The sequence below is a fragment of the Pyrgilauda ruficollis genome, unplaced genomic scaffold (genome assembly GCF_017590135.1).
Source record: "Pyrgilauda ruficollis isolate IOZ18807 unplaced genomic scaffold, ASM1759013v1 scaffold5, whole genome shotgun sequence".
NCBI lineage: Eukaryota > Metazoa > Chordata > Aves > Passeriformes > Passeridae > Pyrgilauda > Pyrgilauda ruficollis.
Genome location: NW_024526599.1, coordinates 1608783 through 1752961, shown reverse-complemented (window position 1 = coordinate 1752961; position 144179 = coordinate 1608783). Strand labels below are relative to the sequence as shown.

General features: G+C 42.2%; 2 protein-coding genes across 4 annotated transcripts; one reads left to right on the top strand and one right to left on the bottom strand.

The window, feature by feature from the left end:
- Window positions 1-53645: 53645 nt before the first annotated feature.
- Window positions 53646-67664, top strand: PITX2 (paired like homeodomain 2). Of its 3 annotated transcripts, XM_041479906.1 has the most exons (7): window positions 55983-56028; window positions 56229-56313; window positions 60034-60073; window positions 61045-61056; window positions 62123-62134; window positions 64312-64515; window positions 66354-67648. In XM_041479906.1, the coding sequence occupies exons 1-7, from the start codon at window positions 55983-55985 to the stop codon at window positions 66915-66917; spliced, it is 963 nt and encodes a 320-aa protein (XP_041335840.1). In that variant the 3' UTR covers window positions 66918-67648. The 3 variants fall into 3 exon arrangements, with proteins under 3 accessions (XP_041335837.1, XP_041335838.1, XP_041335840.1); XM_041479903.1 differs by lacking the exons at window positions 56229-56313; window positions 60034-60073; window positions 61045-61056; window positions 62123-62134 and adding exons at window positions 53646-53660; window positions 63349-63612 and having other exon boundaries at window positions 55973-56028; window positions 64310-64515; window positions 66354-67664; XM_041479904.1 differs by lacking the exons at window positions 56229-56313; window positions 60034-60073; window positions 61045-61056; window positions 62123-62134 and adding an exon at window positions 53646-53660 and having other exon boundaries at window positions 55973-56028; window positions 64310-64515; window positions 66354-67664.
- A 3173-nt stretch (window positions 67665-70837) lies between these two features.
- Window positions 70838-134742, bottom strand: LOC121360351 (glutamyl aminopeptidase). The gene is made up of 23 exons (XM_041480129.1): window positions 133844-134742; window positions 128806-128947; window positions 125816-125947; window positions 122404-122524; window positions 120092-120246; window positions 119334-119447; window positions 117570-117704; window positions 113428-113493; window positions 111982-112047; window positions 110742-110893; window positions 109460-109539; window positions 107602-107729; window positions 107428-107483; window positions 106439-106589; window positions 105545-105618; window positions 105338-105439; window positions 105056-105226; window positions 103107-103247; window positions 102230-102308; window positions 101849-101986; window positions 73063-73180; window positions 71407-72054; window positions 70838-70917 (listed from the first exon to the last, which is right to left on the bottom strand). The coding sequence occupies exons 1-23, from the start codon at window positions 134470-134472 to the stop codon at window positions 70838-70840; spliced, it is 3678 nt and encodes a 1225-aa protein (XP_041336063.1). The 5' UTR covers window positions 134473-134742.
- Between the last annotated feature and the right edge of the window lie 9437 nt (window positions 134743-144179).

Below are 144179 nucleotides of genomic sequence, written 5' to 3'. Positions count from 1 at the left end.
GCTAACTGCATGTGTCTTGACATCATATATGGTGTGGGAGGATACTACCACAAAGAGGTGCATTCCAGACAACTCATGCCCATGTTTTGAATAAGATATGATTTATTTTTACTTTTGTTTTGTATTCTTACTAGGGGATAAATAACAAAATAAAACATGTCACATTTTATTTATTCTTTCTTGGCCTTTCCAGCCAAGCTGTTCTTAGTCTGCAAACATTTAACATTTTCAGCATCACTGCTTTACCACAGAAGACATCTGAGGGTTATCCTCTTCCCTTAGCTCTAATAAATTATATAACTCAAAGGTTGATCAAAGCACTCTCTCAACTCGAGCAAAGTAATGAAAGAAAAGTTTAAATTAAAATCACTTAAATATCCTCAGTATTGAAAATGTGGCTAGGCATGGCAGAGAGAGGAGAGAGTTGGGGTTTATTGCTGATTTTTTTTTTTAATTTTTAAACAGACATAATCAAATCTCTTTTAAAGTTGCAATTAATTCCTAGCTGGGAGAGGGCATAACACATATGGAATTCAAGTCCTCTTTGAAAATCATATGTTTGCATTCCTCCTATATGATGATTTTTACCACACCAGAAACTTCCTAATTAATTGCAACCTACTTCACTATACTGAAACAGATGTAAATAAGATTTTTTTCTAATCACTATAACCGGCCTCACTACACATGTACATAAAGGAGAGCACTACTGGCTTTGTGCACCTATAGATTAAATTGTATTTCACCACAGGCTGGAGGATGAATGGATCAAGAGCAGTCCTGCCAGCTTGGAGGTTCTGATGGAGGAGAAGCTGGACGGGGTCCAGCAATGTAAACTTGCAGCTCAGAAAGCCAAACCTGTCCAACAGGCCAAGGCAGGTAATTCTGCCCCTCTGCTCCACTCTGGTGAGACCCCACCTGCAGGGCTGCATCCAGCTCTGGAGGTCCCAGCACAGGAAGGACCTGTTGGAGCAAGTCCAGAGGAGGCAAGCTGATCAAAGGAAGCACCTCTTCTATGAAGGAAGACCGAGGGCATTGGGTTTGTTGAGCCTGGAAAAAAAAAAAAGTCTTTGTGGTGACCTAACTGCGGCCTTCCAGTACCTGTAGGGAGTCTACCAGAAAGATTTTACAAGGGGGTGTAGTGACAGAACAAGGGGGAATGGATTCAAACTGAGAGTTAGTTTCGATTAGAAGAAGAAATTCGTAACCATGAGGGTGGTGAGGCACTGGAACGGGTTTCCCAGGTAAGTTGTGAATGTCATCCCTGTAAGTGTTCAATAGCATGTTGGATGGAGCTCTGAGCAACATGGTCTAGCAGAAAATGTCCCTTGTCCACAACAGAGGGGCTGAAATTAGAAGATTTCGAGGTACCTTCCAACCCAAACCATTCTGTGATTCTATGGCCTCCTGCAAAACAACAACAGCTGGTTTTTACCATTGAATAAAGGAGTAAAGTAAATTTCCATAACATTTCATTCATTCCTACTCTCACTGTACTTTAAGGAAAGTCAGTGCTTAGGCAAAGCTCTTTAAACAGCCAACCTGAAGCAATTCTGACTTGTAACAGAAAGTGACTCTAAGGGATGAAACATAAAACGTGACTTGAAAAAGTCCCCCTCTTGACTTATTTTGCTTCAGAGTCAGGGGGATATTTCCAGAACCTGAGCATTTGGGAAAATCTGCCAAGTGACTGAGCTTGGTTTTAAGTACAAAAAGGCTGGCAGAATCACAGGAGAGCTTAAATTATTGGAGAACTTAAAAGTGAGAAAAAGCTAAAGCAGTAAAACCCAATGAAAACAAAATATTGGAGACTGAAACATGCCCAGGAGAGGCAAACATGGCCTAATGCCAATCAACATCAGCTTGAATGATGGTACTTATTAAGAAGAGAGCTTCATACTCAAGAGACTGTTTTGGAGTAAGCCATGGAATCAGGAAGAGGGTAGCTCAGATGATGGGTATTACCAGTGGAATACTCACAATAGGCTTGCTAACAAAGAATCCTGAAAATATTAAAATACTAAAGAGAAATATGCTCTATTCTCTCAGTCCAGCTCTATTGAGGCATCTGATTTTTTTTATTTAGACATCAACAGCTGTAAACTAATCCATTGTCCCAACAGGACTTTCTTTGGGGTTGAAGGCTGAAGGTCTCCACAGCAAAGAAGAGCTGGTGTTTTAAATCTAAGAACTACTTCACTGGGGTAGTACCTCTAGCTTATACAATATCATAAAAAGTAAACTATGGCTTGCAATATCATGGACATTTTTGCAAATCAACCCCAAAAAGAAAGAAACCTGCTACACAGCCTACAGCACCTCTGAAAAGATCATTATTATGTTAGGAAAATTCAGTCAATGTGATTTGTAGGAATATCCAATTTTTTTATTAGTTCAGCACTGCATAAGGATTTGGGAAACCTACATTTAACTTTTGTTTATAGCAGAGACTTCCTGGGACCTTGCAAATACGACATTTTTCAGGCATCTTTGATTGCTCATAGGAAAATATGAGAAATAATTCTTCCTCACTCTGTTAAATATATACTAGTTGTAAATTCACACTGCAGCTGCACAGCATTTCATACTGGGTTGTTTCAGGCTCCACGGTAAATGTTAAAACTTGTTTTAACATCCATTGTTTAAAAAGATTCTAGCCTTTTGAACCTTCATTATATGTCTGTCCTACAGTGACTCAATAGCTTGCAGTGGAACATGTCTCCATGGGTTTTGCATGGACAGGACTACAGACCAAGGGAAGAGATCTTCTCTCACCAAAAATAACACCAAAAATAACACTTCACCACACAAGTTTTTCCTACTTCTCTCCTCAAAACTATTTTTGTTTCATCGTATGCAAGGGATGCGTGAGAACAGGAAGACAAACTAAAACTCCTTTTGATAATAAAACCATTAAATGGTGGGAAATAATTTTTTCAGTTTAATATCTTTCCTTGGCTTTTCCCAGTCCTTGTCTCACTGATTATCTTCAGGACTCTTTAGGGCTACTGCAGTAACTTAGAATTCTTACTCAAGATGTCTCCTTCTCACAATGCAATTGGCTCTCACTTTCAACTGCCAGCACATCTCATTCTTCATCCTCTGTGTCAGGGGCTGTATGAACCTCACAGCAGTGTCTTCAAAAAAACAACACCACCAAAAAAAAAAAAAAAAAAAAGACCAAAAAACCACACACCATGTTTAAGAATATCCAACTGTTTCACATCTGCACTGTACTCAGCCAGATTGAAAATGTGTTCTGAGTAAGTGATGGAAACAGGTCAGTGTAAATACTTGGCAACAACAACAGACATGGCAGTGTCCCACGTTTTATTTCAAAAGCTAGCACACAGCCTCTGTAATAGAGAAAAATACATTAAATAATCACCAGGGGAAGGTGATTTCCTCCAGATAGACATTGAGCAAGCCTGTTTTCATGTTCAGCCCTAGAAACCTTTCATTATATAAACAACCTCCTCAGAGGTAGGATGCATCATTTATTTGATGATCAAAAGGTCAAATATACTTTAATTTCTTCAAGTGACATTAAAACTAATGTCCTTTCATTAGCATTTTGAGCTGCTGTTGCTGAAGTCAAGCATTTTAACAGCAGTTGTGCTCCTCTCTTCCCCACCCCTTTTCTGCTAGGATGCCCCCAAAAAATTACAACAAGCAAAGTTATCTCTGTGATTAACTTGCACTTGGAAGGAACCTAACTTATTTTTCACACATAAATAAGAAGACACTTAAATTAGTTTTCACACAGAAACCCCACTTAGCTTGTTTAAGCATTCGGGACAGAGAGAAAAGCCAGATAGAGACATTTTGCTTTTGGAAGTAGCCTTAACAATGTATAACTTCATGGGAGTAGGGGGATATGGTTTCAATTCTAACCTGGATCAGACTCTAAATATTCTGACATGTATCAAGCAGAATTGCCAAAACATATTCTTCCCTTTCAAAACATTCCATTGGCTCTGGCCTCATTAGGCAGTTTAAGTGCTATTTCATTTTTAAAAATTAAAAATACAATGTTAAAAGGTTATACTGAAATAAAAATTTTATGTGGACCCATGGTACTTTATTTACTCTACTTTTGCATTCTTTGGAGTACCATAGTGTTAGCTATCAGATTAAATTTAGGCATTGCTCAAATGAATAGCCTTTACATTAACTAGGGCCATTTCTACCCATTATTCTGGAACGACTAAAATTAAAACCATTGTTTCTCTCTTATGTGACACATTAAGCATCTTGCTATAAGCACAACTATGAGAAACACTTCAAGAACCACAGCTGGCTCTGCTTCAGAGTAGGACGGACCAGGTGACTTTCAGAGATCCTTTTCAACCTAGATTGCTCTACAACATCCTTAAATGTCTTTTCCCACTTATTTTTCAAATAAATGTCTCAAGCATTTTCTTGGTTGCACTAACAAGTAGATTAGATTGTATCACACAGAGTTTCTGCTGGCCGCATAAGTTGCTCATTCAATGTTTAGCATCACCATGGTATCTTGCTGTCCCATTTTACCTTTCCATTTGGTTACTGAAGAAAGAAATTCAAAATTTATTTTTTAAAAAATTTATATGATGGTTATAATTCCTTTAAACAGAGGTGTTAGAGTGTTCTGGGGTAATAATGCAACATAAGTGTCATCATAACCATACCTTCATCCACTCTCCTATAATAATTTTTTAGATTTACAGATTTCACATCTGCCTTTTTTGCAGACCTAAAAAGGAAAAATGTCCTTAAGGCCAATACCACCATGAACCCATCACATTGCTAAACTCCTACACTTGTCTCACACATGAAGGCACAATCAGCAGAGTCCTGTCCTCAAGATCTTGTTATTCCACAATCTCACTATTAAATCCTGGATTCACCCATGTTTGCAATTTACCTCAAATAGAGCCGCTGTACCACACTGAAGAGATTTAGACTGAAGGATGTAGCTAAAAGAGCACAGGTTAATTGAAACAAAAAAAAAAAATCAAAAACAAAACCAAAAAAACTTATCAATGGCAGATTAACCTACTCACACATCTGCAGGTTAATTGTTCATATAACTATATGCCACTCATACTCCAATTATAACACCATCTTACATGATGCTCTGAAGAAGCCACCACACCTCACAGTTTGGATATTTTTTCCTTTTAAGAAAATCAGGGTAAGTAGTTTACTAATCAGCTTTTACTGTGGAATCCTAGAAGATTTTGTATAAAATGTTATGCACATGATATCAGTAAATACCCCAAAAAACACTAAGCAGCAAAGTGACAAAATAACATATCTACTTCAAAACAAGCTTTGCATTCATTATAATGATAATTTTAACTATATTCAGAAAGATCTGGGGGCAGTTGTAGAAAAAGCTACCCAAACATCAGCTGAACAGTGAGAGCATGAGCTGAACTTAACAAATTATTAGAAAATTACTAAGAAAAAAACAGAAGACTCCGGTATGTACTCAAGGTACTGTTGCTGAGAAAGCAGGCAGGTTATATTTAATATTTATACTGTTACTTATGATTCTGCCTATCTGCAGCTCAATAGGCTCAGAGGCATCACAAAGTCCCAAATGAGGCTTTCATCTAGGCTACAATGCCCATCCTTAATTCCCTGAAGAGTTTAACTACTAGCAGAATAAGATACTTCTCTGACTTATTTTAGCCAAGCCATATTGCAAATTATAATTATGACCTTGATAAGCTGCAGAAGTTATCTATGAAGAAGTTCCTTCTTTTCCTTATAGCCCAACGCATCAAACTAATCCCACAGTTACCTAATATTCAGTCACAACAGAAGTCACAAAGAGGTATGTTGAGAGATAAATGCAAAGGTAGTAAATGAACAGATTAAAAGTTGTGACAAAAAAAAAAGCCATCAAATTTCACTCTTTTCATAACAGGTTAAAAAAAAGAAAATAAGATACAAAGAAAAATTCTTAGCTTTATTATACTTTAAATGGCTACTACATGAGCTTTAAAAAAAAACCCAGTAGAGTAGTATAGGCTGGCAGAACCAATTCATCTAGTTAAATGACACCAAGATATGCCATTCATACAACTAATGAGGATTAGCATGCTGATGATATTCTAAAGATAGCATTGTTAAATAAGCCAAATATATCCCAGGAATCAAGCCTAATATATAATGCCAATCTATGTCCATCAATTAGGATGACACAGAGTGCTAAAAATATACAAATCTGTAATAACCATTGGTCCTCTGAACACAGTCCAGCTCTCTAAACCTACAGGCTATGGACACAGGCTGATAGAGGGGCCTGTAAAGTCCAATAGGGTTTGTAGAGAGCAGGGCTCCATTAGTACAATCTGCCTGGAGCACAATATCCTTTCATTATCTGTATCTCTGTAAGGCACCTTGATCTACTAAACAGCTGTACATAACTGTGTTACTAATTTTTCAAAGGCAATGATTTTACTTAACTTAGAATTCATAATGGCAAAAAATATAAATATATCAACCCTCTAAATCAGCTTTCACAAGAAAAAAAATTCTGGGAAACTAGATTAACAAGCCTCTCATGAGAGGCCATTTGCAACAGGACATTTCCTACAAGGAAACACATCCTGAGCTGCACAAGCAGTGCAAGTTCAACAACCTTGAACTGCATGCGACCAAAATTGTCTACAAGGGATGCAACCTGATGAGAGCTCCCTATCAAAGACATAGGACACAGAGTCAAAGGAAATTAGGGGAGAGAAAAATTAGGCAAAACATCTTTGTAAAAAGCACCCCACATACTAGCTCAATGCTTTCTATAACACTTTGTTTTCAGTCATTATATATGCAGTAGTGGACAGGGGAAGGAGAGGAAATTAATGCAACACACAATTCGTGTTTATGGAAGTCTGACTTTGTTAGTAATGAGAGTACCACAGAGAGCCAATAGTACAGATGGAAGCACACTGTTAAACTCCCTCGTAGCTATTACCAGTATTGTTCTTCCTTCCCAAATCCAGCAAAGTGACCAGTTCTAGAGAGAACAACATAAAAGAGACATAAGCCATGAGCCATAGCTGATTAGGAATACCTGGTGTGTTCCTGCTGCTGGCATGGGAGGAATTTCCTTCTGGTTTCCATGAACCACAATGCTGCAGCAACCTTGACAACAGCTCATAAGGGACTGCAAATCAGTGTTCTCCAGATCCTTTTTCACCCTTGCAAGGTTTGAGTAGAGATGCCAAGTGTATCTCTAGCATATCCATTCTTTCACTGGTAAAAACTTTGTTCTGGCATTCTTGCTTACAGAATAGAAGCCTCTAACAACTGTGCTCTCAAGAAATAAGCAAAAGGCTAAACATCCAGACATGCATGTTTTATTCTTCTTTTCTAGACTTGTAAGCTCCAAAGAAATTGCTCCTCAAAAAATAATGTGTTTCAAAGAAAATTTATCTAGAGTTTCAGCTAAACAATTTATCACCACCTCTAACTTGTCAGGCACTTATTTTTATCACTTTGGGATCAGATAATACAGCACCCATTATTGAAAAAACAGCATTGTGATCCTACTTCATAAGAAAATCAAGAACATATCTGTGCATAAAGCCATCAAGACTTAGGGTGAGTTACAGTTCTAAATACATATTTTGGACACGTATTGAGTATTTTACTCCTCTTCTGCTTTTTGTCAGCTTTTTTCCTATTTCAGAGCGTTTCTCCAACATATCATTGGTTAAGATTCAAGTTTACCTGGGACCCACAAATATACCATATTTTACAATCTCTCTTTATAAAAAGAACAAAAGATAAGAAAAACCTGAACTTTGTGGCTTCAGCCATTTGTGGAGCCAGCATTAGTCTTTTATCCAAGCCAATTATAAGCATACTGATACAAACATGAGAAACTAAGAGCAGCTAGACCAAATCAAATAAAGGCCTAGCAAGGGCAATAGGGAGGTGCATGACCAAGTAAAAAAGATATAATTTAAAAAAAAAGTTGAAGAGAGCAACCTTTACCCCACTTATCCCAGTGCCTTCAATGTTTTCAGAAGTACACAACACTTTTCATTCTAGCCACTGCATCTAATAGTTACCCAAGTTTCTAACTTCTATTGATGCATTAAATCTCTCTAAACGCATCCCTTGCATAGTCCCATAACACAGAACTCCACAACTAAGTCATTAGTCAGTCCTGCTGCCTTGCAGGACTGATCCTTCCTGTTACCTTTTCACCATGTTACCCCATAATTCTGCATTTACCACTGTGAAAACTGCATGGCCAAAACCCAAGATTCTAATGTCAAAGCACATTTGCAGAAAAAAGTGAGGTATAGACTTGCCTTAACACAGCTGTATTCCAAAATCACTGAGACACTTTTTAAAAGTTATTTTTACCTGTACAGAGCATAACTAAAAACCGTTCTGGAAATCCAAATGCCCCATGAAGTGATAGAGAGTAGATGCCATAACTGAAACAGTCCTGTACACCAATTAGTGAAACTATTTACTATGACAAGTACATATTCAACACATTCAGATTATGCATATTTCCTTGCATACAAATCAAAAAGGAAACCTTGACCACCTGATTTTACTGTAATTCAAAAGCAGAATTTCTAAAAGAGAGCATTACCCCAACACCCTCTCAAAAAAAAAGAAAAAAACCTGCTGAATGTATAGTCTGTAAAAGTCTGAAGAACAAGGTACATTACTCCCTGTGTGTTCTGTAAATACTCTGATATCCAAAAAGCAAGAAGCAAGCAGACACCTCACAATGAAGGGGATGTCACCTGCAGTTTGGCATTTCTTTGGAAAGAAGTCTCTGCATCTGCTTTGTTCTACAGGAAGTTGTTTGGGTTTTTTATTTGTTGTACACAAGTATTTAAATACACATCAGTGCAACTCTGTAGAAGGGATCATGTTTGATATTTAAAAATGGAAGTCTAAAAATAAACCAAGATGATATAACTTCAGGTTCTGGAGACAAGTACATGATTAAATAACTTCTCATCTGAGAGTTTTCTGCCTGATAGGAAATAATGAGACTGCATACATTCTCATTTCAGTTAATTCCTTAGATCCTGCCCACATTTTCTTATATAAGATATAAATGGTATAGCTACCTCACTTGCTGATTTCAGGTTTGCTCACTAATGCTCAGTGGAAAGATCTTCTGTGGGGAACACTTAATGCTTCTATACCTGCATGTGGCGAGTGGTGGGACCTGAACCCCCATAGGAATTGAGATTCTATTTGGAAAGCCACAATATCCATTGCCTCGAGCCAGCTGGAAAATGCTTGAGGAAAGATGGAGAATACTTTCAGCTGTAGAATTTTTAATTCTAAGAAAGGTTATTTTGAAATTAACAATGAGTTACAAGGTTTAATTTTTAGTGCTTGAAAATTAAGTAGGCTGCATTAAGAGAAGACTTCAGGCTGGTAGAATTCAGTAATTTTCTTCAATGTGCAAGCCTGAAAAGTCACACATGATGTTTAAGAGGTGCTAGAGATGTTGTGAGAAAATGCCAAAACAAAAAAAACTTTCACTTCTTTTGGAAACAACTTAATGTCTAGTAAACAAGCACAGAGAAATCTCTAATACTGGTTGCAAAGGTAAGGATGACATCTTGCAGCTACTAAGAGATAGAGTAGGCATACAGTTCTGTAAGACCATTTAATTATGTAGAGACGTACTACTTTAACACTTTATATGAATAAAAGTGAAGATTTGAGGCTATACCATAAGGCTCATGAAACGGCACATTAGAGAAGATATGGTCAAAACACAGAAATAAAGTGCTTTCTGAACATTTGCTGCAAATGTGTATCAGATTTAAAACCAGCAATCCATTCCCGTTCCTTCGTGGTGTATAGCTTTGCTGTGGACTGCTGAGTAGCTGTCATGCTATGCAGCCTGGCTGCTTTCCAGTCCTGGGTGAAGCAATCCCCACAGTATTTGCATGAAAGAAATGATGGGTTCCTTTGATGTGAATGATCTTGAGTGAATAAAAGGTGGGTTTGGGTTTTTCTGGGCTTTATAAGCATTCTTTGTCGATGCCTCTCGCTCACGAGTAAAAACCTGTGCCAGGTGTCCCAGAAAGTCTTCTCTCTGAAGCCCCATGTAGAAAATATCCATTCCTCACATCTTATGTTATTATTAGCCTTCACAGAAGGGACTGCCCTCAGCTTTTTCAATAGCTGGGGTTTTTTTTATATTCAGGAATTGTCATCTGCAGGTATGCTGTGAAAAAGACAATTCCTTTGATAGAACACAAGTGTTTTTTATCTAAATGCATTTGTTGGTTTAACTTTACAGCTTTATACAGTTTCTGCAAATAATTTCAGATAATTACTTAAATGTTATTTCATATGAAAGTCATTACTACTAAAATCTACAGTATCCCACCAGCAAGAAAGAAAAAAAAAATAAATGGGCAAAGTTGCAAGCACAGCTCTTCTATTGTTTCTGACTCAAGCAGGGTTGCAAATGCTGGAGACTGTTGGCATTTTGAACTGTCTGGAGACTGCTGCAGATTTCTAGAATTACATGCTATGGCTCTTGGTGTTCCACAGATACCGCAGCTGATTTACTAAAGAAAAATTAAAAATGCATTTCTCAATAATATGTGTATGCTCCATGCCTTACTGAAAACAGGAAATCCATACACCCATGGCTGCATAGTCAAGCATGCAGAGGCACACAGTCACAGTGAGTTTAGATTAGAGAGTGTGTGATGCATGATAAACTCCAAATGTTCTCTGGTCTACTCAAGTCCATCTCTACTCTGAAGTTTACCCGTCTGTAACAAAAGTCCAATAGCGCCAGCAGCTTTTAGAAGGAGAGGTATAGTATGTCTACCAGGAAAAGCAAGTCTACATTAAAACAGAATTCAAACCAATAATCTAGGAAATCATTAACTTGACTGGGAAGAATTCCCACCCCGTCAGTATATGTCCCCCCCTAATTTACTCCTGGCTGTAAGTGATGCTGGCAAATCCATACAGAGGTTTTTGAAAACAGAGGACCTTGAATGAATTCCATGTAGAAATGGTTTAGTAGTACATCAGAAAATCAGTAAAGATTATTAGTATCTGCACAAGGCCCTTGGCCTTCACCATTCAGGTGGGACATAACGACAGCCTCATCCCTCTTTCACGCTACCCAATGATTATATCAGCCTGATTGTATCCTGACACCATTAGAATCACTTTGGAACTTCAAGTCTTCCTCAATAACAAGCCTAGTGTGCTTTTGACCTCCTCACCCTTGGTCTTCTTTTCCGTAGCTTGTTTTTTGCCCTCCCACTTTTTTGTCCCACCTCCATCTGCATCCAAGCTGTGTCAAGATGTGCACTATACCACCTGCCCAACTGGAAGGGATACCAACAGTTGAAGCTTGTTGAAAGTTTGCTCTGCTTCTGTGCAGAGACCAAGCAGTCGCAAAGTAACGCGACCTTTAGGGAAGGCCTGGATTGCCGTCATTACATCTAAGGTACTTTTCAAATTTTTTTTTGCAGTGAGGCTGAAAAATAACTAGTGTAAGTATGATATTATTCTGGCAACAACTAGAAAGCAAGCACGAACCCAAAGTATTAGAAAAATCAAAATAAGATGTTTCTCCCAGTTTTGGAGCACGTGATTATTTTATAAGATGAGAAAAATACATTAGTTCCTAAGGCTTTCCCAGAAGTTTAGATCTAAACCCAGCAAAATATTTTGTCTAAGAACAAAGCATTATTTCAGTAAAATTAGTCTTCTGGTAGATACAGTAGTTTCTTAAGACACAAAAATAAAACATTTGAACACAGATCTAATATTTGATATCTTACAGTGGCTGGAAAAATACAGGATGGAAAGCAGATTGAATACTTTTTTTGTAGTCTATAATTTTAAAAGTTACAAATAAAGCTTTGTATGAGCATGAAAATTCCCATCAAAGATAATAAACCTTTCTTTAGGGCGACCACCAAAACCTAGGAAACTTTAGTCTCCCAGCTCTGTGACCAACACAAAAATCCATCCTTCTACAGGATCTACAGAGAAAACAGCACTGGTTACTCAGGCACTGTAACAATTTTGGACTCTTCTGGCTTTAACAAGCTCATTTTAGTACAGGTTAAATCAACTGAGTTACTTTTAACTGCTAGAAAATTATGAATGGGATGTCCAAGCAGAACTTGCCTCGACTAATCATCTTCTCAAACAACTTCAAATTTAACCAGGATACACTTTTGTTTAAACAAGACATACTCACATTTCTGGGATAGCTTAACCATTCCCTATTATTTAACCTTTATGTTTTTAAATGCTGTAGTGTAAAAAGTCTTCTTAAAATACATTGGGGCTGTTAAGTTCCTGTAAAGTGTTCACAGTATCTTTGCTCTTCCTTACTCCAAATAGAAAAGGCAGAAAGTCATTAGAAAGTTTTTGGTTTTTGGGGTTTTTTTTGTGGGGGGGCTGTCTTTTTAATTTTTTTCCATTAAAATATATATTTACATAGCATTACACTAGTGCTCCGAGTCAGTTTTATACAATGTTGCTGAAAATGAATTTCCAGTGTAGAAAAAATTACTACAGACAAGTTCATATTTGAAGCAAGCAAATAGGGGGGAAAAAATGGTTTTCCACACTTATTCCTTCTCATCGTTTACCTACATTACTCTTCTGAAATGCTGCTGGGGACACAGAAGTGTTCTGTTGTATGAAATTTAAGTTCAAGCCCTCTCAAAGCTCCAAAATTTTCCCCTCCAAATCCCTTCCTAATGCTCTCCTGTACCAAAATCTTAGCCAAAAAAAAAAAAAAATAAAAATCACCCCAACTTCAAAGCCACTGGAAGTAAAAATTTTACATTTGTGTCCACTGTGGTCATTCACTGTATTTTCCTCACAATCACTGAGACCTTTTCTTAAAACCATATCCATGAAGCAGCTTTTGTATATAATCTGAGGCTTCATAAAGTGCCATGACCGTGATGAAAAATATATTTAACCAATGACACTGTAACCAGTAGAAAAGAATCAAAAAATGGGAAAATAAGGGGAACTAAGGATAGAAATCAGCCAGATACTTCCACAAGAGGGTTGAAGGATTTCATGCACCAGGACTGCACTATAAGTACCATTTCAGTGCCTAAGTCATCAAAAAGGTTTATCCTAACAAGCTCGGTTTTTAATGGTACCAAGCTATACCCTGGTCTTTCAATTAATAAATTTAGTCCATTTTAATACTTTATAAAATGTATTCCATTTAATTTCTGGATAAAGAATGTGGTCTTTAATTATGTACAGGGACAGCCTGGATTTAACAAAACATAAAGTGTAATTTAGAAACTGGGAATGGTAGGTGACCAGTAGCATTTACATTTTCAATAATCATGGTCAAGTTTTCTTCATGTAGAGCTCTAGGATAAACTCAAGAGATTATTACTGTAATTAAGGAATTTACAGATCTCTTTCTTCAGAGACAATCTATTTGGCAGAGATTTGCAGTCTCTTGAATGAACTCCCTCCAATCCTCTGATGTCACTATCTTGCACTCACTAAGTTCCCAACTAGCATGCACATGCAGCTGATACTGGTGTCAGTCAAAGCCCTATCTCAGTCAGACAGTTCTTGCAAATAGAGATCTTTTCTGGCATCTGACTTCAAGGTACAGGAGGACATTTACAGTCCCAGGGGAGGAGGCAGACTCCAGCAAGAAACAACCCACCAGATGCTCTAACATTACACAGCCAACTGCTCCAGTTACAGTTCCAACTACATCCAGAATCATGCTAAGTAACACCTTTGAGAACAGAGGAGAAGAATCCAGACTTACACAGATGTAACTGAGATCAGACTATTGCTTGTCACCAAAGAGGTTCCATCACTCCAGTTAGAGTCTGTGATTTATATGACACAACCAGATATATCAGACATGCAAAAGCAGGTAATCCACTCCTAGGAAAGATGGGTTAGAGATAGCACACAAACTTGCTTTATAAAATACCTTCCTTACTGACAACTAAATCTAAGATTTCACCTGGGAATAAGAGCATCTAATCACATGCCATAGACTTTGAAGCAATCTAAAAATATAGCTCACTTATCAATCCATGACTGTTCCAAACAAGTATTAAAAATAAGTGTTTTAGCTGTAATACAGTATCCAAGACTAAAATAAAATTATATCTGGATTAAACCAATGCTCCCTAGAGAAGTCACAGAATCAATGGAAATTTGAAAATCAATGGTTTGGGGTGCCCAATTTGAAATACTCAAGAAACAGGGTTTTGAGAAGATGGGTTTGGGGGAAGTGCTGAGCCTCTCAGACTGTATGTACAGACAGTAGTTAGGATATCACCATAGTTTCACTACTCAGTGAGAAAACACATAGTAGTTGCCTTCCACATTGCTATTTACTTTGGAAACCACAACATGATGTGAAATACACTTGAGAAGACTGGTTCAAGAGGAAAGGGGACATTCAATTACATTAGAAGAATTTATCTGATTTTATCACCATTCATGCAGTTTATTGCCACCAGCTAAAAAAAAAAAAAAAAAAAAAAAAAGAATTGTGCTATAATGCCTATGTAAGCATTGCTGTCTCAAAAGATGAGGAAACGTCAGTCTCTCGTGGTGTCTTAGTGACTGTGGACGAGACAGACAAATATTCCCACTAGCAATTTAAATTAAATTCCAAAGATGCACGATTACCTGCCTAGACCACAGCCAATCCTACCAAACTGTTTGAATGTTCTTTTGAAAAGTGTCTATGTAAAATATTTCTTTAGATTGTGGAGAGAAGGGTACAATCACCGGGCTATATAGTTGGGTTGGGAAAAGCCAGAGTTCACTGTTTTATTTTTTTAGATCAGTGGGGACATCTCAGTAGAATTTTGCTTCTCAGTGAGAAGGGGCAAAAGAACAGATTGTCTTCTAAATAGCTTTTTTGCACCCTTTGGGGCAAGTGGTACAGCAACCACCTCTCAGAATTGAAAAAGAGAACAAAGAATATTTATATCTTTAAGTTACTGGGAATATGTTACAGTTAAACTCTCCATTAACCAAATATAGAAAAAAAAAGAGGGCAAGAAACTGTTATTTCTCACTGCTTTATCCAAAATCATTTTTAGTGATATGCTAATAAAGCAAAAAATACTATTTGCATGACCTCTTCAATTTCTTTTCAGGCCTGCACAACTGTGTAGGGATTACATCTTTTATTTCCTCTTCTATAATTTTTATAGAATTTAGCAAAAATACGAGAGGTCAAATACATTGTTCTTAGAATTTAAGCTTAAATTCATGCTCAGACCCTGAGAAATACAGCCCAGCATCCTGTATCAAATTCTCAGCAAATTCTCTTAAATGCAGATACTGAAGTCTGCCAATTGCAGCAGACACAAGATGCCACTGATAGATCTTCTCTATTACTTCGTCAGATAAAAAGAATATCACAAATTAATCAATATTAACACACGATAGTACATTATTGAAATAGTAATAACAATAAACTAATTTCACAAAAGAAAATGAAAGAGAAACCCTCTACGCATACCGATTGTATATAATTCCTGACTGTACTTAGAGAATGAAGTGAAATCACACTGAAGAAAGAAAGAAGGGGTAAAACCCTATCAGTTGCCTTGGACAAGAAAACATGAGAGCCTTTTCTAGCTCCTTTTCCCCTAAGAACATGCTAAACGATGAAAAATGTAATGGCAGGAGGAACAATGTGAAGACACTATTTGTCAAGCAGATGAGCTAACATTAATTGCTTAAACAGTACAAGCCAGTACCTATAAATATGAAGTCTCTCTGGCTTTTGATACATGTGAAACAGGAAACATCATGCAAGAAAACACATTTGTAAAGATTCTTTAATATTTCAAATCAGTAAGAAGCAAAAAGAAAAAGAACAAAGGCGAAATACAGTCTTTCACAGCATCTTCTCTAACCAGAGCTTAGAGAATGGGACTGTACAATGAGAGCATTAAAGTAATCACTTCAGTTTTATGCCTTTACTCCCCAGTCTAGCCATGAAAATTATACTTGCCCATCCTTAGGAAATTATTTGAAATCTATAGTTAAGAGGTGACTTTGAAGTGTTGTTCTACAAGAACTGCCTTATTAGGTACAACACCTACAGAATTAATAAAAGGTGTTATTTTCCTCTCACTTGGTTAATGGCTCTTTTTCCCTGATTTGTTTCTACCTATTCAGTGATCAATAATATTTCCCCATCATTTTGCTTGTGTGTCTTATCTTCTGTTACTTGATAAGAAAAAAAGTCTTGTTCTCCTGGCTGTTGCTTCCAATCCTTTCCAGATATCCAGAGTTCAGTGTTCAGTAGAAAGAGACCTCAGCAGTACGATGAACTCACCATCCTACTAAAGCTGAATTAAAAGCAGAAACTTCCCCAACCAGGACCACACTCAAAAAACACATTTGGTGCTGTTAATATCCTGCATTTTAGAAGGTGATAACTCTGGTGGCAATGAAGGTACTTTAGAAACAGTTTCAATCACATTAACAGTTTTACTCTAAACAAAATAAGTAGGAAAGCTTGAAGACAGGGCTATGAAAAACTGAGGAAGGCCTGAAGCATATTTAGAATAATATAAAGCTAAAAGCACACTGGATATTTGCTTAGTCTTCCCTACAACAGATTCGTTTCTACATCTGCCTGAAGAACTCTTGGAGGAAAAACAAAACAAAATGAAAAAAGTGTCTGGACAAGTTAGAAAGACATTCCTACACTCCAGAAAACATTCAGCTCTGAGAAGAAGAGCTGTGAGAAACTAAAAATTGATAACCTTTAGGAAAATAGAGTGGAGCTGGAAGGAACATGATTAGTTCCATTTCTTGAAGAAAGGATTCAGCTTTCTAACACGGGGAGAAATGGCTTGTGTCAGGGGAGGAAAAAGAGCAGAAATCAGAGCTTCAGTCAATAGTCTGGTTCTTGATCTAAGGCTACCTTTTATGTGCATATTCTGTGGTAATCACCTAAAATTTTAATGTAACATAGACTTTACAAACCTAAAATGTAATTTATGTTTTTTTATCTAGGATGATCCACAGGAATGAAATTGATGGCTAACACCATTATTTTTGATATCCATGAAATACTTAAACTGAAAGAAGTGAGAAGGGAGATTTTGTTCCCACTTAACTGATGGAGCTCTCACTGAGAAATGTGAAATTATGTAAATGTGGACTTTAAGAGCAGCAGAGGAACTTTTTTCTGTGCACACACCATTATGAACAAGAGATCACTCAGTGGTTAGCTAAGCTTCACAGCAAACAGCTTATTTAAGAACCATGCATGGGTATAATAAAAATTTGACATAAGTTATCAACAGCTACAGTAGTGATATAAATTTGTGATTTGTAGAACTATGGGTAATTTTAGCTGATTTAAACAGAAATAAGCTAATATGTTTCGTGGATTCAGATGAGACAGGAAATAGCAGCACAACCTGGACAAATCATGTTAACTCTAAAAAGAGTTTGTTTTTCAGGTCAAACGCAGGCATAAACATAGCACACATTTAATTAAGGTATCTTTTTCCATATTTAGTCAGTTATAACCAGAGCTTTAATTAATGTCTATATTTTTTCTTTTCTAATCACATTTTTCTGATGAGCAACACATGCACCTTCAGGCCCATGCATATTGAAATTGGTTTTTATTAACCATTTGCTCACAAAATGAGTTAGAGGACAGTGAAATTCCACTAATTCTAGTTAGAAAATCTGGTATTCTAGAACACAGAAAAAGTAAAAAAAAAAAAAAAAAAGTAGTTCAAAGTTCATGAAAAAATTTACATTCTTCACATACTTATAGATTTCTGAAGCATAGCTTTGTATTTTATTAATATTTATTATGAAAGTAAACCAAATAACCATTCACTGCCAATGTGAATCATGATGCAGTATAAAAAGACCAGTGGGTATTAATTTCCAGGGGAATTCCTGAAGAAATTTAAAATTAATATTAACATGACATGCCAATTTCACCCACATGCATTTGAGATCATTGAGGCTAGTTCCCATTTTGCAAAGAAACTTCTTTTGCACTGCACTATATCACACTTTTGGCTTAGATCCTTTAGCCCCAACAGGGTAGATGTTTAGATCACCAATTTTTTTTTTTTTTTAAGGATTCATAGATTGTATTCTTATAACTGTAGATTTTGTATGCATCTAAAGATGAAAACATAGTATCTTATTAACTGTTGTGAAATCACTAGTTCCCATTACTTTTAAACAGTCCAGTGTTGGTAGCATATTGACCTTTACAAGTGCCTTGAAATCACAGAATTTCACTGCATTTAAATTGCTACTAAAGATGCATTACATTTGCAAGAAATCCTAGACATCATGCTGAAGAGTAAAGATAACGGTTTCAAATAGAGAGATGCTGCCCTTAAGAGTGCACTGTACATCACAATACTGGAGCATAGTGTGGGATTTATTCATCCAGATAATTAAGCATGAGTGTGAGTGTTTGAGCCAAATGTACAATATATAAAAAAACTGACAGGTCTAGTGGTTAGATTTTTCAAAAGCTCCAAGCTGTAGCTTCACTAAAAAAGGTAAATTCATCTCTGCTAAACAGATGATTCTGGTAATAACCACCCAAAGAGGGAAAAAAAGTATTCTGCTTATGTTCTTACTCTAACCGTCACATTTTAAAATATTTTTAGTAACCATATAATGGATAAATTTTCCAAATCACATCAAACATTGTCTTTCTAGATTTTCACAAAATATAGTTGGGGTTTTTTTTCTTCAAGTCGTGATCCTCTTTTTGCCACGGCAATAGCAAATCAGACATGCAGTATTAAGACATTAGGAAGATGGGAATACAAAAGATAAGTTCACTTGCACCACTGGTCATCATGTCTTACAAGTCCGTCTGCAGCATGATAGGTGTACTAGTAACACCTTTCCCTAATTATTAAATCTGATGAAGTTTTGTGATTAATGTCCTAATTCATATAGTAGATTAAGTATTTGGGATACCTAAATGTAAAAATTGTTTCATTGATATACGCAACAAACTACCCCAATAAAACAAATTAACCAGAGTATTTCTCAGCCCTGTAACTACACTCATTTGAAGAATTCCATTGCCAGTTAAACATTTCAAAAAAGCTTCCCAACTAAAGAAAGTTTGAACACTAGAATAACAGATTTATTGCTCTTATCAAAGCCCCAGCAGGTAGACAGGACGCAGAAACAGGAATTAGATCAGAATTCTTTAAGCCTTATTGCTACTATTGTAGCCTGTCAGAGTAGCTTGTCTTTCTTGCCTGCTTTTCTCTGAGCAGTCTCGTACCTTTCACCAGCATTTTGCAGCATCACACATAGCCTATGAGCCCCCTAGCCTGAAGTAATCTGCACTTAGCTGACAGACCACAGTCAGCCCCCATCCTTTTAGAATAGCTGGATTTTTACCAATACTGTACCTTCCAGTATGTAAAATGAGTCAAGCTAGTTTCCTGCTAGGCAATACATTATCTCCAAACATATAAAGTGATTTAACACAGGAAATACCAGCATGCAGAGGCAGCTCCCCCGTGCTATCCACATGCACAACCGTCAGTTTGCTACAGAAATGACACTTCAGTGCATTGAGCAGGTTACGTTTGCTTTGATTTTGCCAAACTGCAATCACATCTTCAGTTCAGTGAAACTTTATCCACTGCATACTAATCTGGATTTCCCCTTCGGATTGCATCGACACCTAAGCTTTAATGAACATTTTTACTAAGCCTAAACTAATTTTTGGTTGGGTGACATGCTTAAAAATTACAAGACCAAATCCCTGTCAATTCACCCCAGCAGCCTATCTCTAATTCTAGTGGCTGAAGAACTGACCCTCAGTGATCATACAAACAATCCAGAGATTCAAAGGGCTCTGCAAATTGGTTTCATCAGTGCCAATATACCAATATCCGAGTTCCAACTATACTTCTGGTAATACACATATACAATGTTTTATCATAGAGAATTGACCACAGGTTTTTGAATATTGTCATAAGGGACATTAAGAGGTAATTTCTGTACCTTGCTTCAGGCATAGTATAAAACATGCTTTGATCATTTTTGATAATACTTATTTTCAGTGTTCTCCAAGAACAGACCAGAGTCTCCCAAAAAGATATTTAAACATTTCAATTCTTTGTTTCAAGAGAATATCACCAAAAACTACTTCTAATCCATCTTCCTGAAGTTCAAGTCCATTATTGCTTCTCCTACTCACCATAGAGATGGCAATGTTATACTGGTTCTAGAGCAGGTTTGCAGACCATTATGTCACCTCCTCTGGTACTGCCTTCATCAGGTTAAAGATCAAAGTCCATTCAGCCTGTCTCATCCTCCTAGCATCAAATATGCTTAGTGCTTTTCCTTCATTTCTCTGTAACCAGTTCAGACCCAATTACCTTTATGATGGGACAGGTAGCTGGATAGAGGAGGAGAGAACAGTGAATGTTGTCTACGTGAAGTTTCACAAAGGCTTTTCATACTATTTCCCATGATATTCTCATAGGCAAACCCAAAATTGGCAGGCTGGAAAAGTAGACAGTGAGGCAGATTGAGAACTGGCTGTACAGCAGGGCTCAGGGTTTTTATCAGCATCACAGCCTAGTCGAAGGCCTGTAACCAGTGGTGTCCCCCAAGGGTTGAGAGGGGATCCAGTATTGCTTAGCTTTTCCACCAGCTTGGATTAAGGGATAAGAGTGCCTCCCCTGAAAATCTGCTGAGGATACAAAGCTGAGAGGAGTGGCCAATACCCCAGAGAGCTGCACAGACTTTCAGAAGGATCTCATGTGCTGGAGGAATGGGCAGAGCAGAACCCTTTGAAACTCAGCAAAGGCAAGTTCAGGGACCTACACGTGGGAAGGAAGAACCTGGTGCACCACTACAGGGTGGCGGCCAATCTGCTGGAAAGCAGCTCTGCTGAAAGGGACCTGGAGGACAACAAGCTGTCCATGAGCTAGCATGTCCTTCTGGCCAGAAAGGCTGATGGTATCCTGATGTGCATTAGGAAGAGCATTGCCAGCAGATTAAGAGATGTGATCCCGTGCCTCTGTTCAACCTTGGTGAAGCCACATCTGGAGTGCTTGTGTCCAGGTCTGGGCTCCTCAGTACAGAAATACCCGGAGATCCTGGGGCAAGACCCACAGAGAGCTACAAAGAGGGAAAAGGGACCGGAGCACCTCACTTACGGGGAAAGACTGAGGGAGCTAGGCCTGTTCAGCCTCACAAAAAGACAATTGAGAGGGAGCCTCATTAATTTCTATAAGTATCTGGAAAGAGGGTGCCAAGGGCAGGAAGCCAGGTGTTTCTTTTCAAGAGGCATTGTGCAGAAACCAATGCACAAAGAGTTAACTTGAGTGTGAGGAAGAACTCTGCTGTGAGGGTGGCTGAACACATAACAAATTGTCCAGGAAGGCTGTGGAGGCTCCTTCCCTGGAGATATTGAAAAGCCATCTAGATGCAATCCTAAGCAACATACTCTAGGAAACCCTGCTTGAATAAGGAGGTTGGACTAAACCATCTCCAGTGGTTCTTTCCAACCTCCCTGTTCTGTGAAGTCTTTCTCAAAGTAAGCTCAAAATGGGACATAGAATTCCAGCTGAAAGCTCACAATAGCAAGAAATAAATGTCCTTCCTGTTACAGTTCTGTTTAAGTCTTTATCAATAAAACAACACAACTAAGTCATGTTTCTCTTGTGACTTGGCATTGGATCTTTCTCCACAAACCTCTGCTTACTCCATTGCTTCTCATCCATACTTATGCAAGAAACTACTACCCTCCAAAAATCACCAACCTGCCTAAATTTCATCCTATACTTTTCAGATCACTTAACTTCTAATTTGCCAAAATTATTTTGAATTCATTTTGAATTCTGATCCCACCCTCAAACAATTGCAGTTCATGCCAGTTTGCTTCATTGCAGCCTTCAATAAAACAACCAAATTAGCAATGAAATCCTCAGACACAATCAGGCTCCAAATAGCCCTGCTTGTTACACCCTTTTATTTTTGGTACAAATAGCTCCTCTGTGGTACAATTGCCCAACTGGCTGGGAGCCTACCTTACAACAATTTCACCTAGACAACAAGTCTTAAATTAATTACAAAAGAATTGCATAAAACTGTTTTAAAAGCTTTTCTGAATTCAAGACACACAGGAATTTATTGCTTTGCCTCTATCCACGTATATTTTGCCCTGTCATAGAAGGGGTTTATATCAGTTAGATATAATTTGATCTTGATATGATCCTAGATATTTCCAAACTGTACATTAATTTGTTACAGAATTTTGCCAAAGATTAAAACCTCTCTGGCTAGTCTAGAAGGTGCCCTGCTTCTTTCTTCTCATCAACCCCTTACTACTTTAAAAGATAAGCAAGCACTGTCCTTTTCCTCAGGGTTTTTTAGTACCCTGTCCACTCTCCACAAATTCTAGAGGTACTTCTTGAACAACTGAATAAATCACTATGGTCAAGGACAGACTCAAATGACATGGGGAAAATCCAAGGCTGGCTTTCCTATCCATATGGAAACATCAGACCTTTTCCAGGGGTATTAACTGCCCTAGCTAGCAGCCTGCAACTGTCCCATTGAGTACAATGGATATGAAAGAGTTAAAAATTCAGCCTTCTCAGAATCCATCCTTAGAGGCACAAGAGCAACTTTGTGTACTACATCCCAGAATTTTGCTCTCTTGAACTGAAGGCAGAGCAATTCCTTTCAACCAGCAAAATGGAGGAAGAAATCCTTCAAGCTTTCAGGCCGAATTGATCACTCAAGAGACACAACTGACTTGGGTAAATGTCCAAACTCGAGTTGCTTTCTGAATTGATGCTTTTGAGGTTTGCTCATACCAATCGTTAGTCACTACCATTTATTAGCTTGCAGATAAACTGAAATACATCCTGGGAAAGAGAGAAAAATATTCTCCCAGGACCTTGGTTATTGATTTTATTTATTAACTAAACTTAAGCTAAGGCAAAATTAATAACATTCTACATGTGCAGCAGAAACTTGGAGGAGAGACTGTGTGAAAGCAGGCCTCTCCCATTTGTATACCTCTGAAGAGGTCAGCTTCTATCCTAGGCCTCACAAATTCAGGACCATAAAGATGAGTGAGCATTAAACACCAGCAGACAGAAGTGAGGCACGAACCAGGTTGTTTGGAGGCATACCAAAGGACTCCACCAGCACAGCCCTCAGAAATGACCCCTGCCACACTGATTCTTAGACCCTAAGCAAACAGGCATGCACAAAAAGACATTGAATTTCTCATGTCTGACAGATGGGAAATTTGGAGCTGACTAAACACATGCCCAACCCCATACCCTTAGCCCAGATAGCACTTCATTGACCCCTGGCTGATGGAAATGCCAGAAGAGTATCATCTGAATGTGACCCCTTAATGTAGTCCATGTGTGAAAACCTTAAGAAACAGTTCTCTTTCCAGAGGAGGCCAGGAAACAAATGAAAAACGTTCACTGAAGTCAAGGGATTTACATTGGCATAAATCTGACACACAGAAAAATTAGGGATCCAAACTCCATCCTCCAAACCGAAGCCAAAAGGATCCCAGAGAAAGATCATCTACAGCAGTTTCCATATCCATAGCCACACGAGTCTGCTCAGAAACATAAAATAGCTAGTGCCATATTCTGTAACACTAAAGACTACAAAATATTGTCCTGAAATAAGAAAGATTCCTTTGAAGAATTTCTTTTTTATGTAGACCCAAAGGCCTTTCCAAGTTAATTAAGTTTACTGAAAGGGCCTAGGGGCATAAAGTACTGAAATTGTATTGAAATTCAATAAGATTTAGTGGCCAGTTTCCTATTTTAAAAATCCTAGTGTCAACTAATTATTTGGAAAAGAGTGGCTCTTCAGAAACATTTATTTCTCTAAATAGATATTCCAAATACATATGATCCTTGCCTAAACAAATTTGTATTTCCTTCAGCACAAGCATATTTTTACACCAATATTTATAGATTGCACCACTGTGATTCATTAACAAATAAATCCCATTTTCTGTGCACACAAATGACTTAACATTAAAATACATTCTACCTTCCTTCTTGGTTATGGAAGGGCATATTCTTATTGACATCTTTATTTTGCAAAATATTATGCTCCAAGAGATGTATTTGGCAAATAATATTGCTCTTGCAGATCTCACTGCCTCAGAAACATGACTTCTCTGAGGAAACACTAGATCTTGTAACAGAAATATCTTTAAATCTTTTAGATAGCCAGTCCACAGGGAAAGGTTTAAGAAAGGATCAAAGCTTGTCCTTTCAGCTTGAATTATTCCATTACAGCTGAATGTGACATAATTACAAAAGATGTTGGATGTGGAATCTCATCAGGATTATCTGACACTCATCTTTGTTGAAAAAGTCTCCCCAGCTGTTGCTCTGATAGCACAAATGTGACAGGAGTGCAGAACACAAAAGTACTTGCAAGTGACTGCTGCTTTGGGGTTGGTTTAGGCGCCATACAGCACACTGTGACTTTTCAGCCACCTCAAACATTGAGACTGTTTAGGACTGCCTTGCAGGTGAGAGGGAATACCAAGCATGCTATTGAATTTCTAAATAAGAAAATTTGTTTGAAGCAACCCATAGACCAATATGGGATCTATGCTCTGTAGCTGACAGACACAAGGAATTAATCATCTTTCTTATGCAAGGGCAACATAATTCACTGAGTAGCTGCTCATTCCTTTTTTCCCCCCTTTTTTAAAAAGCTTTCTGTATTGTCTGAGCTTGTTTTCACTGAGATGAAAACACAGTGCTGGTTACAACATATAAGATAAAGCACATCCTTTTTACAATCTACACTTCTCTCTGCATTTATTGCACTCTAAACCAGTACATACAGTCTCAAATAGGAAGCAGCACATTTCCTATAGTGCTACTATATTTGTATGTATGTATATTTTCTTTTATTCTGTGGAAGGAGCTCAGTTGTAAACTATAACATCAAATCTTGAATAATTATCCATTCCAGAGGATTTGGTAGCTGTAAAAATACTTTTCTTTCCTTCCTTGTCATGGATTACATTTCCTTCATACATTATTAATGAAGTTAAACTACTAGTAACATGCCAAATGTGCTGCATAGGAGATTTGTGCCTAATCCAGCACAAAACAGGCCCAGTCACATAATGATAGAAAAAAAAGAACAAATGTCAACAGTTTCACACTGGGACTAGATTAAGCAGACCATACTTACTGATTCCTTACACAGGGATTATCTCACTTTTAGTGCTATGTGAAGACAAGCCACACTTCTCCTATATTATTAACACAGAACTGCACCTCAAAAAGAAACACCAGAGTCCCCAAACTGGCTTACAGACACACACACAAATTGTTGCTTATTAAACATCAATCCAAACTCTTGGATAACAGATGTAAAACCAAGATATTAATAGTAATATATATAAAAAATGTCCTCCTGCTGCTTTAGATCTCAGTCCAACTTTCAATGGAATTTGTGCATAACCCTTAAGAGAATATTACTTACAATTAGACTCCAACTGAATCCCAATTAAATTAAAATATCTGGAGTCTGTGGTCTTTACCTTCTTACCATGGAAGACTTTCTTTGCTTAGGATCCAGATACCAAGAGCTAATATGTTAGTCTGATAAGTAAAGTGCTCACTGAAGGCAACAAACAACTACTAAACTCTTAAGCATTTACAGGAACAGGCATTTGGCAAAAAACTGTCTGACAACTAAGGAATAATAAAGTCCAAACAGAACTAGAATTTGTATACTTTAATCTCTTATCTAAAAGATATATTCAAATTCCTAAGGGCACAGGCAGATGTTTACTGAGATAAAGTAAGTATGATTTTGCAAGATGAAGAATATTGCTTTAAGATGCTTACTGCTGTATCAGGACCCCTGAAGCCATGACACAGACTGCAGAGCCAGTGAAAAATTGCTTGGTCATTTCAGATTTGTCAAAAACATTCAAGGAGTAGCTGTCCCAGCAGACTGGGCGAGATCAGGTGTCATCTGTCTACACCACTCTTCACTTTATGCTGGATCAGGTATCGTCTGTGCTACTGCAGCTGGCATTGGGCTGGTAGCAACAGCACAGCTTGTGCTGCGCCTGGCTCAACACAGCACAACTGAGCGCACACACTGATCCAGCCCTAATTAGTGTTAGCAGAGATCTGGCAGGAAGGATTGTTAAATCACAAATCTGCAGCTCCAAGTTACTCTTTTACAGGTAAACAGGCATTAAAGACTTCTGTCTTCCAACTTTAGCCCAGACCAGTCAGAGCTACCCAGTCTCTGAAAATTACCTTTGTCAAAAGTCAAAATATTACCTACATGTTGTGTGTGTTTTACAATTCCAGGCACTTTAGAAACCTAGACAGGAGCCTACAAATGGCTCAGTGACAGCACAAGGGCAAGTTATTCCCAACAAAGCCACGCTTTAAGCCAGTTTCAACAGCACTTGTGGATAGACATCCTGTAATTGACCTGCCATCCAGTCTGTTCAGGGTCCCACAAAATGCACTGGAATATACAGAGCAAATAATTAAAATCAAATGAGAATGTATTACACACATTGTACATTCATTCTGAGCACTCTTTCCCACAGGCAGGGGGAAATCAAGTGAACAAAAAGAAACTAGAAGTTTACCTTGTGTAAGCTCCAAAATATTAGTAACTCCAAATAATTATATAGTCACTAGCACATAAAAACTAATTTGCTTATTAAAAGCCTGTGTTTATACTCCCTTACTGAGACTGTGAATCATTGCAGTCATGAAAACCCATGCCCTTAGTTTCTTAGGCATTTCCACTGAAACCCATGAAGAAAACAGAATATCATGTCCACCATGCAACCTTTCTGCGTTTCTTCTGTACACACACACACACAACTCCCATGGCAGGAACAGTGGGAAATACTAAAGGCAGAAGAGGAAGAAAATAACCAAAGTGTATGTTCTGGAGAGATGACTGGGATGTATCAATCTCTATTTTATAAAGAAATAATCCACTGACTGCTAGAAAGAGAAGTAGACGCTATCTCCATGGAGCCCCTCCACTCCATACCAGGCTTAACATTTGTTCCTCTCATAGCTCTCCAGACTGTGTAACTCTGTGGACCTGTTCTGATGGAGCTTTCTGCAAATACCCCATGAAATGCAGTTTCTCACTGCAGAAGGGGGCCCATGAGGAAAATGCTAGTCAGCATCAAATTCTTTCCACAGTCTATGGACATTTATTAATGCAGCCCTTTTCCTCCTGAGTCCAAGGCCTTGGACTTCCCTAAGCTCTGTTTGGACCCCACAGACAGCAAGAAATTATGTTTCTGAAGAGACTGAATACGAAGGTTAGGGAATATCTGAGCATAAAGGTTTCTCGTCGCACTACATGTATTGTCTAAATAGGACATTAAGAAATAAAAATTCAAGTTCATGTGAGTTTCCTAGCCCACTTTCAGTTACTAAAATATTCATTTTTAACCCCATGAAAAGTGTCAAGTGTGACCTGTTCGAGTTCAAAGCAATATAACACCACAAATTGCATGCTCAGCTTCAGTAAATACTAATTCATAATTGCAGCCCACAGTTATCCAGTTTCAAAGTAGTTACAAAGTCAGAAGACAGTCATGACATCTCATTCTGTGAAAAGAGCACATCCCAAATGAGGTGTCTTTAAAGACAAGAAACAGGACAACTTGCACTGACAACATTTATCCTTTGTACTATGCAAAGCTCTCCTGATTCATCACCTATTCATCTGCCACAGCCATGTTACTGCCCTACATCTGTTTGCGTCTTAAATCACAGCCCTACTGCAACCTCTCACGAGTTGTGTGCCCTTGGTAAAGTACAAGTACCATTCCAAAATGGTCTACTAGAAAGAGATCTAGGAACTACTGAAGGATTAGAGTATAAAATAGTTCTTTTTTTTTCTGTCTTAATTGCTATTTCCCTAACTCTGGTTATTTCTTTTAATCTCTTACATTTTATATTTTGTTTATTTGTTTAAGGCACTTCAGATCAGAAAGGCATGAGAGCAGTACATTTTTTTAATGCAGAGAGGCAGTTTCTAGCATTACTCCATTCTGGAGGGGAACAGCTGAAGTTCAGAACACTAGCCTTATTCATACCTTTTTTTTTTTGAACCCTAGGTTTCTCCCCCATACAGTTAGGCCTGCCCCAGGCATCATGCAAAAATCTTGTAAGCACACACCTGTCAGTCATCAGGAGCATGTCAATCACAAGCTGCAGCAAAGGTAGAAATGTATGAGTAAAGCAATTTGTTTCTGCTAATAAGGAAAAATACCTAGATGGCTTGGAACAGGCCAAAGGTTGCCAACAGATGTACTGAACAACATCATCTAAGCTTTGGAGGCTGGCAGAATTTCCCTACCATTCAGTTTTCAGGCCTTTAATCATTAATTTTGGCACATGTAACAAGGTTTTTGACAATTCAAATGCTAAAAACTACATATACGTATGTACCCAGTGATGTGCAAATATATCTCCCCAACAATAGGGAACACACTATCCTAAACCAGAGTACTTAATATTATCAGCCCATAAGGGGTTTCTGAAGATACAGCCTGTACTTTTATGTCATAGAGTTACAATGCCTTGACCAATAACTTTCCTGAAGAATTATCTCACTGTGCCATGTACTTGAACCATTCTCTTAAGTTAGTTCCCTTCTGTCTGGAGTGTCTCATTTTACCCAGTTCAGCCCACACCCCTGAGATACAAAGAACAGAAACAATCTCCACATTGTCCCCAAACACAAGCAAGCCCACATATGCAACTACACCAGAACTGGGAATTTTTTTTTTCCTTGAAGGACTGCTAACAGCTCTATGATAGACAGGAAGAGCCCCATGAGTCTCACAGAATAGTTTTCATTTGTGCTCCAGGTAATATTTCCATATCAGAAAAGCCAGAAGGCTTGCTAAATTTGAGACCTGTAACAAAACATCTACTTGTTGATGTATGGTTTATGCTATACACAACAAAATAAGTGAAGCCAATGAATGTTTTACAAGTGTCATGTTAGTATTCTGTAAAGGATATTTCTCCATTAGAAAATCCTGATACTTAAAATGGATTCAGTGGGACTAATAAATTGGTCCAGTAGGTGTTAATCAATAATATAAATGAATAACCAATGAAAAACTGCCACTAGTATGCCAAAGGGGAAATCATCCAAGAATGAAATCGGTGCAATAATACAAGTGTATTGTATCCTTCAACAAATACATGTAAAGCATACTGGATAGAGACCAATTCCTAGTACAAAACTACGTGCTCCTTTAGACAGCCTCAAAATACTTTATTTTATAAGGAATTTTGTATAGGATAAGATTTTTTTTCTAATTGTAAGCATTGATATGTTGGAGTCAAAGATATACATATGCTGTGCTTGTGCACCGGATATTTTGTTTAAATTTTGTAGGGTTCTGCGCCCCCCTCCCACCCTCCACATGTTTAATTATTCTTGCAGACAGCTTTTTGCCAGAGCTCTGAACCCTAGAGAAAAATCCCTGGAGATTTACATGAAAAAAGCTGGCGTTCCCTCTTATTTGCCTATTGAACACACGCACAGTGACAGATTGTTTGGATGGGCAAAGCCTATCCTGTTTTAACATCTGAAACATCTGTCCAAGATCCTCAGACAGTCTGCATGCATTTACAAAACTCTGACTTTGCTCATGTTTATAATACTCATTTTACAGTGCTTACAGCACTGCCCACAGCTCCTGCAAAAGCTGAACTTGATGATTTTTGCCACTCAAAATTCCCTCTCAGGCACAAATCACTAATCTCCCAAGTTAATTTGGCTTTCATTTGTTTAAGACTTTTGGCAAAACCCCACAGAGTACCTGGCACAAATTTTCATATTTAAAATTAAACCAGATAAAACATCTATATATGAAATTCTTGAAATTATTGGAATTACTTCCTTTAATGACAGAGGAAGCTGAACTACATCTTTCATTTTCCAACAGAGACCAATGGACTAACACCTCATAGGATTATTTTTGTCCTTTGTATAAAACCTTTCCCCTCCATCACAAAACAACCACTGGCTCTTCTGGCCAATCCCATTCCACTACCTCTCATCCAGAAAGACTAAAAGAATTGCTGCCATAAAGCTGGCAGCAGGAATTTTGACTCAAGATTGTCAATACTGATGCTGAATATTTAGATTATTAAAAGACAGGTCAAAAATGCCAAAGATATCCAGAAAAAATTTACATCTTGTGAGGGATGTGTATATCAATATTTGAAAGTTTTATCTTCCATGAAGCCTCAATGGCTACTTTTTGCTAACACTAAAGCAATAAAATCCACATTCAATTAACTTGATCTTCCACAGCACCACAAAACCATATCACTGCTCAACTCAGCCAGTGTTCAAACCTCTGCTGATTTTTTTTTTTCAGAGTTGTGCCTTTACTGTTCATTCAGCAACTGGCATCACCTCTCTGCACTGGTGATCTGAAAGCTTCTCTGCCTTGTATTAACACATTTCCTTTTAAATCTTATATTCCTTTGGATCAGATAGGTGGAATAGATTATCTAAAAGTCAGGAAGCAAATAATAAAAGACAAAACAATAGAAACCAATTAACACCTTACATATCAGAACCAGGTATACCAAGGGGTTGATATAAAGGCCCCCTCCCCCCCCAGTTCTAACCCTCTTTTATATTATTTCCCACTCATCCCCAACACATGAAATTATGTGACAAAATCCCCACTCTAAGCTGTCTTTTTATTGTGCCTCCTTAGAGCAGAAAAGTTAAAGCAGCAGCAGTTTTATATCACCTTCACATTTTCTCCCCTTTATCCCTGGGCTAGCCCCATGCACAATAGTTCACACCTAGCTTCATATGGACTCAGAGTCCACTTCTGGCAGCCAGGAGTTCCCAGCACATGGAAATATTACAGCCTACTCACTTTTGCTCAGGAAAGGGTGCTTACACTGAACAGGAAAGCAGAAGCCTTTTCAGGCAGCAGAAGTGCCATCCTGGTGACCTTCTGTCAACAGAGGAGTCTTTCAGCCATGAGTTAAGCCAACATTACAGCTACTTCACACTACCTGGTAGCTGAGCTGAAGACCTGTCTGCCCATCTTGTCTGCAGTCTAGGGGGAAAAAGAAAAAAAAAAAAAAAAAAGGAAAACAAAGGAACAATAACAATAAATGGGAGGCATTTGACAGGCAGCACAAACAGTATGTTTTGTCAGTAACGCCATGTAAATCTTGCAATAGATAGGATATGCTGACAGATGCAATAATGTGCAGCAGGAGCACTAGTGTGTCTAGCCCTCCCACAGGTATCCAGCAAGCTTTTCCTACTCAGATCTGCAGTGACTGGACACATGTGGCAGGTGCAGGAGGTTTTAAGACTGCTCCCACATCCCTGCTGCTCACAGTGGTTTGCTGGCTTTATTTCAGGCATTTAGCAGACTCTGTGAGCCCTTCTAGGCTTGGAATTGATAGCTGCCAGACTGCCCACAAGAAGATGCTCATTAGAGTTGATACCAAGAGAACATCAGCACTCCATGTTTTTTTTTTTAATTCTGTTCTTTCCCCATATCTGGATTTAGGAATTAAAGTGCTTTTTTTTTGGAAACATTGGTTATTATGGCTTCAAAACAAAACATACTATAACACACACACAGGACACGTGAAATGTTGGATACAATTTTCCAAGTCAATAAGAGACATTTAAATATTACACAGTGAAAAAAGGTATTATATTTAATACTCCTCTCCAACCCAAGGTTTGGGATTTTTTTTTTTCCATCAGCACTACAGAAGTATTATATTTAATACTCCCCTCCAATTCAACCCAAGGTTTGGGATTTTTTTTTCCATCAGCACTACAGAAACTGCCCCCATTCTCATCAAAGATGATTGTTAGAGTTCCCATGTCAAGAGTTTTTTGATAAAAATTGACTCATGACAAAGTAGGCAGTAAATAATCTCAGTACATTAAACAACAAAAAAGTTAGAGTATTCTAATCTGTATACACCTGCCAGACTAATACCTATCAATCTGCCACTAAACTTGCAGATGATAGCCAAATATGCAAAATATTTCTAGAGAGCTTTTGTAATTTTTAATAAAATCCCTCTACATTCAAGAAATTCCAACCTGTTCTTAAACAATGTTTAAACAAACAGGTATTATTTTATGCAGATATTAGATTCAGATTTTATGTAAATTTTGAAGGTAAAAATCAATAGTTCAGTTGAACTGACATTCTTAGCTACTCATATGGCATCGTAAAACAAAACCCAGTAGTGGTGACTTTTTAAATATCCATTATACCAGTGCTCACTGCAGAATTCCTGTTCCTTCCAGGGAAAACATGCACAGTCTTGCTTCAGCTTCTTTTTAGCAAATCTTTGACTACAATTCAAGTTATTTTGCTCAAGCACATACTGTATCTCAAAAAACTGCAGTAGCAAATTTGATTAGTGTCAATTCCAGCCTTCCATAAAACTTCAAAGATTTCAGTGGCTTAAGCCTATTCAGAAATGTTTTCAGATGTTGTTAAAAAATATATCATAATGTTATGGTTTGCAGAATGATTTCCTGCACTTATTTAGAAATGCCTAAATAAGTGGTAAGAAATCATCAGTTTGCATGCTTCAGGAAATTAAACAATTCACTGTTAGAATCAGCCTGCCCAGCACCTCCAGAACAACTGGTCTATAGTGTCCCCATTATTCATCATCTGAGCCTACAACAGGTAAATAACAGACCATGAACTGAAACATCTGAACAATCCGACATGTACCTTGCTTGGGATCCCCTTATAAATACAATTCACATTCTGGGTTTTTAGCAGAGTAAGTTAGACATAACATTACCACCACCACCACTCTGCTTGCATTTTTACTAATTAACATGACTTCATAAAGTTGATAAATGAATCCCCTCCATTATTTGAGATAGATTCAAGTATCTAAAGCATGGAACATATCTGCCTCTCTGGATATATACTTTTCTGAAGCAAGCAACCACACATAAATTCTTCAAAAAGCACTCATATCCAACTGCAATCTTGATTGTGTTTCTGCCCTTCTGCAAGCCTTTCCCATCAGTTTTATTTGACACTTGCTGTTCAGGTTTCAGCTTCACCTGATCTGCAGTTTTCCCCAGATAATTCCACCCACAAAAACAAACAAAAAAAAATGCAGGGAAAAGCAGGTGTGAAACAATGCATCAACCAAATAGGCAACACAGATTATTTACATCTGAAACCTATTAAACTGGTAAAGTTACAAAGGGTAAGGAACTCCAAGATTTGAGCAGACACACACTCCTAAATTGTGCATGTAGGGAATAACTAAATATACAAATTTTAGCCTTTAAATAAATGGATTTTTTTATTGAACTTGATAAAGTATTACAAGGTCAATAACATTTTTATTGTTAAAAACAGATAAATAATGACCTAGGGAGTTTTCAGATGCAGGGGTTTTTATATTCAGTGTATACACTAAATATACACCACCTATTAAGAGTTACCAATTTCCTTCCTCTTTTCTATTCACATACCTCCCACAGACAGCTAGGTAACTCCTTCAGCCACTGCTAATTTGCTTTGCTGGGAGAAGTAGCAATATAACCAACTCTCCTTACAATTTCTCCCTAATTTGGTAAGTGATTAATCACCAACAAGAATGATGGCAATGTTCGTCTCTTCAGTGGATTATGTTATCACTACAATAATTTACACTGCTAAATTTATGTGTGGTTCAACTCACACTTCACTTAAATATTCAGCTAATGAGAGTTTTCCCCTCGATATTCCTTGCTGTAACAGCAGCCTTTCCAGATCACAGGAAATCTCTGCAACCACTATTTAACTCCACAGTAGCCTCAATGATTGAGGTTTTTAAACCACCTATATCATCCCAACTTCCCAACTAAAGAGAAGTGAAAATAAAGCGACATTTGGACATGCATTGATTCCCATATCTGTCCCTCTGCCAAGTCCCCCATAACACAGACAGATCGAACTGTGCACAGAAAAGTAAAGTTCATGCAATAACACTTGTTATTTAAGTCTGTACTAAGAGCATGTCTGAAAATACATACAGAACATCCCACCACAACCAGAAACATTTGGGCCACCATTTAGTGCACAGTCTATGTCACACTCTGCAGTAGTACAACCATAGCCACGCTGTGAGTCTCTGAGCTACTTAAGACACTGATTCCTGACACTCCTTGAGGATGCAGTCCAATGAGATCATTTAGCTGATTCAGCCATATTACTGAATCCATGCTCAGAGATCTGTGGCAGGTAACATGCTCTCCATTCTATATCATTTACAGCAACCAAAGGGAACCATTTCAACATCTTTTCTGCAAAAGACGTTGTCCACATTATAGAGGAAACAGATTATCCCTCAGAAATAGGGCATCTAGCACTGCTTGAAGTCAACTTTCAAAAGAAAAAAACATTTTACTGCTCTACATGACAGAACTTCGGTCACTACAAGACATCCAAGCAACACAGAATTGACCCCTAAAAGCCAGCGTGACATTCTGACAGTGATGCATTGCTGTTCCTTATGTCAAGGGAGTGCACATCAGCAGCTGGCTGATGCAGGAATTGGACACACATCCTTTTGCTGGAATACAACCTCCCTACAAGCCTTGCCTTCATTCCAGCCTGTCAGGAGAATTTCTTCCACTGCACCCGAACATATTGCAAGTGTTTTGCCTGTTTGATGAAACAGCAACTCTTCATTTGTTTCCTCCCACAGTGCAAGATGCAGCCCCAGGGAATCCTCCTCACACATCAAGCATTCATATATGAAAATGTAATTTAAGGCAACTATTTAAATAATAAGCAAAGCTACAAGACTCTCTGTTAATAGATGTGGTTTGTAAAAAGCTGACCTAACCCTATGGGACACTTTCCACTTCAAATATGAGAATCAAGATTCCATGTAGAATTTCATCATAAATTTATTTTGATACATTTAAAATACATAGTTTATGACAGCTCTATTATGAGAATGAAAAAAGCACTTAAAATTGTTGTTGAATATTAGAATGTAAATCTCAGAGCTCCTTATCTTATGAAGTAAGTCTTTTTGTGTGCATAAAACACTGTTCAAGTATTTCCTAGAAAATGGATGACAAATCCAGGTGTAATCTTCAGACAAAGTTATTTCAGATGCCTAATACCTGTAAAATTATAGCTGTGCCTGGTCCTAAATTTGATGGCCTTTCAATATATCCATTATAAAAACAGTTTTCAGGTTCTTATAATTCAATAATAAAAATTTGATTCAGGATGCATCTTGGCATAAGAGTGTTTGGACCAGAATATACAAACAAGTGTCTACAGGTAGAGTGCACTTTCCTCTGGGCATAGGGTCCAGGATCTCTCCCTAAAAAGATTATATTTGCATTTACAATGTTCATAGTCATATCATTCATATACATGGGATCAGTTTCAAGATAATAGCAAGCAATATGCATTTTACCTACCTGCCCTGTAAGTCTGCACTGGGCAACTGAAGAACAAAAGCCCATGCTTCCTACAGTAAAGTGAAAGGCATGTAGAAACCCAAACAGTATTTTAACATGTTTAAAAGAGTAAAAATAAAAATGAGCTCTTAAAAAAAAATAAATCTAAAAAAAAAAAAAAGCCTAAGAGACATTTTCCTGATATGGCATGTTTAAAAGAGTAAAAATAAAAACGAGCTCTTAAAAAAAATAAATCTAAAAAAAAAAAAGCCTAAGAGACATTTTCCTGATATGCAATACTACTTTAAAGTTAAAATAAGAACCACTTAGCTACTGTACAAAATTCCCCAAATTACTATTTTTTAAACTTGATCTAGAAAAGAATAAGAGGACAGGCCACCCTGATGAGGCCTTCCTGCTGGGCTTGGGCAAAGGAATAACGTAAATTGAGAAGCCGGATCTGATCCTAAAAACTCTTTTCAACAACATGAGACTCTGGCAAGAGCAAAGGGAGAGGCTGGTTGGTTATTTTAGCCAATGCACATGTGCTACTGCCTGCAGCTCACAGCTGCTGAATTAGGCTGTGGGAGCAAAAAGACACATGGGCAGGCATCTTTAAGCAGAAAAAGATACAAGCAGCAACGTTTGGACTCATATTTCAAATGCACCAATGTCCAGCAGCTCTCCAATCACAGCAACAGGCACCACTTTGCTTTCATTGTGCCCAGCCACAAATTAAACAACTGAGAAGTGTTTGCCCACCCCACAGTATGGCACCCTAAGAGACTGCCAGCTAGATTAGGATTAGAGTTTCACTGGCTCTGAAAGTCTGGGAGGAAGAGAAGCAGCTGTGGTTGAGAAGAACATGTGTACACAAAAAACCATCATCCTCATTCCTGCTCTATTGTAGGTTTTAAGCACAGTGAAAAGCCACCTTCCAGAGATTGGACCCATGGCACAGAAGAGAGAATTCTAATCTTTCCCACACCCCATCATTCAGGGTTTACAACATAACTGAAGAGACAAAATGCACAAAAGTGTGACCAAAAAAATCCACGAAGAGAAGAAATAGCAGGGATAATTATAAATACCCACATGTAATCTGACTATAGGAACAACTCAAGTAACAACCAAATCATATTAAAATCAGCAGGCGACCAGGAGGACAAGGGAGGGCTCAGCTCAACTGTTTGGTGTTGTTTAACTTCTGCCAGTTTCAAGTGCCCCTTACAGACATCCATCTTTCCTTTTCAACAGCCCATTTCTATTATTTTTGTGGTTCTGAAGAGGAGCACGGAGTCTGCCAAGAAGATTCCTGCTCATTGTTACGTGCCAAACACAAATCATAAACCAAATTATCTTTCTCCACTGTTTCTGGAGCTGTGCTCTAAACAGCAACACTCCCCCCAGCTATAATGCACACATACCTCAACCCTCACCTCAACAACAATCACATATGACAGGAGTTCTCTGTCCTTCTGTCTCTGCCAGGAGACTACCGTGACCTGAGATGTACTTGGGACATTGCCAGATGGCTCATCTCCTACCCTTTTATTTGTAGCTAGCAAAGGTATTCTAATAGAATGTACAGACTCTTTACTATTCTCTGCTGGCATTTAGATCTCTGCCTTGATGAACTGTGCATCAACAACCAGGCACTGACTCACCAAAGAGTCCTAGCCTTTTTCAGAAATCAGCATGTTGTCTAAAAAGGAAAAAAATATAAGAATCTCTGTTTGAAATGGCAACTCTAAATTTTGCTATTCAGAAGTACATGCAAATCCAAGTCAAAACAGTGACTGAACTGCTTACAGACAAGTCAAGTGATGACACAGCCCCAGGTTTTGCTATGGTAGATGGTTTGATTGTTCTTTTGGGAGGTGGGGTGTGTGTTAATTTTTAGTAATATAATTGAAATGCCTGTCTTACAATTGAGAACTACTTAAAACCTAGTGGGCAGTCAAGATTCCTTTCATTTCTGTAGATAGCTGTCCAAGTTCTGCTTTCCCTCTTCTTCTCCCAGGTCCTTTTCATTACCACACTATTATGCTATATCAGTTAACATAAATAATGCCACAGCTAAGTCTCCAGTAATTTATCATATATCTCACTAATGAGAAAATTAAGATAAGCTGACATATTTTGCTAAGAACAAATTTAAGATACCATCTCAGTTGTTTTATATACTTAAATGCGTGTTTTACATGAAAAAACCTATCCCAGTGCTGTACAAGTGACTGCACCAGACCCATGCGCTTACAGGACCTGTAGTAATTGTGTACTGCATCTAATCAAGCATGAAGAAGGGCTTATGTGCCTGAAAAGTTTGTCTTTTTTATCCTCCCCATCCCAAATCAGACACCTGACTGGCAGGAAGGGCACATTTATTTGGGAGAAACAACATACCACCACTGCGCATAATCAAGTCTAAAGAGCAGCTCCTTGCTTCTTTATACTTTTCTTTAACAGCTGCGTTTTTTAATGTGTGAGGTCCCTTCTTTAATTGAAAAATGTCTCTCTGTTGCAAAAGCAACAGTCTGTAGATCTCTACATTTCTTCAAGTATCTTCTACACTTTCCCCATTAACTGACCACAATTAATCAATAATTAATTTATTTTTTTTTTTCCCAGACAAGCATGGATACTTCACTTCTACACTATAGCAGCTGAATAAAACACAGGAACATACTAAATCTAAAGAGTCTTATATTCCATGACTCTTCAGAAGTGCAAGTCATGATAGGCCACACTCAAAGACCACTCAACCTGAATATAGATTTATCCTTTGTATGATTAAAAACAGCAATACTTATAAAAGCAGCATCCTGAAAATACAAGTGAGATCAAAGAAAACATGGAAGTACAGAAAAGTATTAGAAAGTCACAAAGAGCATGGGGTTCAAATAGAATAAGCACTAGCAACAAACTAACCACAGAAATATGGTACCCTTAGAGGAATCATTGCATGACCTTCACATTAAAAACCAAGCCTGAACACAAACATGAACACCACCACCAAAGACAGCCTAGGAAAGGCTATGTAATGACAAACTATTTAAGTTCACCCCACTTTGAGCAGCAAAATAACTGCTGTTACTCTGAAACTGTTCATGCTTTATTTAAAAATAAGAAATACATACTTTTGTGATAGAGGACTATGAACCACTTGTCTTCAAGTTTCAAATTATCAAAGTCTGAAGAAACAAATAGCCTTAAAAATCACTATGGACAAAGATGCTCAGGACAGAACAAGCGACAGGCTCACTGATCAAGAAGAGCCTCAAGATGTTCTGTAACAGGAAGCACAGAAGTCCAAATACCAAGACTATCCAAATCTCTCAATTCCATCCTTTGCAAACTACAAACAATAAGTGTTTTATTACAAGTACTTAGACATACTTTCCATATATTTTCACTTGAGAATCTGCTGCACTCACAACCAATTCCACCATTACAGTTTGTGTGGTGTTTTTGTCAAAAGATGCCAGAAATTTTCTGGTTAAATCTGTTCTAGCCAAAGCATTTCAAACATTCACCAATCATCTGCTTTTGAGTGTACACATAGTGTGCATATACATATTTCCATGTTTTTATATTTTACCTGGTGTCTGATAGAAATACTGGACTTGGAAAAATGTATTTACATCACAGTGCCTACAAAACTAAACTTGATAACTTGCTTTTACATAGTATGTAGATAGCTTATAATAAAGCCAAGCACTCAGTTTTACATGCAAGTTCACAGAAAAATTTTAAGGACTCAAATTTAAGGTATCTGTTTAAGTTCTAAAGAAACTTGAGGGGTTAAGTAAACCATTACAGTCAGCAAAATTGGAGTATTCCTGGAAGATGTCATCTTTATCCAAAAGCACCAATTTAGCAGAAGATGGTTTTAATATAGTCAGTACACACTCTCCTAACACTTTAAGATACATATACACAGATATAGAACTCCAAAGATTAAAGTATTAAGGACTGAATGCAGAGGTAACAAGAGCTTAAACTCTACAGTTAGGCCAAATTCAATTTTTGTTTGTAGTATTTTCTATGAGAAAAAAAAACAAAATCAAAATTCAAACCCAAAAACATTTTTCAAGTAAAGCCACAATAATTTTTTTTTAAATACTCCCAGTATTCTTGGCTGCAGAATATCTCCTGGCCAGAAGACAGACTAAAAGCAAATCAGAAAAGTCAATTATAAATATGCTTGCTATGATACCAAATTAAAGGGACTGCATTCTTTTGTTGGGAATTACCTAGATTAGCATGCATCCTCATTTTCCTTTTGGCTTGAATAACTCCTCTAGCCTGCACTGCAAACCCCTTTTTTTCATTCAGCGATCTTAACACATTTTAAGCAGATGTATTGTCAAATGTATTACATGCCAATCTGTTTATCATTAAAATGAAAAATCAATATGTCCAATTCAAGCATAAACAGGAGTTGAATGTTCAAGCTGTCATTGAAGATGACATATAATTATTGAATATGAATTGTACTTGACAAATTATTATTTCCTGAAAAGAACAACAGACAGTAGCAAGGAACTTTTCACAGCAAGTCAGTATAGTGTCACTTATGGCCAGGGAACTAATTTTATGAATGCAGAAAGATACCTATGCAGCCAAAAGAAGCAATGAGAAAACAATCACTGTTAAATTTAATCATTATGTATGTTTAGATGATGAGAGAATATGTAGCTTTATGTTACTGGGCTGAGTCCAGACTTTTATTCAAAACAGGAGTACTGAAAATAAGAACTTTAAAAAATACTATGAGGTTTCAGTTCCGGACCATTAATTTTTCAGTCAAATCAAACTATCATTTAATTGAATCCTGATGCTAAAACTTGGATTCTACATGAAAAATTTGAAACTAAAGCACATAGAATAATTTGTTATGTTGAGCTATTCAGCCCAATATGTCTAGAAAAAAAAAGTAAGACAAACTCAAAATAACATTAGTCTACTTTCTGTGATGACACAGAACTAATAACAAAAGGAAACTGAGTGTTGTCCTGGCCAAGAAACTAAGTCCTTAACTACCATTACTTTTGAGCAGATGCTCAATTTTAAAACAAACTTGTAAAACGACAGAAAATACTCAGCAGGAATATAATATCCATCAGTATGTTACTTGTGATACTCCTCCCCCTCCCCCCCCCCAAAAAAAAAGGACAAAAAAGGACATTTCACAGCCAGCTAGCAATTTTAGGAATCCTCTTAGAGCCTGTACAAAAAAGCTTGCCTTTCAGGAGGAGTAGATTTTTTTTGCTTAGAAATTGTTCTATCTCTAAAACATTGTCCAATCAAATATTTAAACACTATGGAGATGGAGAATGGGGCCATTTCACTGGCATACTTTTAATTCTGTACCATAAGAGAATTTCAATTCAGAAAAGAAAACAGGAGTTCTTCCTCTGGTTTTGAATTGCAGTTTACAGAAACATCCAAATCTGGCCTTTTTGGGGGGCTCGAATTAACATTTTGTTCCTTCTTAAATCTCATAATTCTTGATCTCTTCCACTGCTGAGTCCCTAGTTAGCACCAGCTGCATAACGAAAGAAAAAAGGCCCTCCACGTCATTCAGCTAACCAGCTGTGAACTTTTTCAGACAGACAAGGGCATGCTGAAAGTATATGGCAGCCTTCAGCTGGGGAGCTGAAAGTATCCTGGTTCTGCTGAACAGTTGACAGCTTCTATTTGCACGTGAACCAAAGCATCTCAGTCTTAAAATAGCCTTGGTACATGAGAAACCATCTAAGATTTCAAACAACAACGGCAGAGAAGTCAGTATGCTGCCAGGTCATAAACATTAACAGAAACCCAAAATCCCATTTATCCTTCCTAATACCAATCCTATGGACAAGGACAAAAGGCAGAGTGCATGTTGGGGAGGAGGGGTGAAGAAGAAGTCAGGAAAAAACCCCAGCATTCTAATTAAACATTACAGTTAAATCATTTGAGTTCTTCACCAGTTACAGAGCTCACAGCTGCAGTCTACCAAAAACATGTGATATTTCTATTTTGCAGATAGGAGAAAACATTAGACTCTTACTTCAACACTTGCCCACGTAACAATCAGCTAGGATAAACTAAAAGTAGCATTGTTATCATAATTAGATTATCAGGAAGAGTAATTTTTACAACCCTTTCACTCCACAGTATCTTAATTTCATTAACACTAATAAGAATGCCAAGCATTTAGCACATCTACAGATTGGACCAGATATATCAGAAGTTAAGCACCTGAACACTAATTTTGACACTTTTAAACCTACTCTTATTACATTTCCCTCCCCTCCCCCAGGTCAGACTTTTTACAAGACTGAAGGGTATGTTCTAACATCTATATTAAAATTATATTTAACAAACCCTCAAAGATGCAGCAGCCTCCTGATACTCGATTGGTATTTCAGCCTACACCCCCAAAAAAATTATTTTCAAACAGTGTGTGTTGAATTAGTACAACCAGTTTCTTCCATTCCGCAGAAGAACAGAGATATGCTTTAATCTCAAAAAAAAAACATTTTTACATAATTGAAACAAAAGCTTTTGTATAATATGATAGTTCAATGATGTAGAAATCAAAGGTTTGCTAATAATCTTAAATACTAACCTGCTAATACAAAATTCCCTAACACATTAGAATCCAGCTTTACTTTGTCAAAAAACAGCATCTCTTCTGTTACTGCTAAAACAGGGACTGCCTAACCTTTAATAAGGGAACAGTGAAGAGTTTGACATATTTAAGGAAGATAAAGCTCACTAATTTTTTCTGTTGCTTGCTTATAAAAGTGGGGCTCATTTCTCTTGTGTACACATTTACACATATTCAATATATTAACACTATTAAGTCAGAAATTTAGCAAGCTGAACACACTCAGTACAGTATCAAAGAAACTGGCAACAAAGCCAGAAAGGAGGAGGAAAGAAAAGGAGACTTAATTTGCCTTCCGTTTACAGTAGGAAAAAAGCCCTACAAGACCAGTGAGTTGTACCAATGAGCAGAAACAGACATCGAAACACTCTGAGTCCCCACCTTCCCTTGAAAACTTTATGTTGGGTAAAGAATTGGGGAAAAGGATGGCTCAAACCAGGAAACACAATACCTCAGATATACAGAGAAATTGCCGAATCTAGGACCAAAGGAAAGAGTGAGACTATAGAAGAAGAGAGAAACTATAGCCGAAGTTTTTATGCTTAGTCGAAGTATTTGCTAGTGAGACCAGTCCACAGGCTTTTATCAGCTGCATCAGCCACCGTTAGAATCCTCTTGACTGTAGGTCAGCCTAGTCCACTCCCTAAGCATGGGTGCACTTCCTAACTCCCATTCTGTCATATTAGCCAGTCAGAAAACTGTTAGCAAGGATAGGCTCATTTCCTCCAGTTTGTACAATGCAATTTCCAGAAGACAAAAACTAATGTGACCACCCACACAATGAAGCCACCCAAGAAACAGAGAATTTAGGTAAAACACCAGCTCTGTGCATTTAAGGTGTTCACAGCATACCTTCTTGACCTAAGCTACTTAGCTTTAAAGGCTTTTTCTGGATATGAACCCAAACCCCAGTTCTGCTCATTATCAGGATTTAGAAGTCCGAGTAACTAAACATTACCTCAGTGGAAGAGGAAAAATTCCCAGCAAACATTAAATCCGTCAAAAGATCCAGAAGTATAAGATTTTTCTGGTAAATATATATACACACTTACAGTAACCTTCAGGAAAGGGGGAGGCAGGTGGTGTAGACAGAAAGTGAACGGAATTGCTGAAACCAACTCTTCTTCCTCAATGAATTCTTGGGATGGAGCAAAAATTCTCTAGATCTTTAGCTTCCCAAGACAAAGAGGCCTTCAACCCCCAAAAAAATAACCTCCCAGAGCTGGTATTTAAAGTGCCAACACCTGACTGGAGTTAACAAGTGTTAGCAGTTATAGAAATGGTGCTGTTGATTGCTACTCTGTGTTCTTCTTTCTCCCACTGCCTGTCCTAAGACCAATATTTTTGGTTGCCCATAACAATGTGGAATTTTAACTGGGAAGGCAGCACTTTTCTGAGTGGAAGCACCATTCTAGGAAAAAAGTCACCCTTTGATAAGCCTGTAACCTATTAAAAGAAGAGAAAGATAATTTTCTTTTCTCTCTTAAAATTTTAAAAATATTTTTTAAAAGTCTCTTTTTCAGTAATGTGTAGCATATGGGGCACGGTAGAGTTCTGCATTAGAGTGAGTTTTCTCTATCATTAGGAAAATGCAGAAGGCTGAATTCAAATCCTTGTATAAATTGTATGTACACATTTCCAGAATGGAAACCTGGAGTAAATGTGCAAGATCAAAAATCTGGAAAGCTGATGTAGGAGAGAGAGAACAGAGAAATAAGCAAAAAGTCTCAAAAAAGTGGGTCCTCTGGCAGAGTGATGGAATGGGAACTCACAAGCAACTCTGTAGTTCATCCTTCCAAGGATGAAAAAAGCACCCTTCAGGAACATCTAAATGATGTGAAGATGCCTTCCTTTCATATTATCATATCACCCGTAAATGCACAGTTACTTATTGCTTGTACCGCAGCTCAGCAGGCGTGACAAACAGCCCAAAAGTGAAGAGTGTTTTGTTTCATTGTGCTTCAGCAGATAGGAAAACCCACGGACAGGTTTTCTAAAGAAACAGGCTGTCATTTGACACCGTCTGGGTAGCCACAGCCTTCACTCCGTGTGAACTGACACTGACTGGCCTTTCCAGGTACCAGGCAGGGACGGAGTTTGGCAGGCATTGATGCTGCTGCCCATCATGCCCATTTCTGTGCCCATTGTGAAACTTCAGCCTGCCCAAGCGCTACAAAAATCCTTACCTGCTCGTTCACAGGAACACTTCTGCCATAGCAGCAGCTGCAACTCCTGCTTAAGTATCTGGAAATCTTTCTCTCACCCCCCTGTCTGTGAAGTGCCAAGAAGGAGCCCAGCTGTTCAGCACTGCATTGCTGATTTCTTTGGAAAAGCTTAGAGAAGCAACAAGTGGGCTGCTTTCCTTTTCTGCGGGAGAAGAGGAGCCTCTATAACTGGGGAGGGAATAAAAGGGGGAAAAAAATGGGCTCAGGACTTTTCACTGGTCCCTCGCCCTGTGTGAACTCAAGAATCTCAAAATCTTCACACCCACTGTATTTTGAGCCTTTCTCTGCCATCTTGCAGCTCTCAGAGCTGCAAAGGGAGTGCCTCTGTCTATCACTCCCAGGGCTACATAATGAGGCAAAGCCCATATTTCAGGCTTCTCATCTTTTTGCAGAGGAGTGCAGTCTGCTACTGAGCACACTCAAAAGAGATCTTATCGTGCCTTTTAAAAAGATTTTTCTCCCAACCAAGCAAAGGGGGAGTGGCCAATGTCATCTATATTCTTGCCATGTTTTATAGCTCAAACATCAGATCGCTCATGCTGTAATGCAGTTTATAAAGTGTGTTTGGAGGGAATGAAAACAAAGCAAAAAATTTGGTGTTGGTTTTTTTTTTGTTTTTTTTTTTTTTTTTTTTGCTGCTTGCAGATCAAAAGGCTTACATGCCATACTTTCACCACAAAGCAAATGTTTGTGCTAAGTAAACTCCCAACAATTGAGATTATAATGAAAGCACTAACAGCAATTTTTGTTGACCTACAGCTCACTTATAATCACAGGTATATTCAGTAGCTTTTAAATTCTGAGAAGACAGAAATAACTTCCAGGCTTTTCTTATAATGCAGTGTTTTCTGAACCTCCCTGCTTTAATTTGGGCTTTCCTTTCATGGGAAGGTAATTGCCACAAAGTTTTCATGGCCCTTGTGTTTCCAGTGCTCTAAGGCAAAAAGAAAAATCAGTTAAAGACAAATAGGCTGTGTAAAAATGTTTCGTCTCAGAAATCAGGAGGGAAAACAGCAACCAAAATGTGCTATAGCTACTCAGTAGCAGGCAGAAACAGATAAATCAGCTGCAGAAAGATCTCCTTCGGTCTCCACCAGTCTGCGTAATCTTTATTTTCTCCCTAAAGTTTACATGGGGAATACATTCTTTTACATAGTGTGATGCTAAACAGAGAAAGGCAGCACAACTCTTATCCCCAGAAACAGTGGCAGGAGTAAACCCTGCCCAGGATGGTAAAAGCTTGCAAATTAAGACCAGTAGAGAGCAGACAGGAAAAAAAAGTGAGATAAGCAGGTGTGTAGAGAGTTCAGCCATGACATCAATGGCTGTAGATACCACGAGCAACTCCACAAACCTGTGTTCCATGAGGGTTCATGGAGCATCCCAGTTAGAGTCAAAGGTGAAGGGATGACCCAGCTGAATGGAGAACTGGTTTATGTGGCATGATGTCCTCAGGAGATTCTGTCAACACCACCCACCAGTGAAAGCAACTGGGAAGATTGCCTCCCTCTGTGCCAAGCTGCTTCTGTGTTCAGCAGGGTGGTACAACCCTGGCAGAACTGGCAGACACACTGCTCTCCTGGTAAGCAAGATTCCCGAAAGCAGAGAAAAGTGGAGGAGAAACCTGCCAGCAAGCTCTCCTCTTCTGCTTTCTTGTCTGCTTGAGTGATTTGAATACACCCATTCCCAAAATCAAAATTTTCCTAAATCAAAGTTAATATCAAGCACATTTTTGTTTTTCTTGTCAAGTTTGACCTCAAATTCAGTGTTTCTTCTACCTGGGGAATACTAAGAGACTCCTACAGTGTACCTATAGACTTATCTTTTAGCTTAGGTGTTGGACTTTGTAGGGTTTTTTAACCTGATAGTATTTCCAACTCTGTTCTTTATTTTACTATACCCACATTCTGCTTCCAAACACTTTTCAGGAAGCTGTGCAAACATGCCTAAAAATATGGCTTTTCATGATTGCCACAATGTCATCAAGAGCCTTTTTACCTAACCTGTCACATCAAGCCAACCATAAATTTGAATAACAGATCACATCATAAATTCCATCAGAACAAATATTTTTCTGAAAGCATTCAACATCTTCTTTGATGGAGGCGGTCAGAATAGCTCCATATAAAATTAGGGAAAGGGAAAATAAAAATAAAATAAGGAAGCAGCCCTCAGCTGGTGAAGAAAATTTAGCACTACATCTCCAAGTGAAATACTTTTTAAATGCAGTGTCTAATATGGAGCCAGCACTTGGACACAGTGTATTACAGTGAGTAAGAGAGCTTGGCCACACTCCCAGACAGAGAACAACCCACCGAGTGCTGCCACCTTTGCCCTTCCTCAAGCGGTTTTCCCAAATGCCACTTAATACTTTAACCTTCCTAAAGCATGGAGACTTTCCAAAGGCTGGGCCACAGCCTGACCAGCCATTCTGACCACCCAGCAGCCACCCTGGGGTGGTGGGGGTGCTGCTGAGGGGCTGGCACAGGGGCAGCAATTCCTGCCCGGTGGGTCAGGGACATCAGGGCTGGAGTCTCCCCTCACAGTGACAGGGCTTCCCAGGCTGTCCCAATTAAACAGCTGGGCTGCTGTTCAGCTCTGTTTGCCTTGCTTTCAGCCAGCTCCTCAGGCACTGAAACCTGTCTTGACTCTGGCCACATCCCATCACCTCACACCACAGAGGAAGGCAGTGACAGGTGTCCCTTCCAACAAAAGAGCAAGGTCTCCCTATGCTGGGAGGGATTTTGCCCTCCTCCTCCTTCTCTCCCCACTGCCAGCAGGGATGGGGGTTTGTGATCCCCTGCACTCCTGGGTGGGTTTGCACATGTGCCAGCCATGGGTGAGGAGGCACAGCAGTGCCTGCAGTGAGGCTGCTGTGCAGTGGCCCCTCAGGCAGCCATGAGCCGCCCCGGGCCTGTCACAGCCAGCCCCAGCCATCTCCAAAGGCCAGGCAGTGCAACAGTCCTGCCACCTACCCAAACCTGACTGTACATCCCAAAAACTCATATCAGAGCTTCAGAGCACACACAACACCCCTTCCCAAATGTTCTTACCGAAAAAAACCCATCAGCCAGGAGAGAAGATGCACTCTGCGGCCTTCCACGCTGAGGGGGGCAATTGCGGTGAGGGGCTGAGGCTGTGGGGGACCCGCACCAGGGCAGGGACAGCCCAGAGAAGGCAGAAAGGAGACAGAAAGGTTTGCTGTGAGCAATGACGTGAGATCAGACACAGACAGTGTTTTCAGTGTGCAGCTACCTTTTCAGCCACGTGTAGCTCAGCAAAGATAGCAAGACCCAGGAATGGATCGATTGCACATCATCACACTGAATGATCACGAAATCATGTGTGAGAGGAGAGCAAAGTCCAAGTAATGCACATTTACTTCATCTGCTTCAATAAGCTTAATCACAATTGTGTTGTGCCCAAAGGAGGAAAGAGTATTGTTTTGTAACGAAACCACAATATAAAGATAATTTAGGGTCATTCTGGCATCATTTCTCCCCCTTCTCCTTCAGAAACACAAAGGCCACAGCCAGAGATTAAATGTTTTACGTGAAGCATTTTGCAGCTTGAGAGATGGACTGGCAGCAACAAAGGCAAGTGAGACACAGGAGAAGCAGTCACTTGATGAACGTGACAGAGGCTCCCTGAAGAGGGGGAGCACAAACACTGCCAGCACTCGTGGCATGAGGGATGGGTCCCTCCGTGCTGTGACAGACAGAAGGTGTGACACCTTGCCTGCTTTCCAGATGAAAGTGGCAGGGAGACCGTGACACTCCAACACTGGCAGCACTGTTGTAGTGTAGTACCTGTTTTTTGAAAAATGTGACATCCTCTTCAGCCTACACCTGCAGCACTTACCAGAAGGTCTAATTTTACCAAGTATGGATGAAAATAAATTAAGTAACTACATTGAGATCCTGGATTTCCACAAGCTTTGGAAAAGATTTTCAAAGAAACATAGAGAGTCGTGTCAAAAAAAAGTCCAAGTGGCACCTCTTCTAGGGTTTGCCTACTAAACTCCCAAATCTTTTGAATTTGAATCCAGCTCCTGTAAAATAACAAGGAGTGGTTTCATTCATTCCCTTTGCTACAACATGACGCTGTTGAGAGGGAAGTTCAATAGCAGTATTGCAAAGTGTCAGGCATGTATGCAGAAGACAGATATGTTAAGCACACTGTACTGGATGCAGGATGTGAGCAAGCTATGAGCCGAAAAATTCTGTCACAAATGACTGAAGCCATACAATGAGGCTTGAAAACGAATGCTAGGCTGTGTAATTCCTACTGATGGGTGGTGTCATCCTATGAACCAGAATTTTGAGGAGCTGAGGCTCAACACAGGGTATAAGACTCAGGTATTATTACACAGTCCTGGTTGCCATACCCAAGCAGGTTACATACTGGAAATGGGAAAGGGAGGGCAGACACAGAAAACAGGGACATCACCAGCCTTGCTTGATGGGCAGATGTGATCTGGTGGGACTGGCATTTGTTTGGAAAGGACAACGCCCCTTCAAAGCTAACAAGGGTACAAAATGCTAAGCAACAGCCTGCTGGGCTTTCACAGCCTGGGTCCAGCCACTGCTGTGAGGTGGACAGAATCAGATGCCAAAATAGCTGCTAATCCCAGCCCTCAGCTTTCTGATACTAAAATAAAGAACAAGCACACATGGGAGGGGTGGGGGGTGGAAATAGAACAAGAAAAGGAGGTGGGGGAAAACTATGCGTATAAAGGATGGGTTTTGCTTTGTCCTGCAGAAACAGCAGCCAGAGTAGGGAGAAGGAATGTGCATGTGTGTGTACACCATGTGGGACAAAGGCAGTGTATTTCTCTTCAGCCAAGAGCATGCTGTCATCTGTCAGCATTGTACGCCTGTGTACAAGCAACACCAAACACTATTTGCCTTGCAGTGCCTTCGACAATATGTTTTTCATGTTGATTTCCTCAGCTGAATTTTCCTTTTTGCTCCCCTGCTTGGAGTGTATACATCTAGTTTTGATGACACTCTTAACAGCTGGCTGCAGACAAGTCGCAGGCTTGCATGTCTGGCCGAGTGTAACACACGCATATGCACACACACACACACACCCGTTGTCTTGACCTCTCTCCCCATCTCCTCTGAGATCTGCTGCGTTTGAAGTGTTTTCTTTAGCAACTCCCTTCCCAGGCTCACCTCCCTGGCCCACGGAGAGCTGCTCCCCACATCTGCTTTAGGTCCGGGCGAAAGAAAGGGGGCTTCGGGGGGTGCGCGCATTGGCAGCCGGGAGGCAGAGCGGTTTCACTCCGCGGGTCCCTCCGCAGCTCCCCGCGGCTGCTCCGCGCCCGCGGGCTCGCTGGATCTCTGCGCCGGTGAACAGAGAGCTCGGGCCTGCGGGGAGCAGAGGCTGGGGCGGGAGGGGATGGGGTCATCCGGGTGCAGGACTGCGGCTACAGCGGTGGGAGCAGGAGACACGGAGACTTTCTGAGTGGTTAAAAAGTTCGGATAAGCAAACTCTGGCGCTGTCAAATATCCCCCCCTCTGCCCCCTGCCGCTCTTCTCCCCCTCCCCCCTTTTTCCCCATTTCTTTTTCCTTTCTTTTCTTTTTTTTTTTAAATATATTTTTAAGGCAGTTGATGTGGTAATTAAGAATTTGGTGAGAGCCTGGTCAGGTCACCTCGTTTCTCAGATCAGAGCTCCATCAGAAATTCTTTCAAGTGTCCTTCTGCGTCGCCAAAGATGACAACAGCAAATCAATAAGTGCTTGAAATGAAAGGGGTTGCTGGCTAGCCCCCGAGGCTACAGATTTTCGCACCGCCGGTCTTTTTTTTTTTTTTTTTTTTTTTTTTTTTTTTTTTTTTTTTTTTTTTTTCCTTGAACTTCTCGCATTCCTTTGCACTGCCTCTCCTAGGAAGAGCTACCTTTTTATCCCTAGTTTCATGACGAAGGTAAGCGCCGTGTTAGCATCCCTTTGGCGGGACGGGCCTCGCCAGCTGTGATTGCTCTCCCCTGCTTCCAGCAGACGGTCGCTGCCGGGAAGATGCGAGCCGAGAGCGGCTCCGGCCGAGGGCATCCGCGCCCGCCCGGGAAGCGGGGACCGCAGGCTCGGAACACAGAGGCTGATATTTGCGCTTCTTCTTCTTTTTACTTCATTATTTTAAAAAATAAATAAATAAATAAATAAGAGAATGAGAGAAAGAGAAAAAGCGTAAATAAATAAAAAATAAAAAAAAAAAAGAAATAATAGAACAGGGGTAAGGGATCAAAGCAAAGGAAAATAAATATGGGAATCACTGTGTTAACAGAGGTTGTTTTGCTCCGGTTCGCATTCTCATCCCTACCTCTAATGTGACACGATTTAACAATCTTCCTAACGAACGACTTCCTCGGGACGTTTTAATTAGGCAATTCATTAGTAAGTCAATACAGACATTTATATTTTCTTTCAGATCAAGTGGTTAAGCGCTAATTTCGAAATGATTATAAAACACTAGAATTCGCGAGGCGTAATAATTTTAATTTATATGCAAATCAATGGGTCCATTTGAATTGCTTAATTTTTTAACAATTACTGTATTGTAGCATCGGAACGAACAGCCTGAATGAGCAATTTGAAACCAGATCTGGACAGGAAGAAAATATTCGAGCAGCCCAACAAATCAATAATGTTTGAGTGTGTTAAACATAGCCAGCTATAGGTATTTACATACTCGTTTGCTGACAGATAAGGAGCTCAGAGAGGTGGGAGGAGAGGCTGGGGGGAGACGGGAGGGTTTGCTTGCGAGGGCTGAGATCATAATCCGGGAATGAAGAAAGTAAATGCCCGTGAATTGCCCCACCGCGCACTTCGGAGGATAAGTCCCTTTGCCGCCGGTTCCCCAGCGCTGGCGGCCTGCGCCAGACGCTGAGGGCTGCCCGAAACACGGCTGGGCTCTGCGCTCAGTCACCGCTACATACGCTTTGAAGGTTTTTTATGTTGGTTAATTGGTTTGGGTTTTGGGGTTAGGGGTTTTGGGGTTTTTTTTGTTTGTGGGAGTTTTTTTTGCCTTTTTTTTTTTTTTTTCCTTGTCCCTTCCTTTCCTCCCTCCCTGCCCTTTCCCCTGGACAGCGGGGAAGCTGATCGGACTCTCCTTTGCCTCACCCACTCTGTGACCCGGGATCACCCAGGGAAAAGCCCCACTGCACCCGCCGCAGTCCGGGAGCACGGCTGGTGCGCCAGGTGCTTGCAAACGGATAGTCGCGATAGGTTTTAAGAAAACAGCTTTTCTGTCTGGTGGGGCGATAAATAACTCCGACCTTCTCCCCAGGCGGTTCGGAAAGCCGGCTTGCCTGCCGGGGGCCGGCACGGAGGGCTCTCCGCGCGGCTCTTCGCGTCCCAGCCGGGCCGGGGCAGCTGCAAGTCCCCCGCCACTGCCGCCTCACCCGCCGAGGAATGGCTCCGGAGCCTCCTCGGGGGTTTTAAAGCTGTTGTCACTGCGCTGGCGAAAGGGAGGAGATAGACTATAAATACAGCCGTCGCGCCCTTTGCTCGCCCTGAAATCTATTATTACATTTATTGCTTTGACAGAAGGGGAAAAAAAAAAAAAAAAATTGAAATCCTCGTATTAAGTCGGCTCCATAGTTTCCAGACACCCTGGAACCCCTCTTCCACGGCAGCATGTCTAATGTATTCCCTGGTGATTCTAAGCATTAATTAGTTGTTTAATAGGAGTATGACTAAAAATGTAAAAGAAGGATTAGGAGCGTGAAACGTATGTCCAGCTCCTTCCACACACTCGAGGAGGGAATGAAAATCATCCAGTATCTTATGTTTCTTCAGGAGCCATTTGCATTTCCCACCAGCTGCTCACTTTAGCCTCTCCGGGGCGGACGGAGACTGCTGCTGCCCGGCGCGGAGGCGGTCGATGAACGGCGGGCGGTCCCGCTCCGCGGCCGCGCTGCCAAGGCGGGTGTCCCAGCCTTCCCTGCCCCACACACAACGGGGCTGGGGGTGTGGGGAAGATGCACACCGGCGCAAGCAGTTGGCTTCTCCCGGGAAAACAAAAGTGAGAGGTGGGAGCTGGGAGTCCCTCTCACTCCCGCTCTTTCTTCGGATGCGCGGAGAAACTGGATTTCACCTGGCAGAGCGCTCCCAGGGATAGAAACGCAGATAGCCTAGGACGCAGCAAACTAATTTATTTCTCCCTAGATTTTCCCACACGATTTCTTTTCTTGCGAGAGAAAGTCACCCCCTCCGCTTGGCGCGGCGACCGCTGCGGCGTCGCAATCAAAGGGCTTTTCTGAGCGCACCGTGGAGCGGTGGTGCTGCCGGCTGCGGCTGGGCTGACTTAACGACCCGCGGAAAACTTGGCCTCTTCCAAGGGTTCGCTTTCCCCTCCAGCAATAGCTGCCTAGCCCTCTGCCCACGGCTATAAATAACTAAAATTCACTCCACGCTGAAATAATTTTAAAATAGCCACAAAGAGATCAGGTGTAGCCTCCGAGTTAGTAAAGCGCCTATTTTATTTTCTCGTTATTCCTCTATAAACAAAGCCGCGGAAATGCTGTGAGAAAAAGCGATCGCTTTAGTTTGATCTGAATAGAGAAATCCGGTTTCGATATTTTCTTAAACACGGAAAACGCCGCAAAATCGAAAATAAATTTCCCGCTGGAGGCAGCTCGGTGTCCTTTGGGGAAAAGGGAGAGAAAGTAGCGTTTTCTCGCTATCGCGCGTAAATGATGCAGGGCGAGTAACAGAGAGGGGCGGCAGGATTTCGGCTATCCCGGCACCGCACTACCGATAGAGGCACGAACAAGAACACCCCGCAATAAAAAATTTTTAAAAAGGAAAAAAAAGCACCAAATATATACATGTAAGAAGTAAGAAAAAATTGGGGAAAAATGAAAAAAAGTGGGTTAAAACAGGAAACCGAGACCTCTCCCAATAGGTTGCCGATCCCTCTTCACATCTGGTGCAAGGACAGCCACCGGCCCGGCCCGGGAAACTTCGGCCACAGTTACTTGTGCCCCCCTCCCCAGCCGGGCGGAGCAGGGCGCGCCCTGCGCGGGCGCGGAGAGGCCACGGCCGTCCTCGCTCACCTCGGTTTTCCTCTGGCTACCTAGCCCGCCGCCGCGCCGCCTCCGCCGACTCTTGTCCTTCCTCCTGCCCCCTGCCCCCTCCGCGGACGGGGGCTGCCACCGCCGCCGCTGCGCCCGTGCCCGCGGAGAGCCGCGGAGCCGCCCGCCCCGGCCCAGCCCGGCCCCGCGGCGGCGGGGAGCGCTGCGCAACCGGCCCCGGTGAGTGCGGGAGGCTCGGGGGGATCGGCGGGACGGGCGAGGGTCTACGAACCCGGCAGGTCCAGGCTCTGCGCACCCCGGGACGAGCAGCGGGACCGCGGGCCGGCTGGGCAGGGTCCTGCGGGCTCGGGTTGCTGATGTCCTCCCGGACGGCTGCGGCCCGTCCCGCGGCGCTGCCGGCGAGGGAAGCAGCGCTGCCCCCGCGCCGTTTGCCCGCCGTGCTGGTCCCACTTCCCCGGCGGGGCGGGCGCCGAGGAACCGGCCGCTTAGGCAGCGCCTTCCTGCCGCGGAGACGCGGAGCCGGGCGGGGGGCGGCAGCGGCGCCGGCACGGGCTCGGGCTGCCCGAAAGCGATGCGGGCGGGTCTGCCGAGCCGGCTGCGGGGTCTCCCACCGGCACCGCCAGCGAGAGAACGGCGGGGCACGGCTGCCCCGCGGGCACCGCGGAGGGGTAGGCCCCGCACGAACTCCCCTTTCGTTTGAGAGCCAGCGGCCGCGGGCCTCTGGCGGAAAGCCTCCCGCCAAAATCACGGACCGCAGCATTTCGGGCGGTGAGATCCTTGCCAGGCGACTCCAATTTTTTGGGGATTGTGGATTTTTAATTTTTTCTCCGAAAGAACAGTGATAGATACCTATAAAGAAAAAAATAATAATCCCGCTTTCCTGTCCGCGCCCTGCAGCTGCTCCGAGCAGGTTGCTGCTGAGAGGGCCCGGCCGTGGAGAAAGGCAAGGTCGCACGGCTGGTGCGTTTGCTGGGGCTGTGGGCGCGCAGAGGTGCGGAGGTATTTAAATCTGAGTACTCAGAGAAAGGGAAGTGGAAAAGCAAGTGGAGTTGCTTTCGTTTGTGTCGCCGGGCTGGAGACAATAGGAAAACGCTCCACTTGGCCCCGTGCTGCGATGTGCCTTGCAACGAAAATTAAGAGGATACGGAGAGGAGAAAGGGAAGGAGCAATACGGGTGAGGAAGGAATAATAATAATCCCTTCGAGAAAGGCACTTTTCTCCGAGGAGATCGGCATTTCAGTAGAGAGGAAAAACTTCCCCTCGGTGTCGGGGCATGTGCGTGGGGGGAGCCGTGTGTCTCCACTCGTGAGATAAATCAGCCATAGAGGCAGGCCGCGGGGGAGGGCATTTGTTACGCAGGACTAATCCTGACGGAGACCGATCCCGAAATAAGGACCATTGGCGAAGAATTAAGGTTCTCTTAATCACCTTCCCGATTAATTTAGGCGCTGCTCGTGTGCTAGGCCCGGCTGCTGGAGGGAGCGGAGTTCCTCCCTGGCGTCGTTCATCTGGGAATATAAATCGCCATGTCACGACACGACCACGAGGAATCCTAAAAACCGCACCTTCCCCTTTCCTTTTCCCCTTTTCTCTTTCTTTCTTTCTTTCTTTCTTTCTTTCTTTCTTTCTTTCTTTCTTTCTTTCTTTCTTTCTTTCTTTCTTTCTTTCTTTCTTTCTTTCTTCTTTTCTTTTCTTTTCTTTTCTCACGGCCTTATCCTGCTTGCCCGGCGGAGGGTGGAAGGGCCGGAGCCTCGGGGCCCTTCTCGGTGGGCGCTGCGTCTGGCGCTGCTCATCCCAAACATGCCTCGGCTCCAGGCTGCCGGATTTCTAAGCACCAGCTAATAATGCGCCCGGTCCAGACATTAAAAAAGAAGCGAAGAAGAAGAAGAAAGATTACCGAAATGATGGTGACATGCAAATTTCCCTCGAAATTATCATAAGTAAACATTTGAAGCCTGGACTAATAAAATCCCATCTGTGTTACTTCATATCGAGTTAGTAGAGAGCTGTGATAATGAATTTTGTAATATCTCACGAACAGACATCTCAATCAGGCACTAATCCTGTGATTTTACTGCCCGACCTCTCAGATAGAGGGAGGCGGCGGTGGCGGCCGAGGAGCGCGGAGGCGCAGCCGCTGCCGCGCAACTTCCGCCGCGGTGGGGGAGCGGCTGCTGGTACCTACTGTCCTACGGCACCCCTGCCACCGGGGTCGGCCTGTCCCACGGCTGAGCACGGCGACGAGGTTAGGGGACTCTCCTACGCGTGCCCAAATACTTAGAGGTGCAAGGAGGCCGGAAGGTTCGACGGGCTGGGAAACAGCCACGGGTGTTTGCGCCTGTCCTGTGGTGTGACTTTGGTGGGACCTGAGGCTAAAGCAAGGAGAGGGGACACTGCGCGTATCCCTGGAGAAATAAGCGCCATTCAGCCCGCGTCGTTGCGACGTAGCTCCCGCGGCGGCTGTGTTTCGGGTATTTGCATGTATCTTTCAATCCCAAAGTAATTGTTTTAAAACAATTCATCTTTTGCAGATAACGGGTAATGGAGTCCAACTGCCGCAAACTTGTCTCCGCCTGTGTTCAGCTAGGTAAGAGACACCACGGCTCGCCGGGCCGGAGGCACAGCGGCCCCGCTGCCGTGCGGAGCGGTGCGCGGGTGTGCAGTCAGGCGGGCCGGCCCCGGGGAAGCGGCGTCACCTCCGCGAAGGGCCGCGCAGCGTCGGGCGCTGACCACCCACCCACCCAGTTACCTCTCCCCTGGGCCCCCACGCAGTGTCCCCGTCCCCAGGCGTGCAGCCCGCCGCCGTCGAGTGTCTCTATTCCGAAGGCGGACATCTAAAGGGGGACATGAGCTGGAGGGCGGCACGGAGCCCGCCGGCAGCACGGTGTCCGGTCCGGGCTGCGGCCCCCAGCGCCAGTGACACTCCGCGGCCGCTCCGCGCCACTCCGCGGGCGCGCTGCGGGGCGGCGGCGGCAGAGCCGAGCCGGGCCCGCCTGCGCGGCGCCAGGGCGCCCTCTGCTGTCCGCCGGCGGCGCGCCGGGCGCCGCTTGCGCCGGGAGGTGCGCGGCCGCGGGAGAGGGAAGCGAAAGGGGAAAGGGGGTGCGAGCACCCCCGCGGCTGCGGCCGCGCAGCGCCTCCCGCCGCCAGCGCGTGTCCCCCAAAAAAGCATCGCTGTCAGCGCGCCGTTTAGACAGCCGCAGCGTCGCTCTCGTATTTATTTTTATTTTCTATTTTTTGACACCACCCCCTCGGCCGTAAACAAGCCGCCAGCCCTCTCCTGCCCCCAGAGGTAGGCACCCCCACAGCGCTCCGTCTGCAGCAGAGCGAGCTCCTGTCTCTCTTCCCCTGCCCTTTTCAGGGGGTCTGACAGGCTAGCCCGAGGGGTGGTAAAGAAAAACAGCAATGCAAACATATTACAAAGAAGAAAACAAGCGCTCTGTATTTCGATAGACTGTTTAATCCAAGATAAACGTAATTTTGTTTAAATAAAATACATTAACCTGAATTAATAATACAGGAAACTAGAGTGAATTAATAATGCACGTATTCCTGGTCTCGTGGTTAAACACTTCCTTGTAAGAATACTGTATTAACCCTGTTTGGCCAAACAGCTCGCTATTTCTCAAATAACATCCAATGATTTTAGGAGAGGCCACATCCCCTTCTCGAGTCCACCCGCCCCCGGGGACTTTAGGCAGGATTTGCTAGCTGGACATCAAAACCCCTAGAAGAAGAAACGCTTAAGCTAAAGGAAGGTTAGCGAGCAAAATCCGGGGTAATTCCAAACGCCAAAGTATTACGAACCGATAATTTTTAATCCCGGAAACATACACGATATTAAATTGTGCACAAATAGGCTTTACCAGAGTCTGGCACTTTTTCCCTCGGCCAGTAATAAGTGTTAAATAATGTGGAAAGGAAGGGTGACATTGCTTTATATATGGTTTGCAAATAAGAAAGGCCTTTTTACCCTCCCCTGCCTTTTCTTCCCGATGAACAGGTGGTCTTAATCAAAGCCCTTAGCACGATCTAATGGGAAAGTGGGGACCTTTCTGATATAATAAATTTATGAGCCCTTCCAAGTCAGCTTTATTCGACTAAGTATTTATAAAAGTAATATCCACATATGCTCCTTGACACGGTAACTTTAACTTCCTCTGCCGAGAAACAAATGGTTATTTTCTTAAACATCAATTATGAACCTGGATTATTGTAGTACACGCAAAATTTCCTGCCTTGTTACCGTACCAGCCGGGCTGATTTTTAGTCGCCGCGCTGCAGGGGAAATTGCTATCTAAACACCTTTAATGCCATTAATTAAAACATACGTCCGAGTCCAAGAAGCAACGGCGGTGTTGCCTGACCATTAAAACGCTCCCATTTACGGGGAAGGGAAGCGCGACGACCTCGGATACGGATATATCCCTGCCGATATGGGAATATATTCCTGCAGATATGCGGATGAACCCTGTGTGCTGCCTCAGTCCCTGCGACGGATAATGGCAAGTCCCGAGACGCCCTGAGCTGCTCGGGCGACTTGCTGTAAATCGTAGAAATCACGGGTGTTTTGTCGTGGTACCGGAGGGGTTTGTTGGGTCTTGGTTTTGATTTGCTTAAACCAGCGCGGTACTCGTTGATTTTTGTCTTACCTGACAGTAAGGATGTCATGCTTTTGGTATTTAGTTTGCAAAAAGTCTGATCCTTGGGGCTGGCTGGGGGGAGGCGGGGAAGGAAGCAGGGGTGATTGGGGACCCCTCTCTGTCACATTTCAGCTTTGGAAATTACGAGGGCGGTGAGGTAATTTCGCGAGATAGGCACCGTCGGTGGCCACGAGGAGAATGATCGCTAACTAGAACCACTGGCATTAATAGCAAAACATGCGACTGTTTTCTCAAATCGATGGTTCTGCGAAAGCAGGAAAGGAAATTCAGTAGGAGACCATCCAAAACTACATGGCATGTCGGCTTCCCGCGGGGAATGGGGCGCACAGGGGGAGGGCTGTTCCAGAAGAAACGAGTCCGTGGCCATGCCGAGGAAAGGAAAATGGGAAAGTATGAAAATATTATTGCAGCCTAGAGTGTCAAACGCAGCCCGGCGGGTGTCAGATTTCTTCAGAGAGACAGGAAAATTGCTGCTGGGTGACCAGTCCCACAAAATTAGGAAAACTTCAGCACATGCTTCGGCAGACCCGCACTTGTAAATGGTTGTCGGTGGTGGGTTTGTTTAAGTAATTTTTATTCAGGGTGAAAGGATGCTTAAGGTGTTTGTGTGTACGTGTATATATATATAATCTATACTATTTGTTAGGTCTGTGAATTCTACTTAAGGAATCCTTCCCTATAATCGATAATCTGGGTATTGCTGAAACAGCAGCTTCCAGCATAAAATGTTGAAATTACATTCCGTCTTGTATCACCATTCAGCATTCCAAATTGATTGTTCCAATACTATCAAAAAAGGGGGGGGGGGGGGGGGAAGAAAAAAAATTGGTCTGACTATTCCGTAACTGAACATTCTTTTCAAAAACAAAAACTTAAAAACCTAACGCTGATTCAGCTTTCCAATCAGACCGGCTGAAGACACTGCAGCGTGCAAAGCAAAGGTCGCCGGTGCCTTTTTTGAGCCCCGGGCTGAGGTGGGCGCGCAGGCGCTGCCGCCGCTGGGCAGCCAGGCAGAGCCGAGCGGCACCCTCCCCTCCACAGAGCGTGGCCAAATTTGTCCCCGGAATTGTGACCCGAGTCGTGGAGCCGGGATGTTCCCTGTCCAGGGCGCAAGCCCTTCGCTGGTGCGCTGCCCCTGCGCTGCGCCTCGGAAGGTGCGCGCCCCGCTTCGCACCCCCCGCCAAGAGCAAATTAGAAGTTATTTATTACGCTTCGCTTATAGAATTTTCCCCCTCCGCGGTTGGCGTCTGAGAATAATATATGCAGCAGTTGTTAGCCTCACTCCAGGGAAAACTAAATGTATAACGAAAGCTTTTTCGTGAGCAGGAATATACTAACGGAACAATCTGATGTCTTCTTAATCCTATGTAAAAAGCTCTGTAGTCTTCCTAATATTGACTGAATGGGTAATTAATGGCTCTTCATCGAGGAGAATACCCGGTAATCCGAGATAGGCGAAAGACAACAAGCCAAAGGTAAAAGACAACAGGACTAGTTGGAGGCTCTACATAAGAACCAATTTATCCATTTAGGGGAGTATTACGCCTAGAAACAAAGATCTCGTGAGGCGATAAAGGAAAAGTGGGCAAATAAATACCCGCAGTAGGTCTGGCCACCCTCCGACATCCCCAACAGAGCCGCTCATCTCCCGGCCCTGCTCTCGGCCCTCCAGCTTGCAGCACCGGAGCGGGCACCGGGCATCCCAAATAAACTCAAAAAACAGCGAGGAGAAAAAAGAAAAAAAAGGAAAAAAAGTGAAAAAACAAACCAATCAACCAAACAAACAAACAGGGGAAAAAAACCACACCAAAATTCCCATAAAATTAAAAAGGTTATGCGGAGCGGGGACCATCACCGATTCCCCATTTTTCGTACGCGGCGGATGTTTCCCAGTCCATCGGGGCGCGTCCCCGATAGGCCCTGCAGCTCAGGGAGAAAAGGAAAGAGGCCAATTCCCAAAATAGTTTTGGGGTTTTCTTTGGTGATGGCAGCCACACTCAGCAGGGGCGGATAGTCGGTACGCGAGCGAGCTGGCGGGGACGGCTTCATGGCCAGGACCCGAACCGGAGAGGCGATGGGAACTTCCACCAAAAAAAAAAAAAAATTAAACACTTGACATTTTAATTGAAACCTTTACCGCTAATATATTACCTGGGTGACTACAATTAGGTTGTTTTTCGGTTGGCTGACAGCTTTTAAAATATTATTTCACTTGGGAAATAAAAGCTTCATCTCAGATTATAGGTAGGTATTTTTGGATTTACGTGATTTATGGTCACCATGACAACTAATGCTGTGTGGTAGCTCCCCTCCTGCCCGGGATGGGGGAGTTTTAATCAAAGGCACGTAAGGAAATGCCGACAGCCTCTCCCTTTGGGCTGCCGGGGCCCGGGCCAGTGTTGTGCGCTCCTTTTCGGGGCGCGGGGACGGCTGGAGGGTCTGTCACGCCTGTGGCCGTGGGACGCGGGGCTGGAGCTAGGGAAGACGCGATAGGGCTGTGCGGTGGCCGGGCCCTCCTCCTCCTCTCCCCGTTCTCTGGGGGAGCGCGCCGGGGGCGGCCTGCCCCGACAAATGTCCCGGGACAGCGAGGCTGCGGCTGGCGGGCACGGCGGGCACCGGCGCTCGCCCTGCACGGGCATAAAGCGCTTAACAAGCGCTCTGCGCCCCGCACGGGCGAAAGGACTTCTCGCTTCGAGTCGCGGAGGAAGAAGCCAGCATTGCCCCAGAATGACTGAAAATAAATTAATGCCAAAAAAAAAAAAAAAAAAAAAGGCGGGGGAGGGAAGGAGGAGATACCTCCGTATCACCTCTCCCTCTGGCTCCGAAAAAAGGAAAAAAGGCGGGGGAGGGAAGGAGGAGATACCTCCGTATCACCTCTCCCTCTGGCTCCCCCACCCCAGGGCTTTGCACACTTGTTTTCACCCCGACGTGGGGCTGGAGAGAGGCAGCACCCCGTGCCAAGTGCCCCTCGCTGAGGGTCCGAGGCCGTTCCCGCTTGGCCAGGGCAGGGGCAGCCCCCTGTCCGCGATTTTGGCACGGTCCCGCCATGGGGAAAGGCCGCGGGGGCGGTTCTAGGTGCGGGACCACAGAGGTAGCGAGAGGTTAAGAAGAAACTGGGATATGATTGGTAAACAAATTGTGCAGAATGGAGCTGGATTCATATTGACTTAGTTATAGGTCATCTGCTGCCGGTGCAAAGGGAGGAAATATTTACTTTACACATATACTTTATGATCTTGGGGGAATTAGAGGAAATTCAATAAGAAAACGGCTAGAATCATTTTAAACCCCCTATTTAAAAGACTTAAGCAAATTAGAGTCTTATCAGATTAAAATCCACTACAAATGTAAGAGCATTGTCTCCATCGAAACGCTGTGGGGTCTGAGGAAAGAGATTCCTTGCCAAATCTCAGGGATAAAAACACGTCATTTAAACACCAGATAATGAGCAGAATGTAAATTAATTTAACCTTCTTTACTAACAGGCTGCGAAAGTAATATGTATAATTTAGCGATAACTAAGATTGCGATGGATGATACGTACCTCGAACGAGAATCAGCGACTAAGGAAGACCCTTGAGAGACGTGGGGGTGGGGTGTGGCGGACGGGATGGGAATGGGACACAGAAAAGTTTGGGCACTGGGATGTGGATGTGTAAGACCACATCAAGGGGAAGCTTTCGGTAACTTTTCAATACCAGTGACCAGCCAGATAAATTGAAGATAGAGACGCAAACCTGCGTTTCCTGCTCCTGGGCTACTTCGGAATCCCCATCCCTAAGACGGCCATCCCCATCCCTACAGCTGCCCTGGGCCAGTGTCGGCTCTGCAGGCTAAGGCTCGGGGACGGATTCCTCTGCCCCAGGAGGACCTGACCAGCATGGTAGGGCAACCTGTCCCCACACCTCCTTCCTGCGAGACACGGTCCACGGCAGCCTCATTCCGGCGCCATAAGCGGTCCCACGAGTGGGGATTGCGGGGCAGTGTAGCCCGTCCCTCTACTGCCACTGCCCGGGCGAGGGGTCAAATCCTGCCCCCAAACCTCGGAGAGGGGTTTGAGAAGTTTGTGTGGGGGCGTCCGGCCCGGTGTGGGACTTGGCCACATTCTGTAAACGGCTTGCGTGGGCTCAGGTTCGTGGGCTGCTCCGGGAGCCCCGGGGGCGCGGGATGATCCCTCCGGGTCCACGCCGAGGGGCAGGAACGGTCCCGCGGATTACTGTGCAATTAAGTGGTAAAACCGGGGTGGAAAATCCTCCTTGGGGGCTAGCTTTTGGGAACCCCTTTGCAGGGAAGGGGCGGGAATGGTGGAACCAAGGAACGGATTTTCCCCCGTGTACCCCGCCTTTAGTGCGGGCAGAGGAAGGGCAGAAAGCCGGCGAGCACGGGGACTAGAAGAGCTCGGGGGCCTCCGAGCGCGGTGTGAAGCTTTCCGTAGCTGTGTCGCAGAGGGGAGGTTGTTGTCGTTTGTGTTTAATTGTCGCTGTTGCCGGCACAAGGTCTGCCGTCTAACCGGCCGCGCCGCCGTCCCGCTTATTTTCCACCCCCTCCATGAGGAGGGAATCGGGCTTTCCTCCACCCTACTGCAGCGGCTCTGGCAGTGCCGAGCTCCCCGCTCCTCACCCCCGCAGGTCCGGGAGTGCGGCGAGGAGCGGAGCGGACGCGCCCGCAGCCGCTCCGACGGGGTGCCCCGTGAGCCGGCGGCGGGAGCCGGGCTCTCCAGGCGCTGGTACCCCCGGCGGGACACACCGGGCGGAGGTTTTCTGGGGGGGCGGGTGTGCCCATCACCGGGAGAGCGCGGGGGGCGGCGCGGGGCGCGCAGGGCCGCGCGGGCTGAGCTGATGCGGTGCGGGGCCGGCCGCGGCGCGGGTCCATGCGCGGGCAGCGGAGAGGAGCGCCCCGAGGAGCGCCGCCGCTCCTCGCCGCCCCCGCCCCGCGGAGCCCCGCGGCGGGCCGGGGGCCGCCGACCGGGGAGCTGCCGTGTCGCCGTGACGGCTCTTACAGGACAGGACTCGCCCGCTCTCCTGTCGCCGCCGCCTCGCCCCCCCGGGCGGCGGGGGCTTCGAGGCTCGCCGTGCCTCCCGGGCTCTAGTCGAACGTCGCTCGCCCCGGAGCGGCTCCCCGGCCGGCAGCCCTGACCCCCGGAGCCGCGGGGCTGCTCCGCGTCCGCGGAGGGGGCGCTGCGCGGACCCTCCTACACGTACCGACACCTACAGACACACGCACACCTTCTCCTATCGACCCCCCAGGCGCGCACGTAGACTTTGGCGTCCTTTTGCCGATGAACTGCATGAAGGACCCGTTAAGCCTGGAGCGCCTGGGAGCCGGGAATAAGCTGTGCTCCTCCTCACCTTCCTCCTCCTCCTCCTCTTCATCATCCTGCCATCACCACCAGCCCGCGCTGGCCATGGCGACGGCGCTGGCGCCGGGGCAGGCGCGTTCCTCCCTGGAGTCTGCCAAGCACCGGCTGGAGGTGCACACCATCTCCGACACCTCCAGCCCCGAGGCCGCAGGTAAGAGGGGGTGAGAGGCAGGGACCCCAGCCCGACGGGCGCCCCGCAGCCCTGTCCTGCTCCGGCCCGGCTGCCAGCCCCGCGGACCGCGATGCGCCGCCGCCCCTCTGGCCGGGAGCGTCCCGCACCCGAGCCGAGATGCGTTTCGTGATTTTTAGCGTGCGGTGTCTGTGTGTCGGCGTAGAGGAGGAAAATGACATATGTAAGGATAGGCGAGCGGTATGTATACTGATAGGCGAGTTACATGGATACAGATCGGCAAATAACGTGGGATTTCATGGGCGAGTAATCTCGATAGAGACGGACAAATAGGGGGATATACCGACAAAGAATATTGTTACAGGCGGACGAATAACGCGAGTGTAGGTGAGCAAATAAAACGAATTACGTGTATGCAGAAGGGAGAATGATACGGATGCACATAGGCAGAAAGCTTGCCTACGGAGAGGCGGCTCCGTCCCTCTGCCCCGGCCGTGGCTGCTCCACCGGGAGGAGCCGCCCGTGGGTGCCCGCGGGGCGCGGAGGAGCCGCAGCGGAGGGAGGCCGGCGCGGGTTAATCATTACAGCATCGAGTCGCGTTCGGGGCAGTCTGCGGGATCCAGCAGCGCTGGGGACACGCTTTTCCCCAGCCGCTGGAGAGGAGGCTGAGGAGCCCTCGTTTTCCGCCTTGTTTTTTTTTGGTTTCCCCCACTTACAGAGAAGGATAAGAGCCAACAGAGCAAGAATGAGGATGCGGGGCCCGAGGACCCCTCCAAGAAGAAGAGGCAGCGGCGGCAGCGGACGCACTTCACCAGCCAGCAGTTGCAGGAGCTGGAGGCCACCTTCCAGCGGAATCGCTACCCGGACATGTCCACCCGGGAGGAGATCGCCGTCTGGACCAACCTCACCGAGGCCAGGGTTAGGGTAAGTCCTGACACGGCATCGGCTCGGAGCAGCGGGGGTCAGGGTGGGCTGGGAAAGGGAAGGAGGGCTGAAATGTTTGCAGCTGCTTTCGATTTCTGCTTGTATGTAAACTCCAGCGCCTTTGCACAAAAGCAGAACAGAGCAGGACATTTCTGTCAAAGCGAGACAGATTGGGATTTCTCTCTGTGTCTCTGAAATATGGTTTGCTGCACGTTTCGCCCTCACCGTGCAATGCGTCTCTCTCCTTTTGATCGAAACGCTAATAAAAACATTAGCCAAGAAAGCAACTTGGAACAGGCTGCAACCTGCGCTGTCTCTAATGAGAAAAAGATGTAAAATACACAAGAGCTTTTGCTTCACTCCGAGGCACTCCCAACGTGCCCTTCCTTGCATTTTCTATTTCTTTGGGTTTCACAATTCGACGAGCGTCTCTCTCCACCCTCTACCCCCCTCTGAGATTTATGGGACCATCGCGGCGCTGCAGAGATACCGCGGCCGATCCTGCTCGCCGGCAAATACCGCGCTGGGGGAAAAAAAGAAAAAACGACAAACCCCAACACACACACACACAAAAAGAAGCCTATAAACGGGCCGAACCTTCAGGTTTTCGGAAATCCCACATAAATCCTCTCCCCGTGGTCGCTTGAGGAAAGCGAGACAGTGAGAACCGGGGGCGGCAGCGAGCGGGGCCGGCTCTCAGCCCCAGGCCGGCGGTGTTGGCGCCGGGGCAGCCACGCGGAGGGAGTGGGGCCCGACCGAGCCCGGCGTCTTCCCGGAGCGCCGTCGGTCGCGGGGCGGCTTCCGCGGAAGTTTTTGTATCGGTCCGCGCGGTGCCTGCAGACGGGCCCGTCCCCGTGGAGCACCCGGGCGGCCGCCGCCCAGCTCGACCGGTGGGGGTTACCACAAACACCCCGGGGTGCTTTCAATACACACGGTAAGGCGGCTGCTGGCGGCTGCCCGACGGGTCAGACACCCAGATGTGGATTGGGAAAGGGCACGCTTTTCCCATTGTCTGCACGGGGAGGGTCCCTTAGATCTCATTTAGCACATTGTTAAATGGTGATTTTTCTTCCTTCTTTTTTTTTTTTCTTTTTTTTTTTTTTTTTTTCTTCCCTATTTTTCCCCCACTCCAAAGAGCAGTCAAACGTGTTTGTGTAGAAAATAGTTTTCGGTTCTGGAAGCTCTCACGTTAGAGGAACTTGCAGATTTAACAAACTGAAGCAAGGATTTATTAGTTGCTGACTTCCTCCTCCTTTCCCGTACCATTGCCTTAAATATTCCACTGGTTTCCAGGCTTTTTACTCTCGCTTTTGCACTTTTTTATTTTTCCTGGGTGGCTTCAGTACAGAGAAAGCCAAGAGAGAAAGGAGGGGGAAAAAGCCCAAAAGAGAAATAAAGAGGTGGGGGTCAGGAGAAAAGGGAGAGAAGAAGAAGAAGAAGGAAGCGTTGGCCTCGGTGGCGCGAATTAGAGCATCACAAATTATGTGGAGGGCTGCGGCGGGGGGGGGGACGGGACTGGGAGGAGGACCTGGGGGCCGTGGTGAGGGTGGAATTATGCGGCCACGAATCTGCCTTGCTAAACCCCAGCGGTCCCCAGGATGCTCGGGTGTCCCGGCAGCACACCCCGGCCCAGCGCAGGGCTCCACAGAGGAGGAGGTGAACCTATACTTGGAGATATATTCATATATACATACATATTCGTATAAATTTATATATATAACTTCTATATGGACAGGCTCGGCTGTTGCCCCTAGAATCTGCAAAGGGCTGCAGTGGTGGTGGTGGTGATTCCTGACTAACTCGCATCTCCCTCCCTCCCTCTCCCCCCGTTTCCAAAGGTTTGGTTCAAGAACCGCAGAGCCAAATGGAGAAAGAGAGAAAGGAACCAGCAAGCCGAGCTTTGCAAAAACGGCTTCGGTCCGCAGTTTAACGGCCTCATGCAGCCCTACGATGACATGTACCCCGGCTACTCGTACAACAACTGGGCAGCCAAGGGCCTCACCTCCGCTTCCCTCTCCACCAAAAGCTTTCCTTTTTTCAACTCCATGAATGTCAACCCTCTGTCTTCTCAGAGCATGTTCTCCCCTCCAAACTCCATATCCTCCATGAGTATGTCCTCAAGCATGGTACCTTCTGCAGTCACCGGGGTGCCCGGCTCCAGCCTCAACAGCCTGAATAACTTGAACAACTTGAGCAATCCCTCCCTGAATTCTGCAGTGCCAACGCCAGCCTGTCCTTATGCTCCTCCAACACCTCCGTATGTTTATAGGGACACGTGTAACTCGAGCTTGGCGAGTCTGAGACTTAAAGCCAAGCAGCACTCCAGTTTTGGCTATGCCAGTGTGCAGAATCCCGCTTCCAACCTGAGCGCTTGCCAGTACGCGGTGGACAGACCCGTGTGAAACATCCAAGTAGGAAACTGCGTGGGAATCCCTCCCCATTTCCCGCAGAGACTGAGAATTTCACTAGAAAGTAATGGGCACTAGAGAGAAAGAGAAAGGAGGAAAAATCAGAGGCAGAGAGGAAGAGAGAGAAAGAGAGAGAGAGAGGAGGAAAAAAAAAAAAAGAGGAAACCACTGAAATAAGATAGTTCCTTTGTTTTCAAAGGACCTCCTACAGATTCGGAGATCTTTCTTTCACTAAGTATTTCAACAGTTACAAGGACATATATATATATATATATATGGACAAATGTTTGACTGGATATGATATGACATTTTAATGTTACTATAAGCTTGTTATTTTTTAAGTTTAGCATTGTTAACATAAAAATGACTGAAAGGATGTATATATATCGAAATGTCAAATTAATTTTATAAAAGCAGTTGTTAGTAATATCACAACAGTGTTTTTAAAAGGTTAGGCTTTAAAATAAAGCATGTTACACAGAAGCGATTAGGATTTTTTCGCTTGCGAGCAAGGGAATGTATATACTAAATGCGACACTGTATGTTTCTAACATATAATTATTAAAAAAAAATTGTGTGAATATCAGTTTTAGAATAGTACCTCTGGTGGATGCAATGATGTTTCTGATATTGCAATGTAAAACATGCCCTGTGTATAACATTTCGTACAATATTATTGTTTTACTTTTCAGCAAACATGAAAAAATGTGTTTTATTTCATGGGAGTAAAATATACAGCATACAGTTCTGTCTGGATTTTTTATTTACTGAGCCAAGCTGCGCAGTAGCAACTAGCCTGCAATGATTGACTGATAGTTGACACTGGATCTCGTTCTCTGGCAACGCGGGGTAGTACTTTTGCAATGCAAATAAATGCTGGCGCTTTTTTTTTTTTTTTTTTTTCCCGCGTTAAAAAAAAAAAAAAAATCCGTCGCTCTAACCTTGCATACTAGAGAAAATGGGACGTGTACCCCTTGGGTCCTTTTATTTCCCCGCACAGCCCCGAGAAAATGGATTATTTGACATCGCTGGACTCGAGAATTACCTGTCACAAAGCTGCTGTATCTCGAGCCTAAATTTGTCCTGCTGTGAAAGAAGCTTTTATTGCATTAAAGAAAAGGGAGTGGGGAAAAAAAAAAAAAAAAAAGTAAAAGCCGGCTTGCAAACAAACTGCTCCCGTTCAAAATAATCGGTCCCCTTTGCCGCCCCGTGCGCTCACCTTCTCTCCCTTCAGCGGGCAGATCCTTCATGTAATATTACATTTCTTTTCCAAATCCCCCTTTCAGACATGAAGAGAAACAAAGAGCAGCCCAAATAACCGCAACCCCGTGGAGCGCGGGGGGTGAGAGGTTAGCCCGAGTTTCCTGCGACTTCGTGCTGCAACACGTCGTTGAAGGGAAAGGTCGTGCTCTCGTGTGTTTTGTTTTAAATAATATTGACCCATTCATTCTCAACCTGCTTGTTCGTGAAATTATACAGGATTATAACTTTGCTATCGCCAGACAATTGAAACAAATCAAGATGAATTGCTGCTCGGCCCTCCCATCGGCTCACACCCCGGGCGGGCGAGGAGGGGCTGCCGAGAGGGTGGGCAGCCGCAGGATCCGGAGGGAATATCGAGACACGAAGAAATTCCGCAGGCGCGTAAACTGGCGAGGGCGCAGGGGACGGCAGGGAGGAAACTCTACGCGGTGAGAGAGAGCTTAATCCTTGAGAGGCCTTTGCGCGCTCGTTGCGCGCCTTTGTGAGGTCGGGAGGAGCGGCCGAGGTAGCCCGGGGGTGGGCGGACACGGCGGAGGGGGTTCCTTCCCCCCCAGCGGTTACACGGGAAGAGGAGCAGAGAAGAGAGGGAGAGGGGAGAGGTCAGCGCCCTGCGCTTTCCCACGAGGAAAATGCTTCCCCCACGCGAAATCAGGGTACCCTTCCGTGGGTCCATTTGCAGCGTGGACAAACTCCAGCCTCCACTTTTTTTCGCCTCTTTTTTTTTTTTTTTTTTCTTTTAACACCCCATATTTTTATTTTCTTTCTCCCCTTTTTTTCTTCCTCATCACATTTTTATTAGATTATTTCTTGTCTCTTTTGTTGTAAGATTGGGGGGTTTTAAATTTATTTTAATATTTTACGCGACTTTCTGTTTTCTTTTCCTCTGTATGTTCTTGTCAGGGGGTCGGTGGAGAGAAAGAACCTCGGTGCTTGGGACGGGGGGGAGGCGGGAGGCCCCCCCTACTTGTCCGGCCTCGCCGCCTCCCCGACCCAACGCCGCTCCCCTCGGTTTTTCCGCACCGTGTCAACACCTCACCCGGGTGAGTGCCAGGGGCTGCCAAAAATGTCCCCCTCCTCCTCCTTCTCTTCCTCTTCCTCACTGGGTTGCGGGCGAAAGGTCTGAGGGTGACGGCGGCGAAGGGCTGGCAGCCCGGGAGCCCCCCTCGGGGATCAGGGGAGCCGGAGAAACGAGAGAGCTTTTCTGCCCGAACCCTCTCGGCGGGACGGGCTTGGAAATCAGCGAGCGGATCGCTGCGGGTATCGGCACGGTATTTTACACGCTTTTTTCTGCTCTCGTTTCTTCTCGGTGGCTTTGGTTATTTATAGTCCTTTTTGTAAATATAAATACATATACATATAAAATATCGGTATATACATATGTAGAATCTGTGCGTGCGTGGCGAAATATTAGATATATAACACATAGTACACGCATGTACATTTAGAAGAATAATATATACCGATTCCGGACCAAAAAAAAAAAAAAAAAAAAAAAAATTGGATCAGAGTTTTTCGCTCTACTGTGTAATGGCTCAAACGATGAAAAATCAACGTGACCGCTCAGAGAGGACATAAATCACTCCGAGAGTAGTCTGAATTTCTTTCTCCCCCTAGCTGAAGCCTTGAGGGTCATCATTTTTCTGCGCCACTTGACCAAAGATATAATGTTTTGATTAGGTCGTAAATCAAAATCTTGGGTCGTGGTGGGGTTTCTTTTCTTTCATTTTTTTTTTCCGGGGGCTTTCCTTCTTCTTATCGGCGGTGGCAGTGTGAACCTGGAACAATGGAGGCCGCCAAGAGGGGGAGAAAAAGCCACAACGAAATGGGGAATTTGAAAAACACCTATTTGCAGAAGTGGGGGGGAGAATGGTTAGACAAGGGGCTCACACCCCCTCGCACCCCCCTCGCCCCTCGGAAAGGCCGATTCAGGCCGCCTGCTGCGCAACCCCCCGCGCCGGGCGTGCGAGCGGGCAGCGCCGTCTGCCTCCCAATCCACATCCCAATCCACATCCCAATCCACAGTCCCGCTGGCCCTCGCAGCCCCCACCACCCCCCGATCGGAGCTGCGGCCGCGGAGCCGGGAGCGCGCCCCTTCCAGCCGGGGCCGGGGGGTGCCCGGGCTCCCTCTGCCCGCGCTGGGGCCCCGAGGCCGTGTCCTGGCCCGGCTCCGTTCTTTTGTTTTCGGACGGTGTCTTCCCGCACTTTGAACCCCGGCGGCGTGCCCGAGTCCCGGGCAGTCATACGGGAGTGCCTCGTCCCGCAAAGGTCAAAATGATGCGCAGATATGGATGTATCTCCTTTTGGTTATTGTCTGCGCTTCCCCTTCTCCTCTCCTTGCTTTGTTTTTAGTACGTGCGAGCTCATCCGCGTGTACTTTCCCAAACCAGCGAGATACCGATCTTTACATACCTGTACAGTTGTTTCTACCTATAAAATAAAAGGTCTTTTTTTTTTTTTTTTTTTTTTTTTTCTTAGACATTCATTAGCATTTTTGGAGGTAAATAACTTCCTTTGGAAAATAGCTGACATCTGAGCCCGGGGAAGAGTTTGTTGTTGAGCTTTTTTCCTTCAATAAAGCATCGTTTCGGGGGCATTTTTTTTCTTTCAGTAATGCTCCGTTTTGGAGCGGGGGCCACGGCGTTTGCAGGTTTTCATCCCGCCTTCTCCCGCCGCCGCGGACGGGGTTGCGGGGGGTGTGCGAGTGGCGTGGCGGGGGGGTCTCCCATGCCGGCTTAAGACAAGAAGGGAGGGCAGGGAACCGGCTCAGGGCACTGGTACTAACACGCTTTTTCGGGACATATAATTTACCTTGCTAAATATCTGCTTTGGTACGCGTATTACATGTGTAGGTCTGGATATTAGGCACCCGATAGAGCGTAACAGTCAATAATCCAGAAACTTGGAAGGATTTACACCTTCGGAGCTCCATACAATGCCGGACTAATTGATTGCTAAATCTGAAGTTTTTAAAATGCGAACCCCTTTTGGAATTAATTTCTCTGGCCTCCTGCACCTACTTCTAAGAGAGGACAAATAAAATAAACTCTAACTTGCAAATTTTATGCTGCAAGGGAATATTTTTGAATTGTTTGGGTTGGGCTCTTTTTTTTTTTTTTTTTTTTTTTTTGGGTGGGGGTTTTTTTTTTTTTTTGGGGTTAAAAAAAAAAAAAAAAAAAAAAAAAAGGGCATTTGAAGACGTTTTTAGGGACCTCGGCCCCACTTGTGCCAGGCAGATCCGCGGGACTGGAGCGGGCAGAACGGAGCCGGTGCTCCGCGCCCCTGCGCAGGGAGCCAGCCCTCTGTCGGTGCTCGACGAACGTCCCTCTGGTCGATCCGTGATTTCGGGGATGAGGGTGGCTTGTTTGGTCGCTTTCTCCCTTGCGGCTGTGACCACCCCCCTCCCGCCCCGAAGTGCAGGGACAGCGCAGGTCGCTCCCCCCTCCGCGGGGCCAGGCGGGGCAGGGCAAACGCTGCCGCAGCCACAGACGGATCCGAGCCGAGCCTGCCTTCTCGGAGGGCGGGCTGTGACGGCGCGGGGGGGCCACCGGCCCGACCCTGGCCCCGCGACCTCGCAGGGCCGCCAGCAGCCCGTGCCCGGCAGCTCTGGCGGCGCAGCCCGGCGGTGGCAGCGTGCGAGCGGGGCCCCACGGGCTGCAGCCCCACGGGAGGGAGGCAGCGTGACCGAGGTGGGGACAGGTTCCGCGGCACCGCTTCGGCAAGAGCCTGGGCCGGACCCCACTCGGGGAGGGGGCGGCTCGGCAGGCCCTGCGCGGCCGCGACTCTTCAATGGCATATATCTGGGAGTTTTGGGAGAGAGGCGCAATTTTCCGGGCTGGAGCTTCCCGTCGGGAGCGGGCTATGGACGCGGCTGATGGCAAACCCAATACCAGGAGAAAAGGAAAGAAAAAAAAAAAAACAAACAAAAACAAAAAAAAAAAAAAAAAAAATAAATTTAAAAAAAAAAAAAAAAAAAAACCCAAGCCACAAACTGCCCAGTAGCCGACCCGGGAGCAGGAGGCCGCGAGTGCCTCGCTCCGGCAGTGACGAAGACCTGAGCACCTTTTGGAGTCAGCCGCCTGCCCGGGCGGCGCGGCACGGCGCTGAGGAAGGAGCTGTGTGAGCCTGTGTGTGTGTGTCTCTGTGTGTGCAAAGAGTGTGCGAGAGTGTGGGAGAGAGCCGGCCCCGGACCAGCGCGGCTCCCCACCAAGCCGGGATGCAGCGGGGAAGCGTCTCAGGTTCACTCCCGCGTGTAATACACGCACGCACACATACACGTGTAATACACACGAGCGTATCTATTGCGCACACGTACATATTTCGCACACCTACACACAGACACATATGCGCACACACACACAGAGTGCTGTGCGGGCTGCGTTCTGCAGCCGCTGCCCGCAGATTAGAGGGATGCTCCAGAGGCTTTGGCAGGGACTGGCCCTGCACAGACCGCGACGGTGAAAACCACGCCTGATCGGAATGGCAGGTCGTGATCGCCATTCAGTCTCTCCCGCAGTTTGACCTTTTTTTTGAGGTTTCATCCCCCAAATCCAGGGGCTGAGGGGCCGTGGCGGGGCCGGGCGCGGAGCGAAGCTGATGGCCGCAGCCCCTTCCCCGGCCGCGGATTTGCGCCCACCGCTAAGCCCGGCCCGCGTTGAACATTAACCGGCTGGAGCGGCCCCGCAGTGTAACAGGCTATGTATAAAAATGAATCATCTCCCAGGTTGTAGTAAAACGTCCTGTAAAGTCCACCTATAAATCCTGGTATGCACTTAGCGCTCTCGGCTTCACGTCTTACCGTTGCTACGCAGTATTTGCCTTTCCTCCTCTCCCCCCTTTTCTCTCCCCCTAAATCCCGCTGGCTGTCTGCGGTCCTAACCCTGGGTCCGCATGCCCTGAGATACAGTCTCATTTCCCCGTGAGGAGAGTGAAGCCCCACAGGGGACCACCGAAGGTCGCAACCGTCGGGGCACTGGGGCCGCCTCGCTCCCTCCAAACTACGGCGAGGAGAAAAAGAAGCTGGACAGGCTCGGCCCTTAACCCTCCAGGGCGGCAGGAGCCCCCATCCCCCGGGGCCAGCCTAGGTGGGGCGGCTCGCAGCTGTCCCTGCTGCTCCCGCCCTTCGAGGGGTCTGTGTCTCTGTGCCTGTGATAAGAAGAGCTACTCATACATTGCAGCAAGGCTCTATAAAACTCAACAAGGCTCCCCCTGCAAATTCGTAACGTATTTTTCTCGGGATTAAAGGGAAAAGAGGGAGACTATCTAATCTGAATGGAGCACAGGACTCAATAGCCTTGGTGGGCAGAGGCAGGCAAGGATCAATGGGTGTGTAGCCATCAATGCAGCCCACAGTTCAAATTCGCAACTGGGATTTATGCAACTGGAAAGGAACCCGAGGAACAAGCCCCCTTGCCTGCTGGGTGTGTATGTGGAGAAGTGGCAGCGCTTGGGAAAACACGAGGGTGGAGCCGAGCTCATCGCTTGATGTGTATATTTAGTGTGGTGGTAGTCCCGCTGCCTCACGGGGGACTACTTCCATGCTGAAAGTTATTCACATGCCTGAGTGATTTGCTGGACTGTGGCCATATGTAAAGCAATAAATATAAGTGGCTACTTCTGTGCAAGTAAGAGATCCAGAGGTCTCACAAGTAATTTTCCAGCAGATCCAGACTTCATAGTTTTTAAAAGTGAAAAAAGTGAAGAGAACTCCTTTGTTTCATTCAATTAAAAAAAAAAAAAACAAAAAACAACCCCACCAACAATTAAGGTCACTGGGACAATAAAAGCATAAAGGAGTATAAAGCCTTTTCTTTATGTAAAACCTTGATGGGCACTTTCAAGACTGCATTATCTGGAGAGGAGCAGGAATCTACAAGCCTGTGCTGATGCAGTTTTCAACCTTCTGAGCCACAAACTCTTGCATCTGCTGAGTTTGTGATGCAGAACTAAGGAGTGAAGGAATTTCTTGCCAGGCTGGGGGACGATGTGTCGGTGTGACTGGGTGCCAGCCCGTTTGGTGTTCCTTTGAAGTCAGCAGAGTCTGAGCTGGCAGTGCTCTGTGCAAGGGCAGTTCCCAAGCAAGCAGAAACTCTCCCTATGGGGTTTGGGGTGGTTGAATTCCCATGATTTCTCCAGGGAAGGTCATGCGTGCTTCCCACTCTTCAGCTGGGATGGGAAGAGCAGTGGAGACTGAGGTGGCTTTTCTGCCCTCTTTCTTCTATATGCAGAGCCAAAGTCTCTGGCATTTCTCAATTTTTTTAGATTTTTTTTTTTTTTCATACAAAGCAAAACAGAGTTTGAGTAAAATAATAGCATCCAGCTTTTGGCAATGCTTCCTATAAATTCATGGCTTTAGCCTGGACTCTCTCATGGCCAGACTGTAAATTTTCACGTTCTAACTCCCTGTGACAAATCTCTAGCCCCAGTCATTGTTATTTCCTTCAGCTTTCACATCCTTCTGGCAAAAACCTCCAACTCTGGCATTCTTTTCCCAAAACAGAAATTCCTACCACAAGGCCCATTACCCTGAGAACATTTTTAATAAACATGTTTGGAAAATGAAAATAAGATACATAAAATATATGAATGCAAGAAACATCAAATGAAAACTTGGAAAGGGTTTCAAGTAGTATTACAAATAGGAAATAGCTTTCCAGAGATAAAAATACTCCATGTGTTTTGTTAACACCAACAGGCAGTTGGGCTTTATTCTCATGGTTTATTTGGAAGCTAAGGGACACCTTTGTCCTACTTGATGAACGTGTAACTGTTGGCTGAGCCAGGAGGTCAGAGACTTTAGCTTGTAATCAGTGGGTGACCGGCAACATCCTTGACAAATAATGTTGGCATGACACGATCAGGGCGACAGCCATTCTCACATGTCAACAGCTATAGCTCAGTAAGTTAAGGACTTGGGGAGGGATGTTTCATAGCACAGGTCATTTTTTTAAATCCTGGATCATGCACCTGAGATGCTGTTTTAAACTTCACCCCCTGATGCAGACCAGAAATACTGGTGCCTACTGACAGGGGTGGTTTTGTTTTATTTTGGTTTGGGTTGTTTTTTTTTTTTTTTTTTCACAACAAATAGGGATATTAATTACCTCTAAGAGTGGTATCATTGCTCATTAATGACAGTTGTAGGTTCTCAGGAACTTAGGGGGTGTTTCCTTTGAATTATCTAGAGCACAGGACATGTTGCATTTTTCTGTCTTCTGAACTGAAAGGCTTCTGAAACTGGAGCACAGCTCTAACAATTCTTTCCAGGACAATGAAGTACTTAATTCTTGTGATGGCCAGGCATTGCTATTTGAGACCACTCATATTCCCTCTGGTAGAGCTGGCAGCTCTGGGGACATAAATAACACAGTTTGGGGACCCAAGCAAGCATTGTTTACATGGAAATATTATGGACCTAGACCGGTCAGTGTAGTGTTCCCCTCCTTGTGCTGGAAGGAGCAGAAGCTGTGACGTGCTTGTTGATCCAATGCATGCATATACATAAATGCCATCGGCTTCCAATGGCATTTGAACAGGATGAGAACGACTCGACCCATACTGGAAGACAGCAGGAATGGAGCATGTGCCCACAGAACATGCTGAATCAGGACCAGGCTCCAAGGCTGGAGAGGAAGAACTGCAAACAGGTTTCCTTTTTATGGCCTTAGACAGGCTCATCTAATCTTGCATGGCTGGGCAAGAAGAATAACTGGAGGTTCTATAGTGCCTAGAACAAAAAAATTCCCAACCAGAAAATACTTAATCTCTGGCCAGAGAAATCAATCAGCTATTTGGTATGTCTTATGTTTAAGGAAATAAAGGAATTTAAAATGGAGAAAACCCTCTAAAGGAACCATGTGAAGGCTTTTCATGGGGAAAGGAAGAGACCATGCCGTCCAGGCTGTGAAGACCATGCTGACCCTCTCTGGAGTTTGCAGGCATGAGCACACACCATGCAGATGCATGTTAGAAACATGCTGCATTAGAAGTCACAGAGTGGTTCATTTACTTCTCTCTTCTGTCTGGAGAAATGAAGCCAAAGAATGAATAAGAAGAAAAGATGAAACAGCTTGAGAAGAGGAAAAGAGAACTTATTTCTGGTTCCTGTGAGATGACTTGTGCAGTGACTGTCACAAGAATAACCTCAATTGAATACAATGCCACCGAAACCAATGTGCTGTCATTAAGACAAATCTGTATGCTCTCTAGATCAGCTCAGGGGTGGTATGTTACAAGAGTGATAATTCTGAATGTAATTCATTGGTGATATAACCAGGCAATTTTGTTTTACTGATTTATTTTAGTGGCACATTTTCACTTTCTTAAAAGAAATCTAATTGAATTTCCCACAGAGGGAAAATGGGACTGCTAAATTGGTAGTCTTAATGTAGATTCTATAAAGGTAATGAAGATACTCAGAATTTATTCCTTGTTATTCTTCATGGCCTCTGATAAATTTCACTGGAAAATCTAGTTTACATGTATATACCAGCAGAGTGTGTGGAGTGTTGTGGGCAGAATGCCCATCCTGATTACCCCAGAGGATTAGGAATGTCAGGCTGTTACAAAGGAAAAAGCAGAGCCTAGAACATGCCTCAAGAAATAATGCTCCAGTCCTGTCCTGCCATGCTTTTCAACTGCAGAGTGCTTGAGAAAGTATCTGCTTGAGGATTTGTTCTCAGTGTGCTGAGGTCTCCCAGAGGTACAAATAAAAGCCTGCCACTGTCCATTAGGAGATGTGTGATTTGGGGCTAGAAATATGGACTTCAGCCAAATCAGTGAAAAGTATAAAATCACAAAAAGCAGTTCTTGATATCTTGGCAAGAAACCCAAGACAATATCCGACACTCATCTACACACAATGCTACAGCCCCGCACTGCTGAACTCCTAAAGGCGTGACATCAGATATGCAACCCTGGCTCCGTGGCCTCTGTGATTAAACTGCTGCCATGCAATCTGGCGTAGTAACTGGTGTTGGACACACAGTACCCCAAGGGGCTCTTGATGTTTTAGACTGTAGCCAAGAGTTGCTGTTGACTGGAGGCACAGTAGTAACCCCTCTTTCAGCTGCTTCCCACTCTCCCATATTCCCCTGTGAAGTGTTTATGGATGGGACGTCTCCATCTTATGGAAGTGAACTCTTCTTACAGACTCCCTCTGTGAGCAAACAGTAAAACCCCAAGGGAGCTGGTAGCTGAGGCCCCAGCACCAAGAGGGTGAGACAATTGCTAGATACTATGGGAGTGCAGAATGACCCTATCTTTTGCCTTCAGCGAAGAGGGTCTGACAGACACACCCTGTCTCCTGGACCCTTTTACACAGAGGGTCCTTGGCCATGGTGTTACTGGCCCATCCTAAAATTTGGCAGGTTTTGAAGCTGAGCATAACTAACCAGGTTGCAAATAGGCTGTACAAATGCTGAACTCAGTGAAATGCAGGACACAAGCACTGGTTCATGTTTCAGGCACATGGACAAGGTCAAGCTACTAAGATGGTATTTAAACTGAAGGATCAGGAATGCTTCAAGACCTTCAAATCCAAGCGCATATTCTGGTCATCTAGACTGGTGTAATGCTTTAAGCAGTCAAAAATATGTTGAATAAGCCTGTGTATTTAACTACAGGAAGGAAACCAGGCACACAAGCAAGCTTAGAGGGAATTACAGTGTGTTCTCATCAGGTCCTTGGTGTGTACCAAAGGAGATGGGCACCTGGAAGGTCCTGTGTAGTTCATATGCCATGCAGACATTCTTTTCCAGCTGCCCTTCGAGCAACAATTGCCTAACTAGAGCAATAATTGTCTCCCATGTGGTGTAAAGATAGTGCATTGGTGTTCATGAAATGCCCAGTTAACTTGGTAAGGAAGAGCATTTCAGCATATGGCCAACAAATTAAATCCCTAATTTCTATCTAGAAATGGGTACTTCTTATGCATAATGCACACTTTCTTTTTTATGGATTTTTTAAAACAATATTTTTAATTTTTGTTGTTGTTGTTATTGGTTTTTTAATGTATAAGATTAGTGTTCCAACTCCATATCTTTTATTCTGGTGAAAAACATAATCTTCATAAAATTATCTGGAGACAAAGTGGGTTGTTTGCCCATGGAGTGGAAATTGGCTACCTTCACTAAGGAACCACAAAAGGTTTCAATCAAAAAGACAGGCACAGCTACAGGAAAAACTGACTCAGAATGAAGCAGCCATCTCACTGCAATATCATTAAGGAAAGACTCTAATAGGTTGGGACAGATTTATGTAATTAGTACAACCAGCTCATTATCTGAGACAAGGTATCTACATCATGTCTCTATGTGAAATTGTAGACAAGTGTGAGCTGATTACATTACATGTAAGTAGTGGGGTGAGGCAACACATTTGGTCCAAATAATGTAAAAGGAGTACCTAATAGTTTAGGTACGATGGCATGAGTGATTTATACCTCTCTGCTTTGTCAAACCAAGTTGACCAAGTCAGACCTTTTCATTTGGTCTTCCCAAGGAAAAGCACAAAGCATTTATGGGCTTGTCTCCAGAAAAAGTGCCACAATAGTAGAGATGCCAACTTTTCATTTTCCCAGTGGGTGGTCTGCTGCAAAATTCCCAAAAGGCAAAGGATCTAGAGCTAGACAGGGCCTCTCTTAAGCTAAAGTGTTTAAGAGATTTTTTTATGTGTAATTTAAGATGTTTGCTGAGAAACACAGACTCTGATTTAACTATTTTCAGCTTATGATTTTTCCATTAGAAAATCTTATGGAACCATCAGCACATTCCATATTTGACTGACCACAAAATCACAATTTTTTCCCTCAAATCTGTTGCCCCACAGCAGTGGTCTTTGTTCTTCTTCTTTCTCATTAGGCTTGTGCTTATTTGGAAATTGTCACAGAAGACACTCAACTGCTGTCATTCACACTAAGCAATATGAGCCTCTAAAAATATTGCCACTAGCCTCTTTGGGGCAATTTGCAAAACATGGAAGTCATCTGGAAGTCTGGGCAGATTGACATCCCTGCTTAATATTTAACACAATGCTCCCAAACACCCAAAAGTTCCACTCAATCCTTTCTGTGCAGAGCCCTTTCTCTAACAGCCAGGAAGATCAAACTGTAGAGAAGGCGAGCAGCAGTCAGCATTCTTGCACATATAAACTTCCGAGTCATCCCAAAGATGTTGGAACTGCATTGCAACAGGCAACTACATCTAATTGTCTCCCTTATTTAAGTATTATATTTTTTTTGTAGGAAATATATAACTTTTGTTTGACAGTGCAACAGGGTGGTCCTCTTTAAGTAGCCAAAAGGACCTGGAGCCAGTTTTCCCTTCTGCTCACTCCAGTAAGCTCTTTTTAAGGAAGTAGATGTGTGAAGGAACAGCAGACAAGATAGAGACTGGAGCCAGATGTTCCTCTGAGAGCTGCCTTCCTGACTGGGATACAAATCCAGCTGCTTACTGACTCAGGGATTCCAGGCAGAAAGCTCTGGGATTTGCCATGTGTGTGCACAGGCACAGCCTTCACTCCCATATGCTTACTCTCCCCAGCCTGCAGATGGAGGGGAAAAGTGTCTGCTGGTCTGGGAAATGGATGCTGTGAGCATGATGAGCATGTGCCATACAAGCCTTTTGAGAGAAAGCTCCAGCTTCCCAAATTGTGCAGATGAGTTAGGCAGGCACATTTCTCCTCACACCTGTGTTAAAAAATCCTGTTCTCTGAAGTGAACTGCTGCCTTAGATAGTCTGGGCATTTGTTTAATTTATGGGAAGAATGCCGAGGAAACTGCTCTACTGTGCATGTGCTGCAAGCTGACAACTTGCACCTAGCTTGTAAAATATATTCGATATTTCTGGACAAACTTACAAACAACTCCTAGTTAAGATAATAAAGTGCTTTGCCAAAGTCAACATAGGCTGTAGCACATATTATATCATCACCAAAAACCACCTTCCCTCCAAAAATTATGGTTCAGCCCCAGGCAATCAGACAACCTCTCTATTCCAAAAAGGGTTTAATGCCACTGATTCTGGGGGAAGACAGAACTTCCCTGCACTACTGGTCTATAGGTCTAAGACCCTAACCAAAAGTCTGGTGGGATGTGATTCCACAGGCTGTACAGATTACTTGCTTGGAGATGGCTAGGGATAATAAGCCACAAAAGATGAAGAAAAGCCCATTTAGGGTGCTTTTTATTTTATACTTTTTTCAAAGTTCAGGAACAGATGTCACACATGTAAATTAAGATACGCAAGGCTCTTGCTTACAAATTCTGGAAAGGTGCACCATAGCCCAGACTCTGAAGCAGGCCTCTACACTCTGTACCTGTTCTTATTCATGGTGTTTCATTATGAGACAGTGCCAGTGACAATTATCCACACTGAAAAAACTAAGGCAGGCTGTGACTTTCTGCTGCTGAGCAGCCATGTCATTCAGCTGCCTCTAAATTACCTCCTCAGGCACAGAGGTCTTGGTGGGCTGTGAACCACCTGGGTTATTTGTCCTCTGCTGCTCCACACTGTGTGTGCAGGTTAACAGGAGAGAGCTTTGCAGACTTCGGTCTGTGCGGCTCAGGACGGCTGTGTTGCCTGCGAGCCCTGGAGCTGGCCACCAGCAGAGGTACCCAGCCCCTGGGACAATACACACTGCCAACCCTGGGCTGTCAGCACGGGTGGCTGAGGTCCAGCACTGCAGCCAGAGCCTTGGCAGCTCTGCAAGCTCACTTTCACTCACAGCCAGGATTAGGAGCACCTCTCATCCTCCTTGATAAAACCCAGCATGGGAGTGGATTTGACCTGCTCCTAAGCCAAGTGCAGCTCAGCAGCCACAGCTTGGCCAGCTCTGCTTCATGCTGCTACACTCCTCATCTTCATGGTTTTGAGGTTTGCCTCCAGAAACTTTGACTGTAAAGTGGCAGCACCGGTTGCTTCATCTTCTAGATATGAAGAGCAGCAGAAGTGAAGTAGTGGAGAAAGAGGGATCACTGTTTCTCTGACTGTACTAACATCCCCTCTGGAAAAATAGCGTATTAGTATTTTATACTAGTGCTTTTAACTGGTAGTTACTTGCTGGCTTTGCAATACAATAATCCCAAGGAAGACGGGTTCACATTCAGCTAAGCACTGCTAGCTAGCACAAGGTGAGAAATTCCCTGCTCAGAAAGGCTGCCATTTAAATAGATAAGGCAAATTGTAGGAGGAGAAACAGAGCTAGAGGAAAGTGAAAAGACTTGCTCAAGGTCACATGGCAGATCAGTGGCAGATCAACAAAACAGTCTGGTTGTCTGAAGTGCCAGTCTACTGCCTTGGGAAATCTTTAGAAAAAGGTCTCTAACAGCTGTAGCTATCCTCATGCCCATAGTGTCCCTTTGCACACTCATAGTGTCCCCTATCACAACTCAAATTCTGACATTCCAGAAGTAAGAATTCTATACGTCATGCACTTAGAGCATGATCTCCTAATGTGACTAATTTGAAAGTGAAATGGTTTGTTACATCAGTAATTTATTTTTGAAAATTAAATTTTGTAAAGTGTAGGTGAACTGAAGTTTTTTTTTTTTTTTTTTTTTTTCTGCGTTGAGAGGAACATGCTGGTGATCATAATCTTGGCTAAAATATAGGATAAGGAACTTTTTGTCCTTCTCCCTCCCCCCCCCCATGTGCTATTTTGAGTTGGCATGTGTTTACAGAGATAACATTTGATGTCATAGTTGCCACATTTGACAGAGAAAAGCCTGAGAGAACCATTAACTATAGGACGAGTCAGCAATCTAAAGTATCTTTGTCCTTTGCTAAATGATTAGCTCAAAGCAATGCTCCATCTGAAGTTTCCAGCCCAAGAAAATCCCACAAACAAACATTCTAATAGCTATTATAAAATAAAGAATCCTTTATACGTAACAGAATTTTACAACTGTGCAAAATCAACTCATCTTTATTGCCCACTAGAAAAAAAGTACTTATTTGTATTCATTTCTAAATGCATAACAGCAATGTTAACTACAGATTTGAAAGCATCAGTGAAAGAGAGAATAGAAACTAGAGACAAATAGGAGTCAGGATGCCAGATGTCTGTTTCTGCTCTACCACTTGGTTGCTTTGTAACCCTGGGTATGTTGCTTAAGCTCACCACCTCAATGCATCTATATGCAAAAGGCAACAATGATTTCTCACTCACAGAAAGATTCTTTTGGCACAGATCTAGACCTTTGACCCTTCCAGAGATCTGCTTGTGAAGATTCTGGAAGAAGTTTTTTCTCCCCAGTGAGCTGTGAATCCTATGGGATCATGTTCAGTAGACTGATGCTGCGCCAAAAAGAAGTGCTGCATGGAAACTGCGTTCCTAGGATACTGCTGGTTGTAGCTACTTTGAAAACCCCTGAGGGGGAGGATGTTGCTGGTCTATCATGAAGACCCAGACTGGACTTTATTCTCTTAGACACCTTCAAGCCCTCAGAGCAGCCACTGATATTTTTGCCTGCAACTCAGTTGGTTTCTTGCAGCCACATCTGCAAGGGAAAGATGGGAACAGGATAGGGACAGCTTAATTTGCATGTGTAGGGGAGAGGCACACAGGAGATTCGTTGGGTAATGGGATCTCAGCAGCTGGGGAAAGATCCCATTATGAAGCATATTTAAATTCACTGCTAATGCATTAAGAAAAGTGAGATAATTTTTTTTAACACACTACTTGTGAAATATATTCCTTGAAGAAGTGCTTTAGCAAAAGGTGTGACACAGATGACTGTATTAGTAACTGCTAATTAGTGCTGCTGGGAAATACAGCACTACATTGCATCCATTAGAATGTAAAGTTGCCTCATGTAAATAACTATTTAAAAAATTTTCCATACGTTCCTTCATACGAAAACATCCACGATAGCTGTCTATCTTTGGTTGCTGATTTATGTATCTTTTGGTTAAAGATTCAACACAAATGGCTCATCCACTGTTTCCAGGGATAATGAAATTAATCTACCATTTGGCTCATTTTCCAAAAAGAGAAAAACACTCTCATCCTGCTGCAAAGCAATGGCTTGTATATGCTTAGGAGCAGGGATATTAATTTGCTGAAAAGGTTATACTAGTGTGAGGAACATGCCCTTTCCTCTCCTAAACATTATCAGCCAAATTTCTGAAATTCTATTTTGGACGTACTCTAGAAAGACTTAGAGTTGGGCAGCTAAATTATCTGAAGCTTACTCATGTGGTACCCCACAGCTTGCATCAAACTGTGGCTGCTGCAGGAAACATGCACGGATGTGTTACAAAGCCAAGCTGCTGCAGTACGCCCCAGCCAGCTCCCTGCACTGATGGCAAGACAGGGCTGCTGCTTGCTTCACTCCTTGGAACCACCCAGGCATCTGTCAAACAGACCCGCAGGCTGTCTTTCTGAACCCCAGCTACCCACCCCAGGCTCCACTGGGCTGGGCAGGCTTTTCCTTGGCCAGCTTGGAAGATCTTAAAGAGTTTGTGGTCAAGTGACGGCTGGAATCACCACTTTTTATAAAACAGAACTTGACAAAAGAATTAATTTATCCAGTCCAGGCTGAAATTTAGGGAGGGCTGAGCACTTTTTCTGTAGAGATGGTGGGGAACTAAACACTGTTTGAATCAGAACACTCACAGCCCAAGACCATGACAGCCTGAGACAGCACAGACAAGGGCACTGTGGCATTAGGAAGAACTGTGATGGGTCATAATCCACTCTGGAGTTTGTAAGTGCGAGTAGTGGGCAATCGGTGCAGATAATGAAGGCAACAATAGTGAGTTTGGTTAGATGACATTTTCCATCCTCATGGTGAAGAGCATGTTGGGGGAAGAGCTCAGCCTGAGTGGGCCCCGTTGCCTGTGCCACCTCTGCCACAGCCTTGCAAAGCCAGGCTGCTGTTTCCACCCAGGAAAGGCTCAGGGATGAGGTGGTAGCAGCTGTGGCTGGAGAGGAAGTGGGACTGTCACTATCAGTTGGTCTGGGAATGACATTGTTCCATCCCCAGGATTTTGCATGCAGGAACCCAGTTCCAGCCCACCCCATTCTCTCTGTGGCAAACTGGGCCACCTCTGCCTTTCTCTTCTCATCCCAGGAGAAGATCTACATAGGTGAGAAGCCTCAAGCTGAACGTTTACTCATGGGTGGAAAGAGGGCACCAAAGAGCAGTGCTGGTGTGCAGCCTTCAGCTTGAGGATAGTGTCTACATGTTTTAGGATCAAACAGCTCTTTATACTCACACTATGCACATACATGTTCCAGCGATGTCCCCACCCCATGTCACATCAGGATCTTGCTGTGCATGGAGCCTGGCATGGAGCTGCAATGGGCCCTGGGATGGAGACCTGAGGGCACACAGTGTTTCTGCCAGGAGACAGCACTGTATAAAGTTATATCTCTATACACAAGCAGTGTTATAGCTATGCATGGAGGTTACAAGCCATTGTTATGATGGCTAGAGAAGGGAGAGATAGGGAGCTGGAGTTTGAGGATGTTTGTAATCAGTGCCTCTCTGGTACTCATACAGAAGAGGAGGCTATCAAAAGTGTTGGTCTTAAGGTAACACCAAACTACACAATTTTCTCCAAAATTTTTCTTTAAACCCTATTTTGTCCAGTTAAAATAATTGCTAGACATGTTACTGGTGAATAATGCCAGTGGAATTTGCACCATGTAATGGTGAGTACCTGAAGAACACAATGTAACCTCTCTGGTATTCCAATTTTGTGGAAATTCTTGACTTTACCCTCTCTGTGCTTACTTCACCATGATAAAACCAAAGACAATACTCTTCCTCTTTGTCTTGCCTAGGAAATTTTTATTTGCCTTCTAAGTTCAGGAAAGTAGAGAAAAGAACAAAAGAAAAAGAAGAAAAATCAAAATAAGCAAACAGAATTAGATTGGTTTTTTCTCTAAAAACTTTGAACATTTTAAAACCCAAACATCTTTCACAAAAAAAAAAAGGAAAAAAAACTCCCAAATCTGTTACTTATAAAATTCCATTTTAATGTGTTGGGTTTTTCTTGTTTTTTTTTTTTTTTGTTTTTTTTTTTTTTTACTGGCTCCCAGTCAGATGACAAAAAAGCAAATTAGACACAAGAATTACATGTTGTACCAGTAAGTGCTAGAGTCCCTGAAAGAATATAGCAGCGATTACCTTTTTTCTAAAGATTTGGCAAGGGAGGTATGATTGGAAGAGGGATAGAAGGAGCAGAGGTAGCTGGAGAACAAAGAGAAGGGTGATTAATAGAATACAACTCTCTTTATCTTCCCTGCTTCAAGATACCAAAAATATTCAGGTGAGTAACGAAAAAGGCAAGTACGCGTTACAGCCCTGATGAGAGCCTCAGTCAAATGAAACAAACTTCCAGATAAATCCATTTTCTTCTTCAGATTAATATATTCAAAAAGCACAAGCTTGTCAGCTTGGGCACTAGACTTATTTTTAAACATTTATCTAGTCAACATGCCAAGCTCCTTGATATGCTCACAAGCAAAATTCTTAAGCCCAGCACTTTATAGCTGCAGAAGGGCACTGTTGCCTTCCTTGGGAAGCGCATTATTTCAGCTGTGTCTGCACACAGGAGCTGTGCCTCTTCCTCCACTCGGGCATAAGAGCACAAACACAGCCATTCCCCCTTGCCCCATATCGTGACTGCCATTATACCAACATAAAGACCCCATACCGATGTCGTTATTCTTCACCAGGAAAAGGAATGACTTGCAAGCACCTTCCTGCCACTGTAAGTGCATTGATACCAAGAGCTGTAGATGAAGTTAAAAGACCCCCCTTGTGCTTCCCCCTCTCCAGGTCTCTCACACAACTGACACAGTTATATTTGTACAAAATCTAGCTATAGAGCAGGCTTTCATGGACCAGGAGTCTTTACTCTTTTTTAATCCACTTAGACTAACAGCAGCGTACTGCTAATTCACACGGCGAAGGGCAAAGGGCTTTTTGCAAAGAACAACTTTTCCTTGTAGCAAAAATAGATGAACCCACTTTCCTCCAAAGAATTGATTAGTGGATGCCTTTGTGGATTTTGTACAGCAATCTGCTCATGTGAACTAGGTGTAGTTTGGTGGATGCAGAGGCTTAACCCCCCCTTTCTCCAACCAAATGTGGGAAAGGAAGAAATTGATGCATAAATTAAGATTGCAAAAAAATGCAAGATCTCTATTTATTTTTTTACACATAACATGTTTGGCTTCACATGTAATACCAAACATTTAAAAATAATAGGAATACAGAGCCCTCTGATGTTTTCCTAAAATGCCTGTAATGCTAAAAATCTCAGTCTCCATTAATTTGACAACACATATTAATGGGAAACAAATTTACAAATTTGTTAAGAGCTAACTTCATCCTGTTAACCCTGCTGCTAGCCCAAAGAGCCTTGGTCCATAAAGAAGTTTCTTATGAAATGGACAACTAAATTTTATTGATTTATTAAATATTAAAGGATATGTACACTTTAGTGCATTTTACACACATACTTGTTTAGATTGGGTTTTAAGCCACTCAGGATTTTCAATAGAAATCAAGCATTCCAGAATCCAGGCTACTGCTGCTGCCTCAGTTGAGATAAGCTGCTAAAGGAATTTTTAAATATTACATGGTCTCCTATGTGCTACTTACCATTCAATTACATCAGTACTGTCTGATCCAATAAAGATAGGCACTGTGATAATTCTAAGAAAACAGGAAAATATATATATATAAATATATAAAATATATAAAAATATATAAAATATGAATTTATATTAAAATACAATTTATATAAAAATATATAAATATAAATATAAATATAAATATAAATATAAATATAAATATAAATATACTTCTGTTTTCTTAGAATATACACACACATTAGCAGGCACCACCAGACCAGAAATTATTATAAACTGGAATGCAGGTATGTGAAGGCAATTTGTACCCATGTTTGTTCAATATTTTGAAATCTCCTTTAAATATTCAGAATTTTCTTTCTGGAAATTTTATTGAAGCAGTGGGAGATCCCTCAGCAATTAAATTAATTTGCAAATATTTTGAAATTTCTAACACTAGTTATACCTATAAAATCTCAGTGATATTCACGTAGTTAAGGTTAGATTTGTGCTTCAGTGCTTTGCTGAAAGAACCAAGGAGATTTTTGCCTGCTGTCTTAGCAAAGAAGTTACATCAATGCTAACAAAAAGACTTTCTGTGTGAACTGGTTATTAGTTACGTTCTGTCGGTATGTCAGATTTGCTTACTCCTTGCCTGACAGAACATCTACTAAATCTCTATTCACCTGTAGACTAAAGCAAGTAGAATAAACCAGGACTGGATGGTTTTATATACTACTTTTATATAAAGCATTACCAGAAAAATTCAGTCTGCAACAAGTAAACCCCAACCTTGTGGATTAGTAGAGATTAAAACTACAGAAAGTTATTTTCTTCCACTATGCAGTCATGTTTGAAGGTAGACTTACATGTGCACTTGCTTGCACTTACCATTCTTTAAAAATTTTCCACTGAAAATTGAGATTTGATTTTCTCAACAGTAAAATGTCAGCAGCAGCTAAAGTGAGGCTTTTCTTGCAGGTTGTGACAGAGACGAAAATTGCAGAGCCCTCCTTTTCCTCTTCCCTTCTTTGGGGTCAGTTTCTTACGCTGTGATAAATGGCACCTAGATCCAGGTAGATCCTGCCGTAGCACCAGCACGGCTTCCTTAGGCATACCACTGTGCTCCCTGTACCAGCACGTGGCCGGAGCCTGGGGGAGCGTGGAGCACACACCTCCATCCAGGTCCCGAAATGCAGCGAGGCTATGGGAGTAAGCCATCCTTTGTCTGTGTGTCAGGTCTGGAAAATAACAACTGATTTTTGTTTCAATAAGGCACAGAGCCAACAGCACCCCCAGTTAGTTAATTGTGATGTTTGTAATTTCTGCTCATAACAATAATGCATCTGGAAGGTGGCAGTGATGTTATTTCACTTACTAACACACAACTATTCAGCTCTCATCCTGCAAATTGTGTCACACAGTTGGTGCTCCATAGAAAGAAGGCTCCTCTTTAGTGGACCAGATGGCAAGTTTAGGGCTTTTTTAAATCAAAAACCCACCAGAGCAAACAGAGTCGGTGATGTTGCATACAGAGACTGCTGAGCACATGAAACAAAGACCCAGCTCCTGCTCACACAGATGCACAAGCTGATCATTTGGGCTTTGTGAGGCGGGATTAAATCCTGGTGGCTGTGCCTTGCCTGTGGGACAGTGGTACTCCCTGTTACTGCACCTCAGGGAGATCACTCTGGCTCCCTGCTAGTCCACAGAAACCCTTCCCTCCCTCCAGACTGGGCAGGGGGCAAAGCACGGGGATCACATTCCCACATTTCACCCCAACACAGAGTCAAGACGTAGCTGAGCCAGACAGCAGAACCCAGGAGCTAAGCAGTACTCAGGGTCAGACTGCATAAACACAGTCAGTATTAAATCTGTATTATTGCTTTCACTGCAGTGCCTTGGGTCTCTGAGAACCTTACTGTGCCAGGCACTGTATGAGTCCAGAACAAACTTACTCCAATATAGAATTTGAATAAGGACAGTATTGAACCGTGACAGATTTAGAACACAGCCTTTAAAGATATCATTAAAAATGTTTTAAACCTCTGGTTTTTTGGAACAACACCATCCCCCACCCCTTCAGAGAGGAGATCTTGTCAGGCACTAAATAAATGTTTACAGAAAGGTGTTTATGACTCTACATTAAATAATAGTTTTAGATGGAACTGTTGACAGAGTCTGAGTGCTAGCAATGCTTCTCAGAATCTCGATGCATCTGGGAATTTATTTCCTTTACAGTCAATGATAAAAAAAGGGAATAGCTTATCCATGTTTTAAAATCTCAGATCCAGGGCCAACCAAAATGATCTGTAATTCCTGAAAACAGGAATTTCTGCTGGAAACAGGAACAGAACCTCTACTGTAGATTTTTTCAGGAGGAAAAACATTATAAAAATCATCTCCATATGTCACACAAAATCCTTTTTCTGTTTACAGCTCATTGTTTCAGAAGCTGGGATTTTTAACTATCGCTGTCTTTTCATTTCTCTATTCCCCTTGTTTGTCTTTGTATCTTAAAATGTGTATTTGCTTGAGAAAAGTCTTCTTAATTTTGACCCACTGGTGGCCCAGCTAAGCGCTGAGCTAATATTGACTAATATTTCAAAATAAATTGCTCCCTCTAGTGAGATCACGGCAGTACTGATGTCTAGCAGATGTGCCTGAAAACTGCTTGAACGTGTTTCTCTGTACCACTCGATTAAGAGCTGGGTCATAATGGACTTGATTCTGTGCTTCTTACACAAAACTCCAGATGATCCCAAGATCATCTTGCTTGAGCAAGGAGTGCATGATAAGGCCTTCTGCATTTAAGATAATATTATTTACAAAGGCTTATGCCTCCTACACCATTAAAATCTTCCCTTAAACAACACACCAATTAACTAGCAGACCTTTCGAGGAGCACACTGGCTTGCCGAATGCTAAAACCTTTGCTATGAATAAGTTTCATACAAATAATACTGTTATCACTATCTCCTTCTTTTCTTTCAGATCAAAGTTGCTTGAAAAAAACCCAAACAAGCATCCAATTTAAGGTAGACCTTGCTTCAAACATGATCTGGATGCTTCAGTTTGCTCCCCAGCATCCAGCAGCTTTTAATGTAAAAAAGAATTATTAATGTGGCATATTTTGTGGCATCTTCAAAAGTCTCCTGAGGAAAAAAAAAAGGTATTTAAAGGAAACAGCATTAGAATTCTTTTTATCCCCTTCTAGCCTGTTGGCATGATAGTATCAGAAATAAAGTATTTAATAAGGAAAATGTTGCCCTTTCTTGCTTTGATAAATACTTGGGAAACATTTGGGAATAAATCCCAGAGAGGCCAAGGCCAGGGTGCTGGTCTGGGTGCTGAGATGCTTCTCTACTAATTTGTGAGAGGCATTTATTAGTAGCATCACCCTGAGACTGGTGTGCAGGGTGCTGCAGACAGCAGCTCCCTCCCTGAGCATCCGTGCCACACGGTCTGGGGAGGCATGTGGCACCTGAGGAGGGCTCCGCCGAGGCGGTGTCCCCTCCCAGGACATGCGGACAGCAGCTCCCCGAGCAAACCCACGCTCGCAGGGAAGTAAAACCAGAAACGGGCGTCTTGTTCGGAGCCATCCTGCTCTCCGCTCCCTTCTGCCTGCTGGCAGGACGGGCCGGCTGTGGCGGAGGCCTGGAGGCCGTGCTGCCGGGCAGCCCTGGGGGCGCTGGGCACAGGCTACCCACCAGCACGGCCGACCCGGTGCTGAGAGCAGCAGCGCTGTGAAGCCCTGCTGGCTGCTGCAGGGTGATTTCATTAGCGGCACAGCCTGATTTCATTAGCGGGGTGATTGGATTAGCTTCCGATGAGTGGCTGTAGGGAGAGCAGCGGCCACCCACCCCTGCCCTCCCGGGTGCCCCAGCGGTGTGGGGGGCTCGACCCGCCCGAGGTTTGGGTGCTGCCCAGGCAATGTGTGCTGCAGATCATGCGGGATGCTGCCTGGACCTTTCCTTCTCCCTCCCGTGGCCCTGCCTGGCGTGTGGAGACACAAACTCTTGGCAGTCTCCTGGACACCTAAGGGAGATCTATCTCCCTCGCGATGGTGGCCTTAGGAGAGCCAGGGACCGGAGATGAAGCCAGAGCCACCCCAGGTGCTGGAGGGGTGCAGCTACCGGGAATGCCAGCCACAGAGCCCCGCTCAGCTGTGGCCCAGTGACAGAGCCTCTCCTGCACTCTCAGGAGAGGCTTTACACTTCAAAACAGTGAACCAGCAGCTCAGTTGGTGTGAGATGAGTCTGGAAGAGGCCCCAGCCCCCTCAGTCTGCATAAGAGCAAGGCCACCCCACCACAGGAGGTGAGTGGAGGGGAGGCAGCAGACATGCCTGAATACCTGATGTTCAAACCCGTGTGCCTGCCAGGGTGAGCACTGTCCCACCACTGTGTGCAAGGTTTTGTTCTCTATAGCCCATGCGAAGCCAGCCATGAGAAGGAACTCATCCCTCTGACAGCTTCTCCTTCCAGCCTGCCTGCCTGGCTGGCTAGGGGAGAGGGGCTGCACTGCTTGTGCAGGTGCTGCCCTGTGGTGCTGAGAGGACAGGTGCCTGGTGTCTTGCTGCTGTCCTGCCTGGGACAACATTCCTGAACTCTCTGGCTCTCCAGCCTTCTTATCATGAACCTGGGCTCATTTTCTATAAGTGAAGCTTAACTGTAGCAATTCTCCAGAGTTCTGGGCAGAGCCACGTCTGCAGGAGAGCAGATACAACAGGCAGTGGTAGATGAGTCCTGCTTCTGTAAATGAACAAATTACTTAAAGGCAGGTGTTCAGGCTTCTTAAACAAATATTTCCTAACTTCTTTTCAGTGAGGAATAAAAGAACATATGACTCCCCAAAGCAATGGATTAAAAAAAACAAACATAAGCCTGTTTTGGAAATGTTAAGGGCATTGTTGTGGGCTACTGGCAGAATTGTGAGGGGACACTGCCTGGCTTTGCCATTCCCAGCCACACCTCAAGCAGCCAGAGCTTGTTTGGGTCCTGCCATGACCCTCAGCATTTTGCTGAGCGTGGGCACCCCACACAATCACAGGTGCGTTTCCACAGTCCCTTAAAGCACAAGTGTTTGTGTCTGTACGTCCAAAAAGAAAGACAAGTTTGTAAGAAGATGAAATATCTCCTTAATGTCTTAGTTGCTGTCAGTGCAAAAAAGCTAAAAAAATACCTAACTCAGAATGATATTAGGGAGTTTATGGGCATTTATGATTGTTGCAAATTGCACATGCCTGGTTTTGCTAGGAAGCTTTTTTTTAGTTGCAAACAACTGCTGGAGGTAAAATAGCCATCATGCCAGAATCCAGCACACCTTCTGTATACAGATGTGTATGCAAGCTCATTGTGGCTGTCTTGTGTTCTGAGTCTTTGGCCTTTTAATTCATCATGGCAGTGCCCACTGCTTTTGGAAACATAACTTGCATTTTCACTAATTTCTAATGATGAGTGGCATTTCTCAGACGTTGGTACTGGGACCAGTGCTGTTTAACATCTTTGTCGGCAACATGGACAGTGGGATTGAGTGCACTCTCAGGCAGTTTGCCAGTAACACTAAGCTGTGTGCTGTGCTCAACACGCTGGAGGGAAGGGATGCCATGCAGTGGGACCTTGAAAGAAAGGCTTGAGAGGTGGTCGTGGGAGAACATCATAAAGTTCAGCAAGGACAAGTGCCAAGGTCCTGCACCTGGGTCATGGCAATCCCAAGCACAAACACTGGCTGATCCAGAGTATGGAGTGAGAGTGGCCCTGAGGAGAAGGACTTGGGGATGTTGGTGGATGAGAAGCTAAACATGACCAAGGAACGTGCATTTGCAGCCCAGAAAGCCATCTCAGGCAGTTTGCCAGTAACACTAAGCTGTGTGCTGTGCTCAACACGCTGGAGGGAAGGGATGCCATGCAGTGGGACCTTGAAAGGCTTGAGAGGTGGTCGTGGGTGAACATCATAAAGTTCAGCAAGGACAAGTGCCAAGGTCCTGCACCTGGGTCATGGCAATCCCAAGCACAAACACTGGCTGATCCAGAGAATGGATCGAGAGGGTCCCTGAGGATAAGGACTTGGGGATGCTGGTGGATGAGAAGCTAAACATGACCAAGGAACGTGCATTTGCAGCCCAGAAAGCCAAACTGTGTTCTGGGCTGCATCCAAAGCAGTGTGGCCAGCAGGGAGAGGGAGGGGCTTCTCCCCTTCTACTCTGCTCTCAGAGACCCCACTGGGAACACTGTGTTCAGCCCTGGGCCCCCTGTATCAGAAGGGCGTGTTGGACCAAAACTGGTGTGGGGTCACAGAGATGTCAGAGGACAGGAGCACCTCTCCTGTAAAGACAGACTGAAAGAGTTGGGGTTTTTCAGCCTGGAGAAGAGAAGGCTCTGGAGAGACCTTACAGCAGCCTTCCAGTAGGGAGACTCTTGGGGGAGCCTACAAGAGAGATGATGAGGAACATTATGCAAGGGCATGTAGGGATAGGACAAGGGGATGGCTTTAAGCAGAAGGAGAGTAGTTTTAAGTTGGATGTTAGGAAGAAATTATTTATTGCAAAGGTGGTGAGGCACTGGCACAGGCTGCATTGAGAAGCTGTGAGTGTCCCATCCCTCCCTGCAAGTGTTCAAGGACCTTTGAGCAATTTGGCCTAGTGGAAGGTCTCTGCCTGCAGCAAGGGGGTTGAACTAGATGATCTTTAAGGCCCTTTCCAACCCAGGCCATGTTATGATTAAAATGTGGCATAGAATTAAATAAAATTAAAAAGTGACATATAAGCTTATTATACAGGTTGGATGTTATTTTTTTTTAATACCCATAAATTTTAGCCTTTATGATTACCATTTATTCTAGGTTAAGTAGTTTTATGCAAGGTTACTTAGAAGCCCTTGTGTGCCTAGTGACTGGTCTCTAAGACCAGGTTGGGGCTGTTTTGTTTAATTTTTTGAACATTTATTATAAATAGTTAAGGAGGTTGTATGAGCACCAGCGCGCGGTGTTAAAGCCAGTATAATTAAATGTAATGGCTACCAGCTGCCACTAGAGGCTGCTCTTAATACACTGTGAAGAAATAAAAATACGGAGAAATTCACTACACGTCCTCTATCTCCCATAAAGTAATTTTTTTTTCTTTCTTTAACAAGAGGAAAAGAAGTTCATCACCATGATGCATCTTCATGATTATCCTATTTATTTCCATTGCTAAAGATTTGTTTAACCATAAAATCACTCTAGCCATTACAATCCAATGCAAGGACAAACCATATTTCCCAGACCACCAATTCTCATTGTTTTTCTAGTGAACACAGCAAATAGATCAATTTTTTTTGTATTGCATTTTAAGAAATATTTGAGCAATAACTCCTAAAATTATAGTCAGAAATTTATGTTTTGCTTTTGGGATATTGTTATGTTTTTAGGATAATGTATTTCTCATAGTAAAAACTTAATGATACTTCACTAATATGTTTTCCGATGCTTGCTTTTTCTCCTCTCCCTAATCTTCCCCATCTGATTTGTTTTGGACAGATTGCATTAATCTCTTATGCAAGGAGTCCCGACTAAAGAATAAAAATACCTTCAATATTTTGCAAAGGACTCCTAAATATTTTCTGCAGAACTGTTAGCCTCTAAGCCAAGAGTGTTTAAATAAACAAAACACAAGCTGTGTGTGTGTCACTAGGACACGTGTGCCAACTTGCTGTGGTAACTTAACTGCCTCTCTGTTTCCCTGTCCTGCACACTGTTTCCATGTTCACCTTGGCAGCCTGGCAGGCACCCCAAAAATGTCTTTTTCCTCAGTAAACCCACACATCCATTAGAGCGGAATGAGCAGTTTTGGCTAAATGAGTTGTTCTCCATTCATTCAAAATGCAAAGATGGCCAAACCCTTCTTGCTCTGCCCAGTTTTCTCCTAGTTGTGCATTTGCAGCATGAGTAGGGGACATGAGGCAGGGTCTGTCTGGAGTGCAGCACAGAAGGCACCATATTGGTGTGTTAGTGCAGCACCTTGCTTACATGAAAGCCATCCTTTGGCCTAGCCCTGGCTTTCTGACTGGGCTATGCTAGTGCCAGCTGAGATGTGCCCTTTCGTGTGGTACCTGATTTCCCCCTCCTACAATCTGATTTTAGCCATGGCTGACCTTGCCCTTGGTTGTGGCATTTAAATGTTAGTTATGTGTTTGCTCTGCTGCTGGCTGTTCTTTTTTGTAACACTTGGTGACTGACTCTTTGTTCATTAAAACCAGCCCCAGCTTGCATCAGCCCTTCTCAAATTGCTCAATTGTGTGCTTCTGTTTTGTGGCTAAGGTGATACCTGAGGGGGTAGTTTGCTCTGGTTAACCTAGTTTGCACTGGTTGTCTTTCCTGCCTGGAGCTTCTCTTTCCTCTGTTGCAGTTGCGCCAGCAGCTGAACAACATGTCTGTGAAGCCAACAGTCATGTTATTTTGGGGCACTGAGTGGAGGAGCACATTTTTGTTTGCTTTTCTCCTGAATAAAGGAGGAGTGTGTTTCTATATAGCTTGAAGGAAGATTTGTTTTCTGCTGAAGAAATGAAAACCTGAAGTCTTGTCTCATCTGACATAGAAATATTCTCTTGCACAGGACTGAGCATTTTGGTTTGGAGTCCTTGAGGTGGTAGGGTAAAATAAGGGCTACATTTGCAAGAGCATTGGAGGAGAGGAATGCCTCTTACATGCAGTGGTTGGAGATCTTGTGTGGGAAGTGGACTTCATGAATTATTGTTTCTGCGGGAGAGAATTTTAAGCCACATGCCTGCCCTTTCAGGCTATTACTCACACTACTGTACTATGAAATGGTTCTCCTTTACATTTCTAATTACTTAGGGCCTACTGATAAAGATCTGGGCTTATTAGCAGCCTCTGTTGAAGGTATCCATCTTTATTTAAAGTAAGGATAAAAATACTCTGTAATAAAATGCTAGTAAAAATGCCTGTATTCTCAGGTGCTGATGTGAAGCAACAAACTAGGAAGATACTAATTACTTTTGATTCTGGCTATTATTTAAGCGAAAATTTGAAAGACCAGGCCCAGTAGAGTCATGTGGAAGAATTCATGTGCATTTCTTTGGAGGAGGCAGAATTGAGCCTTGATCTGTTTGCTTTCTTTGCAAGTGCTCCAGCCCAAGAAAAAGCGGGGGTGATGACTTTTCATCAGGGTTTATGTAACTTTGGGTCCGTAGTGTTTTCTCCAGCTGAATTTGCTTAAGGAACCTGGGTGGGCCATAATTTCAGTTTGCTGAAAGTGACTATTTGCTAAAATAAATGAATCCAATCAGTTTTTGGCTGCCCACCAGACACCTGGAAAATGTTCCTCTTAGGTTGCCACAGTAGCTCTTTTGGCTTATGAGAACTTGACCTACAGCTTGACGCCTTTTTTGGCATGAGGTATCTCAACTTTTCCTCTGGCTAATAGATGTGTTAGCAGCCCCCCAAAATGCATCCTGAAGTTTTTTTGTTTCAGGATTCTTCTTTTAGAAAGACATAAAAAACAGCCCTAAGTTGCAGAGCTGCTACAGATGTGAGCTCTGTAGCTCAGGGGTTTGTAGTCCATGGTTTTAGAGGCTTTCTTGCTGACCTGTGGTGTGCAAATGCATTTGACAGTAGGCAAAACAGAATGGGAGTTCTGGAATGGCAGAATCTCATCACCCACATCTGGCCGTGCACTCCTTGGAAGAAATCATGTCAGTGGCCAGTCCCTCTGTTCACTGCAAACAGTTAAAGAAAATATTGGCAAGGATATTTAGAAGTCAGCTGGCCATCTCATCCATCTTCAAAGGAAAATGAACCTTGATGGCTTAAGCAGGGTGAAGGTTGTGTGGTGGATATAGCACTTACAACTGCAACGTCTATTTCACATTAACTTTTGCTTTTTACCAAAATAATGACCACGTGCCTCCAGCCTTCCTTTTGAAGAGTTAGACTCCAGTCCTCTCTCATGCCTGGATATCTTCCTTTGCCTGGCTACCTGGTTTTTGATACAATCCATGCATATTGTTTCAGCATCATTAAACCATCAGCAAGCAGATGTCAGCTTGGTAGCAGTCTCTGGATATCAGTTTGTGAAGGTTAGAGGGTTGATATGGAAAGGTTTTCTGCAAGTGATGGATTACTGAAACTAATGAGTGCTACTTACTAATGGTATTTTTTAGATTTTAGGTGTGTTAAAAGCACAACAGACATTGCTGCAGCAACAGAAGTCATGTAATTTTCTTTCACACTATATTGTGGTCATATTTTTCAGGATTTGCTCTTTCCTCATGACTCTTTGGAATGTACACTGGGAAGCCAGAAACTCTCAGATTTACCTGAACCATATATATATATTTCAGATGCTTTATAATTATATCTGTAGGGTTTTTTTCTTTTTTTTTTCCAAAGCACATATTGGAAAAATTCAGGTATCTGGGCAGCCTTGTGAACCACTGTAGTCCCTGTGAGCTAGAGAATATTTCCTTAGACTCATATACCCATATCTTTCTGTACCAGTTTTCCACATACAGGTATACATTAAACTGCCATAGGTGTTGATGTGAAGTCGAAATACCTCCAGGACAACTGACTTCTAATGGAATACTGGATTCTGTGTAAACACTTGGGAAAGCAAACTCAAGCTTGTTTGACTAATTTTCGTAACTGGATACATATAACCCAAGACAAAGCTTTAATCTGGCAGTATGGTATAGTTGTTGCAACAGGATAAGTTCCTATCCTTCACATCCAGCACAGACTGGCTTTTTCCCTCTCACCTTGAGTCCCAAAAGCTGCTGGAAGATGCCATCACACAAAATGCCAAGAAATGGTACTGGTTATTGTGGGAAGACTGGAGGCATACTTCCCAGTCACGTTCTATTTCAACAGACATACCATATGCTTAAGGTGGGGGTCTTTTTTTATGTCTGCATACTCCTAGTGATCTTAACTGCTGGTTTAGAAACTGGCTGAGTTGGGGAGTTGTAGATGCCTCAGTGTTCCCATTGGTACTATTAATTTTTTTGCTCTGTGCAGTAATACAATGTCTTCAGTTGTTCCTTTACCTGAATTATCAAGATAAAGCATTTTCATGCTCCTATCAGGCTTACAGCCTCCTGGGGCCCATGGGCTCAGGCTCTATAGGACGCACAGCTGTAGCTGATATGAGACAGATTTGCAGAGCTCTGGTGTAAGGCAACACTGCAGAAGTGGTAAGTGGCCCCTCTTTAACTCCACCACATTGCACTTCGATTACTCAAGACGTTTCTCTGCCTCACTGCCTGCAATGGCTTTTGGTGTGGTACAATAGGAACAGCAGAGTCTCAAAAAGCTGTGTGGATCTAAGGGGCCAGCTGGTTCTGCACTCCCTCACTCGGCCTTATCAGTAGAAATTCCTTCCTTGCTGATCGAATGACCGAGGGAAAATTATCTCTTTTTAAAACAGTTCACATTTCTTTGGATTCAGTTTCAAATTGGCATTCTTAAGCTTATCACAGACCATTTATAAATGCACCAGTTCCTGACTGAAAGATTTAGCATGTACCAGATTTGTTATCCATCTCGGACAAACAGTCTGAAAGAGGCACATGCCATGCAGTACATTCTCCATGAGCCATTTAAAGGTAGCAAGAACCCTGCATAATCTAGAGAACATTATTTAAAATTGACAGAAACTTTGCCCTTTCATAAAAACATCTGCCTTCTGGGGCTTTTGGACTTTCTTCTGTGTTCCGTGACCCGCTTAAGATCAGTGTAGAAATCCAGCTAACCTTTCTGTAACATCAAAAGTATTCAAGCACTAGTTAAAACTCTCTGTGATCCAGTGTGTCTCAGGCACAAAAGTTACTATTGCTTGCAGCTTCCTGAACAGAATGAGAATCAAATGACAGGTGGCAATTGCTTGGTTCACATTTTAAATCTCCTTCTCCATTCACCCAGGACCATGAGCTCAGTAGTTGTTCAGGCTTGTCCTTGGCTTCTCTTTCTTTCTGTGCTTCAGTGATATGTTTCTGTTCTCTCTCTCTAACATTTTTTGTTCTTTCTACTACTTGATGCACAATATGCACAATATGTGTCTTGTCTGAAACTGTGTGACTTGGATGAAGGCTGCTTTTGCTGTAGCTTTCCAGCATCACAGAAAATCTTCATTACTTCCTATGTTTTCCTTGATGAAAGCCTACTACTGTAGCTGACAAAGTTGGCCAGCCTGGTCCCACTTGGTGGTAGCAGAGGCTACATGTAACAAGGGATAAAAATATCTTAAAGTAACTTCTTAATCTTGTACCACTCCCATAATAGTCATACTTCTCTTTCTACAGCAGCTTGTGGCAGAAACGTATGAATAATAAAATCAGTTCTTTTTGCCAAAATTTCATTAAATCGTCTCTGAAAGGGAAAATGACTGAGCTGTGTGCTTGGATATCTTTATATTGGCTTTGCAATGCTCCACATCATGGCCAGCTGAAACTAGAAACCTTCAATCAAAACATACTGTACACAGAAAAAATTTCAGAGACGATTGTACTGTTGATAGTCACAGTGATTCAATGCACCTATGGCATTACTGTGTGATGCTACCAAACCTGTTTGTGACCTTGAAACCAACAGAGTTTTCGTTTGGCTTCCACTCCTTCAGTTCATCAAAAGCATAAAATAGTGAAGGTGAGTTGTTGTATGTTGTACTGAGCTGGCAGCTGCCCAAGGACAGTCTGCTCCCTGTCTGCTGCTGGTAGTTTTGGGTGTGTGCAGCTGCTTCACTTTCACTGTTCTCTGTGTGTGAATCTGAGCAACAAGAAAAAACTGGAAGAAATTGCCTGGCCCTTTGCCACCTCCTCACCTTGAAGAGCAGCTGGTGTCTCTAACAAGTTGTAACCACTGTTAGTCAAAATCCTGCCGTGTTTTGTTTGCAGGAGGCAAATGACTGACATTTTCCTTTGACAGGTCTTGTGTTTTAACCCCAGCTGGCATCTCAGCCTCACACAGCCACTCGCCCACTCCTTCTTGGTGGGATGGGGAAGAGAATTGAGCATGTAAAACCAAGAAAACTCATGGGTTGAGATGAAGATAGTTTAATAATTAAAAAGCTAATTAAAGCAAAAGCTGTGAATGCAAGTAAAGCAAAGCAAGGAATTCCTTCACCACTTCCCAAGAGCTGGCAGGTCTTCAGCCATCTCTATGAAAGCAGAACTCCATCACACATAATGGCTACCTGGAAGCACAAACGCCATCGCTCTGAATGTCTGTCCCTTCCTTGCTCTCCCCTCCATCTCTGTATTCCATACCTCAGCATGAATATGCTGTGGTATGGAATATCCTGTGGGTGAGTTGGGATTAGCTGTCTCAGCTGTGTCCCCTCCCACTTCATGCACATTCAGTCTCCTTGTTGGTGGGGTGGTGTGAAAGGCAGAAAAGGCCCTGACACTGTAAGCACTGCTCAGCAGTAATGAAAACATCTCTGTTTTATCAACGCTGTTTCCAGTACAAATGAAAAACACACCAACTACTGTGAAGAAAATTAACTCTATCCCAGCCAAAATCAGCTCAATAGGACAACTGACTTTGTCACCACATTTGTCTGGGCTTGTTGCAGCTATTTGGGTGTCTAGAGAGAGGCATAAAACCGTACCAGCCTTGAGTGAAGTGTGGAAGTGGAGTAAAGTGTTTCCATCTGGGACTATATAAGTTGTTCTGGAATCCTCTGTGCTGTACCAAGGCCCAGAGGCAAGCACGTAGCCTGTACCGAAACTTCTGTACCTTACAGTCACCTCCCCTTCCCTTTGAATAGCATTGCAGAATGAAGGTAAGCAAAGTGCTTTTCCATACTTCTGTCCTCTAATCCAACTGCAGAGTTTCCTGACAGCTGTGCATGAAATCTCCCTGGGCTACCTACTATGAGGTGCTCTGTGATCCTGCTCCCAGGACATCTGGACAGACATTGGATCTAGCTGGTTGTGGTCTCTGCTCAGGAGAACAGGGAGAAGGCAAGGAGGTGCTCACATTTGCTGCTTGTCCAGTGTCAGGACACAGCACATGGAAATATGGGAATTCCAAAACCCCCCAGCTTACAGCTTGGGAGAGAAAGACAGAGTACCCCGATGCTTTCTCCAGCATCACAAGGGCAGAGGGACTTGGGACTGAGAATTCTTTCTTTGCTGTCTGTAGTCCTGCAATAGACTCAGCTGCAGCAGTGCAATTCGTCTGATCCCTCTGGGTGCATTTCCCATTTTTTCTGTGTCCCCCCCCCCAGAAGTCACTGAAGCTATTATGTACAGCACAGCTGAACTATATAACAGCTGTTCTTCTATAACCCATAATATTTCATAATTTCATTAGAAAGAGACTTCATGTAGATTTTTAAATTTTATTTTTCTATAAGAAAACAAACAGTAAGTAAAGCATGTCTTGTTTGCAGTATTGGCTGCCACAAGTTATCTTTTTTTTTTTTTTTTTTAAAGATTTAGAAATAAGACAAAAGCAACCAAGACAACCCTTATCCTAAGCCACAGAATCCCAACTAATAACATTGAAAAAGCAGTTGATAATATTGATCCCTTGTGTACTAATAGTTAAACTTCAAAAATCAGTTGAGAGGAAAGCTTAACTGGCCTTTCTGTAGTATCAGAAAGCAAACCTAAATCCCAGACATAGAATTTTTACAGCTATGAATATAGGGGATGATTTTCAGACAATGTCAAAACTACTGCTTAATTCCCCTTCCTTCAGGAGAAAGCTCCTATGAGGTGCACTTGGAAAGGAATCCCTGAGTATACTAGACATACTTCTGTGCAAACCAAGAAGTAGTTTTTCAGAGTGGTGTGCATAAAGAGTGAGACCAGAGTGATCAGCAAGGACAAGTTCTGCCATCACTTCTGCTTTAAATGACTTTAAATCTGTTCAGGCAAATTCAGCTCTCAACATATGAAGCTATTCCTGCTAAGCAACTACACCAACATTGCTCTGGCAGTGGTCTCCTGAGTGTTTGTAGAAAAAAATATTAAGTCTTAGTCCTCTAAGGTACCTGGGCGAGAAATCCACATTGCTAAACATCTTTGAAGATCTGAGTGCCTGATCTTTTTCACAAAGTAAGACTTTGAAGCCTTACTGTGCCTTTCAGCCATGATTGTATTTCCTCCTTATTTTCTTTCAGCCATTCAATGTTGCTCTTCACTTGCTCTAGTGTCTGACTCCTGGGCATTTCTCCTGCCCCAGCATTAGGGTATTTTTCAAAGAAATTTTCCATCTGGAAAAGAGAAAAGGAATTGTGAAGTAAATAATGCTGCTATTGGGCAAGCGGCTTTTTATAAAGATACAGTCAGGGGTAATTCTGACTGGGAGAGATCTATAAGCTCATGCTAGTAGCACTGGAATAGTTTTACAGTTTACTCCTGCTGCTTTAAGCATTTAGAGGACAAAAAAAAAGTTTCTTGTCCAGAAGATAGTTAAATATATTGACTTAAATTCAAGAGAATTGATGTCATCATACCTGCCAAAGCTGGAGCTCAGTGTTGAAGTTTTGGGCAATAGTTACTATTCGACCAAGGTTTCTGTCATTTATAGTGAATCTAGAAAAACAATTTAATAAATTATGTTTGATACAAAACCATAATAATCTGAAGCTTAAACTTATAACTGTGTTACAATAAAACAGGTACACTCAAATTTCAGCATTTTTTGAAATAGTTGAAAAAACAGCACTCCTACATAATATCTGAGCTGTTCTTAAGTATGTTTACTAATGGAGTGATCTCTTATGGTGGAATAATTTTTTTTAAAGTAATTACTGCTTGTCTCAGGCTGGAAGTTAGGAACATTGTGCTCTGCAATACAAAAACTGTCCAGATCACAGCTCTAGGCTTGCAAGTGTGCTTTCTTTCTGTGCCCACACCAAGCACTTAACAAGGAGATGGAAGGAGAAATAAGTCACTCAAATATTGAAGAGAAAAGCTAAAAGGTTTGTGATTACTTCCACTGCTCATCTGTCTGTCTGCCACTTGCTGTTACCATTAGAATAAAGGTTTTAAAAACCTCCATTTTATACCATCTTCTTGGTATGAAATCAGTCACAAGAGTGGTGACTTGATTCAGTAATTTCCATGCAATAACCAGATTTCTGTGGCCTTGGTAAAACTTTCTCTCCTCGATCACCATTTACTGGTAGTGATCATTTAAGGAAATAATGGTTTTCAAGTTAGCAACAAAGTAGTTTTTCCACAGCAAATGAATATAATTGTGTTGAATAAGCTTTCAGTTTTCATTTTGCAAAGGTCAGTGGTTATAAGTGTACAATGAAAACACAGAAAAACGTGGCATGTAACAAGATTTACAGGTGGATGTAGATTCCCATGAGTTCATTAGAGTACCTGTCAACTAAGTACTGCCAGTTCAGTCGTATCCAGTCCCAGGCCATTGTTTTCCCATAGGTGTTATATGAGATGTATCTCAGGACCGTGAACACATCTTGGCTTTTGATGAGGTTGGTATTGTAAATATATTTCAGATATCTAAGGGAAATGCCATAGGAATCGATGAGAACCATTTCCGAACACGAATATTATTTTTTTCCTACAGCATTTTAAAGGTAAAGAATACAGAACTAAAATGTAACTTGTGTCAAAAGATAATTGTATTGAAAGAAATCTTAGTTAGGAATCTCTTTAGCAAAGTAGATAGAGTTTATGTCTTTACTTGAAAATAGCCAAACCCCATTATTATTCCTATATTTTAATGCAATAGAGAAAACAAGACTAGATCAGTTAGTAGTTCAGCCTGTTAAGCCAAGCACCAAAACCATAGTAGTCCAGACTTTAAAGATCTTACAGGGACCATGAATACACGCACAGGTGACTTGCTTACATTGACATCTGTGCTGTTTGTTTGGAAACTTTTACCCATACAAAAATAAAATTCATTTGGGCAGAGCATGCCTGCAAGTGCTGCAGCTATACTTCCAGTTATGGCACAGATGGTTTTCACTGGTGGGGTGAAGCATACATGTTTGCAGGGAGATGAGTAGCATGGTCATGGATTCACAGCAGCAGCTGCAGAAGAACACCCTTTCAAACTGTTGTGTGTTGAGATTAAGGATTTTCTTCTTTTTCCCTATATGTAATGGACAATTTTCTTCAATCTGTTTGCTCTTCCCTCCTTGTTTGTTATTTTAATAGTAAATTGAGAGACAAGCTTTTCTTGCTTTAGGAGGGATTTTTTATTTTCTGCAAATATAGTCTGATCTAGCTAATTAATTCATGTCTTAATCATGTCAGCCATTAGCTGTTTAATGGCTTTAGATTATGGCTGTTGCAGTCACAAGAATTTAGGAATGCAGCTGCTTCCTATTGTTATTTCAATTACTCTAAATCTTACATTTACTCTTTCTGAATATTTTTGAATCTCCTATACTTCCTTGTTTCACCTCCTTTAAACTTGGAACTCTTTCAAGCTGAGGCTGCTCCATGTTATGATATTTAGGTAGGGCTCCATCCAATACAGTGGTGAATGGCCCTGGTGTAGATGTTTGCTTGCAGGAGTGCTACATGATACAACAACATGCAAAGTTATCAGATAAGCCTAAGTTATCAGACTAAGCCAGTGTGCCTATGCAGGGTGACAGCCTGGTGAGATACCTGCCAAGTTGGACAGTCTGCTGGACCACTCTGGGGCAGTATCCAGACTCCTCATCATTGCCATGGCAGCATGAATTCAACATTTTTGGTTCTAGCTTGAGCACTTCTGCACAGCACCTCAAGGAGCATTGCAAGTTCACGTGGATGCCTTCATAGGACTGTTAATAACAATTGCTCAAGGCCATTTGCCTAATTTTAGCTAGTTAGAAAGTAGACATCCAGGTTAAGCAAGCTGGAGCTAATGGAGGGTGACTGACAACACCCAAAAGCAATTCTTTCCATTGATTTTAAGCCCCTTTCCTGGTCTGGGATAAGCAGTGCTTTGTAGGTCTAGCCTCTCTTCACTGATTAAAGAGGAAATGGATGACTAATTTACTCCTGATAATTAACTATTAAGCAACTAAAATTGCACAGGGTGAACACACTGTTGGAAGAGCTGAAAGTTGTTGATTGTGTGCAGCAACTACAATGTCTTCAATATCTTTCCACTAAAAGAAGAAGGCTTTTTTTCCTGCCATAGTACAATCTCAGAGGGGCATGTTAGATAACTGGTCTTGAAAATGTATTGCATTCCTCATGCTGTAATCTGACCAAAATGACAGCACAGATGAGAGTAAGAGGGGAATGAGCAAACATCGACCAGTTGCTTCTGTAGGAAAACAGAAATCTGTGTGTGTTTAAATCACCTGTCCAAAAGGGTGATGTTCCTCACTGATGCCAGGCCATATAGCAGCTTTTCTTTTTCTTGGGCTAATGAAGTTTCTTGGTATTTGTCGAACATGTAATTCCATGATGTCTCATTCCCCGAGTTCTGCATCCCATAGCGATATACTATGAGTCGGAGATTTGCAGGAATACTAAAATGAAGAAACAGTACTTAAATATTCTTCCCCCTTTCCTACTTGAGATCAGTGGTACCCAGACACATGCTGTGTTCTTCACAAACCACAAAAGACATGAGCACTCACGTTTGTCCTCGTAACCATCTATCGAAGAGCTGAGAAGCACTGCTTAAAGATTCTGGGTCATTCATACTGCAGGCAAAGTCTAGAACAGATGCACGAAGAAGCCTTGGAAAGGGAGAGAGAGAGAGAGTGAGAGGGATTTTTTCCTACTGCTAACTATTGTTTGAATGCATCAATAACATGAGAAGGAAAAAATAAAGGTTGTCTCACCTCTGCAAATGGTCTCCAGAATCCTCCCAGCCCAGTTTATCCACAGTTGGTTTTACCAGTTTGCGAAAATATTCCTGAAGTAGAAAAAGGGTGTTGCTTACATGTGTAATTTCTTTAAATAATAATACATTTAATTTCATAGTTTGTTCTTCTTCATTTTTTCTCAGAACTACCATCTCTTGAATGAAAAGTTACATGAACAGGCACACACACAATCTTTCCAGACCCCCATAGCATGCCAAGTCTGAATGCTTGCAATACTGATGTGCAGATAGGACAAAGCCAACCTGCTTCTCTCCAACCTTGTCTGTGTTCCCAGATGAAGGCTGGGGTTATAGCAAGGACACACTGCCACAACTGCTTTCCAGAGATGATAGTTCAAGACATACCTACTTTAGTGACCATTAAACCATGTTCAGTATTTTAGGTCAACTAACAAACCTACTCACTGCCACATGGAGATATAGCCATCCTTTGTACTGAGGACAGGTGTTTGAGATTTTGCTGCCCTATACATGCTTCTTTATTGAATGCAGGACAGCCTTGACTAATAAATACCTGTAACATGCCTTATGGTGACAGATTATACGAATAATTAGGCATAATGTCTTTTCTCCAAGTGCATGGTCCTGAATGCTGAATCCAGGTAATTCAGACAGATACCACTACAAAGCAGTGTTTAGAGGTTTTTTTGTTTGTTTTTTTTTTTTTTTAAGAGAATAGTAATGAAAAGTAAATGTTAATAGTCCAGCAACACTGAAAATCACTTGAACTTCAGTTACGAACATATTACAAACTTCAGCATTATGAACACATACATTACTCTTGTGAGAAATTCTGAATTATCAGATTCAGTGGTCCCAAGCCAGACTGGCTTTTATTTTGCTTCATCACCTGAAACAGGGGGTAGAGATTTTCATCATCTTCAAACATGTTTGCAAGGTAAGTTACAGCTGATATAGCTCTATTCCAAGGTAAATAGTCTGTTTCCTTTTCCAGGTATTTTGTGAGTTCCAGGGGAACAGTGTAATTCACACGTCCAGGTCTGTGGAAGGAGAAAACATAACTTCTGTTATTTTAATTAATTTGAAGAACTTGCTTCTCCAAAGATATTAGATTTACTATTTACTTTAGAAGGCCTGAAATAGTAAAGTTTGTGAGGGAGAAAGTAGTCTGGAATGTAACTTGGAAGGTGTTTTCCAAAGAGATAACCAAGGATCACTATGGATCGATGCCTAACCGTAGGAGTTGCGCTGTTGTGAGAAGACTGCTAGCATTGTGCAGCAGCCCAGTGTGCCTAGAAGTGGGCAGCCCTTAACTACCTGACATTAATATAAAAAAAAAAAAAAAAAAAGAAAGGAATTGCTGGTTGACAACATCCTGAAAGGCTGAGGAGACTTGGAATTAGAGGCTGTTACAGATTGTCTAAAATTTATCTGTGTCAGCATGGCTGGGCACAAGATCTAGAAGTTTCCAATCAAGTTTCTAAACAAACTACTAGCTGAGGTGGTAGCTAATAAATGCCTTGGTATGCACTGTAGGCATGCCTCTGCTTTTCTGGATACCTAACATCTTCTGGAGTGCTTCCATTATTGTTAATTATATGGAGAATACACCCCTTTCTAAGACCTGTGCAATTAAAGCCTGCTTTTTTTTCTTGCCAGTACCGAAAGGGAGCACTTCTCGTGATTGCAATGGTAATGCAAGTCGACAATTCATACTTAAATGCACCCCTTTTGGAGGACAAGATAAAGCAACAAAGAATTAAAGCTCATACCAAAGTCAGAAAATTTCTTTCAGCCACCTGGGTTACGTGAATTCTAATTATTAGGCAACAGAAAGTGAAAAACTTGTGTTGAAATCTCTGTAGAGAATTAGTTTACCTTGCTAAAGAAAAGGCGTCATCCAAAATCCCTGCGCGACCAGCAGATGAAAACCTCTGTATGAAAAGAGGAAAAGAGGGATCAAGAATATACAGAATATTTGCAGAAAAACCCCAGCCTCTACAGACCTCTTATATGAGACCCACCAGACAGGTTAGACATTACAACACTCACTGTGTGGTTTTGGAGCAGAAGATTGCTTAAGCTGGACCAGTTTTGGCTATTATAATTCACCCGAAAGAATCCAATGTGGTCTGGATTAACGTTCACAAAAGTATCAGAAGAAGCTGGTATTCTAATTCCTACAAAACAAACAGTCATCAGTTTGTGCACCTTATATGATGCAGATCTCACTGGAGATTCCTTGACTCCAAAAGTATTATTTGGTTTTAATAGGTCCAAAATAAGGTCCAACCCTTAATTTAATTTATTTCTTTATTTATTCTTTATTTATTTCTAAATGGCTCTGAGTAAAGATGAGTAATTACAGATTTTGATGAATGCCAGCACTCATCTTAAAAAAATGAATTGCAGTAATTACTTGGGGTAGACTGCAATTCATTTTTTTAAGATGATGAATCTTAAAAAAATGAATTGCAGTAATTACTTGGGGTAGCAAGTTTCTTAAATTTGAAATGGATGTCATTGTGAGTAGGGTGAGGATAGTGAGATTTAGTGCCTTAAGAAGTAAAAAATTGCCAGGAAGCAGTTCTTTCAAATATATATTTTTAAATATTTTTCATCCTCATGTGCACTACTAAAGTTCTCATATTTTATCCTCCATTAGTTTCATTTTTCAGTTTGTTTCAAGTAACTTTAACTTTTCTTTCCTGTACCCTTCTTTGATTCTATTTTTGTAGCTGTTGATAAAAGATTTACAAAATAGGCTGAGACTTCATGCAAGCACTCATGTTTAAGGATTTTCCCATTTAAAATGAATACTTGAAAATGTTTCTTTCTCAGAAGCTTGGTCTGGTCCAGTTGGTGGTGTTACTCATGAAAATTTTTCTATTTCCAATTGAAAACAATGGTCTTGAATCTCTGTTTTGAGGGTGGCTGTAGTTAAAAGCACGTTTCTGTTTGGATGTTACATACAAAATATTTCTAAAGGGATTTTCCCCTACAGTTGCTGTTTGCCCTGCAATACAGAAATTTTGTGAAGGTAGAAGTAAGCACCTAATCAAGACTTTGCGTGATTTGTGAAGTTAATAGCCCCTTGCAGCCCTCAGATTATGTGGAAATCAGAGAAAGAAAATTTCTTTGTGCTAACTTCTGACTTGTAGCATGACACAAGATAATTTTTTGTTTGCTTTTGCGTGGATACTTAAGCAACCAGGTTAAAAAAAAAAAACAAAAAACACCCCAGAACAAAAGACAAATTGCATTTTAAAAAAGTTACAAACAAGTACAAGAAAAGATGAGCCAGTTGTAATATTTCTGAAATTCAATGGGATGTAATTTAAAATCTGAAAAAAGTCAGTAATTTTCCCCCACAATTTTGTCCACTGGAGGTGTAGTAGAAGAAATTCAGATTTGACTGCATAAAGAGCAATGATCAAAAAGAGCCATGTAGGAATTTTCTCAGTTCTGAAATCAGCATAAGAAAAGGTGATTAATCATTTGTAGTTCTTTTTCTTTAATTGAACTCAAGTTGCCAGTTTACCATGCCACACAAGCATTCATCAGCCTCCCACTTCTCCTCTTTTCTTGGACTGGACAATGGCCACATCTAAGCCAAATTGATTTTAGTGCATTATAATTAAGAGTATGCATGGATGTTTCCTTGAATAGAACTGTATTTAAACAGTGCTTAAGCACTATACTGAAACTGAGCCTAAATTGACATCATGTTTGTACAGGGGAAATAGTAATCTTATCACTGAAATTACTAGTAACTGCAGTACAACCAAGCTGTGTGCTAGCTCCCAGACCTGAAACTGGAAAGTATGAAAGTTCATTCTGTGCTCTGTTTTTTGTACATTATATGGAAAAGTTTCATCCATTCATTATCCTTAAAAGAGAAGACATTTACCTGTAGAATCTGATGCATTGTAGAAAATATATTCTGATGAATCACCACCCTCAAATTTGACTGGTATATTCCATTTGTAACTGAAATTATTTAATGGGAAAGAAAATCAAATTACATTTGAAGCCAAATGATAAAAAAACCCCTTCAATATGTCTTTATTTGTTTGTTTATTTTAATGCTTACATCTTGTTTTTTGAAGTTGACTTGTGCTTATGAACATATACATTTACTAAATAATGTCAGGCAATATTCTAGCAGGACACAACGCAACAGATTTAGTAAAAGATGATTATATGTCAATAATTGATGTAAAGGTTAATGTTGATGTGTCTAGGGCTTTGTGCAGACACTAGTTAATCTTTGCAATGCTGACTTGAAATAAATGGTTAAGTATTACAAAAGTTTTTTTACAGATGGAAAAAATGAAGGAGTTTAAGCAACCACTGTGATACAGTTAATAGGGCTTCTTGCCTTTTCCAGCCTATTTTTCTTCTCCAAGACAACCCTAATTCCTTCATTAAAAAGCACTGGGAGGCAAATGAGACCTTACCTCTTGCTCCTCAGCTCCTTGTATACCTTTATTGGGTAGGTGCAGATTCCTCACTCCAGGGCAAGCCCAGGACAGAGATGAGAAATTTGGGCAGGAATGGAGCCACAGCACAAGACTGTGACCAGGCAATCAGGGATGTGGGACAGCAGAGCACGCTGTGAGCATAACATCAGCCACCTGCATAGGGCTGCTAAAATTATTAAGCCCTTTTGAACAGTCAGCTGCTCTTACATAGTATGTTGTACTTCATCCCAGGGAGATTTCCCCTTGGTGACAAATGCTATGGGAAATATATATTATCTTTATGACCGTGGGTTAAGTAAATGGTCACTACCTTCCAGAAAAAAAAAAAAAAAGGTTATAATATCTCCTCCTACCTCCAGGAAGAGAGAATTATTGTTTTGTTATCTCCTAAACAAAATATCTTACCAGATTTATACACTTCTAGTTTTACTAGCTCTTTCATGGAGCTTACTACAATGGAATTTAGAGAGGTATTGTGTTTCCCAAGAGAAAACCCATATAGGTTTTTGAGGTTTTGTTTGTTTATTTGTGGATGGTTTTGGCTTTTTTTGTTTGTTTGTTTGTTTTTGTTGTTGTTTTTTGTTTTGTTCATTTGGGTGTTTTTATTTTGGTTTGGTTTATTTAACTAGTTTTGGTAAATGCATTTAATGAGGTACATTTTAGTTAGTTTCTACCTGGTTTGAATCAACATTTGCAGTAGGAACTTACCCAAGATCAGAAGGAGGATGAGAAGCATTTGCACTGGGATCCAAAAGAAAACGTTTCTGTGTGAATATTGAATTATCTCCCATCTCCAAAACAGGGTAGCCCATCTGCCTAGTCCATGTGTCCATGACTTCCTTCACAGGTTTATTACTTGCCTATGAATGATGAAAGAAGGTTGCAGTGAAAACGGAAAATCAGTCCTAGAAGGAAAGAAAGTCTCTGGTATTAAGAAAAAGGAGAGCTGAAAGGGGCAGAGGAAAGAGCATGTTCAGGACAAAAAAAAATCTCCATTAAATCCTTTTATGGTTTCTGTCATTGAAGAAAGAAATAATTTGGAAACTTGAACACCAAGCCAGACGCCTTCTTGCAGTGTGTCCTTTTTTGAGTGTGAAGGAAGAGCCAGTATTAACCACCAGCAGCTGCACCAATGTAAAATTTGATTCATTCTGTGAACCCTGAACATCTGTCCTAGGAACTGGAGCTGGAGAAAGCTATCACTACCTCCCGAGGATGCCACCTCTGAGAGAAATGAGTTAAGGTCACTTCTAGTGTTTCCTTCTCCAGATGAGGTAGATGATGTGAAGATGCAAAGCACTAGAGAGAGAAAGCAGGAAGTTCTGAGTAGGAAGAAGTCTGGGACCAAGGAGAAGACTGGAACTAAACAGCAAAAGCACAATTTCATCTGTGTGCGTGCCCACAGGGTTGGAAGAAAAGGAAATAATACCAGGGAAGAATCTGGCAGTATGCCAGCATAATGGGGGGTAATGAGATAGATGGAAAAAAGTAGTCCAGCCTCAAGGAACAGGAAACATCAGTAAATGGTGGCACAGATGATGACCCAACTGGGACTCAGAAGCTAGAGAGGGATATAAGCACGAAAATTACTTGGGAACTGATACTACTGAGAGCTTTCTAACACCTGAATCTGGAGGGAGAAAAGAGACAGTATGGGGTGCACGATGGTGGATGAGAGGTGATTACACACGTGAAATGAGTTTGAGTTGCAGGGGGAATGTTTCAGTGACAGGGTGTTTGTTAGCAAGGCCTCCTTTCTTGGCTTTTATTCCACTCCCACAGCCTTATGCAAAAAAAAATAAAATATATATATATACTGGTAGGCTGCCTAGCTTGTGATCTCTCATTGACAGAAGAGTTACAGAATATTAAAAGTTTGAGAAACTGAAATCAGTGGGTGAGATATGAAACATTTATTAGCAAGCATTTGGGTGAATGCAAAACATACCTCTTCTAAAGCTTCCCAAAATTGTTGTGTCTTGGCATTCTGGAAATGGTATTTCTTTAAATATGCCTAGAGAGAGATGGAAGACCATGAAAATACTACCAGTGTTTCTTGTTTGCCTATGAAAACAATACACATATTCAGTTGTACAGGGATACAGAGTACCTCTCAGTTGCACACACGGGTGGTAGTACTGTGAGTGGGAGATTAAATGGATCAGTATTCAGCTGATGAAATTCCTTTGCTGTCCAATGCATCCCGTACCACCAAAAGTCAGCGTTTTCCAGAGTGACTTGTTAGTAAGAAATAAATTTGAAGACATCTTTGTGTTTTGTTTAAATGGACACCACTATACCCTGTTGCAAATTTCTGACTAATGTAAGAGGTTGTTTAGCAGGAGGAAGGTATTTAATGAAATTTCGCTACCTGTGGACTCAGAGTGGAAGTAGGAAAGTCTAGTCACGTCTAAGTTTTGATCAAAACGATTGTTACAAGGAGTAATGGTGTTCAGCAGTTTGCAATGCCTAAACCTTATTCCCATCCTGTGTCTTCCCGGCTGCTTGGTGGGTGTTTTCCTACCCTGTCGCCTGCTCCTGGTGGTGTTCAGTCAGTAGATGGTGCTGTTTGTATCGCTGTTGGCCACAGCTGCCTACCTTGGTGCTCCGGAAGGCTCTGAGCAGAAGGGAAGGGTTAGGCTCTTGGAGACAAGGTGGCTGTATTTTCCCATCTTGGGTAACTGTTCTGATTGAATAAGTGAAAGGGGAAGTACAGGAAAATACAGCAATCTTGTAGCAGCCCATAAATGTGCACTTCATGAGAGAGGGAAGTAAGAACAAATGTGGTAAGTGTGCACTGTAATGCTTGTTACCAATGTCTGTTCAGAATAAAGGACAAACAAGCTTTCTCCTTCTGGGATGGCTCTTTCTCCCATTTTGTCATTTTGCAGCACCACATTTTCCAAGACACAAGAAAGGACTGTGAACTGTGCAACGTATCTAGTTTCTTCTCCCTATTACCTTGACTTTCTAGGGCTGGGTGTCCCTGCATCAGGGCACGGATGAGCTTATGCCTCTAAGAGTATCCCTACATATCAGCCTTGTGTGGGTTGGAGGATCCTGGCCATAGGAAGCCACAGACACACTTTATAGAAGAATGAGGGGATCCCAGTTGACAACAGGATAACAGTGAGATAGAGGAGGTTTTTCCACTAAAAGCTGTCAGGAATTTAGGTCATCACTGTCTGGCTATCAAATCTTTATGCAGTTCACGTTCCTGCTTCTGTGGGAGCATGGAACTTCTTCCCCTCCATGTTGTCCACTCAGTATTGAAATCCACTAAGTACTTTTGCTACCAATACCAGGATCTCTAATATTCACTTTTTGAATAATGGCTTTGCTACTGTCACATGAAGATAGGCTGTATGTCTGGTAGGTTTGGTGCCACCTTTACCTGACAGCCTTTCTGGAAGAGCTCTGGTGTAATCCAGTCTTGAATCATTCTGAGGATCGATGCACCCTGAGGACAAAGGGAAAGGGGAGAAGGTCAATCCACACTGCTCTGACATGATTTTCATTCATCTAAAAGGCAACATGGGAATGAGTATTTTTATAAGGCAAAAATAGAAATCACCCATCAGTCTAAGGAAGTGGTTTTTCTACTTTCTTTGTGGGATAGCATGCCTACCTGGTGGAGCTTAAATCTGGATGTGAGAATCAGTCTTTAGTTGTGATCAGACACTTGTTCCTATGTTCAGCTCCTGAGCCCTGTTGCTGCAGCTTACTGTCCTGCCACTCCACCAGTTTGTGTGAGCAGGGCTCCCTGTTTTGTGTTGAGCAGGACAGGGGTGAGGGCATCTGGGGATTACCCCCGTCAGGGGAAAAGCCTGAGAGAGGCAGTGACTTCAGATGAACACACAACAGGAAGGGAACTCTAAAAATGCTGCAAGTCTGGGACTTTACAGGGTGGGTATGCCATCTGAAGATAAGGAATGAGATTTGCTGAAGACTAGTGTAAGAGCTCTGGCCTCTGAAGCAGGGTAGAATTGGGATCAGAGGAGTTACTAACTTGGACGTCACCAAAAAAAACCAAATAATTAGGACCTTGAAAGAATAAAGAAACAAAAGGAAGACAGGAGAGAGAAGTAGAAGAGCCATGTGGAACAAAGAACAGAGTGTACAGAAAATGATGAAGAAAAAAAAAGGAGTGCAAACTCCATCTAAGATGCAAAGTACAATTTTAGGATTAGCATGTTTTCATTTTCTGAGCTAAATCAAGGGGCAGCCGAGAGCCTAATGCTATGAATTGTTTAAAAATCCAGTTGTCCCATGAAAACAAGAATATTATCTGAATTCTCAGTAAATCCTGTTTCATCTATTTATGTATCTGAGAATAATGACTAGATGAGTCATGGCAGAGGGACTGTTTGAACAGATATGCCTCAAACTGCTTTTCAGGCTATTGTTGGAGTCAAGGTCAAGTCATCAAGCAGATGACTGTTTTCTGATACAGAAATCTGATGTGTTTGCCATAGAATATGTTCAAAACCAATTCAGTAACATTTAGAACAGATATCCATTAGTGGTAATCCTAAAGCTGCTTAATGATCAATGGTGATCATAAGGCCATGAGTCTGCACTAGGGAACCTCAGTTCCTCAGCTTTGTCTCTCAGCCACTTATCTGATATCACCTCTCAGAAACCATCCCCTCCCTTTTATATTAAAAGCCAAAGTACAAATACACACTTATACATGCATTTGGTAACAGTAGAGACTTCTTTTGCTTTAAATTTTAATGCATTTGCACCTTCTACTATTATTTTTCAGTCTCTTCCCCCCCCCTTGTAATTCCTCTGTAGTTCATGATGGAGTGTGTTTGAGAAAAATTCATCCTAACAAAAATCACTACCAGTATTTTAATAACTTCCCTTTCTTACAACTATTTGGGGAGGCTCAGGAAAGTGACCTTAATTTGACTAGCTGACATTCTCTGATGGCGGTATGGGGGGAGTCTTTTATCAACACCCACATAATTTCATAGTAATTGCCAAGTACATGACAAGATTTGTTTGTGGCAGAAATGTGGAAGATTAGTCCTAAACTTCTGTAGCTGGAAAGTTCCAAAAGTGTGGGGGTCCAAGAGCAAATTTCTAACAGAACTTATTTAAGACAAAACCCATCATTATTACTTTAATAAAACCTTTCAAAGTAAGAGAGAGGATTAAACTGGGAAATAGATGAGATGTAAATACTTTTTAAAAGCAGATTAAAACAATTATGTACATTAGTTGTTTACTCACCAGCTCTACTCTAGTAGAGTTTTCCTAGGCATATAATGCCCTATCAATCCTAGAGCAGTTAGAGGATCTTGTACAGAATATGCTGCAATGACTCCATAGACCCTTAGGCAATTCATTAGGGTTTTAGGATTGGATAAGCTCTCTGGTTGTTCTGGTAAGACTAACAGAGAGCATTCCAAATTATGCTTTATTTGTTCAGTGATTAATGTTATCATGAGAAGATGGTTTTTAAAAGAAAAATACAAAAGAGAAGCCAAAAAGAAACAAGCTAATTTTGTCACGCATTTATATATAAATACCAACAGTAATTTGAGCTAAATCTACACAAAGACTTTCTCTTTCAAGCCAAATTATAACCCAAGCCAAATTATATCCCAAGCAAACTGTTCCCAAACAATGCACAAGTCCTCAAGTGTTTTTGCTTAAAAAAAAATGAGTTCATGTAGTAATTATCTAGGCACAAAGAGATGAGTAAAAGCTAGGACTTTTTTTTGTCCATTGTTTTTACAGACCCTGCAAAAGTATGTCTCTTGCTTAGCTTACCACTAAAATACATTTTGATCCAGAGTATTTGATTTAGCTCTGCATATTTCGTGACTTTTTTTAGTTTGATTTAAAAACAGTGTTACACAATGCAGGTTTTTACATGGTTTATGGTTTGACTATGAGGCATTTATGATGCAATAAATACTGGTTGTATTGTTGGATAGAGGATTTAACAATTGAAAACAGAAAACTGATGGAAATGGATGGATAAAGTCTAGCTAATAAAAGTGGTATCTATAGTTACAGACTGTAGCACAGCTGAAGCTAAAGTCAATGCAATATATACTTTATGTTTAGCTGATAATGGGAGCTTGGACGGAAAGCAACAAGCAGTATTTAATAATGCTGGATTTTGTGTGTTCAATGGAAACGTGGTACAGAATCAGATAGGGAACACTGACAGAGTAATATAAGAAGCTGCCAATAAAAATATGGTGTATCAGGTTCAGAAGCAGCATGGGAGATGGCTGGTTGAGAAGAGTGACAGGGGTGTTTTCTCCTGTGTTTCTTTGGGCTTGTCTCTTGATGCCCTGCAGAAAACAACAGGGAACAGTGTTGGGGCCCTTGAGTCAAGAGACTCCCTGGTTAGATATGGGGCAACACCTGCTTTGTTGCATGTTTAAGGCTTCTCTACGGACAAAGTGGCTTTGGTTACATCTGATATGGAGGGAGACAAGCTGGCCTCAGCCCCCTAGGCTGGGTCTTCAAAGTGATGATCTTCAGCATGGCTGCTGGTGTCCCTCACAACACTTTCCCACAAGGGCTGGGCCTCTGGACCTCACAGCACTTTCCCACAAGCGCTGATCTCCAGGCTGCTGCCCCACACGGCAAGTACTACCAGAGACCATGGGCTTCCAAAGGTCTCTGTGTGCCCGGGTCACAACTGTGGTTGGATGACTCCAGCATTCCAGTGTCTCTCTGCTCAGGCAGACCCAAGGTATCTTTCCAGCTAGCTCCTTAGGGAGTCTTTATAGGCACAGGCCCTCACTGCCACACTCTGGGATGGGATGAGCAAAAATCTTATCAAATGCTTAATGGAGTGTCTGCTACCACCTCCTGGGCTACTGGACTGTTGTACTCCAATGCACTCCTGAGCTCCACAACTTTCAGTGAAATGTGGAACTAACTTATCTCCCAATTTAAGCCAGTGCCAGTAGAAGCTGGTGTAGCCCATTTTTGCTAAGGTTTTTTAGGTGGCTGGGATACTGTGAGCAACTTGAGATAAAAAGTCACTTTCCTGCTTTCACTGCTTGGTTCCTTGCCTTGCTTCCTCAAAACAGAAGTTATGCTGGCCTGCAGGTGTGATGGAGAAATGACAGAAAATATACCTGGACATCTGCCCTTGCCTCCTCTGCCCTTGTGTTAGATTATGAGCCTTGACATAACTGGGCTGCATCAGCACCAGGTGATGGGAGAGGGATGTGATTAGTACCTGGTTTAGTTTAACTTTGAACCCAGCACTCTAGTGGCAGAGGCCGGTGACACTGTGCTTTGCCTGCATTGCTGCATGCTGTGAGCAGGCCTGCACGGTGCACAGTGGCTGACGAGGCTCTGGCTGCTCTGCTCCTCTCACAGCTGCTTTTTACTGTATCATCACTGCCAGCAGTTGGGAACGTCCCAGAACAAAGATCTGCACAGACACAGCTCAAGTGAGTTGGGAGTCCTGATTATAAGCATCCTTGGCTTTTATCTCCTCTCCAAAGCTGCCCCTTCCTTTGCATCCAAAGTCACAACAGAAGGATATCCTACCTTACTGTAGGATATCCCATCAAACACAGAGGTGATTTCAGCTGGAGATGACACATTGGATACAATTGGGTGGGAAGACAGCAAAGAGTCATCCTTCAGTACAGGAAGCACATCCTCAATTAAAACCTGTTCAGGCTGAGAAAAAGAAGACATTAGAATGGAAACAAAGGCAGGAGTATATGCTTACTTCTCAAATAAGTAGCTTGAACTTCAACTTCTCTAGGCACTTTGAAATAGAACGAAATTTCATGCTTCTAAAGACGGACTTGCAAACTCTTGTTTTACATCTGAGAGGGGAGGGATACAATTTCTCCTTGACTAAGAGAAATTGCCTTTTTCAGATCCTGTTGTTCTGTGGGTATCATAACACAGACACACCCATCCCACCCTCCTTTGCCTCCAGCAGGGCAAAAAGAGTAGCCTGTGTTACCAATTTCACAAGTGTGACAATATTTACAAATCATTACGGTCTCCTCTTGCAAAAGAGGAGCTGGGTAGAAAGGGAGGGAGGGAAGAAGGAGGCAGGGTTCCCCATCCCAAGGCTTATAATGTTTTTTAAAATTGATTTGAATTTTTAAAAAAGGATTAAGTAGCCAGCAGTTAAAATCCCCTTATTTCCTAATCAATATTGACCAAAAAAAGACTACAATTCTATTTAGCTTTCCTCTTCTAATACTCACTAGGATGACATTGAAATGTCTTAGATCTTAGATTAACATAGTATCTAGGTAAAAAAAAGGTCTTTTATATTTTAAACTCAGTAATTAGAATTTTTCTTACATAGTTAGGACCACAGATCTTCTGCTTTAAAGTGTAAAAGTGAGTCAAGGAATTATTTTGTTCTTAGCCACTCTGCAGGGAGAGAGGTAGGGAAAGCAGCAAGTAGGCATTGTCTGCTTCTAAAGTCACTAGGTCAGGAGATGGTAGATCTCAACAGGTTCAACCTATGCAAAACCTGTTCTGCTCCTTTCCACTGGCATAAGTTGTGTATGTCTTAGCACCCAGAACCTCATTACACCTGGACAGCTGGGGAAAATATGTATGCTCTGTGCCATCACATCTGTTTGGGAGGGGAGGAAGGAAGGAGTAAGAAAACTCCCTTTATTCACAGAATATAATGCCTATTTAAGGCTAACTTCTTTGCAACACCCTTAGAGCGTCTGGAGCTGGCACAGTTAGCACTTCAGCTATCCACTGTCACTACCTATTTTTGCACAGTACAGAACAGAGATTGTCTGAGTTGGAGCATTTGAAAGGACACTTACAATGCTGGCAGGAGCTGAATGGGAGTCCACTATTTTCCTTGATAATAGTGTAAGCTGTAGAGACAGGCCCAGGTTCCCAGCCCTTACCATATCAGATGGCAATCCTAAGTCCCATGAAGAGAGTACAGCCCAACTAAATAAACACAGGAAAATCTCCATCTTTCAGAGTTAGACCTTTAATGACCCTGCAAAACTGTTAAGGCTCTGTCCAGAACCCACCTAGGTGTTATTTGCCATAATAACCGAACACTTGACTCACTTGTTAAAGAAGAATGACTCTTCCCTGCAAACTCAAACATCACAAAGTTTACTTTTACTAGCTTCAGACCATAATATAGGCAGCTGAAAAACTTAGACCAACTTCTTTTTTATGTTGTACCACACTATGTTAGTTTTCTATAAATATACTTTAAGTCTTCATCATCCTTGTCTAAATTTTACTCCCTTCCAAAATATTCCTCCCGGCCCTGCCAACCCTCCACAAGGCAGAAATAATTACCATATTCCAGTCTGGTTCTGATGCATTTGCTCCCAGGAACTCAAAATAACTGGCAAATCCTTCATTTAGCCACAAGTCATCCCACCAGTCCATGGTTACAATATTTCCAAACCACTACAATTATAAACATAAAGATATAGGTTTAGATAAATAGTACATGTACATTTCAGTATCTCACATCTGCATATAGAACATTGATTTGCTTACTTTTCTTTCTGCTGCCAGATGAAAATTATCATAATTCTGGGGTTTGAATAGGAATATAGGCTTGTTTTAACACAAGCCTTGCCTTGTGTTAAAACATCACTTTTATTATAAAATTACATATTACTCAGGAGATTGCTAATGATTCATGTGTCACTGAAAATATTTTTAGTTTCTTCCTTTTGGTTTGATGATTTATGCTTTTAAGGATATGATATCAGACAGCCTCCACAGTGTATAAATATTCTTGTTTGCCTGCCCAAAAGAGACATCTGCACACGTAAATTTGTTTCTCTAAGACATTTTAGACAGATTTTCATAAACTGGCTGACAATCTGGGCCCAAGCATCTAACTTCCTGAGAAAAATTCCAAGGCAGTAGTCATGGTATTTTAAAGCTCTAACAGGGATCTGTTTTAACATGTTATTTTGCAATCAGATTTTGAGCACATGTAGAAGATCCTGAGACAAAGTTAATGACAGTATTTTCAAGATTAAAATGCTGTGACTATATATTTGAAACACTGTAAAAGTGACTCATGTCCTAAAATATACCTGATGAACCAGCTCATGGGCTATCACAGTAGCTACTCTCTGTTTGTTGGATGTGGCTGACTCCTCAGGATCATACAGCAGGTTTGTTTCTCGGTATGTGATCAGCCCCCAGTTCTCCATAGCACCTGTCCCAAAATCTGGAATTGCTATTTTATCTGCATTAAAAGAAAGAGACAACGATTACCACTGTATCCTTTAAAACAATTAGCTTTTCCTCTCTCTATTTACAGCCTGTTTTGCTGACCATTTGTGATTCTGGCTTACTACTGTGGACTGCAGCTATGATCTGTACAACATGATCTGTTCAAGAAGAGAACTGGCCAAAAGCAAGTGCCCTGGATCGGCTGAGATTAACAGAGGTAAGATCAGTTGCACTTGCTGAGGATCTGTCCTGGGAGGTGATGCTATGCCATCTCCTGGGAATGTGCATATCATACATTACTTAATTTTGGCTCCAGAAATTAATACCATTGTCTGGCGATGTGCTGTAGGCAGTAAAGCTCCTGAAACTATTTGTAGAATAATAAGGCATGACATTGTTTGTCACACTTTTGTATTAAAAATATTTATTGACATGTTAACTGAAGTAAATCCCCCATGCAGTGAACAACATCTGCTTCTACGCCTGGCAATTTGTGGGGGTCACTCATTTATGGTCAGCAATCAATACAGGTTTAAATGAGAATTGCTGACTCAACTGAACTGGCATTTTCTTCTGCAAATAATGACCACAGGGTTTCTATCTGGGTTAGTGAAAAAGTAAAGAAGGATTTAAAACTGAATAGAATGAAAACCCCTCACTCCACTCCAGCAGAAGATAGGAATTACTTATTTTAAATTAAACAACTTGATTACAGAATAAAGCTGATAGTTTGGCAAGGGCTTCACTGACAGTCAAAAAGAGGATACAAGAAGAAAGGTAATAACAGAAGCCATAAATCAACGTGAAATAAAATATTTAAATAAATCATTATGCAGAAACATATCTGATTCATCAGGTTTGAACTGGATAACTTATAATAATGAAGGAACAACATGGCAAGTCAAGGTTAGGGATCCAACAAATAGACATTCTGGGAAAAACTGTATAGAATCTACAGAAGTATCTATCCTGTGACACTGCTGACCTGAAGATACCAGTCCATCCTGTCACACAGACAGGCCTTTATCCAGATGCTGCCATGGCAAAGTCATCAGGCTTTCATGACAGTGAAAGTTTGAATATAAAGCACTGGTGAGATATAGTACCTATTATTACTGGGGACCAGTGTGTGAAAGAACAACATATTGTATTGGTTTCCCTAATTCAGTTGCCATTGAAATGCAAACATATTTATGGTAAACTCAGGTGCTGTTTTGAAAGGAGGAGGTAAAAGTCTTTTGTTAAAGTAACATAGGTTAGCCTGATAGGTACAGGTACAAATAGCCAAAAATAGGTTTGCACTTTATTATTTTAGCATTATTAATTGTCTTCAAAGATTTGGGGATTTTCCCCCCAGATGTATTATCTTGACTTGTTTGCAGCTAGTATTTTTCCATCCTTTTAAGTTCACGAACTAACTGAATTACCTTTTTGAAGGTCTTTGGAGGGAGAATTTCCAAAACTCTGATTGCATTCCCAGCTTGATTATTGTTCATGTTAAATTGAGTGAATCAGATGCAGAGTCCAAATATTCCAAGCTAAAGGATGCCCACTACCTTCTCTTTGCTTGTTTTGTAACCATGGGCAAAATTTGAGAGCATGACTGCTCTTATTTAGTCCCAGATCTTTATTTAGCCCAGCAGTAGAAACTACAAATTAGTTGCTGGACAATATTAATCTTTCTAAGAAGTGGATACACACCCACTTTGCACTAAGGTTAATAAATAACATGACATACTCTCTGGCAGTTTACATCTTCACTTATCTAACTGCTGACTTTTGTCCAGAAATTCACATGGAAGTGGTACATATTTTTCTGAAACTTCTGGCTCTGTTTTAACTCATTATGGTTCTTTGCTGATGACACCAATGCTTGCCTTGATTTTCCACAAGATGCTTTAAAATAAACATTCCAGGACCAGTTCTTCAGTTCAGCAAACTGAACTGTGAGAACTGGCAATAATACAGTGACTCAGACCAACTCATCCATCATGACATTTAGAAACATCTTGAACTACATTGGTACAGTTTTAAAACATCCTGACATAATATCAGCAGTTAGCAACCAAACGCTTTCATGCTGTTTTCCACCAAAGCACAGAGATCTGTAGGAGCAACATAATCATGACACTGAATTAACAAAATGAAAAATAGAAATGTTAATAGTTACCCAGTTTTGGAAGAGAGTAGCTCAAATTAAAGTACTGTTCAAAGAAGTCGAATACAGTTTTTGTTACATCTGCTGCATATTCTGCTGTGTGTATTTGCTGTGGCTGGGCATAAACTCTCAGCTGTAAAATACAGAGAGACAATTAGAAGTTTTCAGTAAAAAGGAAACAGGTGTCTAACACTGAAAAGGCATTTAGCATACCTATCAATAACACTGCAGGTTTTCTCTGAGACTGGTCTGTTCCCCATCACATTTATTCACAAAGTTTTTCAATTGTTGTAGATAAGATACCAAGCCAACATGTGCACACTTTCCACTGTTTGTCTGAAATCTAAAATTGGCAAGCCCATGTCCAGAAGCTCACAGTGGCCAAGCCTCAAGTGGGGCCTGGTTACATACCAGCCCCTACTTCCCCACGGCCTGATTTTCCCACGGAGGAAACCTGGGCAAGCACAGTCAAAGGGGATCCACTTGTTCTGGGCAGTATACAGTGAAGGTTCTGGTTTTAGGAAAACTGATCTATCTCATTTTGCCAGCTCCATGACTCTTATGAATGGGACACATTCATCTGTTACACTGGTGTGGCTTGTTTACTCCTTCAGTGCTGTCTTACAGCCAGGAGTTTAGGGCCCAAGCTGAGCAAAGGAGCTGGTCTATTCCAGGAACGCTTTTGGAGCCTGAAAACACATTGATTTCAATACTATAAATTACACTTCCTCCAATGAGAGGGGAGGATGGGAAAATGTTCAGAAATAAAGCTGCAACAAAAACCAAAACAAAACAAAAAAACCCCCAAAACAAACAAACCCTGAACAAAACCAAAAACAGCTTATGAAATTCAATCAGGAATACATTCCAGCCAGGGGATTTCCCCCAGGGTCAGTTTGCAATTACAATCTGCAATTTCCACTTCCGTGAGCTCTTTACCCAATTTAGCAGTCTTCCCCTAGCTGATCCATTTTAATGGTTTCCAAAACCTTCAGCCTGCACTAGAACTGACTTTGGGTTTCATTTGTATAATCTCCTCTGTGATTTTTCCAAACCAGACATTTGGTACCTGACAGGTAGTCAGCTCAGGAGCATTGTTTCCAGCTGTGGGCACATTTCTCACCACTCATTTCATTAATGTCTTCGTTAGGGCTTTCAGAGTGAATGGAAGAGTTTTTAAATAATTTATGTCATGTGAGCTGTATGCTCTTGCTGTTGTTTATGAAAGTAATTTATGGATCAAGTGGATACTTTGTGTTGAATGAGGGATTTATTGTTAGAAATTTACACAGCAAACTATGGAATGTTCTTTTCAGTAGTTGGTGAATCTAAATACCAGCTGGTATTCAGCTGATCTTCATAGCTCTTGGACAGGATGCCTTGGAAAGGCTAGAAGAATAACTTTCTATATATATGATTAAAAACCCTAAAGACAGTCTTGTTTCCCTGGGGAAAAGAGAATTTTTAGTGATGGATCTTACGAATGTATTTTATATTGGTAAAACTATGTCCATGTTAAGAGAAAGGAAAATTATGATTTTAACCTCACTTAAACCCCAAGTTTTCTAGTGTAGGCAAGTCCTCAGACATTGTTTAGTGAACAGCATTAATAAAATATGTAGTAACATAGGCCTGAATTAGAAGATGTTTCTTCAGGCAACCTCTGTACTGACACGAATACCCCTGCTTCTACACACACACACTTTAATTATCCTGTTTCAGTGAACACTCCCTTCTATTTAGAAAAGCTACAACCAGTCAGGAACATTGTGGGCTGTACTGTTTTGCTTGGGGGAAAAAAAATAAAAAATAGTGACCTCAGGGCCATACTCTGGAGCATCGCATGGACAAGTAGTAAATGTTTAACTTCTGCATGTAGAAAACACTGTTACACACTTATTCTGTACATTTTTTCTCTTCTGTACTATGTTCTGCACAAAAATCTAGAAAAAATTTGATTTTTAAAGGAACTGAACTATAGAGTATATCTCGTGAGACCAAGTAGTCAAGGTCCTGTCCTTGATAATGAGTGGACTAGCTATGCTGAAGAGCAGTTGGTTAACAAAATTGTGTGACTGGGTGGCCTAAAAATGTCCTCCTGTGAATTACTTAGCCAAACAGCAGAGAACTAAAAAGATTACATCTGTATCTCAAACCAGGCTCCATTTGCTTGTCTAAGTGTAATTTAGCTTTAGTTATTTGTCAAGTAATACAAGCATACAGCATGATGCTAGCAAGGGCACAGAGGGAGGCCTCAGTACAGTCCTGTGACAGGAAGTCTTTGCTAAGAGCTGAATTAGAACTTTGGAGATTTCTACGAGACAGATTTTAACATCAGCAAACAGCTTGCAGTAGGGAAGGATTTGATGAGCATTTTTGGTTAAAGCAACTAAGGAAGAGCTAACTTGCTAAGGGAACAGTAGAATGGCTGGGTTTCATTCTAGATTCCCAGTCCATTTGCGACATTGCCTCCAGAAATCAAGGACACCACTGCCAGCTCATGTGAATGACAAGACCCTGTGTTATGTAACAGGAAAGGAAGGGGAAGAAGCAAGGGCATACAGCCCTAGGGATCACTCTCTGTATCAGATGAGAGAAAGATCTAAACCAATAACTAATAACAGCAGGTTGAGTATCCCAAACTGGGTTTAGGCTAAATGAGGAGTTTCTGTTGAGGAGCAAATTGTATTTTGGATTTCAGTTTGTGATTCAATGTTATGTCTTGTGATCTCTTAATGTCTGATCAGCTACACCTTCAGGAGATTTGGATCTAAGCAAGAAATGGATTGGCCTGCCTACTGCATCTAAATGAAGGAGCTATTTTAATTTAATAGATTCAGATTCAAACCTATTTGTTTGATTAGAGGATCTACCAAATATCCACCTGTTTAGGCAGACACTACCACTTCTATAATTATTTTTACAGAACTTACATTGGGCAGTTGCCTGTTGCCACTGTAGTAAAATAAAGCAAGCCAGTACATAATGACACATAGCACTGTAGTCCTATGTCTCAACAGCTCTAATAATATCAAGTGCAATTTTAACTCACAGAAAACTATAAAGTATTTGTGTTCATGGCCTGTGACTCTCCTGTACCCCTAACTTTTACACTACTTCAGTCACTGGGCTTCAAGTCAGGGATGAGTTTGGAAAGAGTGTTCCTTCCTCACGTGTTTGCTCATATGGGAGGTACTGACTGGGATCTCACAAAGATGGGAGACAGGGAAGGACTGCAAAGCACTGTATGTAGTCAAGGTCAGAGGGACCACTGTGAACACCTAATCTGATAAAATAGGCTGCATAAAATAAGCTACAGGAAAAGGAAAAATATGCCCTGCTTGTATAAAAAGAGATTTTTAAACAAAAAATGCAAATCAAGGCACATCTGTCACCTGAACCATGTTCAGGCTGCAGGACTTACAGGTTTTCCACTTGCAGATGTTCTCTCTACCCAGGTAAATTGGTGCACTGCAAAGCATACCAAGTACGTGCTCATGGGGACTGACTTCTCAAAAGTTGTTCGATTCCAGCCATCACCAAGCTGTACTGTTTGCTGCAGAAATGCAAAAATAATCAAATTGATTCTTGAAATTGCAAACACATGCATAAGAGTACAATTTTTGTATGAAGACTGCAACTGCATAGGAGCAACAAATCACCTCTCCAGGTTCACCTCTTCTGACATTTCATTGCTGAAGGCATGACTACAGACAAGGTATTTTTCTTCTGCAATACATGAAGTGGTACTTTGCTTTTTTGGCACTAAAGAGGTTTACTCTGCTCTAATTTTCATCAGGGATTTGAAATCATTCACATGAACAGAAATTTTGCCAACAGGAGTTTTCTGGTGTATGCTGTGTTTTGTTCTTGCAATAGTTGCATAAAATAAATTTAATTTGGACAAAGAAGGGAAGAGACTGAATTCTCCCCTCTCTTAATACATGTATCACATATTTAAGTCATGATGCAGGGATGCTACCTGGGACATAGACCAGTCTAATAAATTTATCCTGAAGTAATTCAAATACAAATGAATGGTGGGTTAGCTTATTAGGTGGGTTGCCTAAATATACATTAAATTTCATGCTGATCATAGTTTTTATTTTCCAAATAAATTTTAAAAATTTCCTGATTTTCTTAGATGGTTTTTCCTCTAAGCTTGCTGACAATACTAAATAGGAAGGGGTAGATACTGAACTCTTCTTTCCCATGACCAGTGACAAAACTCAAGCAAATGGCATGAAGCTGAGTCAGGAGAGGTTTAGGTTTGATTTTAGGAAAAGGTTTTTCATCCAGAGGGAGAACACTGGAACAGGATCCCCAGGAAAGTTGTCACAACACCAAACCTGACAAGTTTCAGAAGCATTTGGAAAATGCTCTCAGGGACATGGTGTGACTCTTGGGATGTCCTGCACAGGGCCAGGAGTTGGACTTAATAATCTTGATGGGTCCCTTACAACTCAGCTTATTCTATGGTTCTATTCTAGACATATATTTCTTCTATTCCCTTTCTGCTATAGTCTGAAAATTTTTGTGTTTCTGACTGGATGACTAACTTAAATAGAACAAAAGCCAAAAGCATAAACAAGATATTAGCCTTCTAGAGATACAGTGGTTCATGAGCTTTGTTTGTTATAAACACAATATAAAGAAAGCACAGACAGTTAATGTTACAGGTAATATGATTCCATGAGCAAAACCACCTATTCACAGACATATTCATAACCCCTTTTCGAAAAGGTATTCACAATCAAATTTTCCATTATTTTACCCATTTTGACTCTATTTTGAGATCTTTTGTTATTTCAACAAAGTCAGGACTTGAGTGGAAAAAAAATGAAGAAACTCTAGTGAAAAATGCAAATGAAATGTACAAGATTCTGATTTTGTTGATCTGATTTTGCTGTGCTGATTATAAAGCTCCACAGCACCCAAACTATAGGACACGTAACAAACAGCGTACCTTGCCTTTACAAACTCTTACATTTCCATCCGTGGAAAAGATTTTTTCCCAAAGTTCTTCCACTACTAAGACCAGAGCTACTGACCTTGACCAGATGAAAAAGTGCTCTGCTGTAATCCCTTAGTCAAACCTCAATATGAATTCAGCATAATCTACATTTTCTTATTGGTATTTATTTTTTAGCAAATCAATTAAGAAGCAGTAGTTAGCCCTTTGCAAGCTTATTATTGTAGGTCCATAATAGAGGCAAGGTCTACATGTCAAGGTGCAAAGTAAATCTCAAAACACAATAAATCTTGATAACATAAGTCATTATCCCCTTACTTCCTTGCTCGAATTCTCACTTATCTGAGGTCTGTGAGGAAAGGTACAGCAATCTCCTTTCATGTGTTGTTCATCAAAGTGCCTGGTGGTCTTCTAGGTATCATAGAAATAGTTTTAATAACAATGGTTTATACACCTAAATGTGCAAAAGGTATGGATGCATCTGTATCAGCCTGGTAATAGATATCTCAGCTGCATTGCTAGGAGAATAAGTATGGGGGACTTTAAATAAAAGCAGACTTTTGTTTTCTGGGTGGAAAAATGCAAATGCCAACAGCCTGGAGGCTGGAAGCTCTTTTTTTTTTTTTTTTTTTTTTTTTTTTTTTTTTTTCCTTTTTTTTTTCTTTTTTTTTTCACTTGGCACTTTATCTCCCACTTCAGAACTTATTAGTAGAAATTATGCAATAGACTATACATTCTGTTGAACTTTCAGTAGAAACTCTCTCATCTGAAAGCCATTCAGCCTTCTTCCAGAAGGCCCAGAGGTAGATAATTGATGCCATTGAATTTCATGCAAAATTTGGAATTTGACAGTAGGTCTAGAAATGGATTATTTAGGAAATTATAGACATGGTGGAATGACAAATATCCACACCCATGAGCTGACAGATGCGGTTTCAGATCCTCCATTATTAAAAAGAATAATCCTAGTCTTTCTGGCTAGCAGGATTCTTTGCCATTATATTGTGATCAGCAGACCCTTGTTCTGGACCATTATGCAGTTTTAGTGATTATTTTAGACTTTCCATCTGGGAAGCAGCTGTCTTGCAGAGTACTCATCCTCTGAGCCTACCCAGTTTGACTGAAGAACCTGCCAATATCTATTTATAGTTAGCAGGGGATGCTCACCTAAAATATCTGAACAGAGGGTCAGCTGGCTAACAAAAGAAGAGGTGTTCCATTTTTGCTTTGGATTTGACTCTGTGCTGCCATGCTGTGTGCTGGTGGACCACTTCGAGTCCTACCCAGCCAACCAGTTCTGTTTCATGGAATGTTTATTAAGCGTGAGTTTTCCAGTGCCTGAGTGGTGGAATCTGTGAACATGCCAGAACCTGGTGACCCACATTACCTTTCAGTGGCTCTACAGAACGGTTCCACTTAGGCAGCAGTTGGGAAACACATACCTGTACTGGCATGTTGGAAAGCGCTTGGTACGCATCTGGATGGATGATGGATATGGTGTAAGTTGCCTTTTTGTTTGGCTCGTCAAAGCAGGGAAATGATTTCCGTGCATCTGTTGGCTCATGATCAGTAGCTGCAATGCTCCTGAAGCAAACAACACATTGGCAAGGCTTCATTATATGGCTTTGAAATATTGTCTGCAATTTCTAGGCATTTTTAAAGTGATTTCACAAACAAAATTCAACTACAAATATTTGTGCATATTTATCCATTCATAAAAGCAGGTGACATCAAAAATGCATGAGCTGACATTGCATAGTCAGTCTGCCATCAACATCTTCTAGGTTTCAGAGCAAAAGCTAATGCAAATTGCTTATCATCAAATATTTTTAGGAGCCAGGCAATGAGAGGCATGACCTCTTATGCACAGTGAAAACTTTGCTCTCCCTCCTGCTGAGCTTTCCCATTGATTTATACACCTAAAATAAAGAACTGATGATATCACCTAAAAGGAATAAGTCACTCCAAGACTTGTTTACCCACTACAGCATATCTTGGGATTAGGGTCTTGAACACCTCCTGAAGCGACACTTTGAAACTGTACAAATGCCAATAAATCTCATCCTGATTGTGTGTTTCTTTTTCTGCATTTATCACATACAGTTTTCTCCTGCTGCTCTTATGTTCCCCTGACTCCATTAGTGAAACTGCTGGAGAAAGCATGGAAAGTTCAGGTGAACATCCTAGTACATACATAACTGATGCTATGCAAGCTGTTTTGGGGGGGGTCAGAAAGTCATCTCAGTTATGCACAACCAGCTGGAGGGACTAGACAATAGGGGTTATGTAAAAACATAAGGTGAAGGTTGTGAGCGTTCATATTGTGCTTGCTTCTCTCAGTGACATCGGGCTCCCCTATTAATGACCCACACCAGTGGCAGAGCATATTCTCCAGTGATTGATGGTGAAAGGGATCACAGATGCTCCTTCAATTAATCTGGAATGTTGAGCATTTTCTGACAGCACTTCTACAGCTGCTCCAACTATATTAAGGTAGTTTTTCTTTCCAAAAAGTAATTAAAAGTGTACATCATAAATTACAGATCTGCAGCAATCCTACAAGCTCACTTGACAACCAATTTTTCAATGTTTCTGTTGCCCTTGGCATTTCCCTGTGACGGTTAAATACTAAACTGGTCATTAGGAACTTGTAGCTGCAAGGGTCATTCACAAGCCTGACAGAGGTAATATGTCTGGGCTCTCTCCATTCATGTTCCTTGGAATAGCAGCTCAAAGGTTCATGGGCAGAAAGCATAATGAACATTCACTTTAACATCATTTCAGACTCAATGGAGTTTCTTTTGCTTGGTGCATTCTTTGCTGTCACTCTCTACTTTTCATAGGATTTGAGAGCTATTTCACAATTAAGTTAACTCCAAGCCTCCAGGGCAATGCTTCACTGCTATTGGTTAAAAATTTGGCTATATATTTTGACACATTTATGTCTTGTTCCTACAGACTGATAACATTGTGATACATCTGTTGATTTATAAGGTGATAATCCATCTATCCTCATATGTTTGCAGAGGCAGACAGACATTAGGAGTGAAAAACTTCAGCACTACCCTTCCTATAGGCTAGATGATGAGAACTCCAGACTATGGCATGCACAGAAGTGGCAATAGAAACATGAAATGTTGTAATTCACTTTCAAAGAACATAATGTAGTTTTTAGATAAGATTTTCTTCACTGCTTGGTGGCTTCTGCTCTTGATGTCCAGACCTTTAAATATGAACTAGAGTTGACAGTTGTAAACATCTTAGTAATAAGAAGTGAAGATCTGGCTGAGACTGCATCCAGCTGTTCTCAAAATAAAACAGTAATGCATTTAGAACCATGATAAGTTTTCCTTTTTTTTCCCCCTCCCCTGAAGTACAAGTTGTAAGTGTCAAATGACTTCCTTCCTCCCTGAACTAATTAAAGCATTTTTCTCCTAGTCTTCCTTAAAATTCCAACTCGCTGCTTCTTCTGAGAAAACTTTCTCCTTCAGGAAGAAAATCAGAAGTGTGAAGTGTTACTTTTGTACACAGAAGAAAATTCTTCCCTTGTCTATTCAGTAAAATCCCAAATACATCCCTGTTAGACATGTGCCAGCCTCTTGTTCTCTTACAGACAACAGAGGGAATTCCTAAAAAAGGGAAGCCATACCTTGTCACTAATAGTAGTGCAAAATCAAAGCCAGCTGCTGTGACATGTTAGTATTTTTTTTAATATTAAGGAAAAAATACAAGGGGGCTTCAGCACATTTTTTGAGAGAAGCTAATGACCTGAATAACCCAGTACACCAGCCAAGGACTCTTCTTTTGCTCCTTTCCATAAGATCTGAATACAATACAAGTATAATGTAGTTATGCTCGCGGCACCATGCAAAGTAGGGAAGGACTGCTATTCCTTTTTCATCAATGGGGAAATGAAATGTGCAGACAGAGGAACAGTTTTACCAAAGGACTTAAGTGCTTATAGATAGATTTGGGAACCCACCGAAGCATCTAGGCAGGTTATGTGTCCAAAATCTACATTTCCAAAGTTTCTCCTTTCCTGCTCCCTACCTCCATGTGCACATCCATTTAAATAATCATGATTCCAAGGTATCTTGTGGTCTGCTTCAGGGCATGCCCAAAAGCACCTTCTTCCTGATGGGGATTGTGTGATCTGTCTGAACAGGGTCCCCAAATGAGGTGTTCTTCTCCCTAAGCCTCTCAAGGATCCCAGACTTAGAGGTGTGTTCAGCACATCTCTACCTGTTTTCCACAAAGTGTGCTGGGAGATTTGAATCTAAGCAACAGCAGAGCCTGGACACGTGCCCAGTTTGTAAACCAAAGGCCTTATAGCAATGCTTTGGCAAAAAACCTTTGCCTTCACAGATAAACATCTGGGGAGCAGCTCAGCCCTAGGAGCTGACTTTCAGTGTTATTAAGTCTCTCTAAAGGTGCCACTGCTTCTAACACTGCACAGAAGGGATAACAGAGTTGGTTAATTATATATTTGATCTCCTTCTTGCCTCAGCCCCCTTCTCTTTAACATCCACTATTAACAGACTTGTTTGATCATTGCTGTTACCCGATCTGATTTGTATTTACTTGCAACATGACAACAACAGAACTACTTGGGTTGAAATTTTCCAAGAGTGGTGCGTACCTCAGGCAAAGGCAAAATAAAAATGCTAATTCCAGTCAGCATTATTTTTAAGTAGAAAGCTGGGGGAAAATGCTTTTTAATAAGTAATAAAACCCTTCCCTCACTGTCCTTCCTCACCCCATCCTATCCCCTACCCTCTGCTGCATAGCAACAACTTGGCTGTCGGTTGCTTTACTTTCAAAGCTGTACTTACCACTATCATGTACATCACCTCTGCCACCCCCACAAGCAATCTGCCCAAACTCAATCACATGAGAAATATTTCAGAATTTACTATCCACTTGTTATTATTAAAGCCCTTCTCAAGCCTAACACACTCACACCTGCAAACTCCTTTCTGCATTGAGATTTTTCAGACTACTGGCTAGGATCATCCTTGCAATTGTAGTTTCCAGCATGCAATTCAAGAAGTAGGAACAGTCAAAGTGAGCTCACATTTTATATTTTCTTTAGTTTTAGAGTTCTCCTTTCTTCCTGGTATCAGATGCTTGTCTACCCATACTGTCTGGATTTGAGGCACAGGCACTCACCTCTCCTGCTCTGCAACTCAGAAGACTTGTGTTCTGGTCCTGCTGCTCTGGGGTTGTGACAGACCTGGGGCTATAGATTTAATATCTAGATATCCTTCACCAATGAAAAGTAACACACCTCAACTTAGAAGGATGCTAGGAGGTTGCACTTTAAAACTTCTGTGGAGATGTCTGATGCTCCAAGTATGAAACCAAAGCTGCTCAAAGTATAAAACCAAAGCACCTTTTAAGTCAGAGCAATGCTGAGGTCATATATGGAGGAAAACAAGAGGAAAAGAGCTGCCTGGTGTTTGAGCTGTTCTCTGCATGACTTCTCCACAGGAAAAATCAATGCTTGCTTCATCCTCTACCTCTTGGATCTGCCACTGCTGCTGGTGCCTGTCACCGCTGCTACTCCTGTCAGTGGCTGAATGGAGCTGACGAGACTCCCACTCATGACACCATTGTCCCAGGAGGGCAAAGAAATGCCATGAAAACACATCAGTGTTTGTCTCCATGTTCCTGCTACAGGGCCTTGTAAAAGTCTAGCCAAGTTTATCTCCTAGATGTAAAGGCTGGAATAAATCACTTCAGAAATGTAAATATCAGAAAATGGGTAAGTGTCCTCTCCATACATTAACGGTGAAGAGAAGCCTTTGAGCAGTGGGCACTGGCTTTTTCAAGCTTCCACTTGAAGCAGTACAAACTTGGCTAGTGGAATGGTTTAGCTGAACTGGTAGAGGCTTTGTAATCTTTCAATAACGGTTGATATATTAATAAGGAAAAGATGGAGCACAAAAAAAAAAAAAAGTAAAAGATGACCCTAATTGTTTAGACTTTCCTACATATAATTTAAACCAGCTGCAAGAGAGACAGGGAAGTTCTGGTTTGAATATTCCTCAGGCTTACAACATCAAGGAGGTATGCTATCAGGAAAACTATCAGAAGAACATTTTCACCAAAACTGTTACCTTGGGGATAACAGGAGAGAGTGGTGATAGTTGTATGCTATTTATTGTACTAGAGAGGTAAAAACAGGCCTTGATCCCCCCAGCTCCTTGAGGGAGCTATTCAGTTCAAAGGTAAGCTCAGACCAGTAGAGTTTGAAAAGGTTTTTCAGAATAATAATAGTAACAAATCCCTCATCTGTCCAGCCCACATTCACTAGTCAGAAGCCAAAGGGCTTTGAATACAGCATCTTCCTTAGGGGAATGAGAAAACTAAAGAACAACCCAGAAATGTCAGTAAGTTGGTGAAAAGCTGAAACAGGAATAGAGCAGGCCTGAGCAAGTAAAAATAGAGAAGAAAGCTTAATAAATAAAACTGCTTTACTTGATCTGTCCGTTCTCAGTATAGGTGGTCCTATAAAACCCAACCAGTGAACCATTCAGCCAGCCTTGAAACTTCAGGGTGAGCACATAGGGATCACTTTCAAAAGTGGCAGGGAGCTCTGCTGCTGCCTTCATCACAATGTATTCCTGTGGCTTGTACTCAAAGCAGTCATTCACAGCAATCTGCTGTCCTGAAGATTTCCGGAGTGTGGGTATTTCTGTAACCTTGGTGTCTCGCAGGTGAAGCCACAGGGAGCTGGTTGGTTTTTCCAAAGCAATAGATATACTGACTGTCCCAGTGTAAGTGTCTTGCTCCATTTCAGGCTTGATTTCCAGATCATAGTGGACAGGTTTGACGTAAGTGGGCAGCCTAAAATCTCTCCACTCTCCAGTGTCATCATTCTTGGAAGGACAGGGACCCAAATCCATTGGGGGAGGAGGCTGTTCTGTTGTTGTCGTCTGATCTGTTGTTGGTTGCTTTGTTGCCTCTGGAGCTTTAGGTCTGCTCAATCCCACACCAAGCCCCACAGCAAGTCCTACAACAACCACGACACCACAGATGATAGCCACATGCTTTTTCTTCATGCAGTACCTCTTGGACTTCTCATCCTCAAAATCCATGCCCTCCATCTCAGCTCCTGGATCTGCTCTCAGAGCAAAACATTAACCACAAAAAAGCTTATTAGTCACTTCAGCACCTGCATTCAGTAAACTCAGCAGTCTTGGTTTGTATTTTAATTGTGTAGCTTTAGCCGTTCTCTGCCTGTCTCCCGCACCTCGCTTTCCACGAGACACTCAATTAATTAAAGACAACATGCATTTGGAGGAAACGTGAATGATCAAAGTGCAGCTGGGCCGGAGATCGAGGGAACTGACACAGAAGAACATTGTTTCTGCCGTGCTCCCCTTATAAGCAGTGCAACCCCACCCCCCAGCCCCTCCTGTTCTGGCCCGAGTTAAATATAAAACAGTGCTATGTTAATCAGCAGTCAGGAGATGATCAGATGCCAAAGCTCTGTCAGCAGCTTTCAGAAGGAGTTTGCAGATGGAGGCAAACCCTCAACCTTCACCACTACCTCTTCCTTTTTTTCCTCTGCTGTGTCTTGTTTAGGTTTTTGAGGTTTGGGCTGGGTTTTTTTTTCTTCCTCTTACTAACAAAGATTTCCTTGAATTTCCACCCTATAGTTTGTGAAATGACATCTCAAAACTTGCAAAAATCACATATATCTTTCAGCTGTTTCCCCTCTTTTCTGGGCTCATTTACCTTTGCCGAGTAACTCAAGGCAGTCACAGACAGATGAATTCACAGTGGAACCATAAATTTTGATCACTGCTTCAAACTTTAAAAGTTGTCTAACTCCTCTCCCCCTCACAGGGCCAGTTTTCCAGGGGATTGACCATAACCGTGCATGCAAGCTGGTAGGCTGGGACAGCATTGCTTTGTCAGTCAGCACAATTACAGTGCTGCCTGTGAACCCTTGCTGTGAGGGACACTTCTAAGTATGATTTATGCACTAAAGATCTAATTTACCATTTATTGCTTGTCATCACAATGTGGCACTTCATTGAAGCAAATTAATTGAATAGAGCCTGATTCTGCTTGAGGGAACTTATTGTAAGGCCTTGGTAAGCCTGCAAGCAAGATGTTGCTAATGCAGTATGAAACTGAGCACAGTGGTAGTCTTGACCTTGTTTGAAACTGGACTAAAGGAAAATAGTGTAGAATACAAATTCCCGTCTCTGCATCTCTTAACCTTATTTCTCCACTTATGCAGTCCACTTGAGTAGATTTTTTTAATCAGGGACATCAGTTTGGCTTTATGCCTCCTGATTTGGTTTATTAGGAGACATAATATTAGGAGTATTATCACTTTTCTTAATATTAGTATTATTTTATTAATATTAGTATTATTATTATAATATGATTTATTAATATTAGGATTATCATATTAGGATTATTATAACTTTTTACATCAGTTACAACTCTCTGACTACTTAGTCTTGCTTTTCTCCCTTCCCTTCCCTTCCCTTCCCTTCCCTTCCCTTCTTTTTTCAGATGGATGAAGTTTCACCTGAATGGATTGACTTAGGTTTTAGAATCAGTTAACACATGCTTCAAGCAAGATGCATTATTACTGGGGAATTTCACCCAGTCTGTTTAGAAATTGATCTGTTCAGAAGGCACACTTTTAAATACTGTCAGTCACTAGAGGGAACTTTAGCCACCCGCTTTGCATCAGCCCACTGCTATTTCTATCTTGTTTTAAAGGCAAGGGTTTCCTACAGGAACAGAGAAATAACATGGTTTGGGGTTTTGGGGGTTTTTTTTGGTGGTTTATTTTTTTTTTTCAGATCATCACATTAACTCATGTATTTTCAAAAGTGAGAGATTGATGCAAAAAAAAAAAATGAAGCAGAAAGCTAAAATCTGTTTCACATTATGCCTGTTTTTATTGTTTCCCATTTCTTTGCAGTGATCAAAACTAGATATGACATGGGAAACCAATGCCCTTTAATGGATTGAGTAAGAATTCAACTTTTAGCAGCAGGGCCAGCACTGAAGATCATAGTCTTAACATTTAAAACCATTTCATCTTTTCTTTTGTTCTGATTGGGCAGGGCAAGGAAAAAGAGTTACAACAGATTTTATAGAAGACATCTTTAGCCAGAGCAGACTATATGTGATAAGAAAACAAATTGTCTTAATTTCAGATATGGCTTTTACATCACTCCCATTTTTATTTTCCTAAGCCATGAGCTTTTCTGTTACATTTTTAACCTGAAGAGGAAAAATGCTGTTTGAACTTACAGACTACAGAGCAAGCTATTTAGTGTAGTTTTGAAGATACTTGAAGATTTCTTCACTGGTAACAATTACCTCTTTCAGGAAGAACTAGAAAACAAATGTAGATGAGCTAGTCCTAAACAGCAAATATATATGTATTTCTTATCCAAAGCCTTGAAGACAATACTAGTACTAAAGTCCATTACAAGCTGTCAGCCAAGAGCAGTAGTGTAGTTATACACAAGTTGTAGCATTGGTCTTCTCGTTGTAATAACTGAGATTCCACCCCAGCTGCAGCCAACACTAGATATATTTCTGCTATGGGTGGCTATGAGCAGGCTTACTCCTCCCACATCCCAAACGTGCTGTGTTACTGACCCTCCTGCAGCCAGCCAGCAGTGCTACAAGCTCCCTGCTGCCAGTGACCCAACACGCATGTCCAAGGATGAACAGGGCCCAAAGTGTTCATTCCTCTACACAGGAGCGATGCAGGAGGGCAGAGCTCCCAAAAGCACTGCTAGCATTCCCCCTGTTTGGCTGTCTCCAGGCAGAAGGGGGCAGGGAGCAGGGTCCACCTCCCCAGAGAGGAGCACCCTGGCCATCATGGACAAGGCATAGATACTTTGTTTACCCTCTCCCCACCCGCATAAGATGGTAGCTACCCATCCGAAAAGTTAAAGAAAGCTCCCCCCAAACTTCTCCAACACAAGCTACAAGCATGACCGCAGGCAAGTGTTGGCCAAGCTTGGATTGCTTAGATTGCTTTAGTTTAACTTCTAGAAATGCGATTTAAACAGTCTTTGCAGTCACCCGGGCAATGCTAACACCTGTTATAATTTGTTTGGTGTTGATTTTTTTATACAATCAATTTCACTTCAAGGTAGGATTTAGTTCCCAGCTTGCACCAGAATTACCACAACTAGTTTAATGCTGCCCCTTTGGATACCTAAAATGCAGGGAGTATGGGATCACCCTGCTCTGCCATGACATTGCTGGTGTGAACATGTAGATGCTTGTAGGAACAATACCCAGATAACTTTTCAGACATCCAGGAATGTAATGAATGCTAATTTTTATCCACAAATTGTCAGCCATTCATTTCCAGTGCAATTTCCAATTTTAAATATGGAAAGTGGAATAAAATTGCTGCAAGTGAGAGCCAGGATCAACACTAGGAAAGGTCTCTCCAGGCCCGCAGGGAGATGTCAGATACTCCCAGGATATCCTTAACTGAAGCTGACAATGAGAAAAGAGCTGCTCTGGAAAGCATCAAAGACATGAAAATAAATGAAATATATTAAAAAAAAAAAAAAAATAAAAAAGAAAAAATCCACTGCAACTCACAAAAAATGAAACTTCTCTGAGCCAAGTCATCCTTGGAATAACATGAAACACTTCCTGGGCCAATGCCAAGGAGCTCTTTGTCTCCCTGTGTCCAGGGACTTAAAGGCAACATGTGGGCAGCAGAGTCTAAGGACCTCTGATTCCCATTTGCTCTCTGAGATACCCTTACTGCAAAATTTTGGAATAATAAATGGATCCTTTCTGCCTCCAGCAGGAGGAATTTGTCTCTCTTTATGCTAAAATAACACTCCTTCGATTTTTCATTGCAAAATAAGAAGACATGAAGCAATCTGCTGTTGTGACTGCTTTCTGGCACAGCTGCACTTGTAGATATCTCCCCTGTGGCCCCCTACCAAAAAAATCTTTAGGAAATTAATTTGAGAAATATGAAACTGGTTAGAGTGTTGTTCCACCAGGTCAGAAACAAATATTGTCAGAAATTATTCCCTTGTCCAGTGTTTTCCTGTGTCTGTAATGACTGATTTTGTCTCTATCTTTTGGCTTTGAATCCTCTAGCAATCATTAATCCCCTAGAGGTCGCAAGTCTTAGTAATTACTGGCTTGCAGTGATACTTGTTCCACTCACAATCTTTTCTATGACAGTTTTTATCTCCAAAACAAGTTCTTTTGGTTTTTTGTTGTTTCAAAGTGCAAATGTTTTGAACTGACTTGAGAAATTCAGGATTTGTTTAGCCATAATTGTTTTCCCATTCAGATCTTTAAAATCTGGACTCAGTTTGTGGGATACTGTTTGATCCTTGGGAGTGCCTTGGGAGGACTGCATTATTTCCTGCTGCAGACTGGCAAGTTCTGTCTGTAACACACCAGTTGAAGTGCAGTACAGCCCCACAGCTTATTCTGGGTTCTGCTGCATTTCCCCAGCAGGTCAGTGCTAGAAGTATTTATCACTAGGGTTGAGACTGAGGGGAGTTACCTCAAAGCCTGTTCTCAGTGAAGTACTGTGAACTACCATTAGCAGAGGCTTTGTTTCCTTCCTCTCTTTTTTTTTATGTTTCAAGTTCCTGGATGTGGATTCTGTGCCTTCAAATGTGAACGCCATCTCTTATACTATTTACATAAATAAAGCAGTCAAACTGCATTCATTTGGTTTGCTCTATCATATGTTCATGATAAGATATCATGTATCTTACCAAATGAACACTTACCATAAAATTATAGAATAGCTTGGGTTAGAAGGGACTTTAAGGATTAATCCCAACCCTCCTGCCATGACCGGGGACATTTTCCACTACATCAGGTTGCTCAAAGCCCCATCCAACCTGGCCTTGAACACTTCCGGGCACAGGGAGTGTCTCACCAACCTCACAGTGAAGAGTTTCTAATATCTAATCTCAGCCTACCCCACCAGTTTAAAGCCATTAACTCTTATCCTATCCCTACATGGCCTTGTAAGAAGTTCCTCTGCAACTTAATCATGTTGATATAGTTTGATATGATATCATATTCTATTACATAACTTCATCTTCCACTGCATTGCTATCAAGATGAGATGACTTGTGTTCTTCCGTTCTAATCATTAGCCTTTAATACAAAACCAGAATAGTCTGGATGTGGTGAATACAATTCCAAATTTCCAATTCTACCATGTTTTATGATTTTTACAATTTTGTACCCTTTTTCTTGTCAACATTGGCCATTAAAATAGTTACAGTTTATGGCTATGCACTCTTCACTTTCCAATGTCTTTAAAAACATGCCTGAGGAGAAATCTACTGTATCAACAAAATATGATTTAATTCATACAGACAACTTTTCCAAATCACTCAACATGTATCTTGTTTAACAAATTTCAAAACAAAAGTGAGAAACAAGCCATTACAGTGTAACTTCCCGGATACACTGGCATACCAGCAGATCCACAGGAAAATTATATACTGCATTTTAGAAATTCTGTGTGAAATTCCTTGATGAACTTTTGGAGGCGTTTTATCCTCTACAATGAAAAACCTGCTTTCCACTCTCTTCACTTTGTTTTGTGAGGGAGGGCGATGTCTTCCAAGACCTCCTCTCTCCACTTGTAATTCAAGAAGCTACTTTTAATCTAACTGATATGAGCAGCAGTTCCCTGAGGTGCCACCTCTGCTTTCAAGCACGACTGTGTCACTCAGTATTCACTTGTATTGATCCGTTCCTATGTCTAGAAATCAGAGCAGAAAAGGAAAGCATTTTGATGGAGGAGATGTGTAAGATTTCCTTCCTATCTCGACTGGCCCCAGCCTGAAACTGTTAACCTTCAGGGCAAGCTTATTTGTACTTGCTTTCTCCTTTGAAAGTCAGGGGAAGTTCAGAGGCCAAAGGAGTGAAAATAAATCATCAGTCAGCCCAGTAGTGGTGCCTACTCAGCATAGAACAGTCAGTATTAAATCCAAGTATGATACTGGCTTCATTGAGCAGGTAATGGAAATTACTGTGGAAAACAATATTTTCAGTTGCACGCATGTTTTCACTTACAGAAAATTGTGGGTTTCTCATCTTACTAGAAAAGTGGAAATGAAAGAAGTCATCACACTAACTGGCAAGGCAGAATGGAAAAATCAATCATTCTTTTAATCACTAAAAGAGATTAAGAGACTGAAACTTGCACTCTTACAACTGTTTGCACTGGGTGCAATTCCTTCACAGTCAATAGCAAACTATCTGAAAATCTGGAAAAGAGCAATAGTATATGATAACAGTGTAAAAATAATGTGTAGTTTAGGTTAAGATTGCTTGACTATGCCATCATATAATAGAAAGGAAATTTATAGGACTTTTAAAGATAGTAAAATTGGCAGAAATTAAAAGGAAACCTTTCATGTTATTCTCATGTATATCTCATTCATGGTAACATTCATAGTGAAGGGCCATAGATGCTGTTATGAAGCACCTTATGCCAGCCACTGAGAAGCAGAACAACAGACTGAGAAGATTTCTTATCTCTTCTGCTGTGTAAATTCATGTGATCCTTTGCTGCCAAAGCTGCACCAGAAGTTATTCCACGTTGTAGATAAATAATTGCTCATGTGATTTCCAGCACTAGGAAAGTCTCTTAAATGAAATCAATTTAGTGAAAGACGATACAACAGTTTAACAGTTTTGCTTGGTTGGAGACGTAATCTCAGGACAATTGTCTGCCAACATGTATTTAGGTTACTTCCAAGTCTGTTACCTGTTTCATTTTCTTGGCCAGGGTGGTGAAGCTGATGAAAAAGAAAACAATTGCAGTTACATAAACTGTTTAATTTACTATTATCTTAAAAAATCCTCTTTTTGCCCCTTTGCAAACAGGATTGTGGTTGTATTAAGGCATTTCAAACTGAATGAAGAGATTGGAGGATTAAAGAAAGTCAGCAGTTAGAGATATGGCTCTCTTCCCTTCCTCCCCCCCAGATGAATCACTTTGAATGCAAAATGGAAGTAGAACAAGCTGTGTCTTTGGGACGTCCACCACATTTGCTTCATCTGTTTTGCCCTGCATACAATATGTCTCCCTATCTCGGACTAGCTCTATTTTCATCAGTCCTTCCTCCCCACACCCACCAGCAGCAGGTGCTGCAGTGGTTAGGTAGAGCAGGAGATAGAGATCAGTGGACTGATTCCCAGGCAAGTTCCTACAACACTCCTCACACACACTTTCACAAACAGGGGTGTATGTGGGGGCTGGTGAGGTGTATGCACTGCGAGTACCAGATAGCATGTTTGCCTGAAAGAGGTGTCACATAAGGAAGAGGGCTCTGAAATGAACAATATTTATTTGAAGTCATTTGGGAGTCACGTCCTTCACTGCAGGCTGAGCAGATACCATTACTAGGCTGACTAATGCTTCAGTTTCATTCTTTTGCCCCTGAACTTGCCCCTGTTTTTAAAGGAAAAAGCAGTCCTTCAGAGCAAGAACCAGCCAAATGCTTCCACACAGAAAGAATATTATTCTTTTCTGTTTTAGCAAACCCAAGCTGATCTGGGAGTACATTTTTTTGGCCAACAGTCAGTCCTCATATTTAAATTAATTTTTATTATGACCAGCAGCATTTAAAATAGGTGTTCCCACACAAAGATAAGGACACCTTTACTCTTCAGATATATAACTGATTACTTTGAGCTTGTGTGCAGCAGAAAAGGTTGCCAAGGACATAAATAAACAGACCAGCAAACATTAGCACTTGATAGAGATTGCACTGAAGAAAAAGAGGCACAAGCAAAATCAAAGAAACACAGGAATTTGAGATCTCACAGACAATGGGTATTTAGTCTTCTTTCTAAAACCAAATAAGGAGTTTCATCCTTTATATCCAAAATGAAATGAAGCAAAGGAGGGTTACCATTGAGGAAATAGCCTATTAGTGTCTTGGGTTATCTGGATTCTACTTGAGGCTTTAACTTCTTGTACAAGACCTTCTCCACTGATAATCAGATGCCAAATGAGATTGGATCTTATGCACCAATTCCCTTTAAATTTTGGAGGATTGCTGCCTCTACTGTCCATGGAGAAAATTAAATACTGTTGTTTTACAGGATAAACTACAGGATGTACAGCCACGTATTTCCTGTAGAACCTTCTTTCCTTTCTTAAAGGAAAATGTATATTAATTATATATAAATATATATATTTATATATTATATAAATGTATATATGTATTTTATTGTAAAATTTACATTTTTATTTTCCTTTTCTTCAAATGCCAAAGATAGACTTTAACAGAAACCTACCTTTATTTCCTTCCAAGATCTTCTGGCAATAAAAACCACAAAAAATACCAAGAAACAGAAATTATACATCAAAATAATTGAAATTATAGATACATGTCCATAATTTAGATCCATTATATATATGAATAAAAACACCATATTTTCAGCCTCTGTCCTAATGTCTTTCACAAACACATAACACAGTTTGTATATGCTGTTTTTAGGCTGTTTCTGGTTCTTCCTGAAGTTGAGAATATCATTTCGATTCACTGCAGAGAGACCAAGAAGTGGAACAGAGAATTGCAGGCCTCCATTTATTACTAGATCCAAGGGCAATGTTTGACATGGAATGTTTGATGCTTCTTCCTCACTTTTTCCTATTTATGTACATACATTCAAGAGCAGCCTAATGGTTTTAGACAGAGCAGAGGCTTGGTCCTTGCCGAGAGACTGTATCTGCTGGTTTTAGATACAAGAGAAAAGTAGGGCACTAAAAAATGAAAGGGGGAGTATGAAGTGAAGTGTAAGGACACTTATGTCAGCATAGCCATGTGGGCAGGTAGGTATGTGCTATTCATTGTGATTATTTGTAATCCAATATATGTGGTTTGGATTACACATAATTCATATTACTTGACAGGCTCTCATTCTGTTGGCTTCCTCCTCATGACACAACTTCAAATGAAGTTACTTTAAATTAAATAATTCCATTAAAATGTGTGCTCTGCTGAGAACAGCGCTTCTTGGACTCTCAGACAAAGCAATCGCCAACTGTATTTTCAGAACTCATGTCTGTGCAGTCAACAATGTTTTTCAATATTGAAGAATCGGTCTAAAGATTAAAAAGTCAAAGGACAAACTGTTCAGCACAGTTTTACAATGACCATATCTTACTTTTCCAAGATTAGAAGATTGTTTCTGAAGCATTTACTTACAATAAAGCAAAGTGCAATCTATCGAAATTCTTCTCACACCTTTAAGTTCAACATGACTTTTAGAATCGAAATAAGTTTTTTTGAGGAAGATACACTACTACAGTGGTAAATGTCAACAAAAACCTATCACAGAGACAAAACTGTAATAATTTTCTTAATTTTATATAATAATTTGTACATCAAGTTGACTGTAAGGGCATCTCTGTACAAGGTCTGAGTCTGTCTACTCCAGCTGGAGGATCAGCTATTTTCTTCCTAAAGCTATGACACCCTCTTTCTTCCATGTATTTTGGTCTGTAATATCTCTGTTACTGACAAAGATGTTCAAATCTTCACACATGGACCACAGGAGAGAAAAATAGGAGAAGAAGCTAAAGCTAATTCCAAGTTATGGAGTGGCTCAAAACAAAACTGTCTTTGTACTGCCTTTGTAACAAAGGTGTTAATATAAAAGAACAGTGAAGTTTATTTCCATCTCCTGGTCCTTCCTTCTTAATTTTCCAATTGTCCATTGTCCCAGTGCATCTGAATTGCTGATATTCTGGGAATATTTCCTAGATTGCAAAGGAATGCTTCTGACTATGTGG

What these genes read in the sequence shown, in the direction of transcription:
- LOC121360351 (XM_041480129.1), bottom strand. Translation starts at nt 134,472, where the DNA reads ATGGAGGGCATGGATTTTGAGGATGAGAAGTCCAAGAGGTACTGCATG. An exon ending in TCAGGGCATGCGGACCCAGG is followed by an intron (nt 72,055 to 73,062) that starts GTTAGGACCGCA and finishes GTTTGCCATCAG; the next exon opens with CCGCGTCCATAGCCCGCTCC. An exon ending in CGCGGATCTGCCTGGCACAA is followed by an intron (nt 70,918 to 71,406) that starts GTGGGGCCGAGG and finishes TCTTGTCTTAAG; the next exon opens with CCGGCATGGGAGACCCCCCC.
- PITX2 (XM_041479903.1), top strand. Translation starts at nt 55,983, where the DNA reads ATGGAGTCCAACTGCCGCAAACTTGTCTCCGCCTGTGTTCAGCTAG. An exon ending in CTCCAGCCCCGAGGCCGCAG is followed by an intron (nt 63,613 to 64,309) that starts GTAAGAGGGGGT and finishes CCCCACTTACAG; the next exon opens with AGAAGGATAAGAGCCAACAG. An exon ending in TCACCGAGGCCAGGGTTAGG is followed by an intron (nt 64,516 to 66,353) that starts GTAAGTCCTGAC and finishes CCGTTTCCAAAG; the next exon opens with GTTTGGTTCAAGAACCGCAG.